Below are 144179 nucleotides of genomic sequence, written 5' to 3' on the forward strand. Positions count from 1 at the left end.
CCACAGTCTGTCAGGATTGTTAATAGGAGCTCATCCACTCTGACACTCAGCACTGGCTCTCCACAGGGCTGTGTGCTGAGCCCTCTCCTGTACACCATATACACACATGACTGCACACCCACACACCCCTGTAACAGCATCATAAAATTCACTGATGATACCACTCTGGTAGGACTCATCACAAAGAATGACGACTCTGCTTATAGAGATGAGGTCCAGAGACTGACAGAGTGGTGTGACAGCAACAACCTTACCCTCAACACCAGAAAGACTAAGGAGGTGGTCATGGACTTCCGTAAAAGCAAAGCCGACCCCCCCACATAAAAGGCGACATAGTGGAGAGAGTGCCCACCTTTAAGTTCCTGGGGACCTGTCTTGGGCGGCTAACACAACTGCCCTAGTAAAGAAAGCCCAGCAGCGCCTCCATTTTCTGAGGGTCCTGACACAGAACAGGCTGCAGACCGACTTGTTGGTCTCATTCTATCGGGCCACGATTGAGAGCGTGCTGGTGCACGCCATCCCAGTGTGGTACGCTGGCTGCACAGTGGCCGACAGAAAGAGGCTACAGAGGGTCACCAGAACTGCACAGAGGGTGATTGGCTGTCCACTCCCCTCCCTGGACACAATCGCCAGCTCCAGGTGTCTTACCAGAGCTAAGGCGATCATAAAAGACCACTTTCATTCCAACCATCACCTGTTTAGCATGCTGCCCTCTGGGAAAAGGTTTAGTTCCTTCAGATGTAAAACCAACAGATTCAAGAACAGCTTCTTCCCTTGGGCAGTCAGAACTTTAAATGCACTTTAATAATAATAACAAACAAACAAATTGTTTTTACAGGCTGCTATGAGTGAGCATGTGTGTGAGAGTATGGGACACCACACTACCATTATTGATCGATCATGTGTGTGTGTGTGTAGGTCACCACACTGCTGCTACTGATCATACCCATATCATGTGCAATACTAATGTGCAATATTACCTCTGCCTACCTCTATTTTTATTTATTTTATTATTATTACTAGTATTACTTTTTATGTTGCATTTATTATGAATTTTTTTTATATGTTCTCTTGCACCTTTGTGGCCATGCTGGCTAAATTTCGTTGTTCAGGCAACTGCTCAATGACAATTAAAGTCTTGAATCTTTAGGGACTGAAGACACCAAGTGATGGTGTTTCAGGTGTTATTTTGTCCCGTTCTTCCTGCAAACAAGTCTTAAGGTGTGCAACAGTACAGGGTCGTTGTTGTCATATTTTTGTTTCAAAATTCACCACAATTTTGGGGACAGGCTCCCTCTTCTTCCACAGCCATACCTTTGTAATGTGTACAGAATGTGGTTTTGCGCGGTTTTGTTGAAATAGCCCTGGAAAAGATGTACGTCACCTTTGACAAGGGCACGGACACACCCTGGCTTTTGGACTTGTTCCTGGTAACAGTCTGGATGGTCCTTTTCATCTTTGGTCTGGAACACACAGTGTCCATTTCTTACAAAAAAAAGACCTGGAATACTGATTCGTTTGACCACAATACATGTTTCCACTGTGTGATAGTCTATCCCAGATGCTGCCAAGCCCAGAGAAGTTGACGGCACTTCTGGATACAGTTAACATAAGGCTTCCTTTTTTGCACAGAAAAGTTTTAACTAGTATTTGTGGGATGTAACGCCGTACTGTAGCTTGACAAAAGTTTGCCAAAGTAATCCAGAGCGCATGTGGTTCTAATCAGCTATAGATGAACAATGGTTCTTGCTGCAGTGATGTCTGAGGAATCAGAGATCACGGGGGTTCAGATTAGGCTTGTGCCCTTACCCTTTACGCACTGAGGGTGAAATATCCAAATCACTTCATATTTTTCTTTGAGGAACATTGTTTATAAACATTTCAATTATTTTCTCATGAATTTATTAAACCGGAGATCTTTGTCCCATCTTTACTACTCAAAGACTAGGCTTTTCCTGGATACTGATTTTGTACCAAATCATGATTACAATCACCTGCTGACGTCACCTGTTACAAATTACATCATTAATTCTTTTCCCCTCATTACTAGTCCTAAATTTCCCCCATCCCAACTTTTTTTGGAATGTGTTGCAGACCTGAAACATAGGAATGGAAGTATTTTAACAAATGAAATGAAGTTGACCAAATCATGAAATACAAGTCAAAGTAAATTTGGAAATCACAGCTTTCTTTTGGGCGGCACGGTGGTGTAGTGGTTAGCGCTGTCGCCTCACAGCAAGAAGGTCCGGGTTCGAGCCCCGTGGCCGGCGAGGGCCTTTCTGTGCGGAGTTTGCATGTTCTCCCCGTGTCCGCGTGGGTTTCCTCCGGGTGCTCCGGTTTCCCCCACAGTCCAAAGACATGCAGGTTAGGTTAACTGGTGACTCTAAATTGACCGTAGGTGTGAATGTGAGTATGAATGGTTGTCTGTGTCTATGTGTCAGCCCTGTGATGACCTGGCGACTTGTCCAGGGTGTACCCCGCCTTTCGCCCGTAGTCAGCTGGGATAGGCTCCAGCTCGCCTGCGATCCTGTAGAAGGATAAAGCGGCTAGAGATAATGAGATGAGATGAGATGAGATGGCTTTCTTTTTTAATTCGCATTTTCCATATTGCCCACATTTTCTGATTTGGGATTGTATTTTAAATGTGGAAAAAAAAAAAAAAAAGACGTAACATAGTTGACAAAGAAATGTCCCGATGGACATTTTCTTAAATCAATCATTCTGAGAGATTAATTGCTGAATTGAAATGTTCTGTTAAACTGAATCACTTTGTTGAATGTAACATTTTGAATTGTACTGAACATGCTGAGGGTTTGATCTAAAACGTATTAGGCACGGGCGATTGCTCTAAGACAACAAGGGAGGCTCAGCCTCCTCTAAAAATGACGAACATCGAATCATAGAAATATATGTGCTCAACCCAACTACAGTGCAAAATCATTCCGTTATAACTTTCCCCAGTTCGCCTAATGTGTGCGTGAGTTTTTCCCCCTCATGACAGCGCGATGCAGCCCAGCCTCAGTGCACTTCAATGGCATTGGGAGCTATGCGCTTTCAATCTCAAAAGGCAAGACGGTTATTGGACAAATACTGCGAAAATGCCTGCCTACGGAGTCTCACGGACTCCCAGCCTCAGTGGACTTCAACGGCATTTGGGAGCTATGCGCTTTTCAATCTCAAAATGCAAGACGATTATTGGACAAATACTGCGAAAATGCCTGCCCACGGACTCCGAGCCTCACATGGGAGGGACATGGCAGTTTCCGCAAGGAGACTGGTGATTGGTGAAAGCGGCCAGATATTTTCTTTGATTGACAGCTCATTTCAAATATAGACAGGCAGCGGTGAATCTCAGTTCAGTCCCATGCGGATTCGCAAGTGCTGTGGTGTATTGTAAGAGATCAGCTTACATTTCGATTTCATTCATTACATACGGTTTCTACCAGCTTTTTTAGTTTGTATATTTTTTCATTGTAAATAAAGTGTAAATATAGTGTTGTCAAGTTTGCCATCTTAGTTCCTGAAATTTCGTTTATTTGAGTGACTGAACTTGAACTTGAGGGGGCTAGTCAGCTAGCAAGAAAGCTGCGCGCGGAGGCCAAGCATTGCTGATTTAATTTTGGCGAAGCCATTTGCCAGTCTTCCTTTCGAGGAAAAAATTAAAATTAAAGAGCAGGGTAGACCAACGCCTCAAAGTGACTTGGTGAAAAAGGTAGGGAATAATACTCGTTCCTTTCAGCTCTCCTGGTACGAGAAAGTGAATTGGCTAACAGCAAGTGACCCACATCAACAACAGTAAATAGGCTACTTTAGTAATATGTCATGGATGGACCAAAAATATAGAATCTATTTAAAATGTTTATGCTGAGTATATTATATTGGAATATATATTTCTCTGGATATGAATTAAATACAGCTACAATTTGGAAAACATTTTTAAACAAAAACACAGCCGAGAACATTTCACACTACAGACCTGGATTAAAAGTGAAGGGTTATCAAAATTGTCAATAAAACATTTCTCAGTCAAAATAAGTAAAATATAGGGAAAGTGTCATTGAATGCTGAGGTTCCTGACAAAGAGCTGCTTTCAATAATTATCACTTTTTAAACAACATGCCACAATTTTAAAATATAAAATGTTAAAATATACCCCCCCCAACACCACCATCATGTATATTGGACAGTAGGCTAATGGGCCAAAAGAACCTGTTATTTCACAGTTTGTGACGCTGCCAACAATCAGCCAGATCAGAGGCAAGAGTATGGGCAAAACTGATGTTTTTTCTTTTTTCTTTTAAAATCTGTAAATATCGTAACCGACCAGCCTCCCCTGTTTGAAAGACTACCAGCTGCCACTGGTATTAGGATTCTTACCTGTTCACCTTACTTGCTTGGAATATTCGCTTCATGAAGCTAATATCATGCCTTGTAAACATGGTATTGGCTTCAACTGTTATGCTGATGACACACAGTTGTATGTTTCAGCAAAGCCAGTTGAAAAAGACAACCTTATTAAAATTGAGGAATGTATAAAGGACCTTCAACACTGGATGCTTATTAACTTCCTTCTACTTAATTCTGACAGGACAGAAATACTTGTACTACGACCACTTGCAGCTACAGTGGTACTTGAAAGTTTGTGAACCCTTTAGAATTTTCTATATTTCTGCATAAATATGACTTAAAACATCATCTGATTTTCACACAAGTCCTAAAAGTAGATAAAGAGAACCCAGTTAAACAAATGAGACAAAAAATATTATACTTGGTCATTTATTTATTGAGGAAAATGATCCAATATTACATATCTGAGTGGCAAAAGTATGTGAACCTCTAGGATTAGCAGTTAATTTGAAGGTGAAACTAGAGTCAGGTGTTTTCAATCAATGGGATGACAATCAGGTGTGAGTGGGCACCCTGTTTTATTTAAAGAACAGGGATCTATCAAAGTCTGATCTTCACAACACATGTTTGTGGAAGTGTATCATGGCACAAACAATGGAGATTTCTGAGGACCTCAGAAAAAGCGTTGTTGATGCTCATCAGGCTGGAAAAGGTGACCCCCTTGTGCAGCACTCCCCAGGAGTGGTCGACCAACAAAAATCACTCCAAGAGCAAGGCGTGTAATAGTCGGCGAGGTCACAAAGGACCCCAGGGTAACTTCTAAGCAACTGAAGGCCTCTCTCACATTGGCTAATGTTAATGTTCATGAGTCCACCATCAGGAGAACACTGAACAACAATGGTGTGTATGGCAGGGTTGCAAGGAGAAAGCCACTGCTCTCCAAAAAGAACACTGCTGCTCGTCTGCAGTTTGCTAAAGATCACGTGGACAAGCCAGGCTATTAGAAAAAATGTTTTGTGGACGGATGAGACCAAAATAGAACTTTTTGGTTTAAATGAGAAGCGTCATGTTTGGAGAAAGGAAAACACGGCATTCCAGCATAAGAACCTTATCCCATCTGTGAAACATGGTGGTGGTAGTATCATAATAATAATAATAATAATACTTTATTTGCGAGGTATGTGAACACACACGAGGAATTTGACTCCGGTTTCACTTAGCGCTCTTAGTACAAACATAAAAAGCGTAGACAAAAACAAAAAGCTATGTACATGTAGAAGGGTAAATATATGTATAGACAGCATAGTGCAAGGATGAATTAGTAAATATAAATATACAGTGTGCACAGAATAACGGTATGAGTGTGCAGATATTTCACAGTTGATGTTACTGATATTTGAGTCTGGTTTTAGCTGTTCATCACAGAGACAGCCTGAGGAAAAAAAAACTGTTCTTGTGTCTGATTGTTTTTGCATACAGTGTTCTGTAGCATCTCCCAAAGGGGAGAAGTTTAAACAATTTGTGACCAGGGTGTGATGGGTCTGCAGAGATGTTACCTGCCCGTTTCCTGACTCTGGACAGGTACAGGTCTTGGATGGAGGCCAGGCTGACACCAATAATTTTCTCTGCAGACCTTATTGTCCGTTGCAGTCTGTTCTTGTCCTGTTTGGTGACCGATCCAAACCACACAGTGATGGAAGAGCAGAGAACAGACTGAATGATGGCAGAGTAGAATTGTGTCAGCAGCTCCTTAGACAGGTTGAGCTTCCTGAGCTGGTGCAGAAAGTACAACCTCTGCTGGGCCTTTTTGATGATGGTGACTGTGTTGGTCTCCCACTTCAGGTCCCGGGAGATTGTGGAACCCAGAAACCTGAAGGTTTCAACAGCATTCACAATGTTGTTGGTGATGGTGATGGGCGACAGGGTGGGGGGCTCCTCCTAAAGTCCACTGTCATCTCCATAGTTTTGAGCGTGTTCAGCTCCAGATTGTTCTGACCGCACCAACAGACCAGCCGTTCAACCTCCGGTCTTTTTCAGACTCGTCACCATCATGGATGAGGCTGATGACCGTTGTGTCGTCTGCAAATTTCAGGAGCTTAACAGACGGGTCTCTTGAGGTGCAGTCGTTGGTGTAAAGGGAGAAGAGCAGTGGGGAGAGCACACACCCCTGGGGGGCGCCAGTGCTGACAGTCCGGGTGCTGGATGTGATGCTCCCCAGCCTTACCTGCTGCTTCCTGTCAGTCAGGAAGTTTATAATCCACTGACAGATGGAGGAGGGCACAGTGAGCTGGGTGAGCTTGGTGTGAAGGATATCTGGAATGATGGTGTTGAACACCGAACTGAAGTCCACGAACAGGATCCTGGCGTATGTCCCTGCAGAGTCGAGGTGTTGCAGGATGTAGTGCAGTCCCATATTGATTGCATCATCTGCTGACCTGTTTGCCCGGTAGGCAAACTGTAGGGGGTCCAGCAGGGGGTCTGTGATGTCCTTCAGGTGTGACAACACCAGTCTCTCAAAGGACTTCATGACTACAGATGTGAGGGCTACAGGCCTGTAGTCATTCAGTCCTGTGATGGTGGTTTCTTGGGAACTGGGATTATTGTGGAGCATTTGAAACATGAGGGGGACTTCACACAGCTCCAAGATCTGGGTGAAGATGGGGGCCCGCTGATCAGCACAGACCTTCAGACAGGAGAGTGACACACCGTCTGGGCCGGGTGCCTTCCTGATCTTTTGTCTGTGAAAAAGCTGACAAACATCCTCTTCACAGATCTTGAGTGCTGGTGTGGGGTCAGAGGCAAGAGGAGGAAGAATAGCAGGGGGTGTAAATGGGTCTTTAATGTCTGGGGGGGGGGAGAGAGGTGTGAATGTCAAATCTGCAGTAAAACACATTCAACTTGTCAGCCAGTTGATGGTTCATTGTAGTGTTGGGGGATGGTCTCCTGTAGTTGGTGATGTTCTTCAGGCCTCTCTACACTGACGCTGGATTGTTGGCTGAAAGGCCGTTTTTGATCCTTTCAGCGTAGCTCCTCTTATCTGATTTCACCTCTTTCGCCAGTCACTACGTTTACATGCACATAGAGAGAATCGAATTTCTGCCGTTGCTCGACTGAAATCGAAGTTCAAAATGCCATGTATACACCTTAATTCGGCTGAAATTGAACCGAACTTGATTTCTCGGAATCAAGCTACACGACCTAGTTTATGCGATTTCTGCCGAGCTACTTTGTGCATGTATACCCTATCGAGCTAGTTGTCGAGCTACTTCCGGAAGTGAAGAGTGACGAGACCACAAGCGGGAAACACAACAGCCTTGGTCGGCATGACAACAGTAGTAGCGAGCAGCAGAAGAGGTCAGGAGGAACAAACGAAGAAGAGAAAATGGCGATGTAGAGCTCTCTGAAGTGTGGGTGGAGCACAGAGGACGGCAGGACAAAGCTTCTGGTACTAATAGGCTTTTTATTGTCAGACTTTTCAGTTTAACAGCCTACTTTTATTCTTGAGAGAAGCGCGTGCACACGCGCGCGCGCTGTGTTCTAGTCCCGGGATGAGCTCTCCCCTCTGCCTCCTTAAATAGGGCGCGGTTACTGGGAAGACACAAACACAGGTTAATTACCGTCAGGTGTACCGTCGTTCTGCCACTCACCTTCCCTGGCTCCGCCCTCCTGTCACAGACCGGCGCTTGACCACGCCCCCACTGCCACAGGCAAGCAGAAATGTGCACTTCTGGAGCAGTGAGGAGACAGAGTTCATGCTCATTCAGCTTAAGGAGTTGAATATATTAAAATTCATGGACGGGAGAAAAACGCGCAATGGAGAACACGGAACTGATAACTTTGTTTACACTCTTGAATAGCTCTCCTTCATGACAACACCCGGAAGTGTACCAACACGATGGGGCGTGTAGCGCCACCTGTGGCTCAGGTACACAATGCACCTTACACAATAGCCCGATTTCATTGTGTGCATGTAGGATTGGATTTCTCTGGCACCCTGCTGGGACCTTCAGCTCGATTACCGACAGCAGCTTGATTTGGATGAGCATGTAAACGTAGTCAGTGTGTTTCTGGCCTGTTTGTACAGGACTCTGTCCCCACTTCTGTAGGCCTCCTCCTTGGCCTGGCGAAGCTGCCCGAGTTTTGCAGTGAACCAGGGTTGTTTGCTGTTGTATGTGCAGAAGGACTTGGTGGACACACATATATCCTCACAAAAACTGATGCAAGATGTCACGGTATCAGTCAGTTCATGCAGGTCTGAAGCTGCAGCCTCAAAAACACTCCAATCAGTGCAGTCAAAGCAGGCTCGTAGTTCCACTTTGGCCTCATCGGACCATCTCCTCACTCACTACGTTTACATGCACATAGAGAGAATCGAATTTCTGCCATTGCTCGACTGAAATCGAAGTTCAAAATGCCATGTATACACCTTAATTCGGCTGAAATTGAACCGAACTTGATTTCTCGGAATTGAGCTACACGACCTAGTTTATGCGATTTCTGCCGAGCTACTTTGTGCATGTATACCCTATCGAGCTAGTTGTCGAGCTACTTCCGGAAGTGACGAGTGACGAGACCACAAGCGGGAAACACAACAGCCTCGGTCGGCATGACAACGAATCATGACAACGGCATGAATCTTTTCTTTTTGTGGCATTGTTTGCACTGTTAAAATTTAGTTCACTTACTGTATCACCAAATACATCTGTACAGCTGTTGCATAGCTGTGAATTGTGTACATAAACAAGTCATTGTATGTGTGTGTGTGCATATATATATATATATATATATATATATATATATATAGTTAGTGTGTGTGTGTGTGTGTGTGTGTGTGTGTGTGTGTGTGTGTGTCCAACATCTGAAGAATGTCAATAAAAACAAAACAATTGAACTTTTTGTGTGTTTATTAAGACATAAGTTAAATTGTAAGCAAAAAAAAATATTTTTTTGTAAGCAAAAAATGGACTTTAGAAAAATATTATTGTGCAAAATAAGTTGTCTTACAAAACAGTGGTCTGCGCCGGACAGTTTGTAGCCATAGTCTGTTAGAGCAAGCCTAACAGCTTGAACACGGAACTGCTAGTGTTGCCAGATTGGGGGTTTTAAGTGCATTTTAGCGGATTTGAACATGTTTTGGGCTGGAAAACATCAGCAGTATCTGGCAACACTATAGCTCTTCTTCATGACGACAACCGGAAGTGTACCAACACGATGGGGCGTGTAGCGCCACGTGTGGCTCGGGTGCACAATGCACCTTGCACAATAGCCCGATTTCACTTGTGCATGTAGGATTGGATTTCTCTGGCACCCCTGCTGGGACCCTTTGCTCGATTACCAACAGCAGCTCGATTTGGACGTGCATGTAAACGTACATACCGTCTTTACCACAGGCTTAGCAGATTTCAGCTTCTGCCTGTAGGTCGGGATAAGATGAACAATGCAGTGATCAGATAGTCCCAAGGCTGCATGGGGGACAGAGTGGTAGGAGTCCTTTAAAACAGTGCAACAATGGTCCAGAGTATTAGTGTCCTGGTGGGACACTTAATGTGCTGTTTATATTTTGGCAGTTCGTGGCTGAGGTTTGCTCTGTTAAAGTCACCCAAAACAATGAGCAAAGAGTCCGGGTGCTTTTTCTCCACGTTGTTTATCTGGTCAGACAGGTGTTGTAACGCCTCAGTAACACAAACCTGAGGAGGGATGTAGACTCCAACCAGAATAAACGAGGAAAACTCTCGTGGAGCATAAAACGGTTTGCTGTTTATGAATAATGTCTCCAGATGAGGACTGCATGATTTGTTTAGAACCATGACATGAGCACACCAACCTTCGTTAATATAAAAGCAGACTCCGGCTCCCGGTTTTCCCCGTGAGCTCCGTTTCGCGGTCCGCTCAGTGCAGGTGAAATCCAGGCAGGTGGAGAGAAGTGTCCAGGATGTGCTCACCGAGCCAGGTTTCGGTGAAGCACAAAGCAGCAGATCTGTTAAAATCCGTGTTGATTGTGTTGAGGAGCAGCAGTTCGTCCATCTTGTTGGCCAGAGAGCGGACGTTAGCCAGATGAATAGATGGGAGCGCAGTGCGAAACCCCCGCTGCCTCACCCTGACGAGCACGCTGGCTCGCTTCCCCCGGTGTCTCCGGCGTCCGCGGTGGAGACCATAGAGAGCTGCTGCTCCTCCAACAAGTAGCTCTGGAAAACTTTCCGGATCGATGAAAACCGATGAAAAAACTTTACTGATGGTTATTCCAATGTTTATGAGTTCTTCTCTGGAGTGTGTGACCAGAGAAGAAGCGCAAAAAACACAACAAATACACAAAAATGTAGAAAGCACGAGAAAACGAAGTACCGAGGCAACCATCCATGGCGCCATCTTGAATTTTTATCATGGTTTGGGCCTGTTTTGCTGCATCTGGGCCAGGACGGCTTGCCATCATTGATGTAACAATGAATTCTGAATTATACCAGCGAATTCTAAAGGAAAATGTCAAAACATCTGTCCATGAACTGAATCTCAAGAGAAGGTGGGTCACGCAGCAAGACAACGACCCTAAGCACACAAGCTGTTCTACCAAAGAATCTCATCTCATCTCATTATCTCTAGCCGCTTTATCCTTCTACAGGGTCGCAGGCAAGCTGGAGCCTATCCCAGCTGACTACGGGCGAAAGGCGGGGTACACCCTGGACAAGTCGCCAGGTCTCTACCAAAGAATCTCATCTCATCTCATTATCTCTAGCCGCTTTATCCTTCTACAGGGTCGCAGGCAAGCTGGAGCCTATCCCAGCTGACTACGGGCGAAAGGCGGGGTACACCCTGGACAAGTCGCCAGGTCTCTACCAAAGAATCTCATCTCATCTCATTATCTCTAGCCGCTTTATCCTTCTACAGGGTCGCAGGCAAGCTGGAGCCTATCCCAGCTGACTACGGGCGAAAGGCGGGGTTCACCCTGGACAAGTCGCCAGGTCTCTACCAAAGAATGGTTAATGTTTTGGAATGGCCAAGTCAAAGTCCTGACCTTAATCCAATGTAAATGTTGTGGAAGGACCTGAAGCGAGCAGTTCATGTGAGGAAACCCACCAACATCCCAGAGTTGAAGCTGTTCTGTAAGGAGGAATGGGATAAAATTTCTCCAAGCTGGTGTGCAGGACTGATCAACAGTTACCGGAAACATTTAGTTGCAGTTATTGCTGCACAAGGGGGTCACACCAGATACTGAAAGCAAAGGTTCACATACTTTTGCCACTGACAGATACAGTTAGGTCCATATATATTTGGACACTGACACAAATTTTGTTTTTTTACCTGTTTACTGAAACATATTCAAGTTATAGTTATATAATGGACATAAAGTCCAGACTTTCAGCTTTCATTTGAGGGTATCCACATTAAAATTGGATGAAGAGTTTAGGAGTTTCAGCTCCTTAACATGTGCCACCCTGTTTTTAAAGGGACCAAAAGTAATTGGACAATTGACTCAAAGGCTATTTCATGGGCAGGCGTGGGCACTTCCTTCGTTATGTCATTCTCAATTAAGCAGATAAAAGGCCTGGAGTTGATTTAAGGTGTGGTGCTTGCGTTTGGAAGATTTTGCTGTGAAGAAAACATGCAGTCAAAGGAGCTCTCCATGCAGGTGAAACAAGCCATCCTTAAGCTGCAAAAACAGAAAAAACCCATCCGAGAAATTGCTACAATATTAGGAGTGGCAAAATCTACAGTTTGGTACATCCTGAGAAAGAAAGAAAGCACTGGTGAACTCATCAATGCAAAAAGATCTGGACGCCCACAGAAGACAACAGTGGTGGATGATCGCAGAATAATTTCCATGGTGAACAGGGTTTTTTCTAGAAAAATTTAGTATGAGGGCGCTCACCATGGCGAGGGAGCGGAGCGGAGCGGGGGGGGGATGGTGCCGGTTGTCCCCCCCCGCCGTGCAAAGCCTTTGAAAAATGCTCCAATGGGACATTCTGAGGCTATCTGAGAGGGAAATTGTCTGTCAACATTGAAAAAGAAAGAAGTAAGGCCAAAAAAAAAAAAAAGGGTGTTTCCGGTAACATGAAATACTAAAATAAGGTCGGTAGGTAGGAAAGTTTTTTTTTTTCTTAATTTTTTTTTTATTTTGTTCGAAAAAATTAACACAAGTAAACATCTTACAAAATAGTATTTTGGCACAGAATCCTTTATACCACACATCATAATAAAATAAGTGTTTTAAATCTTTAAACGAATAAAAAAAAAAATATCGCGAGAGTTCGAGTTATGATCTACGGAAGCGATATTTCATGATATTTTCATGTAATAACGTGAAAACACCTTATCAAGAAATAATGTGAAAATAACGTCCTAGGCTAGGCTACTTCCATTAAAAGCAGATGGCCTAGCGTAGCCTACTGTAGAACTTGGGTCGAGCAAAAACATGGCTGAATCCTGAATGACTCCTATTTGTATAAATAGGGGACTACATAGGCGGCAAAATGTAGTGTTTTTCCCTGCCATGGAAGTGCACTTGTATACTGAAAAGGAAGCAATTTGCATTACAGCCTTGAATGAGGATTCAAAATGGCGGCTCGGCTCAGTTTATGGAGGAGGGCTGATAGAAGTGGCGAAACATTTTACTTTTTATCGTTTCTTTCACAACTTGAATGCGTTGAAACAAAAAATTATGACAAACTAACGCCGCTTACACTAAAATATCGAGGGAAATTTGTAATAACTTTACGGTCGGCAATTTCGACGCGGAAATTCTCGATCAGTCGGGTTACCGGAAACACACTTTTTTTTTTATTTGGCCTAATCTTCTTCTGCCCCGGACAGTCTTTGGCTTTCTTCTGCTTCGTGCCGCGGGATGACATCTTTAAATGCCCAAGTGTCAACAAAAACAACTCGCGAACTACTTCTGTCAAAAGCTCCTGCGCCTGTGGGTGAAAGGTCATTCAGTCTCGAGAAATCTCGCGCTACAAGTCAGCTGACCTTGTATGTAACCCATGTCAAATCTCGCGAGAGCAGCCGCGACAAGTAAACAACTAAACAACATGGCGCCTCAGTCTGGAAAACGCCAATTCGGATTGTTTTTGCACCGTCTGGCGGTGTATCTACTATGATTGGAATATTTTTGGAGCAATTATAACGTATTTGATGATCAGACACATTGTCACGTAGTGTTGCTGGGATGTTTTCACGGAGTCGGTAAGGGGGCGCACGCCGAGAGTAAGAGGGCGCAGCGCCCCTGTTCCCCCGTTTAGACGAAAGCCTGGTGAAGAGAAACCCCTTCACAACAGCCAACCAAGTGAACAACACTCTCCAGGAGGTAGGCATATCAATATCCAAATCTACCATAAAGAGAAGACTGCATGAAAGTAAATACAGAGGGTTCACTGCACGGTGCAAGCCACTCATAAGCCTCAAGAATAAAAAGGTTAGATTGGACTTTGCTAAAAAACATCTAAAAAAGCCAGCACAGTTCTGGAAGAACATTCTTTGGACAGATGAAACCAAGATCAACCTCTACCAGAATGATGGAAAGAAAAAAGTATGGCAAAGGCGTGGTACAGCTCATGATCCAAAGCATACCACATCATCTGTAAAACACGGTGGAGGCAGTGTGATGGCTTGGGCATGCATGGCTGCCAGTGGCACTGAGTCACTAGTGTTTATTGATGATGTGACACAGGACAGAAGCAGCCGGATGAATTCTGAGGTATTCAGAGACATACTGTGTGCTCAAATCCAGCCAAACTGATTGGTTGGCGTTTTATAATACAGATGGACAATAACCCAAAACATAAAGCCAAAGCAACCCAGGAGTTTATTAAAGCAAAGAAGTGGAATATTCTTGAATGGCCAAGTCAGTCACCTGATCTCAACCCAATTGAGCAGCATTTCACTTGTTAAAGACTAAACTTCAGACAGAAAGGCCCACAAACAGCAACTGAAAACCACTGCAGTAAAGGCCTGGCAGAGCATTAAAAAGGAGGAAACACAGCATCTGGTGATGTCCATGAGTTCAAGACTTCAGGCAGTCATTGCCAACAAAGGGTTTTCAACTAAGTATTAGAAATGAACATTTTATTTACAATTATTTAATTTGTCCAATTACTTTTGAGCCCCTGAAATGAAGGGATTGTGTTTAAAAAATACTTTCAGTTCCTCACATTTTTATGCAATCATTTTGTTCAACCCACTGAATTAAAGCTGAAAGTCTGAACTTCAACTGCATCTGAATTGTTTTGTTCACAACTCATTGTGGTAATGTACAGAACCAAAAGCAGAAAAATGTTGCCTCTGTCCAAATATTTATGGACCTAACTGTATGTAATACTGAATCATTTTTCTCAATAAATAAATGACCAAGGATATTTTTGTCTCATTTGTTTAACTGGGTTCTCTTTATCTACTTGTAGGACTTGTGTGAAAATCTGATAATGTTTTAGGTCATATTTGTGCAGAAATATAGAAAATTCTAAAAGGGTTCACAAATTTTCAAGCACCACTTTATTTACTGTATTTTCTTATTCACCATATTCTGTTTGATAAATGCATTAAGGCATCAATAAATTCCACTTATTAACTTTTGACAAGGTACACCTGTTAACTGAAAAGCATTCCAGGTGACTACCTCATGAACTTGAGGTACTGAACTGTTTTACTAATTTGTGGCCACGTTTCAGGCTTGTAGTACTTGAGTCCAACTCGTGCCCTAATTTTAAGGTCTTGTGACTTGACTTGAGCACTGATGACTCTGATTCGGACTCGTAAATTGGAGACGAGGACTCAGATTTTTTTCTTTATTTTTTCTAACATGCCATAATAATTTGGCATAACATTTATATCAACATTAATTTTCATACTAATTTTGTGCAAGAGAATTTCACATTCACCTGTTCATACGTCATGTTCAGGAACAAATTAACATTAATGGCACTAAAATGCCTGGAAAAACGCCCCTAGGATTGTCCGCTTTGCTTATAGACTTCTTGTGCAGTGGGAAAAAAAAATGCACTGCTATGTGTTCCATATGTAGAAGAACTATGAGGAGACGACGGGGACAACCTCAAACTTCAATCGTCATTTGGCAAGACTCCACCCAGAGAAAGAAGTGACAGGCTATGTTCATTGCTCTGTTGCTAGTGGGCGGGGCTTGCTGAGCAAGGAACAAGCTTTTTATCTGTAGCTTATTAACTAAAATGGGGCAGTCAAACAGTAATGTCAGTCCAACACAGTAGCAGAGACGGTTTCGCATAAAGGCAGCAACAGTCACCGTCAAATGGTGCAGTTGGATTCTTGTTCTCAGACTCGACTCTGATCAATAGTGGACTTGACTTGGACTCGACTCAAACTTTTCTTTAATGACTTGTACTTGAACACTGGGGACTTGGACACCCCCCCCCCCCCCCCACACACACACAGTCTGTCCCTCTGAGTTACATGTCAATCCTGAGATCGAGATCCTGACCTCTCCTGCTCCTCGGACCTGCCTGATCCATCCTGATGTCCTACTTCTGGCTGGAGGCTCATCACATCGCTCCTGGGGAGGACGGCCCCAAATGGACAGTTGAAAGTCACACTTGGAGGACGCTCTGGACACTTACAGTAATGCTTTTATGGCTGAGGACTACAGTTGACTTGCTAACTTCAGGACTGCAGTTGTCATGAACAGTTTTGCACTCAAGTTTCCATTAGTGAAGAGTTTATAACATCAACGAAACTGACATGTTAAAACTGTTAAAAATTTTTATAATTACATTATCATCACCTAAATGAGGATGGGTTCCCTTTTGAGTCTGGTTCCTCTCGAGGTTTCTTCCTCATGTTGTCCAAGGGAGTTTTTCCTTGCTACCGTCACCACAGGCTTGCTCATTGGGGATAGATTAGGGATAAAATTAGCTCATGTTTTAAGTCATTAAAATTCTGTAAAGCTGCTTTGCGACAATGTTTATTGTTAAAAGCGCTATACAAATAAACTTGACTTGACTTGAAACTTGAAGACTGGACTCGGACTTGAGATTTAGTGACTCGACTACAACTCTAATGTTTTAATAATTTATTCTCTTGTTTTAGTTCAGTCGTGGATATGCAGGCTCCATACTGTCTATACCATTAGATACAGATACTTTCAGTGGCCTAAAAACTGATGCATTAATAAAGAGGAGGCTATGATATTTAGAATAAATTAGTAAAATATGGCCACAATTTAACTAAAAACAAGGGAACAAATGATTAAAATTTGGCCACAAATTAGTAAAATGAAGGAACAAATACATATCATGTGAATGAATTAGTAAAATATGGCCATGATTTATTTATATTTTTTCTTTTTCATGTTATGATCAGGGCTCTGTACAGAATGCACCGTTTGTCATACACTTTTAAAGAGTAAAAAAGTTTGAGAAAACAGATTGTATATTATCAGTACATCTGAATCAAATTAGCATGGTTAGCTTGTTAGTGGATTATCCCCCACTAAATTAGGGAACGTTAACAGATAAGGCTGATACAGATTTTGACCTTTTCGATTACATAAGATTTACTCTAATCTAATTAGTCCTTAGATTACATTACTAGATTTATGGTCCCATTTTTCAGTTAATATAATAAACATTTTTTATTCACTGATGCATTTTCCTTAGTTAGATTTTCAGTTATTACTATAATTTTTGGAGTATTTAAAATGAGATCAATTAAACAAAAACACTAATTAAATATAACATTACCACTTCTGATGGGCAGCTTACATATAAAGAATTTATTTGTAAGAAAAAAAAATCTGCTTAAGACCTGAGGATAGATTTTTCATTGCTTATAATTATGATCAAAAAGTTGATATAAAAATATCTTTAATTTTTTCAGTCATGTTAATAATGTGTTTACAGTGAGTGCGCTAAAAAGCTTTTCTCTTTCTTTTTTTAAACCAAATTTTCTTTTACTCCTAAAGGGAGTGGAGTATGTGGTATCTAGTGTTGTCTGAAATATCCCATGTAGGATGAGTAAACATATTGGGTTAATGTTTTATTTTTCACAGCCACATAAATATTAATACAGTACACAGGAAGGTGGAGTGCTCAAACCCTTCATTTAGCTTTAATTCTGTCAGAATTATTCATTAGTGCTAATAAATAAACATGTAGCAATAATAAGTAATGTATTTTAACCCATGTAATGGTACATAATGTTCATGTTACTGATGTAAATACTAACAGATACTTAATAGAACTAGTTCAGCTAATGTTAGCTAAAATCTGTCAACAAAGCAGGTAACGCTAGCTGCTAGTACCAAATTTTACTTCAAAAAAAAAAAAAATTTGATGTAACTACATACACAAGGTAATATATAATATTGTATCCAAATATATATTGTAAATCAGTGCATTTATTGACTACTAACTATCAAAAACCGCAGTTCTGTCTTTGTTTTTATGTATTTAAATTGCCCACCAAGGACTCTCTGAAGCCTACTGTACATGAATCATGTGACGAACAATTTTGGACCCCCGTTGACGCAGCTCTCTCTCTACATGGCTCTGGACCAAACCGTGCCTACTGCCTACTACTGCTGAGTAACATTACCAAACTGACCTGGATGTAGATCGACCTAAACGGAAAAAAAAAACAAAAAAACCACAACCTCTGAGATCTCGCATACCATTCACAGAATTTCATTTTGAGACTGGCCTCAAATATAAATACATTAAATCAGAGATGATCAGTAGACATGGTTTGGTTTTCACATAAGTGACAGAAATCCGAATAGTATACTTAGCGCAAGGGGACACACTCGCTGCAAGTTTGCCAAACTGACCCACAAGTTGACATGAATGAAAAACTTTGCAAGAGCTCGCAAAATTCATCCCCCATGTCCCTTCTAAGGCTCCATCCTTAATTTAAACATGCTGAGCCATAAATAATTTTTTCCGATGGAATTCCTTAAAAAAAAAAAATCATGTTTCAGGGTTTCTCTCCTTTCCGACATTCAACACATGATTTCCCCAAAGTGTTATAGCACAAAAATAACAGTCAGTCAGTCAAAGTAGTAATTACAAAAATACTAGCGTTTAAGTGGATCAAGTCTTGTATCGGGTTTTGTAGCCAGGGACCCTTTTACCTGTAAAATAAATCAAAACAAATTCCACCCACCCTCTCGGCATACATTTATTTAATGAACATCAAATCAAACATCAATCAAATATTACGCTTATTATTTAAAAAGGTGTACATTAATATTCTGGATATATATTAAAGTGGTTTATTCCTGAACTTTCTGCCAACACCACACATCAAGTTCAAGTTGATCTTCACTGGCTGACTTGTATTCAGTAGCTCAGGTTCGGCTTGAGTTCAGTTCAAGGTACAAGTCAAGCAGGACAATAACTATAAAGAAGTCAATAATAAATATAATAACATGGGGAATTTGTGGTTTATAGTGTAAAAATATATACTTGCATTTAGATCTAAGACCTCTTTCATTCATATTAATAGAAAAGTTATATGCAGGCCAGTATTTGTTCCACATATACTGTATGTATTGGGTTTTCATGTGCTTATATTTTCTGTTTCCCTTATACTGAGGTTATTTCTGTTTAAACATGAACATGGAAGCTATAGAAATTTACTGGTTTGTAAAGATTAAAATAGTACTGCAGTTTAGCTCAGTGGTTAAGGCTCTGGGTTACTGATCAAAAATTGGGGGGTTCAAGTCCCAGCACCACCAAGCTGTGTGTGTTTTTTTTATATATATATATATATATATATATATATATATATATATATATATATATATATACACACACTGTGCTGTAATGTTCCTGTGACAAATCTTGAATTCTAATTGGCAATTTCAACTTTAAGTGTTTTTGCTGCCCTCCTTCTACTATTCCACTCCTTTAATCTCTCCCTGCTGCACTCACCTCCAACCAATAAAACTGGCAACCTTCTAGACCTGGTCTTCCTCAGAAACTGCTCAGTCTCAGATCCCATAGTTACCCCTCTCCATCTGTCTGATCACCACTTCATTTCATTCCCCCCCCCACTGTTACAGTCCATCATAATCTCCGCTCCCTCTCGTCTCTTGCCTCCTCTGTCACTGCTTCACCCCCCCCCGAATCCTTCTCCAATCTTCCCAGAGAATCTGCTGCATCTTCTCTGCTCTCCTCATCACTTGACACATTATCTCCTCTTGTCTCCAGGCCAGCAAGATCTTCCACTCCTAGTCCCTGGATGTCTGAAACACTTTGCTCCAACAAAAATGGTCTACATGCAGCAGAGAGGAAGTGGAGAAAATCCAGGGCCCCAGCCGACCTGTCTCATTACCAGTCTCTCCTTGCTGAGTTCACAGCTTCACTCAAATCAGCCAAGATCAAGTTTTATCGCTTAAATTCATACCACCATCTCGAATCCTCATCAACTGTTTTCTGTTTTTTTTTCCCTCCTCAACTCTCCACCAGCTGCACCTCAATCCTTAATAACTGCAGATGACTTTGCAGTCTTTTTTGAGGAAAAGATCATGGCCATCCACAACTCCTTCACCACCCCTGCCTCCCACCCCACCCTACCTGTCTCTTCCCCCTTCCTCTCTGCTTTTTCCCCTCTTTCCACTTCTGATGTCTCCCAGCTCCTGCTCTCTCACCATCCTACTACCTATGGCCTTGACCCTATTCCCTCATCTCTTCTCCAGACTATCACTCCTGACATGCTCCCATTTATCACCTTCCTTGTCAAATCCTCCTTGTCCTCCAGATACTTTCCCTCCAGCTTCAAATGGGCCCACATCACTCCTCTGCTGAAAAAAAAAAAAAAAACACCCTAGACCCCTCTGTCATCCAGAACTACCGCCCAGTTTCTCTTCTCCCGTTCCCATCAAAGATGCTTGAACATGCTGTTGCTAACCAACTATCCTCTTTTCTCTCACAGAACAACCTCCTGGATCCTCACCAGTTCAGCTTTCTGAGCTGGACACTCACCTGAAACTGCGCTTCTCTCCATCAGTGAGACCCTTCATGCAGCATTTGTCGCCTCCCTCTCCTCTGTCCTGATTCTCCTTGACCTTTCTGCTGCATTTGACACTGCTGATCACTCCATCCTCCGGTCATCCCTATCAGCTCAGAGGATCTGCAGGACAGCCCTAGACTGGTTCAAGTCCTACCTCTCCAGTTGCTTCTTCCAGGTTACCTGTTTGGTACTGTATCGGCACTCCGCCCACTTACCACTGGTGCCCCTCATGGTTCAGTCCTTGGTCCACTTCTCTTCTCCCTGTACACCCAGTCTCTCGGTCCAATTATCTCTGCTCATGGTCCATTCTACCACTGCTATGCTGATGCCACCCAACTGTTTCTCTTTTTCCTCCTTCTGACACACAGATATCTGCTCACATTTCTGATTACCTGTGTGACATCCAGAGCTGGATGGACAACCATCACCAGAAGCTCAACCCAGAAAAAAGACAGAGGTGATCTACATTCCTGCACCATCCTCTCCACCCATGGACATTGTCATCTCCCTGGGGGACCATCTCTAGGTCACATTCACCCAGTGCGAAGAACCTTGGGGTCGTGTTCGACAACAGACTCTCCCTCCTCAGTGAACATCGCTGCAGTGACCCGGACATGTTGATTTCTCCTCTACAACATCTGAAAGAGCCGACCTTTCCTCACCACCTAAGTCTAAGCACTAATTCTCTCCCGCTTGAACTACTGCAACTCTCTCCTTACTCCAGAACGCTGCAGCTCACCTGGTCTAAACCTCCCTCGTTCTTCCCATGTCACTCCTCTGCTTGCCAACCTGCACTGGCTACCAATCGCAGCCGATATAAAATTTAAGACATTGGTGCTAGTTTACCAGGCATTAGGGGTAAGGGCCAGCATACCTCCAGAGTCTGATCCACCCCTACACGCCAGCCAGATCCCTACATGCCACTACTATCAAGTTGCCTGGCCCCTCCTCCTCCTCTCCACTCCTGCCCAGCCCGCTCAAGACTGCTGTCTGTCCTGGCTCCCCATTGGTGGAATGACCTTCCCACTGAGGTCAGAACTGCTGACTCCCTGACCACCTTCAAGCGCAGACTGAAAACTCAACTCTTCAGGCTGTGCCTCTCCCCTGCTTCCGTGCCCACTGTGTAACTGCGTATTGGTCTAGACCAACCCAGGCTGTGTATGGTCTAGTCTGGGGTTAGCCGTTGGAGTTTTTCCTCTGTCAGTTCATTTGTATGGTTGGTTTGCTTCCTTGGCTGTTTGAGTATTGGTACTTCAACAGAATATTACACTAAGTGATATTCTGTCACTTGTTCGGTTGGCACTAGAATTTTCTTGTCTAGAAGTTCAGCACTTCTTGTACCTGACTTCTGCACTTCTTGTATGTCGCTCTGGATAAGAGTGTCTGCTAAATGCCACGTAATGTAATGCAACATAACGTTATATAATGAAATGTTTGCTCCAGGGCGGCACGGTGGTGTAGTGGTTAGCACTGTCGCTTCACAGCAAGAAGGTCCTGGGTTCAAGCCCAGCGGCCGGCGAGGGCCTTTCTGTGTGGAGTTTGCATGCTCTCCCCGTGTCCGCGTGGGTTTCCTCCGGGTGCTCCGGTTTCCCCCACAGTCCAAAGGCATGCAGGTTAGGCTAATTGGTGGCTCTAAATTGACCGTAGGTGTGAATGCGAGTGTGAATGGTTGTCTGCATCTATGTGTTAGCCCTGTGATGACCTGGCGACTTGTCCAGGGTGTACCCTGCCTCTCGCCCATAGTCAGCTGGGATAGGCTCCAGCTTGCCTGCGACCCTGTAGGACAGGATAAGTGGCTACAGATAATGGATGGATGGATGGATGGATGTTTACTTCAATGATTACCTCTGCAGCTTGGTACAACCTGAGCTTGGTTTGTATCTAAAAGAAGGAATCAATTGTCTACAAAAGTATGCAAACTTCCTCATCCCTCACTCTTTATACTTCAGAAAATAAATTCTCAATGAGATGCTTCTTCAAAGCGCGAGTTCCTCAATATCATCATCAAGTGTTGTAATGGCCCTAACAGCCAGGCCACCCTCACTGATGTGTAGCGTGGTCCTATTAAGCCTGTTGGGAGTCTCTGGGTCTCTTCTCCGTCCACTTGATGAAGGTTTTGTGCTAGAAGAGCTCAGGAGCTCCATCTTGCTGGGTGACTCACGCGGTGCAGACAAGGCTGCAGATCCGAACAACTGCTGCATGAGGTTGGACTTTTTCTCCTTCACATGTCCACTGAAGTCCATCCCTTCTTTCTCGTCTCCTGATGACTGGTCTACAGTCTGGCTCGGGCTCCAGTGTCCAAGACCTGCTTGTGGGGCAGGTTTACCAAACGATGGAGCATAGCTGCCAAAGGTGAGGTCAAGATCCTGATTGGTTTTCTGTGATCTCAGAGCTCCACCCCTTTTCCCGGTCTTGGGTGTGCTCAAATATTCATGAGGCTCTGTGAAGCTGAAGATGGAGGTGTTCCGATTCCGAGGAGGAGTGCGAGTACTTTCTGTTTCATCACGGAAGAAGCTGGAATCCTGTGCCTGAGCTTGCATGTCAATCTCATGCATTTTGGCCAAAAGTTGGTCTTTGCGTCGGCGCTCTTCCTCTGAACGCTCCTGATTAGCCTGGATCTCCTGTTTGCTCAAGTGTGGCTCTTTACCCTTCTCTTCCTCAGTCTGCCACTCACTCCGCTTCTTCCTGTCCTCTTCATCTTGGTCCCACCCTGTCACAAGGGACAAATAAGGTATTTGAATATGTGCACATACATGAACAGTGATCTCTAAAATCACACAACATGCCAATGTCTACATGCTTGAGAACTTTTTCTATTTCTACTTCTATTTCTCCAACTCCTGGTTATTCTTCAGTAAATCCAGATAGCAACTTTAGCCATTAACACTTATATTCTAACAATTCTGAGCTGCTTCATAGCAGCAAGTGATAAAATGAAAATATCTTAAAAGAAAGCTATAAATTTCTATCAGCAGCTCATGTTCATCATCTTGTCTTTTTGAGATTAAAAAAAATAACTCTACGAAACACCGATAAACCTACTCATTCATGCGCTAATCTAATTAACCAATCATGTGCCAGCGCCATGATGGATAAAATCATGTGGATACAGGTCAAAATCTGCAGCATTTACTAGACACTTTTATCCACAGCAATGTCCAACAAGCACACCCAGCACCTAGGGAGCAGTTGGGAGTTAGGTGCCTTGCTCAAGGGTACTTCAGCCATGGATTTACCTGCTGATCCATGGAATTGAACCAGTGACCCTTTGGTCCCAAGGCTGCTTCTGTAACCTGTAGACCATGGTAGCCCCACAGCAGTTTTTGTTTACAACAAACATAAGAACAGAAAAAAAATGTGACATTGTTGTTGGTCAGGAGTTGGTTTGAGTATTTCAGAAACTGATGAGCTTGGATTTTTTTTTTTTATTATCAGACCTGCAGATGGAAATGTCTTGTCGATAAGAGAGGTCAGAAGTGACTGGCAGGACTGTTTCGAGCTGACAGGAAAGCACTGGTAACTCAGTTAACCATTCTTTCCAGCGGTGGTGAGCAAAAAAGTATGACAACGTGTCAAACCTTGAGGTAGATGTGCTTCAGCTGAAGACCACATCAAAACTGGACGGACTGTGAACATTATCTGAAAATCTTGACCATTATTGGCATGATATTATGCACCGAGTTACTGCCACATGACTGGCTAATTGGATAATTGCATGAATGAGCAGGTGTACATATTTTTCTTTTGTGGCCAGTGACTATAAGTGATCAGTAATGCCTTATTTGTCAAAGGTTTAGGTTTGTCAAGTTGTCAGTGAAAATTTCACATACAATGCAAAATGTTTTGTTTGGACTGACTTTCCCCATCACCTGCTTACAAGCATGATGCAAACAGAGCAGGCAAAACTTAGAGTGAATAATGTTGTCCATTTTCTAATATTCTTACTGTCTCCAGAGTTAGCAACACTTAATCAGTATGTATTTAAAATTCAACATACTCTTGCATCTCAAACAATTAGAATATGGTGGAAAAGTTCAATATTTTCCAACAAATATTTAAGAAAGAAAATGTAGTATATTCTAGACTCATTACATGTAAACTAGAATGTTTCAAGCATTTTCCTATTTTAAATTTTTATAATTATAGCCTACAGCACAAAAAAAATCTGAAAATATGAACATTTCATTTCGAGTTTGAGTAAAACAGTATAAAAATACAGTGTATCTCTCGGTCCAATTCAGTACACACAACCACAATCATGGGGAAGACTGCTGACTTGACAGTTGTCCAGATGATGATCAACACCCTCCATAATGAGGGTAAGCCACAGAAAGTCACTGCTGAAAAGGCCGGCTGGAAAAGGTACACAAGCAACAGGGATGACTACTGACTTGAAAGAACTGTCAAGAAAAGTCAATTCAAGAATTTGGGAGAGCTTCACAAGGAGTGGACTGAGGCTGGTGTCAGTGCATCAAGAGCCACCATGTACAGATGTCTTCAGGAAAGAGGCTACAACTTTTGCATTCCTAATATAAAGCTACTCCTGAACCAGAGACAATGTCATAAGTGTCTTACCTGGGCTAAGGAGAGAAAGAACTGGACTGTTGCTCAGGTGGTCCAAAGTCCTCTTTTCAGATGAAAGTAAATTTTGCATTTCATTTTGAAATCAAGGTCCTAGAGTCTGGAGGAAGAGTGGAGAGGCACAGAATCCAAGGTGTTTGAAGTCCAGTGTGACGTTTCCACAGTCTGTGATGATTTGGGGTGCCATGTCACCTGCTGGTGTTGGCCCACTGTGTTTTATCAAGTCCAAAGTCAACGTATTCATCTACTATGAGATTTTTAGAGCACTTCATGTTTCCATCTGTTGACAAGCTTTAAGGAGATGCTGATCCCCCCTCCCCCCACTCTGGGAGCGATCTCCTTTCTGGGACGACCTCTTCTTCTCAGTGCTGGCTTGTCTGGGTGTTCAGTGTGGAATTCCTGGGTGAGGCATAGGCCTAAGATGTCTTAAGAGTTTACCCAGCTGCGTTCCTCTGGGCTGTACCCTTCCCAGTCCACTAAGTACTCTAGTTGCCCCGTCTGCGCCAAGAATTGAGAATCTTGTGCACTTGCTGTAGTGGGTCTCCCTCCTGTTCCGGGGGGGTTGTTCCTCTGATGGGCGTGTTAGTAACAAGGGGACCTTGGATGGTGGGTTTAAGGCATAATGGAACGTGGGAGCCAGTCTGCAGTGAGGGGAGTTCCAACTTGTAGGAGACGGTTGATTCTACGGATTTTATACGGACCAATGTATCGGGCTTGGAGCTTCCAGCAAGAGTTGGGTTCTGGTAGATCCCTTGTGGACACCCACACTTTGTCGCCTGGGGCATATTCAGGAGTCTCCCCTTGGTGTCTATCTGCACATTGTATTGACCACCTCCAGCCTCTGGTGAAACTCTTCCCATACCTACTCGCTCCTCTTGAACCAGGAGTCCACAGCCAGGATTTGCGTTGGGGAATCGTCCCAGAGGAAGAGTGGTGGTTGATAACCAAAGATTCACTGAAATGGTGTTAGCTGGGTGGCCGAGTGTTTTAACGAGTTCTGGGCGTATTCGGCCCAAGGAAGGAACTGCACCCAATCCTTTTGATTCTTCATGCAGAAGATCCTGAGAAAGCACCCGACCTCCTGGTTGGCGCACTCCACCTGGCTATTGGACTGTGGGTGGTACCCTGAGGTTAGGCTCATGGATACCCTTAAATCGGTCCATAAACTTGGTCCATCCTCTGGAGATGAACTGGGAATTCCAGTCACTGACAATGTCCTCCAAGATACCATAATATCAGAAAATGTGATTGAACAGGAGTTCTGCAGTTTCAAATGCAGTGGGTAGGCCGGACAGAGGACAAAGGAATGAGCTTGAGGGATTTGGAAAAGCGATCAATGACAACCAGAATGACTGTATTACCTTGGGATCAGGGTAGGTCAGTGATGAAATCTATGGCCATGTGCGGCCAGGGTCGTTGAGGTACCGGGAGCAGACAGAGCTGACCAGCTGATGGAGCCCAGGGTACTTTCGCTTGGGTGCAGGTGGAGCAGGATGAAACCAAGTGGTTAATTTCTGAAACCATGTTCTCTCACCAATACTTATTCTGGAGGAGTTGATAAGTTCGTTGACTGCTGGGGTGCCCCGTGGCAGGAGAAGCATGGGCCCAGGTGATGAGTTGACCTCAAAATTGGGACGGCACATACACGAGTCCAGGAGGACAGTTCTCAGGTGTATTTAGAGATGTAATTGCATAATTTCTTTATCTACTTCCCATGTAGTGGCATGCACAAAGCACTCGGGTGATAGGATAGGCGTAGTCTCTGAAGTGTGGTTCTTTTAGGTGTGGATTCTGGAGAGGGTGTCTGCTTTACTGTTTCTGGGACCTGGGTGGTAAGAAATCATAAATCTAAATCTGGTGCCCATCTGGCTTGGTGGGTGTTTAGGCGTTTAACTGTCTTCAGATATTTGAGATTCTTATGATCGGTGAGGACAGTAAGTGGATGTGTGGTGCCCTCCAACCAATGTCTCCATTCTAAGAGCTAGTTTGCTTGCTAGAAGTTCCCAATTACTGACGTCATAACTCGGCTCAACTGGGGGGAGTTTCTTTGAAAAAAAAAGGCCACAGGATTTAGCTTTAGCTTATTTCTGAAATGCTGAGAACACCCCTCCAACTCCTGTCTCAGATTTACATAGGAATAACATCCATGAAATGTATCAGTCAGGATTTAGACCTCATCATAGCACAGAGACAGCACTGGTTAAAGTAGTAAACGACCTACTGTTGGCGTCTGATCAGGGCTGTGTCTCGCTACTTGTGTTGCTTGACCTTGGTGCAGCATTTGATACCATTGATCATTCCATTCTTCTGGATAGACTAGAAAATGTTGTGGGAGTTAAGGGAATGGCCCTCTCCTGGCTCAGGTCTTATCTAACGGATCGTTATCAGTATGTTGATATAAATGGTGATATTTCTAGACGTACCGAGGTAAAGTTTGGTGTTCCACAAGGTTCTGTCTTGGGTCCACTGCTTTTTTCTCTATATATGTTACCTCTGGGCGATATTATTCGTAAACATTGTATTAGTTTCCACTGTTATGCTGATGACACACAGTTGTATGTCTCTGCAAAACCTGATGAGAGACACCAGCTTAATAAAATTGAGGAATGTGTTAAGGACATTAGACACTGGATGCTTATAAATTTCCTTCTGCTTAACTCTGACAAGACTGAAGTACTTGTGCTAGGACCACATACAGCTAGAAGTAAGTTTTCTGATTACACAGTAACTCTGGATGGCCTTTCTGTTTCTTCACGTGCAGCAGTAAAAGACCTCGGAGTGATTATTGACCCCAGTCTTTCATTCGAAACTCACATTGATAACATCACCCGGATAGCTTTCTTTCATCTCAGAAATATTGCAAAGATAAGAAATTTAATGTCATTGCATGATGCAGAAAAACTAGTCCATGCTTTCGTTACCTCCAGGTTGGATTATTGTAATGCCTTACTGTCTGGATGTTCCAATAAGTGCATAAACAAGCTCCAGTTAGTTCAAAATGCCGCAGCAAGAGTCCTTACTAGAACTAGAAAATATGACCACATCACGCCTGTCTTATCCACACTGCATTGGCTCCCAATCAAATTCCGTATTGATTATAAAATACTACTATTGACCTTTAAAGCACTGAATGGTCTCGCACCACAGTACCTGAGTGAACTTCTGCTCCTCTATGACCCGCCACGCCTACTTAGATCAAAAGGTGCAGGCTATCTGCTGGTACCTCGTATAGTGAAGGCTACATCAGGGGGCAGAGCCTTTTCTTACAAAGCCCCACTGTTATGGAACAGCCTTCCAAGTAATGTTCGGGAATCAGACACAGTCTCAGCATTTAAGTCTAGGCTAAAAACATATCTGTTTAGTCAAGCCTTTTGTTAATGGTGTTTGAGGTAAAGGAGTAGATCTGGAGGGTCCTCAGACATAGAGTGTTTTGGTAAACTGGGATGTATGGATGCTGTCAGTCCCCACTCGCTTGTTCACTCGAGTTTGTTGACGGTGCAGTGGCTGGCTGCTTTATGTCCCGGGGCTCCCTCATGCCTGTGTTACCTTCTGGCTCTCTCCTTTTAGTTATGCTGTCATAGTTAGTTGCCGGAGTCCCTGCTTGTACTCGGTGCAATATGTATACTGTTCCTACTTATTCAGGTGACATTGGGCATACCTAACCACCTGTGTTTTCTTTCTCTCCCCCCCCCACTCCAAATCTGTCCCTCTGAGTTACATGGAGTCAACAGGAAATCTTTTGGTGGAGACGGTGGGGACCTCGACTGGCTATCGTAGCCTGCAGGGAATCGGCCGTCAGACATTCTGTCGCATGTCCCAGACCCGGTGAAATGTAACTGAATTGTCTTGGCCAGGCCTAAGGGTCCCATCTGCATCTCATCATTGCTGAGGAGTGTGCTCCCATCACCCAATCAAGCATCCAGCCAGAGCAGGTCATGATATATTTTTTTTACCATATTAACATGCCATTGTGTTTCATGCCTGATGTAAAGACTCTCGTCTCTGCAAGCCTACCACACAGATTTAATACTTGTCATTTTTAGGGCATACCTAACAACATGTTTTCTTTCTCTCCCCCCCCCCAATCTGTCCCTCTGAGTTACATGTTGATCCTGGGATTGAGATGCTGGCCTCTTCTGCCCCTCGGACCTGCTTGATCCATCCTGGTGCCCTGTGTCTGGTCGGAGTTTTATCGCCCCACTCCTGTGAAGGACGGCCCCATGAGGACAGTTGAGGGTTATACCTGTTAAAACTGTTAATATTATAGTCAGGCTGTCTGTTGTTGCCCAAATGAGGATGGGTTCCCTTTTGAGTCTGGTTCCTCTCGAGGTTTCTTCCTCATGTCGTCTGAGGGAGTTTTTCCTTGCCACCGTCGCCACAGGCTTGCTCATTGGGGATAGATTAGGGATAAAATTAGCTCATGTTTTAAGTCGTTCAAATTCTGTAAAGCTGCTTTGCGACAATGTTTATTGTTAAAAGCGCTGTACAAATAAACTTGATTTGATTTGATTTGATCTACCTCTACGGTGAATGGCTGAGTAGGGTCTGGGTGCCAGAGAATGCAGGCTGATGTAAATGTGGCCTTAAGCTGGTTAAAGGCTTCTTCGGCAGCTGGGTTCCACTGGAGATGTCGCAGACCCTTTCTCAGTAGGCTGGTGAAAGGAGCGGCAATCATGCTGAACCCACGGATGAAGTGACGATAAAAGTCACCGTACCTCAGGAAATGTTGCAGCTCCTTTACAGTGTCGGCCAGGAGGTGACCGTAGAGACTTTACTATGGTCCATGCTTACTCCCTCCATGCTGATGTACCCAAGGAACGAGATCTGATGAACGTGAAGCTCATACATCTTGGCTTTCACACATGGAGGTGATTTTCCAGTAACCGGGTGAGTACTGACCTTAAATGTTCGTGGTGTGAGCAGATCAGAATACAGTCTATATAGGCGATAACACAGTGCTCCAGCATGTCTTTTGAGGATGTCGTTGATAAGACATTGGAAGAAGCTGGGAGCACAAGAAAGTCCATAAGGCATTGCCAAGTATTCAAAAATTGCCCAGACATTGTGCTAAAGGCAGTCTTCCACTCATACCCTCTCGAATTCTGACCAGGCTGTAGGTGCTTCGAAGGTCCAACATGGTAAAGATTGCCATGGACCTTAACTGTTCCAAGGCTGACAGCACTAGGGGAAGCAGATAAGGATATTTGACTGTGACCTGGTTAAGACCTCGGTAATCAATGCATGGTCGAAGGCCCCCCCCCCCTTCTTTTCCATGAAGAAGAAGCTGGCTGAGGCTGGGGACATCAATGGTCTAACGTACCCATATTGTAGTGCCTCCTGTACATACTCCTCCATGGGTATTTGTTTAGTGATGGACAGAGGATATATGTGGTTACGAGGTGGGGTCGTACCTGGGAGGTGGTCTATGGCACAGACATAAGTTCGATGAGGAAGTAGGCCACTTGCCTTACCCTTACTGAAAACTTCCTTGAGGTCATGATAATAAGAGACAACAGTGTTGATGTTACCGGGCAACGGGCTCTCTACAGAGGTGGACAAAAGGGTAACTTGTGGAAGTTTCAACCAATTCTGGAAGCAGGATGGGGACCATTGCAGAATTTCTCTGTGCTACTAGGAGATTAGGGGGTTGTGAAGCTGGAGCCATGGAAACCCCAGGACTAGAGCATGCTGTGCTGTATGAGTGACCAGCAAGGTGATGTGTTCAACATGAAGAGCCCCAACCTGGATTTCAAGTGGTGACATGCATGTTGTGACAAGCCCATCACCGAGGGGGCCTCCATCTATGGCTTTGAGGTTTATTGGTCACTGGAGTTTTTCCATGGGCAGGTTATATCTCTGAACAGTCACAAGACTAATGAAGTTGACTCTGCCCCTGAATCTATGAAGGCAGAGAGAACATGGGTCGAGTCTGGGAGCTTTAACAGTACTTGAATCTTGAGAGAATGTGGTGTGTGGATGGGTTCATGACTCACCGGGCTTGGCAGACAGGTTTCCTGGCTGGTGAGAACCTCCCTTCTAGAGTTAGGTGGGTGAGCGGAACACTTTGCTATCAGATGGCCTGACTCACCGCAGTAAAAACACAACCCTTCATGAGACCTCCTGTCCCACTCAGAGTGTTGTAAGCGAGCATGGGAGACCTCCATAGGAATCTGGGATTGTGGAGTAGGTGGAAACGCAGGCGGTGGTTGTAATGAGGGTCTGTTTCAAAGAAGGTGATCTAGGCAGATGGCCAGGTTGATAAGGGAGTCGAGAGTGAGTTGGTCATCACAGCATGCCAGTTCGGTGAGAACCTCAGGGGACAGTCCCTGACGAAAGGTGGCCTTTATGGCTGGCTCGTTCCACCCATTTCCTGCTGCCAGCATGCGAAATTCCAAAGCGTATTTGGCCACTCTCTGATCCCCCTGCCTAATGGTGAGTAGTTTCTCCCCAACTTCGACACCCTCAGGCTGATCGAAAACTCGCTTGAACAGTTTGGCGACTCGGTCATAGGAAGTGATGTGTTCACCCTCACACTCCCAAACAGCACTAGCCCACTTCATAGCCTTGCCTGTGAGGAGACTGAGGAATTGAGAAATGTTCTGCTCCTCTGTAGCTCCAGTGAGGGTCATGAAATATCACGAACATTGAAGAAGAAACCCCTTACAATCTGCAACTTCTCTGGAGTACTTCTCAGGTCGAGGAACCATGGCTACACTGGTGGAGGATGAGGGACATGTCAAGATGGCCCATGAGACAACAGCTGTTAACTGCAGCATTGAGAGCAGTTTGCTTTGCTTCTTCTGTCACATCCACTGATGGTGAAGTATCCTTGTCAGGGTGCAGGCACTTACGGATGCAAATGCAGGGGAGAGCAGGTGTGTCGCAAACCAGTAACCAAATCCAAATCAGCAATCTGAAGGTGTAGTCGGGGACAGGCAGAGGTCGGTCGATGAACAAACATTGTGTCAGAGAAAACTCAAAGTCGATGTCAGCACGCAAAGGGGTCAAAGTCACAGAAAGTCAGAACTGAAATGCAAGGCTTGATATGATCAGGTATGCGGATACAGAACAATACTTCGCATTGAGCGTTTGTGAGTGCTGGGCTTATGTAGGGAGGTAATTACTGGGGAAATGGGAAACAGGTGCACTTCCTATAATTCAGGAGATGAGGGGCGTTGTGGTGCTTGGGAAGTGTAGTCCGGTGCAGCCATGTTTGGAGGCTGCTCCGAACTCAGGTTTTCAGTGCTATTACTGACAGTTTGTAAATTTAACTAACGTAAACCTTGACTTCATCAACTTCAAATCATATAATTTGCACATTTATATCTGGAATACACCATCAAGTTTAGATCACTTATTTTTATTATATTCACAGCATGTAGCAGATGCCCTTATCCAGAGCGGCTCATAGAAGAGCTCTGGCATCTCTATCAAATACACATTCTTATGCTAGTTCACTAGGTCAGGGACTTGGATCATATGAGTGCCATAAAAAAAAGACAAACTGTAAATGTACATATAGAGGAAGCAAGTCCGGTCCTTCCCTCCCCATTCAAACTTCTACCACATTCACACTGCACAAAGCATGATTCATGTATGCAGGAAATGACTACTCAGCCTGGGCAGGAAGGCCTGCCCAAAGCCAGTTGACTGACAGCTTGGCTACTCAAGCAAACAAAAAAGCAACTGGGACAAAGAAAAAAAAATAGGGAAAAACAATAATAAAACAGCAAAAGCAATAAATAAATAAAATCATTCTTTTTCTTATTCTTTTATTTGAGTGATTCCACGCTTATGGGTACTGAAATGGGGACATGAACTTATTTTTAAAAATTCACCTAAAACCATTTCTTTTTTTACCATCAGGTCACAAAACATGTAATCTTTAATGAATGATATGTTAAAAGATAACTTTAATTTTCTGAGATGTAATAAAAACATATTTATATGCCAAAGTCAGAACGTAACAGAAGTGTTGTGGACGTATATATTCTCAATTTTAACAATGTAGAATTACTTTTTGAAACATAGGAAGGTGATGTTTTAGCAAATATAATTAATAAATATGTGTAGTAGAATAAACATACACATTCTTTCAATAAGATTAACATGGTATAGAGCTAGATTGTAATTAATTTGTAACAGACGCGAGATGGACAATCGTAACAGAAGTAATGTAACAGACATCATTTTGGAACTCATAGGCTTGACTTTGGCATATAAATATGTTTTTATTACATCTCAGAAAATTAAAGTTATCTTTTAACATATCATTCATTAAAGATTACATGTTTTGTGACCTGATGGTAAAAAAAGAAATGGTTTTAGGTGAATTTTTAAAAATAAGTTCATGTCCCCATTTCAGTACCCATAAGCGTGGAATCACTCATTTTTAAATCTATTTTCCTATTTTTATTTCTGCATTTATTTTCTTATTCTTTTGCAGGTTTTTTTCCCCTTTTCATGGCACTCCTGTGACTCCATACTCAAGTGCAATGGAGAAGAAATGAATAATTGCAGTGATGTTTGCATACAAGGACATGCATAACACAAGTCACACCACACAAATGGCTTTTGATTAGTTTATGTCGTTAGTTTATTTTCTTACCAAACATGTAATTATATCATTTTATATTATCATTTTCCTTCATTGATTGCTTTCTTATCTTCACATTTAAAATATTTCATGAGATTAATTGATACCCTACTTGTGGTCAATCAGCACAAACATACCATTTAACCTGGTCAAAACCAGTCATTTTATATTATTGGCATTAATTAAAGAACATGAAAAAGAACGCGAGCCGATACAAAACCATAACTTAAGATAAATCATTCAATTATGGCCAAAAAAAAAAAAGGTGCTGTATAAATGGAAATGGTCAGTCGGTCTGCGTATAGCTTTATAGCTTTAAGCCATAAACAAAGGGCTCAGCTGATGAAAGATTAAGCACACAATTATTATTATAAAATATTTTTATTGGCTTAGAAGCGAGTCAAAATAACTTCCACTTTTGTTTTTCAGCCTTTACCCTGCTTGTTCTTTTCTTGCTCACAGCTTTTTGTGTATTTGAACTTTTATGGAGTTTGTGGATGTCACCAAATTCAAATCAGCTGTGCTGTACACACACTTGGTAATTTTCAGGTAATTAGCATTCATCAACATACACACACAAATAATGAAGAAAGTCAGCATTTCTGAAATCTTTGTAAAGCCAGCAGAAATTTTTAGGTCACTTTGGTTTACACAAACATTTACACACAACTTTATTAAAAGACTTTCCTAAATGAGGCCCAATTTTGCCATAAAATTAGTAGCTTGTTTTGCAGCCTCAAGGAACAAAGCACCAAATGTAAATCAATAACCATATGCACCTTGGTTGTATCATGTAGCCGAGCATTTAACATAATTATAAATAGACAGAGTAAAATAAATATCCTAACGTGCCTACAAAATGCAGGAGAGTTTTTACATAATCCAACAACTAAATATCACATCAGATCTACACTATGAACCTCTATGAAATAAAAATCTTCAGTGACTCACCATCTCTTTGTCTTGTCTCTCTTTCTTCCTTCAGGTGGAACTCAAAATTTCTCTGCTTCTTCACTGCTTCTCTCACTTTTTCAATTTCTCTCTCTCGTTCCTTCAGTCTGTCCTTCTCCTGTTCCTTCATCTCCCATGCGCTTTCTTCCTCTTGCTCCCTTGCCGTCTCCTGAATCCTTTGCTCTTCTGCTTCCCTCTGTCTCTGCTCACTGCTTTGCTGCTCCTGATGGAATGTTTGAAGAAAGAAAGAAAAAAAACAGTCAAAAAAAAAAAAAGAAAAAAAAGATGGTGAGTTATGTGCACAGAATTAGGACCGAAATCCTTCACCCATATATGCAGTGCTTTTAACGGGATTTGGGCATGATTTTAAAAGCATCATTTTACAGAATCCTTTCTCACAAAGATAAGGGGAAAAAATATGGTGTCACACAACACTGCTGCTGTGTATTAAAAAATAAGTAAACTCTCAGTGTTCCAAATCAAGAGAGTCGGCGCAAACCAGTGACAACGGGTGGTTTTTAAAACAGAAGAACAGGTGTCTGATATCGAAATACATTTCTTCACTATGCAGCCAAATGTTTATAGACACCAATGAACATCACACCCATGTGTTCCTTCCACAAATTGTTGCCACAATGCCAGAAACACAACTGTATAGAATGTCTTTGTATGCTGTAGCATTACAGTTTCCTCTTCACTGGAACTAAAAGGCCCAAACCTGCTCCAACATAAGCACCCTGTGCACAAAGCGATCTCCATGAAGACATGGTTTACCAAGGTTGGAGTGAAAGAACTCGAGTGTCCTGCACAGAGCCCTGACCTCAACCCCACCGAACACCTCTGGGATGAAATGGAACATTGACTGCACCCCAGGCCTCTTCACCCAACATGTCAAGTCAAGTTTATTTGTACAGCGCTTTTAACAATAAACATTGTCGCAAAGCAGCTTTACAGAATTTGAATGACTTAAGACATGAACTAATTTTATCCCTAATCCATCCCCAGTGAGCAAGCCTGTGGCGACGGTGGCAAGGAAAAACTCCCTCAGATGACATGAGGAAGAAACCTTGAGAGGAACCAGACTCAAAAGGGAACCCATCCTCATTTGGGCAACAACAGACAACATGACTAACATTAACAGTTTTAACATGAAGTCAGTTTCATTGATGTTATAAACTCTTCATTGATGGAAACTTGAGTGCAAAACTGTTCATGACAACTGCAGTCCTAAAGTTAGCAAGTCAACTGTAGTTCTCAGCCATAAAAGCATTACTGTAAGAGTCCAGAGCGTCTTCCAAGTGTGACTTTCAACTGTCCATATGGAGCAGTCCTCCACAGGAGCGATGCGATGAGACTCCGACCAGACATAGGACATCAGGATGGATCAGGCAGGTCTGAGGAACAGGAGAGGTCAGCATCTCGATCTCAGGATTGACATGTAACTCAGAGGGACAGATTGGAGGGGGAGGGGGGGGGGGACACAGGTTGTTAGGTATGCCCAATGTCACCTGAATAAGTAGAAACAGTATACATTTTGCGCCGAGTACAAGCAGGGACTCCAGCAAAACTAACTGACAGCATAAACTAAAACGGGAAAGCCAGAAGGTAACACAGGCATGAGGGAGCCCCGGGCCATAAGGCAGCCAGTCACTACACCGTTAAACTCGAGTGAGCAAGCGAGTGGGGGACTGACAGCATCCATACATCCCAGTTTACCAAAACACTATGAGGGCCCTCCAGATCTACTCCTTTACCTCATAAACACCATTAACACAAGGCTTGACTAAACGGATATGTTTTCAGCCTAGATTTAAACGTTGAGACTGTGTCTGAGTCCTGAACACTACTTGGAAGGCTGTTCCATAACTGTGGGGCTTTGTAAGAAAAAGGCTCCGCCCCCTGATGTAGCCTTCACTATACGAGGTACCAGCAGATAGCCTGCACCTTTTGATCCAAGTAGGCATGGCAGGTCATAAAGGACCAGAAGTTCGCTCAGGTACTGTGGTGCGAGACCATTCAGTGCTTTAAAGGTCAATAGTGGTATTTTATAATCAATATGAAATTTGATTGGGAGCCAGTGCAGTGTGGATAAGACAGGGGTGATGTGATTTCCTAGTTCTAGTAAGGACTCTTGCTGCTGCATTTTGAACAAACTGGAGCTTGTTTATGCACTTATTGGAACACCCAGACAGTAAGGCATTACAGTAATCTAACCTGGAGATAACAAAAGCATGAACTAGTTTTTCTGCGTCGTGTAGTGAAATTAAATTTCTTATCTTAGCAATATTTCTGAGATGAAAGAAAGCTATCTGGGTAATGTTATCAATGTGAGTTTCGAATGAAAGACTGGGGTCAATAAATCACCCCGAGGTCTTTTACTGCTGCACGTGAAGAAACAGAAAGGTCATCCAGAGTTACTGTGTGTGGCAGCGGGGGCGTGGTCAAGTGGCGGTCTGTGACCGGAGGGCGGAGTCAGGGAAGGTAAGTGGCAGAAATCACTGCACCTGATGTCAGTTAACATGGGTTTGTGTGTCTTCCACAGTGACCGCGCCCTATATAAGGAGAGAGAGCAGAGGAAGAGAGCTCTCTCCTCAACCAGACGACCTGTGTGGGTGCGCATGCGTGGCTGAGAGAATAATGTCACTGTAAAGTGTCCAAGTAAAGAGATTTTGTTGACCTCAGTTCTGGCCTGCTGTCCTTCTGTGCTCCATCCACCCGTCCGAATTGCAACAGTGGTGCTGAAACCCAGGAGCGGAGCCCAGAGAACAGCAGCCCCATGGAGTCCTCCCCCTTCGCGGACCTGGTCCACGCCCTCGCCACGGCCCAGCAGAGCCAGCACCAGGTGCTAGTCACCCTCCGGAAGGAGCAGGAGCAAAGGTTCGAGGCCCTGGTGCTGGCGCAGCAAGAAGATCGTCAGGCGTTCCGGCACCTCCTCGTGTCAGCGGGGTCTGGCACCTCCTCGCGTCAGCGGGGTCCGGCACCTCCACGGGCCCTCCCCACCTCACCCTAATGAAGATGGGCCCGCACGACAACCCCAAGGTTGTTCCTCATGCTCTTTGAGCAGGCAGCAGAGGCCTTGGGCTGGCCGGTGGAACAACACACGGCGTGCCTCCTCCCCCTGCTAACGGGCGAGGCGCAGCTGGCCACACTACAGCTCCCCGCCGACAGCCGGCTGGTCTATGCAGACCTCTGCCGGGTCATCCCCCAGCGTGTGGGGCGCACCCCTGAACAACAATCGACAGCGCTTCCGCGCTCTGCACCTGGAGGAAGTCGGCCGGCCGTTCGCGTTTGGCCAGCAACTCCGGGACGCCTGCTGGCGGTGGCTGACGGCTGACAACTGCGACGCCGCGGGAATCATCAATCTGGTGGTACTGGAACAGTTTATCGCCCGACTACCTGAAGGGACCGCGGAGTGGGTCCAGTGCCTTCGCCCAGCATCGCTGGATCAGGCCATCGAGCTGGCGGAGGACCATTTGGTGGCTGTTCCGATGGCAGGACAGCAGATCTCCTCTTCTCCTCTCTCTCTCTCCCCCTCCCTTTCTGTGTCTCGTCCTTGCCCCGTTCCCCCACCGCGAAGGCGGGGGCCGGCTCCACCCCAGCCGGCCCGCCGCACCCGCGGTGCCCTCCCGTTTCCCGCTTCCATGTCTGTCTCTTCCCCCCCCTCAAGTGAGTGAGCCCCAGAGTACTGGTGCACAGAGAAAGCCTGGGCCGGTTTGCTGGCGCTGTGGGGAGCCGGGGCACCTCCAGCAGCAGTGCTCGGCAATGGAGATTGGTGCAGTGGTCCGGATCCCCGACGCGCCAGGAGCCGCCCTCGATTGGGCCGGAGCGTATTGCATACCGGTGAGTGTCCAAGGGGATACATATCAGGCATTGGTGGACTCTGGCTGTAATCAGACCTCAATCCACCAAAGCCTGGTGCAAGACGAGGCATTGGGGAGAGCACAATTGGTGAAGGTGTTGTGTGTGCACGGGGATGTTCACAACTACCCTTTAGTGTCGGTCCACATTCTTTTTTGAGGGGAAAAAATTTAGTGTAAAGGCGGCAGTTAATCCTCGCCTTACCCACTCAATAATTTTGGGGACTGATTGGCCGGGATTTCGGGAGTTAATGAGTCATTTAGTGAAGAGTGGGGCCTGCCGTAGTTCAGCAGGGGGAGGCCCCGGTGTGGCATTGGCGGGAGCAGCTGTCACAGAACCGTCTACGTCATCTCCGCATCAGAGCGAGGAGCCGCGGGCTCCTCCTCCTTCTCTCGGGGAATCCCTCACGGATTTCCCATTAGAACAGTCACGGGAAGAGACTCTGTGGCATGCATTTGACCAAGTGAGAGTAATCGATGGTCAAACGCTCCAGCCAAACGCCACCCCGTCCTTCCCCTATTTCTCCATTATGAGAGATAGATTATACCGAGTGACGCAGGACACTAAGACTAAGAAGCCGATTATACAGCTTTTGATTTCAAAGAGCCGCCGGGAATTGGTATTCCAGGCGGCTCACTTTAATCCCATGGCTGGACACTTGGGGCAGGATAAGATACTAGCCCGAATAATGGCCCGGTTCTATTGGCCAGGGATTCGCGGCAGTGTCCGTAGGTGGTGTACGGCATGCCGTGAATGCCAGTTAGTAAATCCAGCGGCCATTCCAAAAGCGCCTTTGGGCCCTCTACCATTAATCGAGACCCTGTTCGAAAAAATTGGGATGGATCTCGTCAGGCCATTAGATTGGTCAACACGAAGATATCGCTTTATTTTAGTTCTGGTGGACTATGCAACACGATACCCGGAAGCAGTGCCTCTTCGCAATATCTCAGCACGAAGTATTGCAGAGGTGCTCTTCCGCATCATCTCCCGAGTCGGAATCCCCAAAGAGATTCTGACTGATCAAGGCACCTCGTTTAGGTCAAGCACACTGAGAGAACTGTATGGGTTATTGGGAATTAAGCCAATCCGCACCAGCGTTTATCACCCACAAACGGACAGTTTAGTCGAACGGTTCAATCGCATACAAGAATATAATTAAAAAGTTTGTTCGCGAGGACACACAATTGGGATAAATGGCTCGAACCCCTGTTATTTGCAGTGCGAGAGGTCCCACAAACCTCCACGGGGTTCTCCCCGTTCGAATTGTTATATGGGCGTAAGCCGCGCGGCATCCTAGATGTACTGCGAGAAAACTGGGAGGAGGGACCTTCCCCGAGCAAAAATGAAATTCAATACGTTATTGACCTGCGCGCAAAACTCCACACACTCACACACCTAACCCAGGAGAATGTGCGGCAGGCCCAAGAATGGCAAACCCGCCTGTACGACAGGGGTACACGCCTTAGGGAGTTCGCACCGGGAGATAAAGTACTTGTACTGTTGCCCACATCGAGCTCTAAATTGACTGCGAAGTGGCAACGACCCTTTGAAGTCACACGGCGAGTCGACTATGAGGTGAGGCAAATGGACAGGGGTGGGGCGCTACAGATTTACCACCTCAATCTGCTCAAACTCTGGAACGAGGAGGTCTCTGTGGCGTTGGTGTCGGTGGTTCCAGAGAAGGCGGAGCTGGGGCCGGAGTTTCAAAAGGGAACATTGACATTGCGTACCTCTCCAGTCCCCTGTGGAGACCACCTCTCCCCGACCCAACTCACGGAGGTTGCCCAGTTGCAGACCGAATTTTCGGACGTGTTCTCGCCCCTGCCTGGCCGCACTGGCCTCATAGAACACCACATCGAGACGCCCCCGGGGGTGGTAGTGTGCAGCCGCCCTTACAGGCTACCTGAACACAAGAAAAAAGTGGTTTGGGAAGAACTCGAGGCCATGCTCGAAATGGGCATTGTCGAGGAGTCCCACAGTGACTGGAGCAGCCCGGTGGTCTTGGTTCCCAAGGCCGACGGGTCGGTCCAGTTCTGTGTGGACTATAGAAAAGCAGTGTTTGAAATACCCGTCTGCAGTCTGCATTTTGCAGAATGATTTTCAAGATTGCAGAAGAAAAATTAAACTACCTGCAACTTTGCAGAATGAAAAAAATCAAGCTCGGTATTCAATGGTTCTCAATTTAGCAAACTCACGGCGCTGTAAATAAACTGAAACCTGCGCCGCGTGAACCTGACGCCATTTTCCAGGTCAAAGTTTAGCAATATTTACGTAATGGGAGGAGCCGACAACTACCTCGGCAGTGTTCGGCAGTTTCCGCTGTCACGGTCTGGTCGTGCGCGGGTATAAATTTACCATGCGCATACCAATTTTTTTTCCCGGTCAACTTCCGGGAAGTCTAAATTTACCATTTCTTGCTGCGATTTTGTACCGAGCATTTCAACACATTTGCGGACTAATAGAACACGAATTGTGACTACAATTGTGAGATTTGATTATCAGTAGACAAGCTGTTGAATATGGATGAGGAAACAAAGTTCATCATTCCTGGCTGCTGGCTGGTCCTGATTAGGGATGGCGAAAACTAAAAATCTTGACCGACCACCGAGCCTCATTAGCCAGTTAAAGTCGGTTAACCTATGAGTTTAAACAGGGATGCAAATGGTGCGCCTTTTGGCGGATGCCGCCATTTTCACGGCTGAATCGTGCAGATCCGATTTTTTTTTTTTTTACGGGGGGCGTTGGAGTGTCTGAATAATTTCATCACAGTAAATTCTGTATTAAAATTACTAAATAAGCAAATGCCGTTACAGTCCATGAAACATAGGAAGTATGAGAAGAAAACAGTAAATCAGAAAGCTGCGCACATTTGTGCGGAAGCTGCGCAAATGTGCGCAGCTTTCTGATGTACTGTTTTCTTCTCATACTTCCTATGTTTCATGGACTGTAACGGCATTTGCTTATTTAGTAATTTTAATACAGAATTTCTCATTTTATCTCATCTCATTATCTCTAGCCGCTTTATCCTTCTACAGGGTCGCAGGCAAGCTGGAGCCGACACTCCAACGCCCCCCCCTTAAAAAAAAAAAAATATCGGATCTGCACGATTCAGCCGTGAAAAAGTCGGCATCTGCGCTTTTAGTTTGTGTGGAGAGATATGATCTGCAATAACATGCATTGTTGGCTACAGACCGAAACATACTTTCAGAATGCACTGGCCAAGGCAGGACTAAACTCTATGCGCCTTCTAATAATAATAAAAAATAAAAAATAAAAAACAGAATAGTAATTTGTAAGCTAAAAAGCCTGTGTCTACACTTTTTTCTTTCGCCGAGTGGCAGCTGTCTTCAACTGGGGCGGGAGGGCGGGACATGACTGAATGGGTGTTTCTGATTTGTCAGCTGTCGTCCTTACACCGCATGGCATGCCCCAAGCGTTTACAACACAGAATTCCAGGTTCTCCGCTCCAAAATCGGTAGCTTCAAAACGATTGATTTTTTTTTTAACCGACAACCAAAAAAAAAATTAACCGGTTGACGATTCGGTCAACCATCGGTCAAACGGTCATTGGTTAACATCACTAGTCCTGATCAGCCTACTTAGTGCATAAACTGGAACTAAAACATGGGTCATTCATTCATCAAGATAAAGTGAAAATAATTTATTTGCAGATCAAGTATGAACGTAAATCCCATATCATATTGAGCTGGTAAATTCTGACTAGGCCCGATGACAGCAGGCTAATTATACCAAGTTGGTAAATTTGAGAGAATAACTAAATTATTATAATCATGAGAAGTCTTACTTAAACAAATCAATATTCATCAAGATAAAGTGTAAATAATTCAAGTATGAACATGAACATAAATCTCATATTAGACTGGTAAATTCAGACTAGGCCCAATTATACCAAGTTGATAAATTTATACTGTGGTAAGGTTAGACCGTGGCTGCTACAGTATAAATTTACCTGGTAAATTCAGACTGGTGGTAAATTCAGACTGTGACACCGGTTTTGCCAAGATACGACAAAATCGTCTTTGTTTTCTTGGCGTTTTTGTCGGACTCTTGCCCCGAAGAAACAATCTTCTTCTTGGGAGCCATGTTTGTTGTGCCGCATTGAATTCTGGGAGATGCATGGGGGTGTCAAGGTCTGACCGTGACACCGGCAGCCAGCGTGACTTCAACAACAGCGACAGATCGCGCGTCCGCGAGGGGGACAACAAAAAGCGAAAGCGAAGACTCTGACTAGTTCTTATCTTGCATACATATATATTGGTAAATTGTATAAGTTTGTGTATATTGTATTGTTGAATCATGCAAAATTATACTGATATCATATCCCTTTTGAAGACAGCAACAGTATTTTACATTTATTCATAGATACTTTTGAATATTTTGTTTTCTCATATCAAGCTACACTAATACATGTTTTGTGTACATGTTCTATTGTGTTTACTAGTGCTGTCTTGCCTGTGGTGCAGATGAGCACAAAGTAAAACAGTTGCCCTGTAAGACAAAGCTCAAAGGTTCAGTTCTGTAGCTCTCAGTTCTGCCATGATTAGTTTGTACCCAGTTCTCTGTTGTTAGTTTAGAGCAGTGAAGCCCCTGCAGTAGTTCTCGGTTCAGTTCATGACCTTGCACTTTAGAAGCCAGGCAAACACAATGAACCCAAACGTCTTTTCATTTGCCAGTTGGGTTTTATTCCTTAATGGCATCAATTGTTTGCATCATCCTAAGATGTAACAGAGTGTAGAATTGAAACCTTGCTTTCAATTTAAAACTACAGGTTGCAGATGCAAACACTGTGAATGAAGTACATTTTGGGTAACAATCTATTATTCAAGCTAGAAACTTAATCTTGACAAATTGTAACACGACGTGTAACATGAAAATGAATGCTTTGTTTCTTGAAGAACAGTTGTGTTCTATTTTTTTTTATTGTGGTGATACCTTTATTAGTATGTTGTGTGGAAGGATAATGTGTGGGTGTGATAACTAGTACATTTATGAATTAGTTGGTATACTTCAAGTTGTAGTAGCCCGTAGTGTCAGGGCGAGGGAGATGAAAGACCTGTGGAGGTGTCATGGAATGATAACTTTGCTGTAGAGAAGGATCTGTGAAGACTGAAATTAAAAATAGTGAGAGAGAATAAAGAATTACAGTAATGCTATGAGTTGTAAAGCTAGATATGATGTAAATATAGGCATTATTAGGTTGAGAAGGGTGTAGTATGGAGGCTTGTGTATTTGCAGAAAATATTTCCAAATTGCAGAACAAAATTGACATTCTGCAATATTGCAGAACACTGGAAAAAAGTATTCCAACCACTGAAAAGTCAACGCGGTGTCTAAAGTTGATGCATACCCAATGCCTCATATTGATGAGTTGCTGGATCGACTAGGCACGGCTCGCTTTTACTCGACACTGGATTTGAGAAAGGGTTATTGGCAGATCCCCTTGACTCCACTATCCTGAGAAAAAAACGGCCTTTTCCACACCGTTTGGCTTACACCAATTTGTTACACTTCCTTTTGGGCTGTTTGGGGCACCCGCTACGTTCCAGCGGCTTATGGACAGGGTCCTCCGCCCCCACGCCACCTATGCGGCCGCGTACTTAGATGATATAATCTATAGTAATGACTGGCCGCGGCTTTAGAACACCTAAGGGCCGTCCTTAGGTCGCTGAGGCGAGCAGGGCTCACGGCCAACCCGAAGAAGTAGTGTGCGATTGGGCGGGTGGAAGTATGGTATCTGGGCTTTCACTTGGGCAATGGGCAGGCGTGTCCCCAAATTAACAAGACAGCAGCGATTGCGGCCTGCCCGAGGCCCAAGACCAAAAAGGGGGTGAGACAGTTCCTGGGGCTGGCTGGCTACTATCGTAGGTTTATACATAATTATTCGGATGTCACCAGCCCGCTGACTGATCTCACTAAAAAGGGGGCACCAGATCCGGTCCAGTGGACGGAGCAATGCCAGTGGGCTTTCTTGGAGGTGAAGGCTGCACTGTGTGAGGGGCCACTGTTACACTCCCCTGACTTTTCTCTCCCCTTTATGTTGCAGACGGATGCGTTGGACAGAGGGCTGGGGGCTGTTTTGTCCCAGGAGGTGGAGGGGGAGGATCGTCCAGTGCTGTATAATCAGCAGAAAGCTGTCAGTGCGTGAGGGGCACTACAGCACCATAGAAAAAGAGTGCCTAGCCATCAAGTGGGCGGTCCTCGCCCTCCGCTACTACACCCTTTCACCCTCTGTTCGGACCATGCGTCCCTCCAGTGGCTCCACCGCATGAAGGATGCCAACGCGCAGATCACCTGTTGGTATCTGGCACTCCAGCCCTTTAACTTCAAGGTGATCCATAGGCTGGGGGCACAGATGGTCGTGGCGGACTTCCTCCCCCATCGACTCAGGCCGGGCGGTGGGGGCATGTGGCAGCGGGGGCGTGGTCAAGCATCGGTCTGTGACCAGAGGGCGGAGTCAGGGAAGGTAAGTGGCAGAATCACTGCACCTGATGTCATTTAACGTGTGTTTGTGTCTCTTCCCCAGTGACCACACCCTATATAAGGAGAGAGAGAGAGCAGAGGAAGAGAGCTCTCTCCCCAACCATACGACCTGTGTGTGTGCGCATGCATGCGTGGCTGGGAGAATAACATCACTGTAAAGTGTTCTGGCCTGCTGTCCTTCTGTGCTCCACCCACCCGTCCGAATTGCAACACTGTGCAATCAGAAAACTTACTTCTAGCTGCACGTGGTCCTAGTACAAGTACTTCAGTCTTGTCAGAGTTAAGCAGAAGGAAGTTAATAAGCATCCAGTGTCTAATGTCCTTTACACATTCCTCAATTCTATTAAGCTGGTGTCTCTCATCTGGTTTTGCAGAAACATACAACTGTATGTCATCAACATAACAGGGGAAACTAATACAATGTTTACGAATAACATCACCCAGAGATAACATATATGAAGGAAAAACAAAAAAAACAAAAAACAGTGGACCCAAGACAGAACCTTGTGGAACACCAAACTTTACCTCAGTATGTCTAGAAAAAAAAAAAATCACCATTTAGCCTACATCAACATACTGATAGCGATCAGTTAAATAAGACCTGAGCCAGGAGAGGGCCATTCCCTTAACTCCCACATTTTCTAGTCTATCCAGAAGAATGGAATGATCAATGGTATCAAATGCTGCACTAAGGTCAAGCAACACAAGCAGCGAGACACAGCCCTGAACAGACACCAACAGTAGGTCGTTTACTACTTTAACCAGTGCTGTCTCTGTGCTATGATGAGGTCTAAATCCTGACTGACACATTTCATGGATGTTATTCCTATGTAAACATGAGCATAACTGCTGTGCCACAGCTTTTTCAAGGATCTTGGAGACAAAGGGGAGGTTTAATATTGGCCAATAATCGGACAGCTGACAGGGATCAAAGTCAGGTTTTTTTAATCAGGGGTTTGATAACTGCTAGTTTAAAGGATTTGGGTACATAGCCGATCCTAAGAGAATAATTTATTATTTTTAGAAGCGGTTCAATTACTTCAGGTATTATCTGTTTGAATAGACGTGTAGGTAAGGGATCTAGTACACAAATTGAGGATTTTGATGCAGAGATTAATGAAAGTAATTCAACTTCTCTAAGGGGAGTAAAACATTCTAATTGCTGATCTGATATGGTTATATTGTTAACTACATTGTCACTTATATTTTCTGACCGTAAATTAGTTGTTTGAATTTTCTGTCGGATATTTTTTCAATTTTGTCATTAAAAAAAAATTCATGAAGTCATTGCTACTACATACTGCAGGTGTGCATGTGTCTATAGTGGACTTACTCTTGGTTAATTTTGCTACAGTATTAAATAGGAATCTAGGATTATTTTTGTTATCTTTTATTAGGGAGGAGAGATATGTTGATCTAGCAGCACTAAGAGCTTTTCTATACTTCAGGAAGCTATCCTTCCAAGCTAATTTGAACGCTACCAATTTTGTTTGATGCCATTTATGTTCCAATTTTTGAGTGGTCTGTTTTAAAAAGTGCAAGTATCATTATACCAGGGTGCTAATTTTTTTTCCTCTCTGATCATTTTCCTTTTAAGAGGAGCATTTGTGCCTGACCTCACAAACCCTCATGTCTGAATGATCACAAATCCCCACAGCCACGTTACAAACTCAAAATGAGGGAAGCCACTGCCTAAAGGTTAGAGAAGCAACTTTGGGACCAAAAGGTCACTGGTTTGATTCCCTGGACCAGTGGGAATGGCCAAGTAGCTGAAGTGCCCTTGAACAAGGCACCTAACCCCTAACTGCTCCCCTGCGTTACTCTGGATAAGCTTGTAGTGTCTTGTAAAAAGCCTTCCTAGAAGAGTGGAGCTTATAACAACAGCAAAAGCAGGACTAAATTTGTGGGAAGGACAGTGACTATGTTTACATGCACATCCAAATCGAGCTGCTGTCGGTAATCGAGCTGAAGGTCCCAGCAGGGTGCCAGAGAAATCCAAATCCTACATGCACACAATGAAAATCGGGCTATTGTGTGAGGTGCATTGTGCACCCGAGCCACAGGTGGCGCAACACGCCCCATCGTGTTGGTACACTTCCGGTTGTCATCATGAAGAAGAGCTATTCAAGAGTGTAAACAAAGTTATCAGTTCCGTGTTCTCCATTGCGCGTTTTTCTCCCGTCCATGAATTTTAATATATTCAACTCCTTAAGCTGAATGAGCATGAACTCTGTCTCCTCATTGCTCCAGAAGTGCACGTTTCTGCTTGCCTGTGGCAGTGGGGGCGTAGTCAAGCGCCGGTCTGTGACAGGAGGGCGGAGCCAGGGAAGGTGAGTGGCAGAATCACTTCACCTGACGGTAATTAACCTGTGTTTGTGTGTCTTCTCAGTAACTGCGCCCTATTTAAGGAGGCAGAGGGAGAGCAGAGGGGACAGCTCATCCCAGGACTAGAACACAGCGCGCGTGTGTGTGTTTTTCTCTCAAGAATAAAAGTAGGCTGTTAAACTGAAAAGTCTGACAATAAAAAGCCTATTAGTACCAGAAGCTTTGTCCTGCCATCCTCTGTGCTCCACCCACACTTCAGAGAGCTCTACATCGCCATTTTCTCTTCTTCGTTTGTTCCTCCTGACCTCTTCTGCTGCTCGCTACTACTGTTGTCATGCCGACCGAGGCTGTTGTGTTTCCCGCTTGTGGTCTCGTCACTCGTCACTTCCGGAAGTAGCTCGACAACTAGCTCGATAGGGTATACATGCACAAAGTAGCTCGGCAGAAATCGCATAAACTAGGTCGTGTAGCTCGATTCTGAGAAATCAAGTTCGGTTCAATTTCAGCCGAATTAAGGTGTATATATGGCATTTTGAACTTCGATTTCAGTCGAGCAACAGCAGAAATTCGATTCTCTCTATGTGCATGTAAACGTAGTGAGTGATGTAGTGGTTAGGACTGCTGCCTCACAGCAAGAAGGTTCCGGGTTCGAAGGTACAGTCTACACTAATGTACCCTGAGGGCTCATTATTGGACTTCAAGATAACCATGTGTACCTTTTTAGACCCCCCCAAAAAATGTACATACATGTTCCTAAGCAGTATACAAATAAGTACTTTAGAGGGAACTACCCGAGTGACAAGCCATTGTACCCTTAAAAAGGTACAATACTCTATTTTAGATTTAGACTTTAGGCAAGGTCACCGGAGGAGTAGTACCTTTCTGGTCGGCCATTGTTACTTCGGCGTCCCAGACTGGTCTCCCCATACCAGCGGTATGTGATGCGCAAAACAGGGCCAAATTGTCATCAGCAAGTGGCCCAATTTATCTAGCCTCTCATGTACCAAGGACCGTCTGCAGTGGCTCTCAGCACCGCCCCTAGTGTTGCAGAACGCGGCGGATCTATGGGAGCAAACCCAGACAGAAAATCCCGGGAGTATTTGCATCACCCCGGATCTTTTTAGCAAACTTTTGAAAACTTGATGGTGATATCCAATACCAGCTCCATGGTTCAAGCCCGTACTTCAATTCCACCTTCTACCGTGTCTGTCGATGCCTCCGTGACATCTTATGACGACAGTTACCCAAACCCTACGAGGAGGTGGTCACTGTCTGAATGCCAGCCTGGGAAAGGTATTATGCGTCCTGGTAAAACTCTTACCATAGGACAGCTAAATTGTCGAACTCTTTCAACTTTGTCATCCAAAAAGGAACCAAGCTTCCTAATGTGCCACTTCAACACTCCTATAGTGTGCATCCAAGAACATCGTTTTGTTCACGAGGATAGCTCTACAGACATCATAGCCCACAATCTAGGTGCAACAAAGCGGTTTACCACCTCAGCTTCAAGGAACGCCCAAGGCACGGCTATTCACAGAGTAGGAATAGCCATCCTATCCTCATTTATTCCTCTACTCACCACCATTAGGAAAGTGTCGGAAAGAATCATGATTGCCATTTTCAAAGGCAACCCTAAGTGCCATTTCATATCATGCTACTCGCCCCATAACGTCAGTCCGGAGGAAGAGGTCCTGCAGTTTTACTGCTCCTTACAGGATACAGTTGCCTCCGTACCCGCTCATGGTTTCCTTACAATTGGGGGCGACTTTAATGCCCAAGTGGCAGCACGCCATTCCTACCATAGAATTGGGAATCGGAATGGAGAACTACTGACTGAATTTGCTCTAGAGCACAGTCTCATCATCACTAACACCTGTTTTCAAAAGCCCAGGCATAAACTTTGGACTTATAGGTCACCAGGAGGATACCTATCTCAAATTGACTGTTCTTTGTCGTAAGCGCTGGCGCAACAGTGTTAAAGACTAATCATTAGTTTTCTTTTGTTTCAGACATGTACCTTTCCTGACATGACCTTTACCTGACATGTTTCGACGGTGTAACTTCCAACGCGCAACAGAAGAACAACACATACGGCAAGCTCTGATCACATGTCAATATCCACCATGGGCCATACACAAAGGCGCACAAGTGAAAACAAAAGAAAAGACACAGACGAAAAAAGGAAGAAAACAGACAACCCAAAAACAGGAAAGCAAAGCAGTAGTGACTCTACCGTATATCAGAGGAGTTACAGAACAAATCCAAAGAGCCATGAAAAAACACAACATACAAACACCCGTGAAACCACACACCAAACTACGACAGCTACTAGTTCACCCTAAGGACAAAATCGACCAACACAATAAATGTAATGTCATATATGAAATACCATGCCTGTCATGCAATAAAACCTACATTGGGGAGACAGGAAGGAGTTTTAGTACACGAAAAAAAAGGAACATAAAAAGGAATGTGAAAAAGAAACAGAACAGAGACAAATGAGCAATAAAAGATAAAGCCATGCAAGAGAACCTCAAATCAGCAATAACAGACCACTGCAGAAGGGAAAATCATATAATGGATTGGGACAATGCTCAGATCATACAGCAAGAGAACAGATACCACCGTTGGATTAAGGAGTCAATAGAAATCAGAAAGCGTAGCCCAAGAACAATAAACAGGGATGAGGGGGCATACATGCTCTCCCACACGTGGAGCGCCGTCCTGAGGGGGCAATACTGACACCGGGAGGTGTGACTGACCTGTCAATATTGACAGGGAGGTCACACCTCCGTAACATCAGCTGATTATAAAGGCACGTCACACACCAACATCCGGGTGACCCTCTGATGAAGACGGAAGTTACACCGTCGAAACATGTCAGGTAAAGGTAAAAACTTTTACATGTCTGAAACAAAAGAAAACTAATGATTTGATTTAAGAAGAAGACATAATGAACGTAATATATTTAAGTGTTAAAGACTCTCAAGCTCACTCATCATCTAACCCCATTGGCAGTGACCACAGAATCTTTACCGTGTCTACCAAACTGAGTTTTCGTTCAAACGGTCATCGATGAAAGAAACAGCTCAACTGGTCTTCTTTAACCTCAGATCCAGATCTCGCCATGTCCATTGATGCGTCAATAACCAAAGAGTTTGAAAAGCTTCCTGAAAATGATCGATCTTATTCATCCTTCATTGAAGTGTGTAACAAAGTTGGTTTGACCCTTCTTCCCAAGAAACAGTTCAAAAGGGCCACCAATATCTGATTATCCTGCTGTTGCAGAAGCACGTCAAGCCACCATTGACGCCACCGTTCAAGCAACTTCATCTGCCCAGGCTGCTCCTGCTTCTACATATGCAAACCAAGAGGAATCAAGGATTCAAGCCATCCTTTCACGGTTTGAATATAACGTCGGGTCAGACACGAAAAGTGCGTGGAACCTGGTGAAAAAGCTGTCCAACAAGTCTTCACATCCAGTGTTTATCCAAGGTGAAGACCGCTTATCACTCTGGAAGAACCACTTTCAACAACTGCTGTCACCAGTTAATCCTCAATCTAACAGTCCAACTGAGATTACCCAAGTGTTTGAACTCAACGAGAAAATCACCACTGGTCCATTCAGTCAACTTGAGATTGATACTGCTGTTGTCGATATGAAATCTGGACGGGCACTTGGGATGGACAGCCTGCCTATTGAATTATGGAAACTCCCAAACGTTAGAGATTTCCTCCTCATGTTTTGCAATAACATTTTAGCAGGAAACAGACCCAAGGAGTGGGGCCTAGCAGGCATCATTCCTATTCCTAAGAAAGGCAACCTGACATTGCCTGACAACTATAGAGGAATCAGTTTGGCTCAGATTGCTTCTAAGGCTTATAACAGACTGTTACTCAACAGGTTGAGGCCAGTAATCGACAAATTTTTGCGTCCAAATCAAAACGGCTTCCGACAACTACGCTCTACTAGTGCGCAGATCCTAGCTCTCTGTCGCATTATTGAAGAGCTTATGAACCATCATAAAGCAGGCGTCATAGTTTTCCTTGACTTTAAGAAGGCTTTTGATTCCATCAGGTGTGAGACAAATGTTCTCCATTCTACAAGCATATGGCATCCCTCTTACCATGGTCGATGCAATCAGGGCGATGTATGTTGAAAATTCTGCAGTGGTCATAACTCCAGACGGTTTAACTGAAGAGAGTTTTCCATCAATTCAGGCGTCCTTCAAGGGGACCCTTTAGCTCCCCTGCTCTTCATCATTGTCCTAGACTATGCACTGCGTCTAGCAATTCGCTTGGACAATGGCCTCACACTCAAACGCCGAAGAAGCTCTCGCCATCCTGCTATCCATCTAGCTGACCTCAACTTCGCCAATGATATTGCTCGGTTAGAGGACTCTGTGAGCTCTTGCGAAGATCTTCTACACCGAGTAGAATCAGCTGCCCAATCAGTTGGCCTCCAGCTAAATGCAAGCAAAACTAAATGGATGCATTTTAAATCCTTCATCAGATCAATCTCTACACACGTTGGATAGCTCCGAAATCGAGAAGGTAGAAGACTTCCAATATCTTGGCAGTTGGACAAACACTGCGCATGACATCAACACCAGAAAGGACAAAGCTTGGGGTGCCCTTAATTCTTTAGCCAAGGTTTGGGCTTCCCCTCTCTCCAGAGAAACAAAAACCAGGGTCTTTAAGTCCTCGGTCGAATCTATCCTTCTCTATGGATCTGAGTCATGGTCTCTTACGAAAGCACAAGAGAAGTCTCTGGATGGCACCTACCCATGTATGCTTCACAAAGTTTTTGACATCAGTTTGAATGAACATTGGACAAACAATCGGTTGTATGGCTCTTTACCACACTCATCTTCATTAATTGCCAAGCACCATCTGGCATTGTGTGGCCAAGTATTCCGCCATGATCAACCCGCAGCTCAGGTCCTCCTATGGGAACCTGAGGTGAGGTGTAAAGTTGGCCCGCCTCGTACAACCCTAAAGACAGTCCTCGAACGTGACCCTGGTCTACCATCAGATCTGCTTGGGATGGTCATGCTCGACCAGCAGGCCTGGCATGGAATATCGCTTCAAGTCACTGGCTTGCCAGATGACTAAATCTAATAAATGTATTTAATATACAATAATGGGTGGCACAGTGGTTAGCACTGTCGCCTCACAGCAAGAAAGTTCTGGGTTTGAGCCCAATGCCCAATGGGGGCCTTTCTGTGTGGAGTTTGCATGTTCTTCCCATGTCTGTGTGTGTTTCCTCCAGGTGCTCCGATTTCCCCCACAGCCCAAAGACCTGCAGATTAGGTAAAATACCACTGGGTTTGTACAAGACAGTGCATACTTAGTGCCGGTCCCAAGCCTGGATAGATTGAAGTGTGAATAAATGAACCCTTTATTATCACTGTACCAGTGAAATTGACCATCAACCTGTCCTTACAGAGGGGAAACAGGACAGGAAGACAGGGATAAAAGAAAAAGAAAACACCAGTAGTAACATGAGGAAAGATGAGGAAAAAAAAGAACACCCCCCCCCACTATGCTCCTATCAGGAGTACAGTGTGGGAGCATTTAAAAAACCTCCGCACATAAGCACACAATAACACAAGTACACTTTAAAACACGGGACATGAGGGGGGAAAAGGGGGGAAAGGAGGTAGCGGTAACCCAGCGCAAGCAAGCAGCCATCCGCTCCCGCAGCCATGAGGGCGCTGGTCACGCACCCGCTTGTCACACTGGGGGTGAAAAACAGCGACCGCGGAAAATTGGGGAAGGAATGCGAAGAATGCGAGAGAGTCTCCCAGCAGTGACGTTCTGGGGGAAATGTTTCCCCAGCAATGGCCTCGATCGAGACCGGTGCTGTTCAGGGAGCCGAATGTCGATAAGATAGAGATTGTTTGGTCTTTCGAACAGACGCAGTCTTTACACGTCCACACCACTCGTCCATATCCGTCCATTTCGTCCATTCTGTTCAATTCAATTTGGTCTCCGAAATACTTATTCCTTGCAAAGCCGAAAGCGTCTCCAAGATGACAACCATGTTGTGGTTCAAGTTCTAATAGCCACAGTCTGAGTGCCGACAGCTTTGCCCACCACTTCAACCATATTGGGCAGCTTTGTGGGGCTTTGAACAGCTGTCACCGTTGTCTGATTTCCTCGATATACCAGGGCAATGCCTAATCCAATCAGCAAAAGTCCAGTAATCATGGTTCCGAATAGGTAGATATCTTCAATGTCCTCCACAGACGTTCCGGCAGGACAGGCGGGTTCCCCCAAACCCAGGCTTCTCATCGAGAAAACTGTCAATTTCATGTGAGATTAGTGTGAACTAAACTACAGTGGGGAAAACAAGTATTTGATCCCTTGCTGATTTTGTTGGTTTGGCCACTAATAAAGACTCGATCAGTCTGTAATATTAATGGTAGGTGTAGTCTAACATGCTGAGACAGAATATCACAAAGAAAATCAAGAAATCGACTTTAAAGAATTTGTATTAGTTTATTTGCATTTTATTGAGGAAAATAAGTATTTGAACCCTCTTGCCAAAAGGACTTAGTACTTTGTGGCAAACCCCTTATTAGCAAGCACAGAGGTCAGACGTTTTTTGTAGTTGATGACCAGGTTTCTGTACATATTAGGAGGAATTTTGGTCCACTCTTCTTTGCAAATGACCTCTAAATCATCAAGATTCCGTGGCTGTCGCTTGGCAACTCTGAGCTTCAGCTCTCTCCATAGATTTTCTATAGGATTCAGGTCCGGAGACTGGCTGGGCCACTCCACGACCTTGATACGTTTCTTCTTCAGCCATTCCTTGGTTGCCTTGGCTGGATGCTTTGGGTCATTATCCTGCTGGAAGACCCATCCACGACCCATTTTAAGCTTCCTGACAGAGAGAAGGAGGTTTTCACTTAGGATTTTACGGTACATGACTCCGTCCAGGCGGCACGGTGGTGTAGTGGTTAGCGCTGTCGCCTCACAGCAAGAAGGTCTGGGTTCGAGCCCCGTGGCCGGCGAGGGCCTTTCTGTGCGGAGTTTGCATGTTCTCCCCGTGTCCGCGTGGGTTTCCTCCGGGTGCTCCAGTTTCCCCCACAGTCCAAAGACATGCAGGTTAGGTTAACTGGTGACTCTAAATTGACCGTAGGTGTGAATGTGAGTGTGAATGGTTGTCTGTGTCTATGTGTCAGCCCTGTGATGACCTGGCGACTTGTCCAGGGTGTACCCCGCCTTTCGCCCATAGTCAGCTGGGATAGGCTCCAGCTTGCCTGCAACCCTGTAGAAGGATAAAGCGGCTAGAGATAATGAGATGAGATGGCTCCATCCATCCTCCCATTGATACGGTGAAGGTGCCCTGTACAGAAAAACACCCCCAAAGCATAATGTTACCACCTCCATGCTTGACAGTGGGGATGGTGTTCTTGGGGTCATAAGCAGCATGTCTCTCCCTCCAGACACGACGGGTTGAATTGATGCTAAAGAGCTCAATTTTGGTCTCATCTGACCATAACACCTTCTCCCAGTCACTCTCCAAGTCATTCAGATGTTCATTGGCAAAGTTCAGGCGGGCCTGCACATGTGCTTTCTTAAGCAGGGGTACTTTGCGAGCACTGCAAGATGTTAGACCATTGCGGTGTAAAGTGTTACCAACTGTTTGCTTGGTGACTGTGATCCCAGCTGCTTTAAGATCATCCACTAACTCTGTCCGTGTTGTATTAGGTCTATTTCTCACAGTTCACATGATCCTGGAAACCCCACGAGGTGAGATCTTGTTTGGAGCCCCAGACCTAGGTCAATTGATGATCATGTTGTGAGTCTTGTACTTGTGCACAATTGCACCAACAGTTGTCACCTTAACGCCCAGCTTCTTGTTAATGGTTTTGTAGCCCATACCGGTCTTGTGCAGGTCTACAATCTTCTCCCTTAAATCCACAGAAAGCTCTTTAGTCTTTCCCATGTTGGAGAGTTTGGAGTCTGACAAACTGATTGATTCTGTGGCCAGGTGGCTTTTATACAAGTCATTAGTGATATCAGGTGTCTTCAATTTAGGTGACAAGGTAATTTGGAGAGTCTAACTTGTCTGTATTAACAAGAACTCTTGATGGTTACTATGGGATCAAATACTTCTTTTTCTCAATAAAATACAAATAAATTAATATAGATATTTAAAAGTTATTTTCTGGATTTTCTTTTTGATATTCTGTCTCCACATGTTAGAATACACCTACCATTAAAATTACAGACTGATCAAGTCTTTCTTAGGGGGTAAACCAACAAAATCAGCAAGGGATCAAATACTTGTTTTCCCCACTGTAGTTATTAACCTTTTGAAAATAGTAATTTCTTTCTAAATCTAGAATGGGCTTGTTCATATGCACATAATGGTCCAGTGTCCACAAACCTTTGGTAAATTTTTTTTTTGTGTGCTCTCCTTTATCTCTTAGTCTGACTTGCTGTTTCATTTTTAGTCTCTCTTCATAAATAAGAGCATTAAAATACTTTTCCAAAAACAGGTTGGCAAAATTAGTAGTTTGCGCGCCATGTCACGCTAACAAACAGCTAGGCTGCTAAATAGCTAGCTGAATTTCACAGAAGGTAGTGACAGATAGCTAGACATATAAATAAACAAATTCTGAACTGAAATCTATATAAGCTAGACTAATATTGTTTTGGATTTGGTTACTGAAGCTCAAAATATTCTGCAAATGACTGGTGCCGATATGTTGAAGTTTTAGATGCCAGTCATGTTTGTTTCTGTTTCAGTGACTGGCAGTTGGTTATGAGGTTCCGCCCCTTTTTAGAGAGCTCCTAATGACCATATGGAGAAGCTGTGTATCTGGCACAGACAAGCGAAGAGTGCACTCCAATAAGCTTTGAAATGTATTTTTATGCAAAAATCAATATCATTAGTGTTCTGATCATTCAACCATACGACACTCAAAAGGTGCAGAAAATCTGCTCTGATTAAACTCCAAGCCTGGAAGTTTGCTTCCAATTCTAAAGTTTTGTCAGAAAGAGCAAATCTGGGATAAACTCCGCAGCAGTGAGGCTTTGACATCCATCAATCCTCTTAGTAGCTGGAAGCTGTGATTTACTGAAATGGTGCCCCAGTCAGTGATTAAGCAAGAGATAAACTGCATGTGTAATCTAAATGTGTGCCAACTAAGGAATAAAACACCATGGGGAATGCTGCTTTTGGTAAATAATCAACAACTCTGTGGTGTAATGTGAGTAGTGTAATGGTATTTTACTGTTGCCACCATGAAGTTGATTATCTTCCTTTATTATATGGCACGAGCTACTTCCAGTAAAATTGTGCGCTCCGATTGGTTCCTTGGCGAGCAGAATTTTCTGGTAATGCTCATGGGCGATTACAAACCTTCTTTCCAAGGCACTGGCTTTCAATTTTGCACAAAACAAACAAAACGACAAAAAGAAAAAAGATTAATTGGAAATCAAAACAATCAAAAATGGCCAAAACACAAAAGACAAACATACATCACAGAGTTATTCAAGAACTGAGCAACAAAGAGCATTCATAAACCACTAAAGGCCTCTGCATGCTCTTGCGACAAGGCTTTCGCAGATAGCTTTTCGCAGACAGTTGTAATTTATTGTTGAGCGGGGAGTTGTAGGCGTGTGCGATGTTATTCACCGGCACAACGCAAGGGGGCGCGAAGTCGCTAGGAGTAGTTGGTGGGTGTGGTTAGTGGAGTGTTTATCCTCCGGTTACTTATAATGACTAGAACTTTTTTTTTTATAATGACTAGAACTGGAGTCGTATAGATGTACGTACTTCCTCAATCAACTGCTCTTCGTGCTGCTCCATCTTCGCTCGTGTTTTTAAAAATGCCGGTCGTGAAAACAAACCAAACCGGGAAAGTAGGGAAGCGGAAGTGCGTGTACAGCGGATGTAGAGTGGACCAATCAGAGCCCTCTTGTCTGCGACGCTGTCTGCGAGGCTTCTGCGGTGGTCACAATTTTTGGGAGGTGCGCGCAGAGCGTCTGCGAAGGTGGGGGGGCTACGCAGACGCTATCTGCGACACCGTCTGCGAGGACTGGGTTGTCAGCATAAATTGGCCTTAACAGAAATTCAGTTTTGAAACCGCTAGCCGCTTATTCTGCATGTGTGACTCAACTACGTTACAAATATGACGTGACTGAAAGCAGCGTCACACCTCATTGTAATGACAGCCCATTTTATATATAAGAATAACTGCATTAACCCTCTACATCCCAACAGAATTCTAGAACACTGCATTTTCACTGAGAACGACAAAGAAATTCCTTTGTCGTTATCTTGTAAACAAAGAGTTATTAGTAAACTAAAGAAAAATGATCATTACAAAATTGTTTTGCTTGGAAGAGCATGAATTCTATTTTTCACATGATATAAAATATGGATTAGTAAGATTTACAAATATTAAATTACATAGCTTTACATACACCCTCAACCTCATTTCTATAGCCAGGTCCTGTTTGGACTTCAGTTTTGAACAATACCGACGGTACTGCAGACATACTTGTTACATTTTATATCTCTTCTTAATATGTGTTTAAGTGGTATTTATTAAATACACTTGGTAAATAATTAAATATTGAATTATTTATCAAACACGACTAAACCACAGAGATAATAAGAAATTGGCTGAGAAGTTAATGATTTTGACAACAAGGTAAATAAAGAGGACTCTGTCTCTTTGGCTCCTGAAAGCGCTGACACAGGAAATTCCTTCCATAAAACATCACCAAATCAATGACATGTTTTTCTGTGTTAAACAGCAACGTTATTTAATCTGTTTATTTTTAAGCTTAGATTATACTGTACCCGTTCTAATGTATTAGAATAAAACACATTAATATAAACCTACAGCTGGAAGTCAGAGCTGCGGTTATAGAAAATTCTTTAACACCTTCTGACCAATCCGAATCATGAATTCAACAGTGTTGTGGTATAAAAGCCTTTTACAAAGCAGTGCTGGAGAATAATGAGATCATCTTCACCCTGGGATTATCCCTAATCCTGAGCTATCTTTAACTCCGGGCTCCATTTCATGCAGCAGGATGAATGAATTAACCAGGCTTCAAATGAATTAAACAGTGTTCAAATTGACAAATAAATCAGGCTACAAGTCTGTATGGTGCATGTATGTTCAGCTGAAAAACTCATACTGTTAATATTTGTGCTTAAAATGAAAAAGACAAAACAAAACAACCCTACAAATGTATGAGAATTATTGGAGTGTATGAAGCATTTTGTTTATATTTAGGGGTAAATTAGAGTTGCATGCTGGGAAGTAGCAAGGCATGCACTCAGATCTACTCTACCCCGTGATTCTGACTCAGAGCAGGCTTTGATTCAACAGTGAATAAAACTGGGGGGACGACACAAATTGGAGGCATCCCTAAGTCATCTTAAAAAGAAATAAAAATATTTAGCAAAATTTCCACAAAATCTCATTTTATTAAAACTGCAAAATTATTGTGTGCAGCAATTATGTACTATCTTAAGATTACATCTTAACACTTAATTGCAAAAATGGATGCAGGAGGTAAATGAAAAAGTAAAAGAAATGAAGTGGGATGATTAGAAGAATGAAGACAGGATTTTCCAAGCTCCTATTTCTGCCACTGCAGTTCTGGAATACAGCTTGTGAAAAGAAGCTATTAGAAATCTGTTCCACCATATTGCATTCTACCACGAATTGGCCTAGTGGTTAGCGTGTCTGCCTCTCAACCAGGAAATTGCGAGTTCTACTCGTGGTTGGGTCATACCAAAGACCATCATAAACATGGTACCTACTACGGTCTGGCAAGGTTCGCTGCAATACATATGCGAGTGGGGAAGTCAAACTCTCATGGTTACCAGACGACTAGCCCCCCCACCGTAACCCTAGCTGTACAACTGAGAGGACGAGGGCTATTGAAACGGAGATCGGTGCTGCACCCATACACCTTAAAGAGTTGGTTAATACTGGGACAGGAGACTGCCTGGGAAGACCAGATTCTGGCATGAGAGGGACTCTGACTTGATATTGCATTCTATTCTATTCCTCCATATGTCTTGAGTTTTTTTTTTTTATTGTGGTCAAAATTCAGAACTCAAATATTTTATCATTTTTGTTACAGGCTGGCCACAAAGAATTGAGTTGAGCATGATCAGTAGTTTCTTTGCTTTAAAGGACGTCTTACTACTTGTGTGTGGTTTTTTTTTTGTGTGTGTGTGTGTGTGTCATATTGATTTCCCTTTTTTTTTTAAATCCCTTTTAACTGCTGATAGGAGAGTGCCAGACTGAATTTCATTGTGATTCACAACGACGATAAAAATCCTTGATACTTGATGTACATCTTACCCTACATTCACCCAATCAAGTGACAAAACGACTGGTGACAATTCCAGTGTCTCTTGTCGAATCGAAATTTCCTCAATTCTATGCAAATTAGGTTATGGCACAGTAAAGCAACAAATCCAAACAACTTTGAATCAGCCCTATGGCTCATGGAGACAAACATTTCTTCAGTTCCCCACTCACAACTTTAATTCCTACCTGCAATTAGTTCTCATTTATTGTTTGGAAGAAAAAACCTCTTAACCGTGGTCTCATCATACCATGTCATATGCACCCTTTCATCAAATGTGTGCAAAGACTTTATGTGCAAATCCGCAAGCAGAACAACTTTGTCTGGATTTATTTCCAAAACTATTAGAATTATGTACTTGCATTTAATTCCCAGAGGATTACTAGTACCCATGAATGTGGATTGTGACATTGAGTCATCATATTCCTACACTGGCTATTTTTTTTTTTACAATTGAACTTTATTGCCATCTACTGGATTTTAAGATGAATAGGATTGTTGAACACAGACTTCCGCCAAGGCCAAATGCTGTATCTCACAACCTTAGCGAAAGAGAATTTGTGGATCTGTCGTGTGACAAGGATCCGCTCCATAATTTAATGGGTTCTTCCCTGGCCCATGGCGCACCCTTCCACCAAGTTTCATGGAAATCTAATTACTAGAATTTGTGCAACCCTGCTTACAGGCAAACAAACAAACTACAGAACGAGGTAGAAGGGATTGCTGGTGAGCTTATGTAACTAGTACAGTTAGCCTACTTTGCCAATCTGTCAATGAAGCCAGGTAGAAGCATCAGGAAATGGGGCTGTTTCTCAGCAAACACTACTGCGGTATTACACGTTATCAAAGGAAACATGAATGGAGTGTTGTACCAGGACATATTAGAACAGAATTTAATCTCCTTAGTATGCAACTGAATCTGGGAAGAAACGGATGTTTAAGTGTGAATGGTTTAGAGGAGAAAACCTCCATCATAATACAGTAGAAGGCAACAGGAAACCACTACTATAATTTCCCTAAAATTACTTTCCCTGAAAGGCGCCTGAGCGACCATGTTACTGTAGTGATATGCCAAACAGAGGGAGAATTATATCATTTCCCATGTTCTACATGTGAAGCAAAAGAAATCATGTACGTCTTGTCTCCTTAAAAGTTGATTGTTTGCTCAGTTAAAAGCTATTTTAACTGCACTTTTACAGCTACATACTTGAGTGGTTATTGGTACTGGTCTACTGTGGCAGCAGGGGTGTGGTCAAGTGGCAGTTTGTGAATGGCGAGCGAGGCAGTGGAAGGTGAGAGTGAGGAAGTGGAAGGTGAGTGGCAAAACAAACACACCTGTGTTCAATTAATGTGCGCGCCTTTCAGTGATGGCCAAGGGCCCATACCACATAACAAAAAAAACCCAACCAAACAAACAAACAAAACAAAACAACCCACACCACACAACATGGTTCGCGACAACCTCAAGGCCATGCTCGACATGAGAATAATTAAGGAGTCGGCCAGTGACTGAAGCAGCTTAGTAGTCTTTGTCCCCAAGACAAACGGGTCAGTCCGGCTTTGTGTAGACTACAGAAATGTCAACACGGTGTCTAAATTTCACACATAGCCAATGCCGTGCATTGACTTGTTGTTTGATCGGTTAGGCATGGCTCGTTTTTACTCGACACTGGATCTGACAAAGGGATACTGGTAGATCCCCTTGAGTCCTCTATTCTGAAGAAAGAAAAAAGTGGCCTTTTCCACCCTGTTTGGTTTACACCAGTTTGTCACCCATCTGTTTGGGTTATTTGGGGCCCTGGCGATGTTCCAGTGGCTCATGGACAAAAATCCTCTGCCCGCATGCTGCTGGCCAACTTGGATGATATCGTTATATATAGCAATGACTGGCCACAGTACGTAAGACACCTTAGGGCTGTTCTGGAGTCATTGAGGTGAGCCCGCTCATGGATAACCCAAAGAAGAACTGTACAATTGGGCGGGTGGAAGTATGGTAGCTGGGCTTCCATTTGAGTCATGGGCAGGTGCATGCCCAAATTGACAAGACCACAGCCATTGTGACCTGCCCGAGGCCCAAAAAGTGGGCGAGACGGTTCCTGGGGCTGGCTGGCTATTATCGTAGGTTTGTGCTCAACTATTCGGACATCAGCCCACTGACTGATTTCACTAAAAAGGGGACACCAGATCAGGTCCGTCCGCTGGACCTGTGCCAACAGACTGTCACTGTGTGGTGGGCCACTCTTACACTCCCCTGACTTCTCTCTCCCTTTTGTTTTGCAGACTGATGTGACAGACAGAGGGCTGTTCTGGCCCAGATGGTGGAGGGGGAGAAGCGCCCGGTGCTGTACATAAGCTGCAAGCTCTCGGTCTGAGAGATGAAGTACAGCACTATTGAAAAGGAGTGCCTGGCCATCAAGTGGGGTGGTCCTCACCCTCCAGTACTACCTTCTGGATCTCCCCTTCACCCTCTGTTTGGATCATTCCCTGCTTCAGTAGTCCTCCAGCCTTTCAAGTTCGAGGTGGTCCACAGGCCAGGGGCACAGATGGTAGTAGCAGACTCTCTTTCCCATCGAGGGTTGGTGGGGATGGGATGGCTCCCCAGCCTGAGTCAGGAAAGAGGGGTATGTGGCAGCAGGGGCGTGGTCAAGAGCCAGTTTGTGAATGGAAAACGAGGCTGGGGAAGGTGAGTGACAAAACGATCACACCTGTGTTTAACTGATGTGTGCACGCATGCCTTTCAGTGGCAGATGAGGGCTGATAAGGGGAGAGAGCTGAGACAAGGCAGCTCTCCCAACTCCAGAGTGTCTGCACATGTCAGACTCCAAGCAGCTGAAAAGCTGCTGCAATAAAGACCCAAAATAATACACATAATAAAGAAAAGCTCAGTTAACCAAAACCCACGTGTCCTGTGCTTCAGTGTTCCACACCCCAGGGATTACCACATCTCCGATGGTGAAGCTCAAACACTCACGAAATATTTTGGACTGCAAATGTTAGCGATAACACCAATGATGATTACCTTCCTAAAACAGTGATTAGTATGGTCAATCAAAAGTTGAAATATATATTAACTCTAAAACCAGTACTGCTATAAACTTGTTTAAAAGTGAAGGGGAACTTTGCACTGTTCCCAGTGTGAGCAGCCATGTTGATTTGAAGTCATTCCATGAACTAGATATGGACCGGTAGTTGAGAAGAAGACCTCCAAGTTGAGGAGTTGAAATTTCAAGTCGAAGGGGCTTTTCGAGGGGCATTTACTGGTTGTAGACAGGGAATTGCAAGTTACATCTTGGCCTCAAACACTGCATTACTTCTTACTACAGACATCTCAAAAAGGTACAAATAACTGGGAAATCTGAAAGCTGGAAAAGGCCGAAAGTTTTACATAAATAAGTGTTAAATCTAGGCACATCATAAACTTGGTTTCAGTGAAAGAGACTTGCCTTCAGAGACAGGTAGTCATCCTTCTGATCATCGCAGGAAAACACACTGCCATTAGTGATGGCAAGAGGAGAAGACAGGAAGTCTTGAGAGAGCTTCCTGTCTTCAGTCTGTACTGCTTTACTGCTGCTTCTAATGGCACCTGAAGATATACAAGATACAAACTGTGGAAAGCACAAGATTATAGACTGATCCGTAACACCTTTTATCCAAACCCTCTCATATGTCCTACCTTAAAATCAGTTAACTTAAAATGCTAATCCTGCTAGCCTAACATACGTAATACTATGCCAATGTTTGTACACTGCTAACTGATCACTGTGTGTTTTCATTCATTCTTTGGTAACTGATTATTTAAAAAAAAAAAAAAATCACACAGGTTACCAAGCAGCTAGAGACTCTACCTTTCCTCCTACTGGAGTCTTCTAAATCCTTCTTTGAAGCCCCTCTCAGCATTCGATTAGCATAAATGTTCCTAGTGTCCAGCTCCCTTTCTCTCTCCTAAAAAACATTCAGCAATTCAGCAATTATAAACCAAACAGAGTCAATAAAATATCAACATGGATATCAAAGGTGTTTGTGTATGTGTGCCAAGGAGCATTTCTTTTCTGCATGTTTAGGTACCTTTAGTTTGTCACTTAGCTTGTCCATTTCTTCCCGCAGTGTTTGGGTTTCTTGTAGGGCATCATGGGTTTTCTTCCGCTCGCTTGCCAGCTGCCTCTGAAAGCTCCCTGTACTCAACTCCATATTCTTCTCCAATTCCTGAGAACAGACACACACACACACACACACGGCCTGAACGAAGGCGAATTAAAAGAACTAATAACATGTTATTGTAGGGTTTGCACTATCCTGACATGTTGCACTAAAGGGCCAACAATAAAAATGGACAGATTTCCCTGTCCATCTACTGCCGCTAAATAAACTAGCATTGTGTTTCAAACTGCATATTTATGTACTATTCTAGACCGTTACTGAGGGCCATCCCTAACCGCTTTTCCTATTACAACTAGTGTTTGAATTTTATTAGCCTCTTTTAAGATTTTCTAGATTAATACTTTTGAACGAAAGGTTAGATTTTACAACCATGACAACAATCACAATGACAGTGGAAAGTTGATAAGACAGAGCTCGTCAGTTACACTTTGAAACCTGATGGACCGGAGATGTTTTGGCTCCGATATGCCATCTAGTGGATGTCAAGTTTAATGTAGCTCTTCCAGGTGTACTTAAGATAAAACGGTGAGTGTGTGAATAATGCTGTTGATGTTACTGCTGCTTCTGCACGTGCCAAGTGCAAAACAAACTCCTCTGCTTCACATCAGGCCATATCACACCACCCCAGTATGGATCATTTTCCTATATCAGTAAGGTGACTACTGGAGTTCTACAAGGGAACACTTTGGCACCCTTCCTGTTTGTTGTGGTCCTAGACTTTGTTCTTAAGCAGAGCAAGCCAGAAGCTCATGGCTTCACTTTAGTGCCTAGAAGATCCAAGCGTAACTTAGAAATGAATGTAAAAAATAATACATAAAATGATCATCTTGGGTACACCGTAGGCTCGAAGAATCTTTAGCATTATATTTCTATCCACACTATCAAAAGCTTTTTTGAAGTCCACGAATGTCGAAATCAGAGGAAGATTGTCTGCCGCATCCTCTACAATCCTCCTCAAAATACGTATTTGCTCTGAACAACCTCTAGATTGTCAGACGCCTGCTTGATTGACTCCAAGTATATTGTCGAGGAGTTCACATATTTGACTAAAGAGCATTTTCTTATATAATCTGGCAGCAACAGACATCATGCTTATACCATGGTAGTTGTCCATGTTAATTATATCCCCCTTTTTAGGTGTTGGCAAAATAAGATTTCTCATCCATTCATAAGGAGGTTTACAGGAGTTCAACCAACCTTTTGCCATCATCGTTGGACAGTGTGGTACAGATTTCTTCCAATTACCTGAGAATCTGTGTAATGACTGTCCATCGCAATACAGGAACTGAAGTCTCCTCGGACTAGTGTGCATGCATGTGCAAGTAAGACATGGAGAGAAGATTGCAGGTTTTCATAAAAGGAAGATTTTTAAGCGTCTGTTGGTGCATAGACTACAATAATTTGTTGCTCTTGGATTGCCTTCAAAGTGTAATGCCAGTAGACGTTCACAGATGGAGTCTGCAGAACAGAATGAATGAAAATGTTTCTTTGCAATCAGCAGGCCTACTCCACCAACACCACTTGCAGAACATGAAGTATAAACAAAGATATTCCCCATCATCACTCCAGGTCTGGCCTACAGAAGACATGCTACTCCACCGATGTTCTTGAAGGGCAATGATTTCAATGTTGAGCACCATGGCCTAATTGGTAAGCTGATCCAACTTCCCTAATGTTAAGAATGTTCAAACATTGCAAGTGGACAGAATCATCTTGCCAAGTCTTAAGTCATGATCGTGAGTTGCTCTTCTGGCAGGTACATCAGAGACAGAGATCCCTTCAGTTTCCCTCAGTCCTGTCATCATAAATTGAAAACCGTCCATCATAGGACCATTTAAACTTGCTTGGATTGTTGTGGTTGCTGTTGTAGGCAAAACTTGTTTCAGGGAGGCAGGTGACTAACCCCACAATCCTTATCCCTTTTAGTCACCTCTTACCACAGGTAGGGAATAGGGAGGCAGAATCCAAAGGGCTTTATTCCTATGCCTCTGCCTTTCAGAGACAGAGTTCTACAGCCCCTCTTATAATAACTATTGCATATTTGCATAAAACGACCAACAAATAAATTGTTAGTGTGTACAGTATACAGAATATGTACGTAAAATGTAAAAATGCATGCAGGTGCATAGGTTTTCACCTTCACTCTGCGCTCACTCTCCTGCCCTTTGGCCTGTGCATGCATGAGCTTGCGTGCCAGCTCATCTCTTTCTCCGAGACGCTGGTCATCTGCGAGCTTCTGCAGTTTGTGCAGCTGGTCTCGGCAACGCTGGAGCTGTGCATCTGCCTCCGTGCAGCGGCGCTCGGCCATACGCTCCTTCTCCTGACTGCGCCGCAGCCTCTCTCGCAGGGTGTGCGTCTCATTGTTGTGACGCGAGATGAGTTGTGAGATCTCGCTCTCCGTGTCGCTGTAGCGGTGCAGCGCCTTCTCGTGGCGCAGCTGAATCTGCTTCAATAGACGGTTTTCTCGCTGTAGCTCGTCGGTGTGCAGCTGCAGCTCAGCCAGTGCATTCTTCAACTCGCTGATCTTCAGCAGACGGGCAGACAGTAGCCGCTTCGTGACCAGGTCCAGGTCTTTGGGAGGAGCATCTTTACTGAGGCTCTGAGAGCGCAGACCGCTGGAGCGCTGCTGAGAAGGTAGGGCCTGGGGACCCGGACGCCGAGGTATACTCTTACGCACTCCTGCAGAGAAGAATGTGAGCTGTCATGACGATAAGACTATAATAATAAAAAAAAATCATATTCGTATTGTGAACAATGTAATATACATCAAATCAGCCATAAAATTAAAAACACTGACAGCTAAAGTGAATTACAAGGATTATATTGTCACAATGGCACCTGTCAAGGGGTGGGATATATTAGGCAACAAGAGAACAGTCAGTTCTCGAAGTTGATGTGTTGGAAGCAGGAAAAATGGGCAAGCGCAAGGATCTGGGGGACTTTGACAAGAGCCAAATTGTGATGGCGAGATAACTGGGTCTGAGCATCTCTAAAATGGCACATCTTGTGGGGTGTTCCCAGTATGCAGTAGTTAGTACCTACCAAAAATGGTCCAAGGAAAGACAACTGGTGAACCAGCAACAGGGTCATAGGTGTCGAAGGCTAGCCCATCCCACAGAAGAGCTACTGTAACAGACTGCTGAAAAAAAAAAATAATGCCGACACCTTTCTGTTTTGGACAGCATTAACCTTTTCAGCAGTTTGTGCCACTGTAAGAACACAATGTGTAGTGGGTCCCTTATTGGGGTGGTCACTGAAGCACAGACACAGGCGGGTCATGGTACAAATTCCCCACATTTATTAGTACACACAGCATTTCAGCTTTCAACAGTGACATGCAGCTGCGCGCACACAGCTCTGGTAAGGCTTTCCCTTGCCTTATCAGCCCACGCCAATTACTGCAAAAAACACACACCCTCACAACATTAATTAGACACAGGTGCATCCACTTCGACACTCACCTTCCCCAGCCTCACCCTCCATTCACAAACCGGCGCTCGACCACACACCCGCTGCCACATACCTCCACCACCTGACTCAGGCCAGGGAGCTGTCTGGCCTGCAACTAACTCCACCCCGACAGGAAAGGTAATTTACCACTGCAATCTGTGCCCCCAGCCTGTGGACCACCTTGAAATTAAAGGGCTACAGAGATAGATACCAATACCAATGGGTGATCCACATGTTGGCATCCTTTATTTGGTGGAGCCACTAGAGCGGGGAGTAATCCAAAACAGAGGGTGAAAGGGCGTCCCAACAGGTAGTACTAGAGGGTAAAGACTGCCCACTTGATGGCCAGACACTCATTTTCGATGGTGCTGTATTTAGTCTCTCGCACCGAGAGCTTGCAATCCATGTACAGCACCGGGAACTCCTCCCCTTCTGTCATCTGGGACAAAAGGGCCCCCAGCCCCCTGTCCCACACATCAGTCTGTAAAACAAAAGGGACAGAGAACTCAGGGGAGTGTAAAAGTAGCCCACCACACAGTGCAGCTTTTACATGGGTGAAGGCCTGTTGGCATGGCTTCGTCCAATGGACCGGATCTGGCACACCCTTTTTAGTGAGATCAGTCAGCAGACTGGTGATGTCCAAATAATGTCACAAACCTACAATAATAGCCCCCTTTTTGGTTGTGGGCCTCTGGCAGGTCACAACAGCTGTGATCTTGTCAATTTGGGCACACACCTGCCCACTACCCAAGTGGAAGCCCAGATACTGTACTTCCACATGCCCAACTGCACACTTCTTTGGGTTAGCCATGAGTCTCACATGGCTCAACAACTCCAGAACGGCCCTGAGGTGTTCCATGCACTGTGGCCAATCACTGCTATATATGATGTTGTCTATGTAGGCCGCAGCATAGGTGGCATGTGGGCAGAGGATTTTGTCCATGTGCTGCTGGAACGTCATGGGAGCCCCGAATAACCCAAACGGAAAGATGACTAACTGGTGTAAACCGAATGGTGTGGTAAAGGCTGTTTTCTCTCAGGGGAGTCAAGGGGATCTGCCAATATCATTACATTACAGGTATTTAGCAGAGGCTCTTATCCAGAGTGACGTATAAACATACCCAGAGCAGGCTGGGAAGCAGTTGGGGATTAGGTGCCTTGCTCAATGGCACTTCAGCCGTTCTTGCTGGTCAGTGAATAAAAATGAGCTGTGCCTAACCGATCGAGCAGTTCATCAACGCGAGGCATTGGATACACATCGAATTTAGACACTGCATGGACCTTTCGATAGTCCTCACAGAACTGGACCGACCCATCAGTCCTGGGAACCAAAACTACCAGGCTGCTCAAGTTGCTGTGCAACTCCTCAATTATCTCCATGCCAAGCATGTCCTTGGGTTCATCCCAAACTACAGTTTTCTTGAGTTCAGGTAAGTGGTATGAGCAGTTATGTGCCATCACCCCTGGGGGTATCTCGATGTGGTGTTCTATGAGGTGACTGTGACTGGAAAGAGGTAAGAACACATTGGAAAACTCCATTTGCAACCTGGCATCCTCCACGACTTGGGCTGGCAAGAGGTGGTCTCCACAGGGGACTGGGGTAGATCGTACAGCAGATTTCATTTTTACCTTTGGTCCCAACAATCACCCTCTCTGGAACAACTGCTGCCAATGCCACAGGGACCCCCTCGTTCCATTGTTTGAGTAGACTGAGGTAATCTATCTGCCGCACCCAGTCTCTGTTCACTTCACCTCGTAGTCAATGTCCCCAACTCACCGTGTGACCTCAAAGGGCCCTTGCCACTTGGCAAGTAATTTTGAGCTCGACATGGGTAATAATTTGAGAGCTTTATCTCATGGTGTGAATTCTCTCAGGAGCACACCCCTGTTGTACAGCCGGGACTTGCACCGGTCGCAAATTCTCCTGGGTTAGGTGGCCAAGTGTGCGGAGCTTTGCACGCAGGTCAAGAACGTATTGAATTTCACTTTTACTCTTAGATGGCCCCTCCTCCCAATTTTCCCGGATGATGTCCAAGACGTCATGAGGCTTGGGCCCATATAGCGGTTCAAATAGTGAAAACCCTGTGGAGGCTTGTGGGACCTCTCATACTGTGAATAACAGGGGCTCAAGCCATTTATCGTAGTTGAGTGACTTCATGCACAAACTTACAAATCAAATTCTTAAGGGTTCGGTTAAATCACTCAACCAAGCTGTCTGTCTGTGGGTGATGAATGCTGGTGAGGATTGATTTAACTCCTAGTAGTTTGCGAAGTGTGCGTGACAAATATAGTGCCTTGATCAGCCAGGATTTCTTTTGGAATCCCGACTCAGGATATAATTTTAAACAGTGCCTCTGCGACACTGCATGCAGAAATGTTACACAGCAGCACCGCTTCCGGCTATCGCGTTGCATAGTCCACCAGCACTAAAATAAAAGTGATACCCTCATGCAGTTCGATCTAATGACCCAACAAAATCCATCCCAATTCTTTCAAAGAGGGTCTTTATTAGGGGAAGAGGGTGCAATGGCACTTTTGGGGAGGCCACTGGATTTACCAGTTGGCACTTGTGACATGCCGCACACCACCTGCCAGACATCCCTGCAAATCCCTGGCCAATAGAAACGGGCCATGAGTCATGTTAGTGTTTTTTCTTGTCCTAGGTGTCTGGCCATTGGGTTATAATGAGCTGTGTGGAATACAAGTTCCCTGTGGCTTTTTGGTATTAACAACTGTGTTATTTGTTCTCAGGTCTGAGTGTCCTGTGTCACTTGACACAGCCTATCTTTAATTATGGAAAAGTATGGGTGGGAGAGTGCCACATTCAGCTGGAGATTGATTATCAACTACTCTCACTTGGTTGAAAGCATGCCACAAGGTCTTGTCCCATGCCTGCTCCAAAGGAAAATCCGCTAAGGAATCCCCAAGAGCCAGGATTGCTCCCCGCTCTCCAGGTCACTATGACGCAGAGCTGACATGGCACAGCTTCCTCAGCCAATGTCACACTGGAATCCTCCCATAATGCTCTACTGCAGGACCCACAAACCACCACGTTGCATTAAGCTCCTAAACCACAGCCAACCCAAAACCAGTATTAGTAGGTGGGTGAGGTGCAGGCTAACCGCTGCCTCGACATTATAATTTTTCCCCCGAAATTGGATTTTTACCTGGACCTGTGGGTATTCATGAATATCCCTGTGCACACACTGAACCTTCACCAAACGTGCTGTACCCAATGCCTCCCCTTGAGCCAAGTTTTGGTGGATCAATGTTTGATCACAGCCTGAATCCACCAAAGCATGATGTGCACCCCCTTGGATGCTTACGTTGGTATATGGTACATTCCAGCTTGATCAGGGCAGTCTCTGGTGTGTTGGGGATCTGGACCACTGCCCCCACCTCCATTGCATGGCACTGGTCCTGGAAGTGCCCAGGCTCCCTGCAACACCAGCCTAGACCTCACCTCTGCAATTCTGGCATGCAGATCACTCACCTGGAAGGGTGGGACCACAGAGATATAAGGGGAGGAGGGAAACCACGGGGTCAGGGAGGTGGGATGGCCACAGGAACCGCCACCTGCCATGGGAATCGCCACTAGATGGTTGTCAGTCAGCTCGATCATGCTATCCAGCAACACCAGGCGGTGGCACTGGACCCACTCCACTGTCCCTCTTGGCAGCCGAACAATGAATTGTTCCAGTGTGACCGCATTGATGACCCTCTCGACATTGCAACCTTCTACCCACAGCTACCACTTACATGCGTCCCTGAGTTGCTGGCTGTACGTGTACATTCACTGCAGGATGGCGTGCTTGAGGTCCGTATACTCCAGCCTGTTGTCACTGGGCAATTGGGGGCTGCGAGCTGTGCTTCCTCAGTGAGGAGTGGCAGTAAGTGAGCCACTCACTGCTCATCCGGCCACCGCCATGCCTCTGTGGCTCACCCAAAGAGCACTAAAAAGGCCTTGGGGTTATCATGTAGCCTCATTTTTATCAGGGTGACATGGGGGAAGCCCACTGACTCTGTAGCTGGGACACCTGCAGGCATGATGAGATGTAAAAGCACCTGGCAATCCTCCTGCTGGGCTTGCAGCAGGGCCTCGAAGCGCCACTCCTGCTCGCTGTGCATAGCGACCAATGCGTGGTGCTGGTTCTGTTGGGCAGCAGCAAGGGCATGGACAAGTTCTTTGAACAGCAAGGACTCCATGGACAGTGGTTCGCTTCAGCACCAGTGTAACAGTGCCCTGATTGGGGTGGACACTGAAGCACAGACACAGGCAGGTAGTGGTACAAATTCCCCATGTTTATTAGTATACGTAGCTTTTCAGCTTTCAACAGTGACACTATGCACCTGCATACACACACACACACCAAAAAAAAAAAAAACCTCCAGTTGGGAGACCCCCTCCTCTCAACTATCCTCTCCTTATCAGCCTATGTCAATCACTGCAAAAACACACACACCCACACCATTAATTAGACACAGATGCATCCACTTCGGCACTCACCTTCCCTGGCCTTGCCCACCATTCACAAACCAGCATTCGACCACACCTCCTCTGCCACACAATGTAATTCACTTTACCGGTCAGTGGTTTTAATTTTATGGCTGATCAGTGTAAATATTCTTTTAAAGCTGAAGTAAAGGTGCCAGATGGTGTACACATGGTCATACCTGTTGGGTGTAGAGGGCTGCTAGAGACTGTCTGTTTCCTAGCTCCTCTGTGTGGTGGAGAAGGAGACCGTGGTGAGAAGGACCTGTCAGACAGCGAGGAGTTCTCATAATCATCCGAGTAGAACGAGGCACTACTCTGGTCTCCATCAGAAATCTGATCCTTATCAGGATCCCGGTTCCGCTCTCGTGTCCTGGTGCGGGCTCGATTCTCTATTGAGCTCTCATTATTCTCATGGTACTTCCCATTCCGTTTTCCTGACAAAGCCGAGTCTTTCCGGTTACTGCGGTGGGACACTTGGACACTCTGTTCTGATTCCATCATACGGTTATCATCGTCGTCATAGGAATCCATCAACTGTCAGAGTGACGCTGAAAACAGAGTTTTTAAATCAGACACTGGGTACACATGCTCATCCTCGCACAGATAAACAGTACCTTCAAGTAATATTGTACTTTTTAATGTTTACCATATAACCATGTCTAGTTTCACTGTTTATTACGGCAACAAGTAAATAAGTCAATATTTGTACTACCAACTGTTTATTGTGAAATCATTGTGACATAATTTATTATGTAGATATTTAAAGAATGCATGATTAAGCTCCTGAAGTTTCTCTTTTTTGAACTAAATAGAAGATTCTGAACAACGACGACACTTTGTTGACAAACTGAAATTTCCTGAAATGTATTGAACGTATTAGTAAAATATCTTTCAGGTAGGGGCGGCACGGTGGTGTAGTGGTTAGCGCTGTCGCCTCACAGCAAGACGGTCCAGGTTCGAGCCCCGCGGCCGGCGAGGCCCTTTCTGTGCGGAGTTTGCATGTTCTCCCCGTGTCCGCGTGGGTTTCCTCCAGGTGCTCCAGTTTCCCCCACAGTCCAAAGACATGCAGGTTAGGTTAACTGGTGACCCTAAATTGAACGTAGGTGTGAACGATTGTCTGTGTCTATGTGTCAGCCCTGTGATGACCTGGCGACTTGTCCAGGGTGTACCCTGCCTTTCGCCCGTAGTCAGCTGGGATAGGCTCCAGCTTGCCTGCGACCCTCTAGAACAGGATAAAGCGGCTAGAGATAATGAGATGAGATCTTTCAGGTATAGATGTGATGGGCGACACGGTGGTGTAGTGGTTAGCACTGTCGCCTCACAGCAAGAAGGTTCTGGGTTTGAGCCCAGCGGCCAATGGGAGCCCTTTCTGTATGGAGTTTGCATATTCTCCGTGTCTGTGTGGGTTTCCTCCGGGTGCTCCAGTTTCCCCCGCAGTCCAAAGACATGGGGTTAAGTTAACTGTCTACTTTAAATTGTACATGGGTGTGAATGGTTGAGAGGAGAAAACCTCCATAATAATCCAGTAGAAGGCAACTTCTACTGTAATGTTCCCTAGAAACTCTGACGCATGTCAGAGCCGGACCTGCCATCAGGCAGAACACTAAAGAGGAATAGAGGTGATATTTTCCCTTATACCGCAGTGCTGTTGAATTCTTGATTCTGATTGGTTGAAAGGTGTGGACTCATCTTTAATAACAGCAGCTCTGAGTATTTCCAGCTACAAGCTTCATAATAAATAACGCTCTAATTCTAATACATTCTATAGTAATAACTTTGACAGGATGTTTTCTCTAAGTAGATGTTTATTCAGCATTTTTAGGACGGAGTCTCCAGTGTCAGTGCTTCGGAAAAGTCAGAAGTAAATCTGTAATTTTAAACATTTTGACATGCTAAAGTCTTTAGGACAGATGGCTTAGTGCTTTCTCAATAGCATAAAAAGCCAGATTTTTGTCTTATTAACCTTGAGAGAGAGAAAAAAAAAAGAGAGAACATGAGGAATGACTGTTTATAGCTGCTAAAATATGTACACTCTGTACTCGAGTTGAGGGGGGGGGGATGCCATCCCCCCTGGAATAAAAAAAAAATGGTCAAAATCATCCCCCCTCTAAAACAGGCATCCCCCCCTCCCTTCCCTTGAGAAATTTTATCAATAAATGTGGACGTTACTTCTATTTAACATTGGAATTAGAAATGCCATTCCACGTAGCTTTGCTGAAACTGAGCATACAATAAGCTACCGCGAGAGAGGGCACGCGCAAGTGAAGCGTTTGAGGAGGTGACATTCAGTTGGGGTTCCGTTATTTTTTATTTCATTCGGCGTCAGTGACAGCAGCGGATTGCAGCATCATGGCCAAGCGGAGTGGACAGCAAGACCTAAGCAAGTTCGGATTTAAGATCGCAAGAAAAAACATTTCAGGAGGTAAGTCAAGAGTTACGAATATCAGTCACACTTTCTGTGAGCCCACTATCATGCTGTAAAGTTACCGATATGTAGCCTAATTTGTGGGCGGCGGATAATAACACAGCTATCATAATGAATGTTGGTTTGGAGTCTAGCCAGCTATCGATAGCTTACTCAGGATCATGTTAGCTTTGATTTCTTGTATAAGGCCATTAATTTAATCAGCCTGGACATTCGTTTGTTATTCTTCAGGCAACAAAAAGGTGTTATTCAAGACAGGAAGGCTAAAATTAACGACACTAGCAGTTTTGAAGGCTTCATTGCCTCATTAGCGAGCCGGTCACAACATGCAAGGCTGATTTACAATTTACTGTTGCTTGTTTTAGCTTATTGGTTCCCTACCTACCTCTGTATTTAACTCAATGTTCCCAATGTTCAGCTTTGAATAAAAATTCAATTGACTTGATATGAAAAGATTCAGTTGTTCATTTACATTGCCTGCTGAGGTTTTAATAAATTATTTACCAAACGATTTAAAAGGAGCCTACCATGACTATGAAGTTACACTTCAAATTTATCATCTGCATTTCGCCCTAATATGGAGAATGTGGTCGGTATGTCAGCCAGGAGACTGACTAAATATGACACATGACATCCACACTGTGCATGTTTTACAGTAAAATACCAGTGTATTAATGTTTTTTACAATAATAAGGGTACCAGTGTGTACTACACACTATCAGCACAAAATACTGTATGTCTGGTAAATGAACAAGGTCCACAGACCTACGCTGTGTGCAAACCCTCCTAAAAGCAAACCAGTTTCCCACCGACGGACCGACCGATGGGTCAACGCCCGACTAAAAATTTCACCATCCCCCCTGGTTTGATTTTATAACTCGACCACTGTGTACACTCCATAACGTTAAATATAACTATATAAAGGAATAAAATGGGGCGGCACGGTGGTGTAGTGGTTAGCGCTGTTGCCTCACAGCAAGAAGGTCCGGGTTCGAGCCCCGTGGCCGGCGAGGGCCTTTCTGTGCGGAGTTTGCATGTTCTCCCCGTGTCCGCGTGGGTTTCCTCCGGGTGCTCCGGTTTCCCCCACAGTCCAAAGACATGCAGGTTAGGTTAACTGGTGACTCTAAATTGACCGTAGGTGTGAATGTGAGTGTGAATGGTTGTCTGTGTCTATGTGTCAGCCCTGTGATGACCTGGCGACTTGTCCAGGGTGTACCCCGCCTTTCGCCCGTAGTCAGCTGGGATAGGCTCCAGCTCGCCGGCGACCCTGTAGAAGGATAAAGCGGCTAGAGATAATGAGATGAGATGAGGAATAAAATGTCGGATGTGCCATTCTTTAATTAACAAAGCATCCAATCAATGGAAAATTGCCATGATATGAGCAATAACACACTTTGGGACATGTTGTAATGAAAAATAACCAACTTTGGTGCCTGCATCATGTCCTTTCTTTTTTTTTTTTTTATTCCTTACATATTGCTCAGTTACCCTGACCCCTAAATAACTCCACAATTCACTGCAGCTTCATGCCCAAATCAATTCAACCTACTCTTAAATGCAACACACACACACTCAATAATTGTCTGTCACCTTGACGACAGCGGAGCTCAAATGTACTTGAGAGGTGTGTATAATTGTAGCCTACGAATACGTCTTTTTTCTTCATGCACCCACATCTAGCCTACTCAAGACAGAATTGTGACACACACAGCCCTCACATCAAGCTTTATTCAGCAATCCATATTACATTACAATATCAAGTGCAACACGAGCAACAATTCTTCCTTTATACTCCTTCACTGATAAATCCATTAACTCAGCCTTCACAGGATATTATGGGGAAAACTAGTTCGTGGTGTCCGAGTGTGCTTGAATTAAGCAAGCACAGGATATTACGAACATCACGCACACCCCTGCAGCTGACACTGGAAATGTTTAGGATCATATCCGAACGTCATCTTAGTCAGCGTGGTAGTGTGATGAGACATTAAACACGACGGTGCTCCATAGACGTGGAACATCTGGATTGTGGAATGCTCTGTGAGAAAAGTTTCACTAACAGTGACTTTGCAGGTCAGTTTCTGACTCACACATCTCCATTCTCGAGTGTATCGAGAATGGAGATGCACAAACGCAGGGAGAATTAGGCTGCTGGGAGATGAGATCTTAAAGGAATACTTACTTCAGCGCTTACGTCATCTTATGTCTGCTGAATTTCAACACTTCTCTCTTTACTGAGAAAAGGACATATTTTTTGGAAGTCTAAGTTGAATTACTTCAAGGATGAAATGTTCTCAACATGCCACTACACAATACACATTCAAAACTACAACACTGGGTTACACTTCTGCACTGAAACGTACGTGCGTCATAATGCAGAGAGGGGGTTTACGTGTAAACATGGTGCACGTTTACGGACTGGAATCCCGTCAGACGAGAACCTAACTGTGAACATCTTCATTACTGCGTATCGACCAGGATTCAGGTGAACGCCGTTTGGTTGAGGATTGGGAGTATGTGGAAACACTGACAACATCTGTGAGTTTGAGCAACAGCTTCATGGTAACACTGCTCCAAACACATTTTCAAGCGCAATTACTAAAATTGAAAACAGAGTAAAGGCTATAAAATGATCAAATCCAGTCGTTTCGGTCTTACCGGCTCGAAAAAATCCATTACAAATCTTGGTGTGACAGAAACTAATGAAAAATGCTTTTTAAAAATGATCAGTTTATTTGAGTTGTCAGATTCTCAGGATGGTGTCTTTAATAAAATGTCTCTTCTACTATAAAACACTCACATCAGACTGCTACAAATTCTCACATGACTGAGATCAGGTTTTTTCCCCCATGCTTTTCATGATGGTGGTTCTTCTTCTTCTGACATGATCACATTACTGTATAATAAATATATTTTCAGAAAACACTAATCCTATTAAATGTGATGTATGTGAGTATAAAAGTGCAGGGCTTACCGCAACATCAACTTTAGCCGTCATTATAATGTCCACTTTAATCAGCATCTCATCTCATCTCATTATCTCTAGCCGCTTTATCCTTCTACAGGGTCGCAGGCAAGCTGGAGCCTATCCCAGCTGACTATGGGCGAAAGGCGGGGTACACCCTGGACAAGTCGCCAGGTCATCACAGGGCTGACACATAGACACAGACAACCATTCACACTCACATTCACACCTACGCTCAATTTAGAGTCACCAGTTAACCTAACCTGCATGTCTTTGGACTGTGGGGGAAACCGGAGCACCCGGAGGAAACCCACGCGGACACGGGGAGAACATGCAAACTCCGCACAGAAAGGCCCTCGCCGGCCCCGGGGCTCGAACCCAGGACCTTCTTGCTGTGAGGCGACAGCGCTAACCACTACACCACCGTGCCGCCCTTTAATCAGCATGCAAAATTAATTTATTTTAGTTTCTTTTCTCTTCGAACACACAATATAAGTGATGTAAATAAACTACAGCAACTCGTCCATCCAGCCCTTCTCCAAACAAAGGCAACTTGCACATCTACCGGTACGTTGTCTTATTTTTATTATTCTCACACAAACACACAACTCTCCTTTGTTTTTTCCCTCCATTTTGTGTAAATTCCAGGTTTGGTTCATGTGATGCTGTCCACTTGTGCACTCGCATAAATAAAGGCAGATCTGTACGAGTGTTCACAATCAGAACTTGATGCGCTTGCAGATATTCAAATCCCAGAAAGATAAAAAACAGTCCTGAGAGAGACATGAGAGAAAGGATTAACCAAACCTATTGTACGCACCCAATTTTCCAAACTGGAGCAATAAAATAAATAATTCAGATTATTTACTATTTCCAGAAGGTTTTGTGCTGTCCGTACAACATCGTATAACACAATTTGGGGGAATTAAAGTATAAATTAAGTCATCTGAGTTCCAAATAAATGGTTACCGACATTCCCAACAACTGCTTTGAGACTTCCTTTACAGTCTGATGTCGAGATCAGACCACACAATGTTTTTGTCCTTCATGAGGTCATCATGTCAGATTAGGCGATCATAGTGCCATAAATTCTTGCTATGCAGAGATGTCCTCAAGTACCGGCCAGGGCTCGAAATTAACTTTTTTTCTTTGTGTCCCCCAGTGGTCCCGAATTCTGTGTTGTATTGTCCCGAATGGAAGCAATAGTGTCCCCATTTTTTTCCTCTCTGAAATAACCAGTGGTTAATATTATCATATGAAGTCTCATCTCATCCCATTATCTCTAGCCGCTTTATCCTGCCCTACAGGGTCGCAGGCAAGCCGGAGCCCATCCCAGCTGACTACGGGCGAAAGGCGGGGTTCACCCTGGACAAGTCGCCAGGTCATCACAGGGCTGACACATAGACACAGACAACCATTCACACTCACATTCACACCTACGCTCAATTTAGAGTCACCAGTTAACCTAACCTGCATGTCTTTGGACTGTGGGGGAAACCGGAGCACCCGGAGGAAACCCACGCGGACACGGGGAGAACATGCAAACTCCACACAGAAAGGCCCTCGCCGGCCCCGGGGCTCGAACCCAGGACCTTCTTGCTGTGAGGCGACAGCGCTAACCACTACACCACCGTGCCGCCCATCATATGAAGTTACTATTATATTTGTAACTATGCGATTTTGAACCCTTTATATCATTTTTACAATAAGTCACAAGACACAAGTGACACATGTCCTATACATCATCTACTTCAAAATTACAGTTATTGCATTTTCAGTTTATTAAACTTTGGCGATCTCACTGTATGAATAGATACCCGTTTATTTAAAGGGGCCAACTAGCTCATTCAGAAAATGTTTCAACTCCCTACATCTGCAGTACACTTTAGTTGAAAATAAGACCCCTTTTATGTTCATTTCATCTACTTATACCTTGAATATCTGTTGGTACTTATAAGGCCAACTTATAATTTTCACCATTACCGTTATCCAGGGCGGCACGGTGGTGTAGTGGTTAGCGCTGTTGCCTCACAGCAAGAAGGTCCTGGGTTCGAGCCCCGTGGCCGGCGAGGGCCTTTCTGTGTGGAGTTTGCATGTTCTCCCCGTGTCCGCGTGGGTTTCCTCCGGGTGCTCCGGTTTCCCCCACAGTCCAAAGACATGCAGGTTAGGTTAACTGGTGACTCTAAATTGAGCGTAGGTGTGAATGTGAGTGTGAATGGTTGTCTGTGTCTATGTGTCAGCCCTGTGATGACCTGGCGACTTGTCCAGGGTGTACCCCGCCTTTCGCCCGTAGTCAGCTGGGATAGGCTCCAGCTTGCCTGCAATCCTGTAGGACAGGATAAAGCGGCTACAGATAATGAGATGAGATCGTTATCCATTTTTATGAACTTTCCGTTATCCATTACCGTTATCCATTTTTATGAACTTTCCGTTATCCATTTTTATGAACTTTCCGTTATCCATTTTTATGAACTTTCGCTGCCGGGTGCGAATGTTAGCAACATCAGCATAGTGCCAGGTCCGAGCCTAGTTGTGCTGCTGACTGACTAAACTTTGTGAACTAGAAAGACACCAAGAAAACTCACTTATTCTGTTGAACGGTATCTTCCGTCAATATCATCCACATCATTCCTGTTGTATTTTATAACGTGTCTAACAGTGTTCATTAAGTTCATTCAGTTGCTAGCGTTGCCTGAAGACCAGGCGATGACACTTTGGATCCTGAAGGTCCCGGAGACGTTATGTCTGGCCTTTCAGTTTCTTCCCCGCGGTCGGTCCGCTTCAACCACTTAAGCATTTTTGTTCTGGCAAGAGTCGGCGCAGCGTGTGCGGTAGCAATTCCATTCCAAGTCCATATAATGCGGACTCCGGCCGAAGATTCTAGAACAGAATGCGCTGCTCTGTAGCCTACGGATGCAGGTGCATCGAAAGTGTAGCTACTATGTATTTTTCGCTGTTAACGTTTTAAAATTAAAATTGACAAATTAGGTGAATGTCCACGTATGTGTTACAGCTTTGTAAATAATATTAATGTAGAACTTTTTTTCTAGATCTGTTTTTTTCCATTGTCCCGGGATTGTCCCAGATATGATAATTTTGTGTCCCGATGACATTTTTTATGGTCCCCGGGACATCGGGACACTGTTAGTTTTGAGCGCTGGTACCGGCGACCCAACGTTTTTCTCTGCCTACATAGAAGGTACTCAAGCCCAGAAATTTTTTTTTTAAAAACTTGCCTTTCAATTTTCAAGCGATTTATATAGTCTCTACTGCCCATAATTTGCTGAAAATCCAATTATTCCACCACGAAATTGTCTTCAATTCGGGTCTAGCATGACTGGAAGCGACGCCATATTTGTTGATCAATTCTCGCACTCCGACTGGCTGAGCCGGACCACATGACCACGCAGTATCGCATGTAGTTATGTTACAGAGCCAGGCAGTATATTACGGAGGGTAACTGAGAAAGCCAAGCATGCACACATCTGGAAGGAAATTTCATACATATTTTGCAAGTATTTTACAGGGAAATGGTTAGTAATTTATTAGCTGAGAATGCAACAGAAGCCACCATAAGGCATGTAAATTTCAAAAATTAAAAAAAAAAAAAAAAATTCAACAAATTTTAATGCTTAAAGATGAAGAATGTTAGCCTGGCAAGCCAGACTAAATGTGAATATTTAGTCTGGCCTCGATCCATAGACATTTCCAAAGCGGGTAGGAGGAACAAACCGCTGTCTTTCAAACTGTCTCTGTGCGTATAGGCCAACGCTCTGACCAATCAGCGCAACAGTGACTGTGACGTAGTCAGAGCGACAGAAAGCAGTGGGGGAGGCCTTGAAATAAATAATTTTTCAAAATGCGTATTAATTAATAAACAGGTTCTAGATATTAAGAAGTTTGGAGATAATGATCACAAGTTTGGAGTCTGTACCACATACACATTTTTTTCCAAGTGTTTTTCAAGGGTTTGCTTAAACTGTTTTTGAGAGTTTTTATTTAGTGGTGTTTGGTGAAATAATTTCCCTTAAATTTAAAATAACGGGAAAATAAGAAACAATCAAAAAGTAATGTTTCAAAGCTGTTTATTAATTCTTCGTACTGCACAAACTAGCCCCATCCTTTTGGCTACGAGCTGGTAGATCAGACTTTTGCCATAGCCGGTCGGCAAAAAAGCGAAAACGTCCTTCTTGAAAAGGAATGAGCGGAGAGCCTCTTCCTGCTCATGTTTCAACGAAAACTCCAAGTCTAATTCTTCTAAAACTGATTCCAAAGCGGAGTCAAACGCGCGCTGTTCACTAGCCCGAAGCCATCTTTCCTGTTGCGCTGTCTCCAGCGTCGCGCAGCTTTGTCGTCACTCCTGCAAAAGCCCGCCCAAAGAATCCAAACAAAAACCTTGCGTTGTGATTGGCAGGCACGATTCGATGCCCGGGGTGTTTTTGTTTATATGGTGCGAGGCTAGACCCACTCGCTAGGCAAAAAATATTTTTGGCCGCTAGGCGGTTGGGTCTAGTATACTAGGCTACCCCCCCCCCCAGCATTAGCATGCCTTTGCCGCCAGAAGCTCCAGAGCTATCTACTACTGTTTTTTTTTTTAGCCGGCTACTTCAGATTTTCTGGCAAACCCTGCCGTGTCTTGATCAGAAGACTGGAAATACAACAAGTTTGACCCTGACCAATCATCATTCACATCCCTGTGTGTCACTGGGGAGGAGGGTCAAGAAACTGTCAAACCTAGCCATCAAGGAGCTTATAGTAGGAGTTTTCAAACTAGGCAAGAAAATTAAAAAAAAAAAAAAAAAGAAAGAAAACTGACATGCTTGACTTTTCATCATGGGACGCCACATAACTTTTCTTCGATTATGTTGCACTACGAAGACACCGAAAATTTGTGGGCTATGCTAAAATCATGTCAAAATTGGGCTGAATTTGTGTAGTCTGATCTAGTCATTAAGCAAATTGGAGATTGAAAATTTATTTATACTTGTACATAACAGTACTGTGCAAAAATGTTAGGCACCCTTTTTTTCCATACAAACTTTGTTACAGATTTCTATTTTATAACTGCTACATTATCGAGTCAGTACAAAAACATTTTAGAGTTCCAAACATTCATTTTCCAGCACAAAATTAAACGTTACAGGGAAAAAAAAATGTATCTGAGCAACATATTCTATAAGAGCACTTTTCAGATGAAAAAAAGAAAACTTAATGAAGGCTGCTGGGTTTCGGTGTAAAATGAAGAAGCGAGTGTGACGGTCAAAGTGTCCAGAAGAACTGTGGCTGGTTCTGTAAGATGCTCAGGAAAACCTACAGATCATTTCCGCATAAAACTGACCTCACTGGACTTGAGACGACTGTTTTTGTTTTGTTTTTTTAATGCCTTGGTCACAACCGGCCGTACGTGCTCCTACGGCCGGTCTATGTGCAAAAAATGCAAGAAACGCACGGAGGGCGCGCGTGAAACGCACGGAGGGCGCGCGTGTGACGTGCTGATTTTCGAGCTGTAGACTGGCCACAGACCGACCGCAGAGGTTCTTTGTCATGTCAAACAAACTCTATGGGTGCTTATGTTTTTTTCAGGTTGCAAGACAAACTTACGGCCAACATGCGTCTTTCTCCACGAACAAAAAAAAACAAAAAACGCAGGGATTTGGGAAACGCCAAAAATCGCACGGCCAAACAAATTGTACGTCCGGTTGTGACCTAGGCTTAAGCAAAGGGTCGTCTCACACAAAATATTGACTTTGTTTCATTTATTATGGTTTACTGATTACTGTTTATAGTATTTTTTTAATGTCGAAACATTTAATTTCATTATTTTTTAAGCCATTTTGGTCGACAGCATTTCTTTACATGTGCCGAAGACTTCAGTACAGTTTTCCCTTACAGACTGTTCCTGTGTCTAGGATAATTCTCAGCCCAGTCTCCCACTGTACAGTTTGTCTTTTCCTGGTTATAACATGCCTGAATCTGCTTATCAGTTGCTCATCAAGGGGTTTTCGACTACAATCTGTTGAAAATCTGGGAAAGGTCGAGATAAACACATTGGCATGAAGAGGTTTTCGAGAGAGCAGAGAAAGAGCAGTGAATTTCTCTCTGTTACTTGGCCCTTTTTCTTGAGACTCCAGTCACGAGTCTCAAGAAAGTCTCCAGTCTCTCTTCCCTCCATCATGGACATTTACACCACACGCTGCATCCGGAAAGCCACCAGCATTGTGGCCAACCTCACACAATCTCTTCATCCTCCTGCCATCTGGAAAAAGGTACTGAAGCATTCGGACCTTCACAGCCAGACTCCGTAACAGTTTCTTCCCTCATGTCATCAGACTCCTCAACTCTGAGGGACTGGACTGATTCTCACGGACTGTTGAACACACCACTCACACTGCAATCTTTGCACAGCGGACAATAACGCGTCCACTACTGATCCGAGCTGAGCCCAAGAACAAGACTCCAACTGCCCACGTGACGGTGTCTGTTTCAGCGCCATTAACATCAGTTTGTTCCTGAACATGGCGTATGAACAGGTGAATGTGCTTCTCTTTATCAGGGAGTGTGAAGTATTCTGTCAGAGACGGTTGGGAGACGGCTGTAAGTGCAGAAGGTGTGTTTATTAATACAAGTGAAGACGGTAAACAATCCAGAACGGCAGGAAAAATCGTATAACAGTGAAACAGGCGATAGGTCAAGCGAGGCATAAACAGGCTATCAGACTCGGCAGAATCAAAGACGAGAAACAGGAAATCAGGGATCAGGAAACCAAACAAGGAAATAAGGCTCGGTAACGTGTCAGCAACGCAACTCAGTACTTCACAAAGTAAGTGTGTTTTCACATCGGTGCGCTGATTGCACCTTAATCCTGTGCAGGCGTGAGTCATTTACGGCGCGCACGAGAGAGTCCGCTTGGCGCGTGCACGCTGTCCAGAGCGCGCCTGAGAGTCTATCTGATGCATGCACCAAGGTGCACAGGTGTGACACTCTTGTACGAAATTGGTAGAAAAATTTACGTCAATTATGCCAAATTATTAAAAGAGAGAGAAAGAAAAGAAAGCACAACTTTATTCATCACACACTTGTGAAATTTCCTCTCTGCATTTAACCCATTTAAAGTCGTGAACACACACATACCCAGAGCAGTGGGCAGCCATGCTAACAGCGCCCGGGGAACAGTCGGGAGTTCGGTGCCTCGCTCAAGGGCACCTCAGCCCAAGGCCGTCCCATATTAACCTAACCGCACGTCTTTGGACTGTGGAGGAAACCGGAGCACCCGGATGAAACTCATGCAGACACGGAGAGAACATGCAAACTCCACACAGAAAGGCCCTCGCCGGCTGCTGGGTTCGAACCTTCTTGCTGTGAGGCGACTGTGCTAACCATTACACCACCGTGCCGCCCAGTTATGGCGTGTTACAAAAAAACAAAGAAAAAAATCTCCAATTTGCAACTCTGAATGCGGTTAATGCACGAGTCGGTGTCATCAGTACTCAAGTCCAAGTCGAGTCACGAGTCGGACTCGAGTACTACAAGTCTGGTAGATTGTAGTCCTGTGATGTTTAATGTAGCACCACGGTCCTGAAGAAACGTTGTTTGGTTTGAACTGTGTCCTGTCCCAGCTGTATATGGTTGAAATAACAAACAACAAGAATGAACACATCTGATGAATCCAAGAACTTCTGGTCATGACAGACTAAACCTGGTGACACTGGATACAGCCTTGTTTGTGAAGTAATGACAAATAAAGGTGTCCGGGTTGAACTGAGCAGGACTGAAGTGTGCTGCTGTCTGAATGCAGTAGTTACTGGATATGTTCTGGATCTAAACTCAGACTGGAACACTTCATTTAGACAGCGGTTCATCAGGCACACTCACTCCGAATACACTACAGGTGTCAGAAACGGGGGAAATCCCATTATTATTATTATTACTACAGGATAGACTAGGGGCGGCACGGTGGTGTAGTGGTTAGCGCTGTCGCCTCACAGCAAGAAGGTCCTGGGTTCGAGCCCCGGGGCTGGCGAGGGCCTTTCTGTGCGGAGTTTGCATGTTCTCCCCGTGTCCGCGTGGGTTTCCTCCGGGTGCTCCGGTTTCCCCCACAGTCCAAAGACATGCAGGTTAGGTTAACTGGTGACTCTAAATTGAGCGTAGGTGTGAATGTGAGTGTGAATGGTTGTCTGTGTCTATGTGTCAGCCCTGTGATGACCTGGCGACTTGTCCAGGGTGTACCCCGCCTTTCGCCCGTAGTCAGCTGGGATAGGCTCCAGCTTGCCTGTGACCCTGTAGAAGGATAAAGCGGCTAGAGATAATGAGAATGATGAGGATAGACTAAGGCTACATCCACACGACAACGAGATTTTTTTTTTAGCGGGTAAAAAAGTATCGCGTCCACATGGGCAACAGATCAGTAAAATATCAGGTACATATGGCAATGCAACGCTTGCTGAAAACGATGCAATACACATGCCACACCTCTACATGCGCTGTAAAACGGTCCCATCAGAGACACCAGAACAATAGAAGTAGGACGCATGCGCATAAACCCCTTCTTCTACCCGGCGTGATGACTTGTTCTAGTCATGTGGTTGTGACATCATCGTAAACAAATCCGTTCTACTCATCCAGACGACTTCGCAACGGCGCCGTTGCCAGATTTTTCCACTCTGGAAACCGCTCTCAAAAAATATCGTTTTGGGGCACCCAAAACACCGGTGCCGTGTGGACGCCAGGCCGAAACGATAAATTTTATCAGATTCACCTGAATCCGTTGCCGTGTGGACAGGGCCTGAGTGATATGAGAGTAAGAATACTGTTATATTAAGGGCTGTTTTACAATCAGGGTACAAAGTTTGTGTCACAGGCGTCCAAAATTCAAATTGATTCAAACTGGTTCTTGTACCAGTTTTTAAGCGAAAGACAAGTTAAAGAACAGATTTCAGGTAATTTTTTGACATACGTGTATGGTAGTTTTGTGTAATCTGCTCTAAGATAAAGAAGATGAAGTGTAGCTTTAAGCAGGGTTGGGAGAAACGAAGTGATTCTCGGAGAGGACTTTTTTTTTGACAATTCAGAATCCACTACTTCCATAGTGCTTTTAAATATAAGGCTGTAAGCTTTGTGTTAGTTGTCTCTAATATTTACGTCCCAATATCTTGACCACATTTTAGGATGAAAATAATCATTTTAGATATGTTATTTTATATTGAAAAATTAGCTGTCTCGGAGAGGACATTTTTTTTTGACACAATTCTATACTAATTTGATCAAAATAGTCTGAAAACTTACTGGCATTCAACATTAAAACTTAACTATGTTTCCAATGATATGGAACCAAATTTGTTTTATGGTATAAAGAATGATTTAAGTGCATCCCTTTTGGAGCTACCTATGGTCAAAAAAGCACTTTTTCTAAATGACACGAGTAATTTTGCTAAATATGACATATACACTACCGTTCAAAAGTTTGGGGTCACCCAGACAATTTTGTTTTTTCCATGAAAAGTCACACTTTTATTTACCACCATAAGTTGTAAAATTAATAGAAAATATAGTCAAGACATTTTTCTGGCCATTTTGAGCATTTAATCGACCCCACAAATGTGATGCTCCAGAAACTCAATCTGCTCAAAGGAAGGTCAGTTTTATAGCTTCTCTAAAGAGCTCAACTGTTTTCAGCTGTGCTAACATGATTGTACAAGGGTTTTCTAATCATCCATTAGCCTTCTGAGGCAATGAGCAAACACATTGTACCATTAGAACACTGGAGTGAGAGTTGCTGGAAATGGGCCTCTATACACCTATGGAGATATTGCACCAAAAACCAGACATTTGCAGCTAGAATAGTCATTTACCACATTAGCAATGTATAGTGTAGGGCTGTAACAATATGCGTATCGAAATCGAAATTGCGATACGCAGAGCCATGATCCATATCGCGATACAAGAAGGCAGAATCGCGGTACACCCTTTCAAACTTCTCCTCAGCCCAAAAACAGAGGCGCTTCCAAACTTCAATTTATGAATACTTTACTTTTTATTTAAATTACATTTTAAACTTACTTAAATTACTTTTATTTTTTATATCTATTAGTAAGTCGTTTTTTCGCCGACCTGCGACAATCTTCTGCGAGTCACGCAACGTCCACACTCGCCACTGGCAGAGCATTCATTTCTTTTAAGCGGTCGCCATTCTGGTTGCGACGCGGGGAGCGAATCTGTAAACAAGCAGCTCATTGGCTGGCTAGGTGTGCCACAAGCCAATCACAATCACTTGACCGGAAAGGCATGCAGTGTTGCCAGATTGGGCGGGTTTAGGTGCTTTTTGGCTGGTTTTGAACATATTTTGAGGTGGAAAACGTTAGCAATATCTGGCAACACTGAAGGCATGTCTGCTTGGGCGGAAGCCTTCTGCGGCAGTTACATTTTGACACGCGAGCAACGTTTCACCATAAAAATTCCGTAATTTCCATCTGTTTTCCGCGATCACAGAAAATCATTGGCCCTATGAGAGTGAGACAGTGAGAGAGCCACCCCCCCGCAAAAAAAATCTTAACGGATTTACACGATTTGGAAAAATGACTTTTTCAGAACCGAAAAAAACAGAGCTTCCGGCTCAACAGTATTATTTTGAGAAATAAAACAATCTTTGGATATACATTTGTTCATTTTTGCATACATATTACTCATTCTCTGCAGTGGTCTGAATTATTTGTTATTAAATAGTTAATGTAAGTAAGTAAATGTTAATAAGTCAAATTTACTACTTTAAAAAAAACATTTTAAAAAAATCGTGGGCGTATCGAATCGTGGGTCAAAAATCGCGATACGAATCGAATCATGAGTTGGGTGTATCGTTACAGCCCTAATAGAGTGGATTTCTAATTAGTTTAAAGTGATCTTCATTGAAAAGAACAGTGCTTTTCTTTCAAAAATAAGGACATTTCAAAGTGACCCCAAACTTTTGAACGGTAGTGTATTGCCATACATTCACCAAAAATAATGTTATCACCAAGGTTTTTTTTTTGCATGGTAAATAGAGCTATCACAGGGCTACAATAAACAACCAAGTTTATTTAGTCAAGCCTTTTGATATAGACCCCTTGCACTGACGTCACCTGAAACCGGAAGTAAACAAACCCTGCGCCATATTGGAAGACCAACAAACTCGTGATTAGGGGGAAATAACGGCAGCGGTATGTGAACCCACGAGAATAAAGTGGAGTGGCTTTATTTATGATTTACTGGCCCAACAGTAGACTTGAAAGAAACCTGTGTGAGACTTGGCAAAAAACTGTGGATATACTGGATAAGTCTGTGCATGATCTGTGGACATGGCAGATTATTTCAAAACCCTGAAGCCTGCTGAAAGGAAGCGATATGTTGAGAAACTGACTGACTGATGGTTTTGTCTCTTGGCTGCGTTTATTACAGCCAGCCACTGACACATTTAGGCTACATCCACACGACAACGGCAACGAGATGTTATTTAAAAATATATCGCGTCCAAATGGGCAACAATCAGTAAAATATCAGGTCCATATGGCAACGCAACGCTTGCTGAAAACGATGCAATACACATGCCACACCTCTAGGGGCGCTGTAAGACGGTCCCTTCGGAGACACCAGAACAATAGAAGAAGTAAGGACGCATGCGCATAAACTATTATGCGCGAGACTTCATATTAGCCACAAAGTCAGGAAAATCTGTTTGTAAAATTACGTTATAATGACCAAATACAATGAAAAGTATTTTTCCAGTCTCACCTGTGAAAGGTAATCCCATGTGATCTCGTTTGGACAGCAAACCTGTTGGTACAGTTAAACGCAGCTAATCTTTATTCTCCGCTTTGACCTATCCAAAATGGCGGCGAGGATGACGTATGATTCTACGCGGAAGGCGGCGTCTTCAATGGTCCGGAATAAAGTGAATGATACACGTTGATGGATTAATTTGCTGTTTCTCACCTGTGAAAGGTAATCCCATATGATCTCGTTTGGACGGCAAACCTGTTGGTACAGTTAAACGCAGCTAATCTTTATTCTCCGCTTTGACCTCTCCAATATGGCGGCGAGGATGACATATGATTCTACGCGGAAGGCAGCGTCTTTAATGGTCCGGAATAAATTGGATTAATTTGCTCCTCTACGCCCTTTTTGAGGAATGTATTGTCAGACTTAAATCAACATCTGAAGAGGTGAGATCGCTCCTTTTTTCCCCTATTTTTGCTGGCGGGATTGCACCATTACACAATACATATTCACAGTGAAAATATTTTGTAAGCGCGTTTCATGAACCAAGTTATAGGATTTGTTGACAACTCGCATCGCAATGAGAAGATCATTGGCACTACTGGTGTTAAGAATCAGACCATTTCATAAATGAATATTTTGCTGTAGAGCTGCAGTGTTTGTACAATTGCATGTTTTTGCTTCACTATTACTGTCACTATTCTGCTTCTTGCATTACTACTGTAAACTAACACTGAACATAATAATAATAATAATAATAATAATAATATCCAAGCTCGTGTTTCACTCTCACTAGTGCTCTGTAAGGCTTTTTCCTGGTGATATTCGTTACACTTCTACCCGGCGTGAAGCACTCAGTCATGTGGCTGTGACGTCATCGTAAACAAATCCGTTCTACTCATCCAGACGACTTCACAACGGCAACGTTGCCAGATCTTTCCACTCTGGAACCCGTTCTCAAAAAGATTGCGTTTTGGGCACCCAAAACGCCGGTGCCGTGTGGACGCCAGGCCTAAACGATAAGCAATTGTATCGGAGTCACCTGAATCCGTTGCTGTGTGGACAGGGCCTTAGTGTGTCTAATGACTAGGGTGTTTTTGTTAGAATTTCATGCACTTGGTTCATCAAACAACCTACAATGGTAAACTTTTGTGCTGTGTTAGGGTTCTAACAAAGCTGATGGGAAAGGTGAAAAGAAGTCTTTCTACAGAATACCAGCTGTGATTGAGACACAAGGGGAGCAAACCAAGGAGCTTTCTGCCCGGAGACAGCGAGAGTATTTAGCTGCTTTATGCAGAGTGGATCTGAATACTTCAAATCTACAACAGTACAGAATATGTTCAGACCATTTTGTTACTGGTAAGTCACTAGGCTAGAGTGTTGTAGAACATTTTTTTAAATGTTTACTGAATAAAAACATCCTTAAATTTTATCACGTTTATGTTATATATTTCATTTCGTTCTTTTGTTTAATTTTCCTCCCTCCATCCCTCTTTGGATTTTAAATATAGTTTTTCCCCATGTCCAAATAATTCAAAGATATATAAATAAAAACAGATAAGTAGTAAAAAACTCTCGCTCGTAGTTTGTTTTATATTGCGAGTATGTATGTACAGTGCAATGCAATAATGAGTACACCCTCTTTGAAAAGTAACATTTCACACAATATGACAAGGAACACAAAGATATATTTCCAAAATGTTCCCAGACTAAGTTAAACACAGGTTCTGTTGAGCTTTTGAACTCAAAACAAAGGCTAATAATATAACTTAAATGATTTTTATTTCAGTTTTAGTGAAATTTGTGTGGTGCAGAAATGAGTACACCCCACTGAAGGGCTCTGAGTAAAGCAACTTTTTAGGCTACCAATGTGGACCTGAACAAACAATTAACCACAGGTGAGTCTAATTAGTCATTTCACAGGTGTTAATTAGGCAGTTGGCTACAAAAGGCTGTTACCTAAAGCAAACCACCCTTTCCCATTTCCTGCAATGGCACCTCATGGCCAGGAAATGTCTCTGGATCTGAGAAAGCGGATTATTGCTTTACACAAGAGAAGTGAGGGCTACAAGAAGATCAGTAAAGCCTTACTTATCAGTAAGAACACGGTTGCAAAAGTGATCCAAAAATTCAAGACAGATGGAACTGCAGCCAAAGTACAGAGACGTACAGGCCGGCCAAGAAAATTAACACCCAGGCAGGAGCGGCTTGTAATGAGAAAAGTTGAGGAAAATCGGCATGCAAGTGCACAATAGGTATCTAAGGAAGTAGAGACTGAAATTGGAGTGAATGTGTCACGTGACACAATATGCCGTACAGTGCAGCGGAATGGCATGCATGGGTGTCGTCCCCGAAGGAAGCCTCTCCTAAAGCCCAGTCACAAAAAAGCCCGTCTAGAGTTCGCCAGGGCACATGCTGAAAAGGATGAAGGCTATTGGGACTCTATACTCTGGAGTGATGAGACCAAAATCAATCTTTTTGGAACTGATGGCTTCAAAACAGTCTGGCGTCGCAAGGGTGAGGAGTACAAGGAAAAATGCATGGTGCCCACAGTGAAACATGGAGGGGGTAGTGTTCTTATGTGGGGTTGCATGAGTGCTGCGGGTGTTGGAGAACTGCATTTCATCGATGGCATCATGAATTCTCAAATGTACTGCTCTATACTGAAAGCTAAGGCTACGTTCACACTGCAGGCTGAAGTGACTCAAATCCGATCTTTTCGCCCATATGTGACCTGTATCCGCTCTTTTATTGACAATATGAACGACACAGATCCGATTTTTTCAAATCCGACCCAGGCCGTTTGGATATGTGGTCCTAATTCCGATTCCTATCCGCTCTTTTCATATGCGACTTCAGTCTGAACCGCCAGGTCGCATTCATCCGACTTACACGTCATCAACAAGCCACAAACGTCACTATTCTGCGCTGAAGTAGGCGGCGGGTCTCTCAAAAAAAGTTACAACAACATGGCGCATAATCACGGGCGCAGATAGAGGGTGGGACTCGTCCCACCCAGATTTAAATTCACTTCGTTCGGTCCCCCCCACTTATAGGGAGGAAAAAACGTCTATGCTGTCTTTCTTTGCATAAGGCAAACCTCACGGAAAAATCAAAAGACTAATTACCATTCGGTTTATTGAGGTGCACGGCAGTGTATACATAGTTGCAACAACTCACATAAAACAAAACAAAGACTGATATTCGGTTGGTTGAGCTGCGCAGACTGCACAGGTTGCGAGCTCGAGCTTGGTTGCTATGGTTACTAACAACAAGTTTGACAAGCATATCGGGGTTGGGGTTGGTTTGCTGGCAGCTTTGTCCCCCCCCAGTTCAAAAAACGTATCTGCGCCCCTGCGCATGACATCAATGCGAGGGACGCTTCGGGCTGTGAAGGTTCTGAATCTTCTCAGTGGAAGGACGCAGAGGTTAGGGAGCTGATTTCCATTTGGGGGGATACAGCTATTCAAGCTAGATCGGATGAGTCATACCGCAACCGGGCGGTTTTACTTCCGTAAACACTGGCCATGCTCACTGCGTGTGACGTCGTCGTATCCTGCAGTGCGCATGCGGAACACTTTTAGGTCGCTTTTCATTCATACTGAGGATCACATACAAGTCGCATATATTTGTTAATGTGAACGACCTCACAAAAAAATCGGAATTGAGCATTAAGCCTTGCAGTGTGAACGTAGCGTTTGATGCTTCCATCACTTCGGGCCGTTGGTCGTCATGGCATTTTTCAACATGACAATGACCCAAAACACACATCTAAGGCCACTGCTGACTTTCTGAAGAGGAACAGGGTGAGAGTGATTCCATGGCCAAGTATGTCACCTGATCTGAACCCTACAGAGCATCTTTGGGGAATACTGAAGAGGCAGGTTGAGCATCACTCTCCATCCAACATCCAGGCTCTGAAAGATGTCATCCTTGAAGAATGGAAAAAGATTGATGTAGCCAAATGTTGTCAACTTGTGCACTCCATGCCAAGGAGACTTGGGGCTGTCATTGCAAATAATGGAGGCCATACAAAGTACTAACGCTACGTTCACACTGCAAGGCTTAATGCTCAATTCCGATTTTTTTGTGAAATCCGATTTTTTTGTGAGGTCGTTCACATTAACAAATATATGCGACTTGTATGTGATCCTCAGTATGAACGAAAAGCGACCTAAAAGTGTTCCGCATGCGCACTGCAGGATACGACGACGTCACACGCAGTGAGCATGGCCAGTGTTTACGGAAGTAAAACCGCCCGGTTGCGGTATGACTCATCCAATCTAGCTTGAATAGCTGCATCCCCCCAAATGGAAATCAGCTCCCTAACCTCTGCGTCCTTCCATTGAGAAGATTCAGAACCTTCACAGCCCGAAGCGTCCCTCACATTGATGTCATGCGCAGGGGCGCAGATACGTTTTTTGAACTGGGGGGGGGGGGGGAACAAAGCTGCCAGCAAACCAACCCCAACATGCCTGTCAAACTTGTTGTTAGTAACCATAGCAACCAAGCTCGAGCTCGCAACCTGTGCAGTCTGCGCCGCTCAACCAACCGAATATCAGTCTTTGTTTTGTTTTATGTGAGTTGTTGCAACTATATGTATACACTGCTGTGCACCTCAATAAACCGAATGGTAATTAGTCTTTTGATTTTTCCGTGAGGTTTGCCTTATGCAAAGAAAGACAGCATAGACGTTTTTTCCTCCCTATAAGTGGGGGGGACCGAACGAGGTGAATTTAAATATGACTCGTCCCACCCTCTATCTGCGCCCATGATTATGCACCATGTTGTTGTAACTTTTTTTGAGAGACCCGCCGCCTACTTCAGCGCAGAATAGTGACGTTTGTGGCTTGTTGATGACGTGCAAGTCGGATGAATGCGACCTGGCGGTTCAGACTGAAGTCGCATATGAAAAGAGCGGATAGGAATCGGAATTAGCACCACATATCCAAACGGCCTGGGTCGGATTTGAAAAAATCGGATCCGTGTCGTTCATATTGTCAATAAAAGATCGGATACAGGTCACATATGGGCGAAAAGATCGGATTTGAGTCACTTCAGCCTGCAGTGTGAACGTAGCCTAAATGTACTGGATGTAATTGAGTTTGTTGTGGGGTGTACTCACTTTTGCTCCACCCCACTTTCACGGAAACAGAAAAATACGTAATTTAAGGCATCTTTTCACCTTTCTGCTTGAGTTATAATGTAAGAACATAGTGCAATAAACATCATCAAGGAACTGTTTGGGACATATTGTTTGTGTTCATTTTAATACTGTGAAAAATGTCGTTTTTCAGGGGGGTGTACTCATTATTGCATTGCACTGTATGCATGTATGTACTTGAGGTCTTCCAATATGGCGCCCTAACAAAATCTCGCGGTACACGTCACGCGGTAGCCCTCTATTGAAGATAATAAGTGTTAAATGTGATTTTTAGCTTGCGCACCCTGATTGTAAAACAACCCTTAAACGAACACTAGCAGCTAATCCCATTCACCTGAACACAGCTAACCTGGCTAACTCGCTAGTTAGTTCTGTTTTGTCGCGAGCTCACTTATAGCCTGTGTACTTCAGTCATACTATCAAACAAACAAACAAACATTTGCATTAATATTTACCGTTTTCTTCAGGAATCCGTGTGAATTTCTTCCCAATCCGTGAATGATGCCCACAGCTAGGCTAACCTGCCTGCTAGCAGTGCTAGCTTGGGGTGTTTTTAAAGGCGTCGAGTTAAACCCAAGCTTCTCTGAAGCTAAATAAAAATAAAAACAGCCCGGAACGGTACTGTATCTTCGAGCTAACCTGAGATTTTACATTAACACCGACTGAATATCAGTGAATATGACCGCGGTTTCACTTCAACACGCTTTATATTTATCACTAAACCGAGGAGAGAGAGAGAGAGAGAGAGGTGTTTATAAAGCTCCCACGCGCTGCCTTCTGCTGGAGCGCTGTCATGGTGACGCCTAGCCATGGCAACCGCAGTTTGTGTTGCACGCGCGCACCGGCGATGGCAACGATTCAAAATGGAGAACAGGAAATAAAAATATCATTAATCCACTTAACCACCTAGGAATATACTTATTAGAATCATAAACACCACTGCTACAAACCGCATTTCCAGAAAAGTTAGGATATTTTCCAAAATAAAAAAAACAACAACCAACCATGTACTTTGTCAACCTTTATTTAACTGAGAAAAGTCCAAAGAAGAGATTTACTCATCTCATCTCATCTCTTTATCCTGTTCTACAGGGTCGCAGGCGAGCTGGAGCCTATCTCAGCTGACTACGGGCGAAAGGCGGGGTACACCCTGGACAAGTCGCCAGGTCATCACAGGGCTGACACATAGACACAGACAACCATTCACACTCACATTCACACCTACGCTCAATTTAGAGTCACCAGTTAACCTAACCTGGCGGCACGGTGGTGTAGTGGTTAGTGCTGTCGCCTCACAGCAAGAAGGTCCGGGTTCGAGCCCCGTGGCCGGCGAGGGCCTTTCTGTGCGGAGTTTGCATGTTCTCCCCGTGTCCGCGTGGGTTTCCTCCGGGTGCTCCGGTTTCCCCCACAGTCCAAAGACATGCAGGTTAGGTTAACTGGTGACTCTAAATTGAGCGTAGGTGTGAATGTGAGTGTGAATGGTTGTCTGTGTCTATGTGTCAGCCCTGTGATGACTTGGCGACTTGTCCAGGGTGTACCCCGCCTTTCACCCATAGTCAGCTGGGATAGGCTCCAGCTTGCCTGCGACCCTGTAGAAGGATAAAGCGGCTAGAGATAATGAGATGAGAATGAGATGAGTTAACCTAACCTGCATGTCTTTGGACTGTGGGGGAAACCGGAGCACCCGGAGGAAACCCACGCGGACAACATGCATACTCCGCACAGAAAGGCCCTCGCCGGCCACGGGGCTCGAACCCGGACCTTCTTGCTGTGAGGCGACAGCGCTAACCACTACACCACCGTGCCGCCCCCCAAATTAATTGTATTTTGTAAATATAAACGAAGTTAGAATCGCACGGACAAAAGTTTTGACACGCTGTCAAAAAATAAAAGAACATTATTTATCACACAAGGGGCGGCACGGTGGTGTAGTCATTAGCACTGTCGCCTCACAGCAAGAAGGTTCTGGGTTCGAGCCCAATGGCTGACGAGGGCCTTTCTGTGTGGAGTTTGCATGTTCTCCCCGTGTCTGTGTGGGTTTCCTCCGGGTGCTCCGGTTTCCCCCACAGTCCAAAGACATGCAGGAAAGAAAAGAAAGAAAGAAAGCACAACTTTATTCATCACACACTTGTGAAATTTCCTCTCTGCATTTAACCCAGATGAAGCAGTGAACACACACACATGAGCACACAGCACCCGGGGAGCATATTAACCTAACCAGCATGTCTTTGGATTGTGGGGGAAACCGGGGAACCCGGAGGAAACCCACATAGGCACAGGGAGAATATGCAAACTCCACACAGAAAGGCCCTTGCCGGCCGCTGGGTTAGAACCCAGAACCTTCTTGCTGTGAGGTGACCATGCTAACCACTACACCACCCAGTGGTTAGGTTAACTGGTGGCTCTAAATTGAGCGTAGGTGTGAAAGTGAGCGTGAATGGTTGTTTGTCAGCCCTGTAATAACCTGGCGACTTGTCCAGGGTGTATCCCGCTTCTCACCCATAGTCAGCTGGGATAGGGTCCAGCTTGCCTGCAACCCTGTAGAACAGGATAAGTGGCTACAGATAATGGATGGATGGACGGATTTATCACACATATACTCAAGCACAGACTTAAGCACAGTGAAATTCCTCTCTGCATTTAACCCATCTCAAGCAGTGAACACACACACAGAGCAGTGGGCAGCTATGCTACAGCAGTTGGGGATAAGGTGCCTTGTTCAACGGCACTTCAGTCTGACCTTCAGTCCATGGCTGCCCCATGTTAACCTAACGTGCATGTCTTTGGACTGTGAGGGAAACCGGCGTACCCAGAAGAAACCCATGCAGACACCGGGAGAACATGCAAACTCCACACAGAAAGGCCCCTGTCGGCCACTGGGCTCGAACCCAGAGCCTTTTTGCTGTGAGGCGACGGCGCTAACCACTACACCACCGTGCTGCCCATTATTGTATACTAAATACATTATTGTACCTTTAGGGGTACAAAAAATCCAAAAAATTGAAAGACACAAACTGCAAGAGGTATACACAGCTATACAAGGTAGAAAGTAAGGTAGAAAGTGCAAGTGAGAAGAACAGACATGGGGAGAGTTGGAAGCTGGTGAATGAAATAACAGGTCAAAAGGCTGCAAAACAAGGAAGAATATGTGGAGCTACAGCAGAAGAAAGGGTTAAAAAGTGGTACAAATACCTCAATAACCTACTAGGTAAAAAACCAACTTTCGATGGCGAACCTTTTGAAAATGACCCCCCAAAGTCCTCAACAATCTTCAAATAGACGACAGCAATTTCTCCTTAGAAGAATTAAAGAAAGTGAAAGAAAGCCTTTGTGATGGGAAAGCTTGCGGACCAGATAACATATCCCCTGAGGTTGTAAAAAGATGTCATTTGGATGAAATCATATTAGATTTTGCTAATATTCTACTGAATGATAATATCAAACCTAAACAATTGATTTATTAACTTTTCCTAAAACTGGAGCTCTTGGGGACACAGGAAATTACAGGGGAATTAGCCTAACCTTAGTTGTTGCAAAATTAGTGAACAAGATGATTTTGAACAGGATTCAACCAAAAATAGATAAGAAGCTCAAGAACAATCAAAATGACTTTAGGCCTGCAAGGTCCACTTCAACTCGCATCTTAGCTTTAAGAAGGCTCATTGAAGGAGTCAAGAGTCATAACAGGAAAGCAATAATAGTGTTTGTAGACTTCAAAAAGGCTTTTGATTCGGTGCATCAGGGACAAATGATGAAGATATTGGAAGATATTGCTATGATTGCCAAGTTCTACGAAAACACAAAAGCAAGAGTTATCACTCCTGATGGTATAACGGATTTCTTCAAGATTCTTGCAGGTGTCCTCCAAGGTGATACACTCACTCCATATTTGTTTGTAATTGTATTGGACCTTGTCATGAGAAGAGCCATTGGCAGTAGAGAAGAAGAGTTGTGTTTCCAGTTAGAGAGAAGGAGAAACGGAAGGACAGGACCAACAATGATTATAGATCTAGACTTTGCAGATGGTATCGCACTGATCACTGAAGAAATACACCAGGCTCAGAACCTTCTATCTAGATTAGAGGAAAAGGCTGCAAAGGTTGGTCTCCACTACAACTCAAAGAAAACAGAAATACAACCATTTAACCAGGATCATCGGGTACAGGTTACAGCGAAAGATGGGAGGAAGCTAAAAATAGTAAACAATTTCAAATACTTGGGAGCATGGACAGAAAGCACAGAGAAAGATCTCTCTGTGAGGAAGGGACTGGCCTGGAGTGCATGTCACAAGCTACGCAAAATATGGTCCTCCTAACTTTCCAGAAAACTGAAAATGTGCTTATTCACTTATTCTTTATGGTGCCTAGACACGGACTCTCACAAAGACTCTCGAGAAGCAGCTTGATGGATGCTACATCTGGATGCTCAGGATGGTACATAATGTCACTTGGAAACATCACCTCACAAATGAAGAATTATACGGAGAGTTCCCCAAAATATCAACAAAGGTTTGTCAGCGTCGAATGAGATTGGCGGGACATTGTGTAAGACATGAAGAAGAAATGGCCACTAAACTTGTACTCTGGCAACCAATCGAAGGTAAAGTCAACAGAGGACAAAGACGAGTCACGTATATGGACAGCCTACTGAATGACTCTGGAATAGTGAACACTCAGAAACTGTGAACTGCAATGATGGACAGAGATCAATGGAAAAGTCGTGTCTTGTCAGCGGGGCATCCTGGCAAACGACATAGATAGATAGATAGATAGATAGATAGATAGATAGATAGATAGATAGATAGATAGATAGATAGATAGATAGATAGAATGGCTTGTCATTGGGGCAGTTCCCTCCAAAGTACTTATTTACATACTGCTTAGGAACATATATGTACCTTTTAGGCTCTAAAAAGGTACACATAGTTACGTTGAAGTCCAATAATAAGCCCTCAAGGTACATTAGTGTAGATTATACCTTGGGGGACAGAAATGGACTCCTACTGTACCCCTATTTCTAACATTGCAGAGGCATTATTACCATTTTATTACATTGCATTTGTCAGTGCCACTGTCTCCAAACCATACATCGCTGCTCTTCCTACTGTCTTGTATACTTTCCCTTTCACTCTTGCTGGTAACCTTCTGTCACAAATCACTCCTGACACTCTCCTCCATTCATTCCAACCTGCTTACACTCTCTTCTTCACTTCTCTTCCACACTTGCCACTGCTTTGTACTGAGGCTGTCAACTGAAAATATTAAATCGCAATTAATCGCATTATTGTTCATAGTTAACTCATGATTAATCACACATTTTTGTCTGTTCTAAATGTACCTTAAAAGGATACTTTTTAACTTTTTGGGGAGTAGGAGTGGACAAATATACGAGGGTAAGTCAAAAAAGTTCTAAGACAGATGTAATTTCAAAAGGAATTCAAAATAATTCAAAAAAGGAATACAAAGAAGGAATTCTCTGATGAAAACATCACTTGCAGAAGTGTTTAGACTTAAATGGAGGATATGTAGAGAAATAGCTTTGTTATATTCATAAAGATTTTTTCATTTGTCTTAGAACTTTCTGAGTTACCCTCATACTTGCTTTATGCAAATGTATGTGACCAGGTCAGGAAGGACAAGGCTGGACACGGCAAAAATTATTTTTGTGTGTATTTTATGCCTCCACTGCATTTGAAAAATAAAGCAGTGTTAACTTTATCATTTTGAGGATTTAGCACATCCATCCATTATCTGTAGCCGCTTTATCCTGTCCTACAGGGTCGCAGGTGAGCTGGAGCCTATCCCAGCTGACTACGGGCGAAAGGCGGGGTACACCCTGGACAAGTCGCCAGGTCATCACAGGGCTGACACATAGACACAGACAACCATTCACACTCACATTCACACCTACGCTCAATTTAGAGTCACCAGTTAACCTAACCTGCATGTCTTTGGACTGTGGGGGAAACCGGAGCACCCGGGGGAAACCCACGCGGACACGGGGAGAACATGCAAACTCTACATAGAAAAGCCCTCGCTGGCCATTGGGCTCGAACCCAGAACCTTCTTGCTGTGAGGAGACAGTGCTAACCACTACACCACCATGCCGCCCCTGGGTTTAGCACAATTCAGTGTAAACAAAACAATATGGCATTTTCCTCTAGTTCTGTCTTTAACTTCCAGCCTCAAACTATACAATAAAATAAACTAAACAAACTTGGTCTTCAGTTGATCTCAGTCTTGGTCATGAGTTGGTCTCAGTTTAAGTGGTCTTGACTACAACACTACTACCCACCCTCTCAGCACACATTTATTTCATGAACATAATTTAAATCAAATATCTCATCTCATCTCATTATCTCTAGCCGCTTTATCCTTCTACAGGGTCGCAGGCAAGCTGGAGCCTATCCCAGCTGAATATTATTTTCATTATTTAAATATCCATCCATCCATCCATCCATCCATCCATTATCTTTGCATCTCCTTCAGTGTTATCTTCAATGTCTTTGTTGCATCTCTGATTAATGCCCTCCTTGCCCGGTCTGTGAGTTTTGGTGGGCGGGGTCTTCTCTTGTCAGGTTTGTAGTGGTGCCATATTCTTTCCATTTTGCTATAATGGATTTAATGGCGCTCCGTGGGATATTCAAAGTTTGGGATATTTTTTATAACCCAACCCTGATCTATACTTCTCCACAACTTTGTCTCTGACCTGTTTGGAGGCTCCTTGGTTTTCATGTTGCTTGCTTAGTAGTGTTGCAGAGTCAGGGTCCTTCCAGAACAGGTTGATTTATACAGACATCATGTGACAGATCATGTGACACTTTGATTGCACACAAGTAGATTTTAATAAACTAATTATGTGACTTATGAAGTGACTTGGTTGGACCAGCTCTTATTTAGAGGTTTCATATGAAAGGGGGTGAATACTTATGCACACTCCAGATTTCTGTTTTTTCTTCTTAATTATTGTTTGTGTCACAATATAATAACAATTTGCACCTTTAAAATGGTAGGCAAGTTGTGTAAATCAAATGGTGCTAACCCTCCAAAAATCCATTTTAATTCCAGCTTGTAATGCGACAAAACAGGACAAACACCAAGGGGGATTAATGCTTTTGCAAGACACTGTAGAATTGAGTTTAGCATGATCAGTAGTTCCTTTGCTTTAAAGGATGAACATTTTACCCTCCATTTACCCAACCAAGTGACAAAGCGCCTGGTGATGATTCAACAAAAGACACTGGAATTGAGATTTTCTCAATTCTATGCAAATAAAAAAGCAATAAAGCAACAAATTCAAACAACTTTTTTGAATCAGCCCTATGGCTCATGTAGACAGACATTTCTTCAGTTCGACACTCACAACTTTAGTTCCTTCCTACACGCTTAACTGTGGTCTCATCATACCATGTCATATGCATCAAACGTGTACAAAGAGTTCATGAAGAAAAAGTAGAAGGACTCTTGGAGAGCGCAGACCTTCGCCAAGGACAACAATCGACTCTTCTCTGATGTGCAAATCCACAAGCAGAACAACTTTATGTCTGGATATATTTTCAAAACTACTAGAATTATGTACCAACATGTAATTCCCAGAGGATCACTGGTATCCATGAATGTGGATTGTAATATTGAGTCATCATATTTCTACATTGGCTATGTTTTGTCACTACTGAACTTTACTGCCATTTACTGGCTTTTAAGATGAATAGGATTGTTGAACACAGACTTCCACCAAGGCCAAATGCCGTATCTCACAATCTTAGCGAAAGAGAAACTAAATTCATGGATCTGCCCTGTAATAAGGATCCGCTCTATAATTTAATGGGTTCTTCCCTGGCCCATGCTGCACCCTTCCACCAAGTTTCATGGAAATCCGGTCACTAGGTTTTGTGCAATCCTGCTTAAAGACACACAAACAAACAAAACCATGGAACGAGGTAGAAGATATCACTGGTGAATTTATGTAACTAGTACAGTTAGCCTACTTTGCTAATCTAATCTAGATGGGAGCATCAGGAAATGGGTCTGCTTCTCTGCAAACACCACTGTGGCACTACACATTATCGAAAAAAAAAACATCAATGGAGTGTTGTACGGAGACATATTAGAACAGAATTTAATCTCATCGACATTAAACTGAATCTGGGGAAAAAGACAGATGCTTCAACAACCCCAAACATACAGCCAAAATAACTTAAGACAGGTTTTTTTAATTATTATTTTTTCAAAGAATGTGAGGGTGCTTGCATGACCTAACCAATCTCCTGACTCTGAAATTGATTTTTGAAATGAGACCCTCATGAATTTGGGGAACTGTAGATGATTTAGATGATCTGCCAAGAGGAAAGGACCAAAACTAAACCACAATGCTAAAAAAAAAAAAGCTAAAATGCTGCATCCATGGTGCCTTGTAGGTGTTCATTTGCAAGCTGTAATGATGTCATTTCCCATGTTCTACATGCGAAGTGGGAAAAAAAAACCATGGACGTGGCACTATTCACAGACCAATTACACAAAATGCAGCACAGCAACAACAGAGGACAACAGTGAGTAGCGTTTGCAAAAAGCCAGCCAGTTAATGTTAGCGATAACACCAATGATGATTACCTTTCTAAAACAGTGATTAGTATGGTCAATCTTATAGATTTATCCAAGTACTGTGTATGTATATTAACTCCTCTAAAACCAGTACTGCTATAAACTCGTTTAAAAGTGGAAAAAGAGAACTTTGCACTGTTCCCGGTGTGAGCAGCCATGTTGACTTGAAGTCATTCCATAAACTAGGAAGGAACAGGCAATTGAGAAGACGACCTCCAAGCTGACGAGTTGAAATTTCAAGTTGAAGGGGCTTTTCGAGGGGCATTTACTGGTTGTAGACAGGGAATTACAAGTTACATCTTGGCCTCAAACACCGCATTACTTCTTACCACCAGGGCCGCATTAACCCTTGCCGAGGCCCTGGGCAGACACACCCCCGAGGTGCCACCCCTGCCTGTTGTTAACTGCGCTCATCAAATTCACCCCCTCAGACATGCCTGTCTAACTTGACACAGAAACTTAAATAATGACAGTGGCACAATTAGAAATACTATTGAAAGATAAAACTTTATATCCATCAACACCTATTTAATCGAGAAAAAGCAATGGTGAAATAGGCAATTGCATGGTGAAAAAATACATCAGACATCATGGTTAACAAGTCTGGTTAACTAAAGTTTAGCCTCAAGAAGCCTTTGAATGAGTGAGTCAATGAACAACATGTCAAGAACATAACCTCGGCCTACAACAGTTTCTTTAGTATTCAGAACAAGAACATTCATTTGGTATATAACCGTTCGTTTTCATTTTGGAATCCAGGCGACTAGAAGTCCCAGCATTTTTCTGTCTACCTAGAAGACCCACATAGGGGCCATTTGGCCTGACCGCATTTCTACCTAGAAGACCCACATAGGGGCCATTTGGCCCGACCGCATTTCCCTAATACACTAATCACTCATTTTGTTATGGTAATGAGGCTGTTAGTGGCAGTGTGTGGGGTGAGGGGGTCACACTTCACACACTTCACACTTGAGTGGTGAAGTCATGTTGGCTACTTCTGTGTGAATGTGAGAATGAGGAATAAAAACACATTCTATTCTAAAATGTGAACATGTGAATGTCCCATGTGACCATAACGACTTATGTGACTGCAACCAGACAATTGTTTGATGGATAAATACCTCAGTGCACATGGACTATCGCTTCAGTTCCCTCAAGAATTTTGTGGTGAAAGAAGCTCCTCTCCAAGGAACGAAGATGCAGAGATTCAACATTCAACAGGCATTGGAAATGATCCTGGATGGAGCAAACCCTTGCGACTCGGATGGAGAAGACATCAACCTTCAGGTGGATTCAGACTCACACTAACAGCCACATTTCCATAACAAAATGAGTGTCCACAGGAGGGACTTGGGACCAACATTTCCATAACAAAATGAGTGTCCACAGGAGGGACTTGGGGCCAATTGGCCCTCTTGTGGGTTTTCTAGGTAAAAAGGCCAAATGGCCCCTCTCTGGGACTTCTTGTGAAAACAAAGAGCGATAACAAAGAAAGAAAAATATCTTGCTTCTCAGAAATAAATCTCAAAATGTTAGGCTGTGTGAAACATTTCATCCTTTCACACACGTAATGTCCCAAACAGCAGTGGCACACAGCTTTGCGCATTCAGTTTGACAGCCATGGGTCAACTTACAAGGGCACTTTCCTACTTTTCTGGAAAGCGAAGTCATTAATTAAATCATTGAACTCAAGCTGGCGTAGCGTGTGAAGACATGGTGGACAGTGATCATATTGACAATGACGGGTGATTTATGTGACGGGACAAGGTGGGCTTCCTTACGGGTGGCAAAATGCATCAAAAATGTTATCAATATGATCAAAACTTCTGAAAATATCGTTTCATATTTTCCGATCTGGCTACCTCCGAGGCCCCCTATTGGCGAGGCCCTGGGCAGCTGCCCATGAAGCCCATTAGGATAACACGTCCTTGCTTACCACAGAGATCTCAAAAGTACAAATAACTGGGAAATCTGAAAGCTGGAAAAGGCCGAAAGTTTTACATAAATAAGTGTTAAATCTAGGCACATCATAAACTTGGTTTCAGTGAAAGAGACTTGCCTTCAGAGACAGGTAGTCATCCTTCTGATCATCGCAAGAAAACACACTGCCATTAGTGATGGCAAGAGGAGAAGACAGGAAGTCTTGAGAGAGCTTCCTGTCTTCAGTCTGCACTGCTTTACTGCTGCTTCTAATGGAACCTGAAGATATACAAGATACAAACTGTGGAAAGCACAAGATTATAGACTGATCCATAACACCTTTTATCCAAACCCTCTCATATGTCCTACCTTAAAATCAGTTAACTTAAAATGCTAATCCTGCTAGCCTAACATATGTAGCTCATACTGTGCCATTGTTTGTACAATGCAAACTCATCACTGTGTGTTTTCATTCATTCTTTGCTAACTGATTTTAAAAATACAGGTTACCAAGTAGCTCCAGACTCTACGTTTCCTCCTACTGGAGTCTTCTAAATCCTTCTTTGAAGCCCCTCTCAGCATTCGATTAGCATAAATGTTCCTAGTGTCCAGCTCCCTTTCTCTCTCCTAAAAAACATTCAACAATTATAAACCAAACAGAGTCAATAAAATATCAACATGGATATCAAAGGTGTTTGTGTATGTGTGCCAAGGAGCATCTCTTTTCTGCATGTTTAGGTACCTTTAGTTTGTCACTTAGCTTGTCCATTTCCTCCCGCAGCGTTTGGGTTTCTTGTAGGGCATCATGGGTTTTCTTCCGCTCGCTCGCCAGCTGCCTCTGAAAGCTCCCTGTACTCAACTCCATATTCTTCTCCGATTCCTGAGAACAGACAAACACCACACACACACGGCCTGAACGAAGACAAATTAACAGAACTAATAACATGTTATTGTAGGGTTTGCACTATCCTGACATGTTGCACTAAAGGGCCAACAATAAAAATGGACAGATTTCCCTGTCCATCTACTGCCGCTAAATAAACTAGCATTGTGTTTCAAACTGCATATTTATGTACTATTCTAGACCGTTACTGAGGGCCATCCCTAACCGCTTTTCCTATTACAGCTAGTGTTTGAATTTTATTAGCCTCTTTTAAGATTTTTGAGATTAATACTTTTGAATGAAAGGTTAGAGTTTACAACCATGATAACAATCACAATGACAGTGGAAAGTTTTAAAGCTAGACGGCCTTTCGATTTCATAAAATCGGTGAAATTTAGTTCCCTCTGAAATGTGGTGATTGTAATATATGTTTATTTCTGTAATATCTCACAAAATATCAGGCCATTCTGTGGCTGGGAAGTTATTTATTTTGAGAGGATTAAAGCAAATAATGTGCATGAAATCGCTCACTTTGCGCAGTCAAGCAGACAGAGGAAGTCCGTGTGCGCATGCGCAGGTTTACCTCTGAGTGTGCACTGACAGTTCCATCATTCTGTTGCTAAACAAACAGCTGATCACACCGAGGTGCTCGCTGAACGCCGATATTTATTAGTTTGGTCCTGCATTTCCTTTCCTTCGTATATAACATAACATCTTTTATTTTTTTCGCGGTCCAAATCCTGCACTCTGATTGGCTGGCGAGCGGGTCCATATCCTATGGTACGGACCCCAGTTACGTACCCCGGACATGGACCTCTGGCGACTCGCTCGTTCACAATAACAACAAACATAGTAGCGATTTTTGTCAACATTTATTTTCGCATTTCTCAGAAGAATAGCATTAATTTTACAGCATGGATAGTGATAACGACAGTGTTCACAGCGAAAGTGAGTTTTACTACCCTGAGGAAGAAGAAATAAAAGAAAAGATTTCAGGAGAAAGCTAAAACCTGTAATTTGCTAACACCAAGCAAAAACATGGCTGAATCCTGAAAGACTCCTATTTGTATAAATAGGGGACTACATAGGCAGCAAAATGTAGTTTTCCTGCCATGGAAGTGCACTTGTATACCGAGGAGGAAGCCATTTGCATTACAGCCGTGAATGAGGATTCAAAATGGCGGCTCGGCTTGGTTTTCCCTTTCGGGCGCTCTCGTTTTCTGTTAGAATTTGGTAAAGAAAAAAATAAATATATTATTTACCAGCTTAAGGTCGGTCCGTATGGTGAAATACTGTGACCTCGGCCTTGAATACTGATCTCGGCCCAGAGGGCCTCGCTCAGTACTTTCAAGACCTCAATCACGGTATTTCACGATACGGACCTCCCAGCTGGTAAATAACATATATTCCTTCTCACTTTCCGTTACTGTAGTCGGTCTTTCACGTTTCTTTCGCACACTCACGTCCTCCATTTTTCTCTCCTGTTTCAGATTTGTATCCCACAATGCCTTGTGCGAACAGGGAAAGCCCACCATGTGATGTATGACGTAGTATCTTGAATTGGGTCATGGTGAAGCTGGAAAAAATAACGGAGAATTTAGGACCACATGGAGATAAATTCATTAATTGTTCTATTTTAAAAAAACAAATAAAATTGGAAGTCTGTGATTCAAATTCAGTAGCTTTTGGTCATTAAACAAAAATAATTGGGTGTCGAGAACATTCTTTTCATAACCTACACTTGAAAAATCTGAAAGGCAGTCTACCTTTAATGAGACAGAGCTCATCAATTTGACTTGGAAACCTGATGGGCCAGAGATGTTTTGGCACTGATGTGCCATCTAGTGGATGTCACGTTTAATGTAGCTTTCCTGGCTGTACATAAGATAAACAGTGAGTATGTGAATAATGCAGTTGAATAGTTACTGGTGCTTCTGCATGTACCAAGTGCAAAACAGGCTCCTCTGCTTCACATCAGGCCGTATCACACCACCCAAGTGTGGATTATTTTCCTACATATCACATTTCCTATCCGACTGATGATTCAGTGCATGGAATATTTATTCATTTGGTTTTTACAACCCCGATTCAAAAAAAGTTGGGACAAAGAACAAATTGTAAATAAAAACGGAATGCAATAATTTACAAATCTCAAAAACTGATATTGTATTCACAATAGAACATAGACAACATATCAAATGTCGAAAGTGAGACATTTTGAAATTTCATGCCAAATATTGGCTCATTTGAAATTTCATGACAGCAACACATCTCAAAAAAGTTGGGACAGGGGCAATAAGAGGCTGGAAAAGTTAAAGGTATAAAAAAGGAACAGCTGGAGGACCAAATCGCAACTCATTAGGTCAATTGGCAATAGGTCATTAACATGACTGGGTATAAAAAGAGCATCTTGGAGTGGCAGCGGCTCTCAGAAGTAAAGATGGGAAGAGGATCACCAATCCCCCTAATTCTGCGCCGACAAATAGTGGAGCAATATCAGAAAGGAGTTCGACAGTGTAAAATTGCAAAGAGTTTGAACATATCATCATCTACAGTGCATAATATCATCAAAAGATTCAGAGAATCTGGAAGAATCTCTGTGCGTAAGGGTCAAGGCCGGAAAACCATACTGGGTGCCCGTGATCTTCGGGCCCTTAGACGGCACTGCATCACATACAGGCATGCTTCTGTATTGGAAATCACAAAATGGGCTCAGGAATATTTCCAGAGAACATTATCTGTGAACACAATTCACCGTGCCATCCGCCGTTGCCAGCTAAAACTCTATAGTTCAAAGAAGAAGCCGTATCTAAACATGATCCAGAAGCACAGATGTCTTCTCTGGGCCAAGGCTCATTTAAAATGGACTGTGGCAAAGTGGAAAACTGTTCTGTGGTTAGACGAATCAAAATTTGAAGTTCTTTATGGAAATCAGGGACGCCGTGTCATTCGGACTAAAGAGGAGAAGGACGACCCAAGTTGTTATCAGCACTCAGTTCAGAAGCCTGCATCTCTGATGGTATGGGGTTGCATTAGTGCGTGTGGCATGGGCAGCTTACACATCTGGAAAGACATCATCAATGCTGAAAGGTATATCCAGGTTCTAGAGCAACATATGCTCCCATCCAGACGACGTCTCTTTCAGGGAAGACCTTGCATTTTCCAACATGACAATGCCAAACCACATACTGCATCAATTACAGCATCATGGCTGCGTAGAAGAAGGGTCCGGGTACTGAACTTGCCAGGCTGCAGTCCAGATCTTTCACCCATAGAAAACATTTGGTGCATCATAAAACAGAAGATACGACAAAAAAGACCTAAGACAGTTGAGCAACTAGAATCCTACATTAGACAAGAATGGGTTAACATTCCTATCCCTAAACTTGAGCAACTTGTCTCCTCAGTCCCCAGATGTTTACAGACTGTTGTAAAGAGAAAAGGGGATGTCTCACAGTGGGAAACATGGCCTTGTCCCAACTTTTTTGAGATGTGTTGTCATGAAATTTAAAATCACCTAATTTTTCTCTTTAAATAATACATTTTCTCAGTTTAAACATTTGCTATGCCATCTATGTTCTATTCTGAATAAAATATGGAATTTTGAAACTTCCACATCATTGCATTCCGTTTTTATTTGCAATTTGTACTTTGCCCCAACTTTTTTGGAATCGGGGTTGTAAATACTTGTTACACACATGTACAGTATGTTACTGACATAACAGACTATCCAAATTTTACAGTATTCTTTTATTATCAATGTAGAATTTAAAAAATGTCAGGTGGTCAAGTCTTGGAGTTACAGCAAATCCATAATGTCCATTTAGCGTCACTGGGGTTGTTCTATACATAAAGCAACAAATAAGTGGAAGTATGTACAGTATACACTACATTTGTGTAAAAATGCATGTGGGTGCATAGGTTTTCACCTTCACTCTGAGCTCACTCTCCTGCCCTTTGGCCTGTGCATGCATGAGCTTGTATGCCAGCTCATCTCTTTCTCCAAGACGTTTGTCATCTGCGAGCTTCTGCAGTTTGTGCAGCTGGTCTCGGCAGCGCTGGACCTGCACGTCTGCTTCTGCGCAGCGGCACCTGGCACACGTGCCTTCTCCTGACTACGCTGCAGCCTCTCTCACAGGGTGTGCATCTCGTTCTTGTGATGAAAGATGAGTTGTGAGATCTCAATTTCTGTGTCCTTGTAGAGGAGCAGCATCTTCTTGAGGTGCAGCTGAACCTTCTTCAGTAGATGGTTTTCTCGCTGTAGCTCGTCAGTGTGCAGTTGCAGCTCAGCCAGTGCGTTTTTCAACTCTTTGACCTTCAGCAGGCGGCTAGACAGCAGCTGCTTAGTGACCAGGTCCTGGTCTTTGGGAGGAGCATTTTTTTAATTGAACTTATATATATATATATATATATATATATACACAGATAGACAACAATCAAAACAGTAACATCCATAAAATAAACAGTCACAATTTCCACAAGACATTTCACATATTTCACACATTTAAAACAAACAACACACACAAACACTCAACTACACACGTCAATACAGCAGTTTCAACTTGATTGGGCATTTTAATGTTTAAGAAACTCTATTAAAGGTTTCCACATAGTCTCAAACTCTGCAGTCCTTCCCCTGGTTATATAAATCATTCTTTCCAACACAATACAAGATGCCAACTCCCTTATCCACACTTGTATCGGGGGCACATCCATTTTTTTCCAAGATAGAGCAATCATCCTCCTGGCCTGTAGGAGTCCAAAATCAAATAAAGTTGACTCTTTAGGATTGACCATAAAGTTTTTTGGATATATACCAAGTATACAATTTTTTGCCTGATAAGGTACCTTCACTCCAACAATCTCAGATAAAGTCAGAACAATTTCTTTCCAATATTTTTTTATTTTTGGGCAGTCCCATACACAGTGGTACAGAGTACCCTTTCCTTCCAAGCACTTAATGCATGTGTCCGGCACATCAGGGGACCATTGATTTAACTTAACCGGTCTAATATATGTTCTCATTAACCATTTGTATTGTAATAATTTCATTCTAGAACTGATAGATTGTTTTTGGGCTTTAAAACATGCCTTTTCCCAATCAGCCTTTTGCATGTCCTCCTGAATATCCAGTCTCCATGCCTCTAGCCTGTCAATGGTGGACTCTTTATCATATGACATCAAAGCTGTATAGAATAAAGAAATCTGTTTCCTCCCCTCTAGGTGCTGAAGTGTAAGGTCTTCAAGATGTGATAGTGGTGGTTCATTTACTACATTCTTATGTTTAGATAGAATAAAATGTTTCAGTTGCAGATACTTAAAAAATGTTTTCTAGGAATAGAGTATGCTTGGCACATCTGATCAAATGTAAGAAGATTACCATCCATATAAAGGTCCTTTATTTTTTGCGCACCATTATCTGCCCAGATTTTGAATCCACCGTCTGCTCTTCCTGCTTTGAAATATGTATTGCCCCATATCGGGGGGAAACGAGAGATGGAAGGAGTGTCTCCAATATGCTGATGTGCTTTGTATCAGACGTCAACAGTGTTTCTGAGGAAAGGGTTCCCTGTTAATCTTTTTAGCTTCTTTGGGTCTGCAGAATACATATACAGCCTTAATGGGAGGTTTGGTACTGATGCCTGCTCAATATTCACCCAGGCTGGAGGGGCCTCCAGTGAGAAATAAAACATTGCAGAATGTAACTGGGTAGACCAATAATACAATTTCAAATTTGGAAGCTGTAGCCCTCCCCTCTCATATGGCAAGTACAGCAATCTGAGCCTCAGTCTAGACTTTTTGTTGTTCCAAATGAATTTACCAAAAGTACTATTAAGCTTGTCAAAAAATGAACCTGACAGTGGAAGTGGGAGTGAAACAGGTATAAAAATTTTAGTAATATACTCATTTTAATCAGATTTATACAGCCAATCATTGATACGGGCAACGTCAACCACCGATCCAATGTCTCATTTACTTCGGCTGTTAGTGGATCATAGTTTGCTGGGATGATCATTTTAATTTCGGGTGTAATTTTGACACCAAGATAGGTGAACCCTTCACTCTAAAAAATAAAGGTGCTTCAGTGGTTCTTCAAATCTCTGGATGGTTCCATGGAGAGTCAAAACTCTGTGATGAACCATTACATTATGCGAAAGGTTCTTCACATTGGAAATGGTTCTTCAGAGCCTGGCATTTTCTTACCATTTGCTGGTCAGTGCACATAGGCTATGTTTACACAAATCTGTCTTCACTGCTCAAACAAATGGTTTAAATGGTTCTTTAAAGAACTGTTGCATGAACAGTTCTTTGAAGCCCTGAAAAAGGTTCTTCTATCGCCCTGAAGAACCTGTACTGGCCCCATTATTTTTTAGAGTGTTCCTTTGCATTAGAAAAGGGGGTTTTATGACCGGTTTCATTCTCTCTTCTTTATTTAAAAACAGTATAGATGATTTTGCATTATTAATGTTATACCCAGAGAACCACCCAAACAGTTCAATCTGTTGTAAAAGATGTGGGACACTAATTGACAGTTTAGTTAAAAACACAATCACGTCGTCAGCATACAAGGATATTTTATGCTCCTGTTCTCCTAAACAAATGCCCGATATGCCCGTCTGTGTCCTTATTGCCATAGCCAGTGGCTCTATGGCCAATATAAATAACACAGGTGACAGAGGGCACCCCTGGCGAGTAGATCGCTCCAAGGTGACTGGTTTAGAGACTATACTATTTGTCAAGACACTGGCTGTTGGGCTTGTATATAAAATCTGAATCCATTTAAGAAACTTCTGTCCAAATCCATATCTCGGCAGAACAAATTAAATAAGTATGGCCATTCTATTCTATCAAAAGCTTGCCGGGCATCCAGTGAGAGTAATGCTGTATCTTTTGCATCAAATTTTTCATGAATTATATTAAGAACTCGTCTGATCATTATGAACTATGCATGGGATATAAGGGTCCAGTCTCCTTGCTAAGGCTTTACAAAGTATTTTTGTGTCACATCCGATAAGGCTTATTGGTCTAAATGAGGAACATTCTATGGGGTTTTTTCCTGGTTTCACAATCAATGTTATCATTGCTAGTCTTAAGGAGGGTGGGAAAGTTCCTGTTTGATAGGATTCTTCAAACATATTAATGAGTGGGATTAATAGTTTTTCTTTAAATGTTTTATAGAATTCAATTGGCAAACCATCAGGCCCTGGAACCTTGACACTGTTAATATTTTGGATAGCCTGTGAAATTTCTTCAGTTGTCAAATCACCATCTAATTCATTTTTAGCATCTTCCGTCAGTGTCTGGAATTGAAACCGATCAAGAAATGTATCCCGTTCTTCTGCGGTTTGGGGGCATTCTGACCTATGTAAGTTTTCATAAAATTCTCAAAAACTATTATTAATTTCCAATGGATCTATTGACAGGTTCCCCGAAGGAGTCATTATACTATTAATTGCTCTCTCAGACTGTATTTTTTTAACTCTCCATGCCAAAAGTTTCCCAGCATTTTCCCTTTGATCGTAATAGGATTGTTTTAGCCACATTAAACTTTTTACAACTTTATCAACAGATAACTTATTATATTCAGCTCTCAGAAGTAGCAAGTCTCTCTGTTTCCTTGGATCATCCCTTACATTTAGACTTATCTCTAAGGATTTAATTTGTTTTTCCAATGTTTCCATCATTACCCTTTGTTGTTTGGTCTTGGAGCTTGTGTAACTGATGATTTCTCCTCTAATGTATGCCTTAAACGCTTCCCATCTTGTGCTGGCACTAGTTTGATCTGTATTTAACTCAAAATAACTGTCTATTTTAGTTCCCACATATTTAACAAAGTCCGGGTCCTGTAACCATCTTACTTGCAATCGCCAATTGGGGGGTTATTAACAAATTTCTCTACATGCATATTTAATGAAATAGCAGCGTGATCACTTATTACTATGCTGTCATACCAACATCTTTTAATTTTTGACAAGAATTCCCTTGAGACAAGAAAGTAATCAATACGGGAACGAGACTTAAGCATACTTGAGTGACAAGAATATTCTATTTTACCAGGATTCTGCTCTCGCCAAACTTCAACCAAATTTATGTCATCTATATATTGCTTTAGTAATTTTCTTGTCTGTGCCTTATAAGTATCACAACCTGTAGAACGATCCATTTCCGGGTTTAAAGTACAATTAAAGTCTCCTCCAATAATATAGAAGCCAAGTAAAGTACACATAGTAAGGAAAAGATTTTCAAAAAATTTAGGATTATCCTCATTTGGGCCATATACACTAACTAAATTTAATGTGAGGGAGAGGATGTTACCATGCATAATGATGAATCTCCCAGCTGGGTCCTGGATTGCTTTTATAGGTTGGAATGATATGCTTCTATGAATTAAAATAAGTACACCTCTAGCATAATTATTGTATGATGCATGTATCACTCTACCAGGCCATCTATTCTGTATCGGTTTAATATCAGAGACTGTCATATGAGTTTCTTGAAGAAAAATTATTTTTGACTTGAGCTGTTTGATCCTGTTTATAACCTGTTTCACTTTAGTCAGTTTCCGTAGCCCCCTGACATTCCAGCTCGTAACTTTTATATCAGAGATATTCTGAGTGGGGGCGGCACGGTTGTGTAGTGGTTAGCACTGTCGCCTCACAGCAAGAAGGTCCGGGTTCGAGCCCCGTGGCCGGCGAGGGCCTTTCTGTGCGGAGTTTGCATGTTCTCCCCGTGTCCGCGTGGGTTTCCTCCGGGTGCTCCGGTTTCCCCCACAGTCCAAAGACATACAGGTTAGGTTAACTGGTGACTCTAAATTGACCGTAGGTGTGAATGTGAGTGTGAATGGTTGTCTGTGTCTATGTGTCAGCCCTGTGATGACCTGGCGACTTGTCCAGGGTGTACCCCGCCTTTCGCCCGTAGTCAGCTGGGATAGGCTCCAGCTTGCCTGCGACCCTGTAGAACAGGATAAAGCGGCTACAGATAATGAGATGAGATGAGATATTCTGAGTGACTGAGTGCTCCTTGTACAATGTGGTACATGGAATAGTTATACAGGGAAAAGGAGTAAGAAATGCTTCTGCTGCATTGAGTGCACGACATACGGAAAGAAAAAAGAACACCATATGTACACTTACATATATAGACATTCAAACACCTTGTTTCCCCTCCCTTACTCAGAACAGAACCTGGAGGGTTTATGCCGATCCACTCTATAGAAGAGTAGCTAAACTACACGAACTAGCTCCATAGGTGACCAGAGGAGTCCGCCAACCACGCACCTTGTATTCCAACAATATATAGTCAACTTACATTGTAAAATAATTTAAAATAAAGAAATAAAAAAATAATAAATAAATAAAAATATAATAAATAAAGTAGACACTGAGTATGTATGTCAGTGTTGCCTGTTATAAATTCTCATTCAGGTCCATACCTTTCCAAAGTCCATAAGGTAATAATGATCATTAAATGAAATTAAGCGAAAAAATAGAAAGAAAATAAATACAAAATAAATAAATAAATAAAAAAAAATAATAATAATAAAAAAGAAAAACTCCTGGGACTCATTGCAGGGTTACACCATACCTCTTAAACAAGCAGTGTCAGCTGGTTTCCATGGTGGAAGTAGTAAACGGGTCTCACACCTCACCGCTGGCTTCATCCAATCCCTCAGACATGTTTACTGTGGGGCGGCACGGTGGTGTAGTGGTTAGCGCTGTCGCCTCACAGCAAGAAGGTCCTGGGTTCGAGCCCCGGGGCCGGCGAGGGCCTTTCTGTGTGGAGTTTGCATGTTGTCCGCGTGGGTTTCCTCCGGGTGCTCCGGGTTCCCCCACAGTCCAAAGACATGCAGGTTAGGTTAACTGGTGACTCTAAATTGACCGTAGGTGTGAATGTGAGTGTGAATGGTTGTCTGTGTCTGTGTCAGCCCTGTGATGAACTGATGACTTGTCCAGGGTGTACCCCGCCTTTCGCCCATAGTCAGCTGGGATAGGCTCCGGCTTGCCTGCGACCCTGTAGAACAGGATAAAGCGGCTAGAGATAATGAGATGAGATGAGATCAGTGATGATCTGGGGGTACTTCAGCAAGGCTGAAATGGGGCAGATTTTTGTTTGTAAAGGACACATGAATCAAGCCATGTACAAGGTTATCCTAGAAGAAAACTTGCTTCCTTCTGCTGACAGTGCTCCCTAACTCTGAGGATTGGGAGGATTGTCCCAGCAGGACAGTGCTCTATGCCACACAGCCAGGTCAATCAAGATGTGGATGGAGGATCACAAATCAAGACCCTGTCATGGCCAGCCCATTCTCCAGACCTGAACCCCATTGAAAACTACTGGAATATGATCAAGAAGAAGATGGATGGTCACAAGCCATCAAACAAAGCTGAGCTGATTGAATTTTTGTGCCAGGAGTGGCATAAAGTCACCCAAGAGCAACATGAAAGACTGGTGGAGAGCATGCCAAGACCCATGAAAGCTCTGATTATATGTCAGGGCTATTCCACCAAATATTGATTTCTGAAATCATCCTAAGTTTAAGCATTAATATTGTGTTCTTTATAATTGAAAATGATCTTGATTTTTATGCTGCATTCAAGGTCTGAAAACACTTCATCTTTTTTATTTTTATTTTGACCAGTTGTCATTTTCTGTAATTAAATGCTCTAAATGACAATATTTTGATGTGGAATTTGTGGGAAATGTCAGTCGTTCATCGAATAAAAAAAAATGTTTATGTTCCTCAAGCACATACCTATAAATAGTATAACCAGAGAAACTGATCATTTTGCAGTGGTCTCTTGATTTTGTGTGTCTTTGTGCCATCTGTTGGCCATTTCTGGCTACGTATGCTCAATCGAATAATGTGTATTGGCCTTGAATGAAAGGAAAAAAATTTGTATTACAAGGATCTGTGAGGCTAGAAATTATTTTGAGCATAGTAAATGAGGTTTTATGTTTATAAACCCACACTCACATGGGTGTGCCATGTGAGTATGGCTTTGAGCTACCCTGGCAGCTGTTGAGCATAAATCCTATGACCATAGGGCAGCACGGTGGTGTGGTGGTTAGCACTGTCTCCTCACAGCAAGAAGGTTCTGGGTTTGAGCCCAGTGGCCAACGGGGGCCTTTCTGTGTGAAGTTTGCATGTTCTCCCTGTGTCTGCATGGGTTTCCTCTGGGTGCTCTGGTTTCCCCCACAATCCAAAGACATGTGGTTCGGTTAACATGGGGCAGCCTTGGGCTGAAGTGCCCTTGAACAAGGTGCCTAACTCTCAACTGCTCCCCGGGTGCTGTTAGCATAGCTGCCCACTGCTCTGGGTATGTGTGTGTGCTTATTGCTCACTTGTGTGTGTGCATGCATGTGTTCACTGCTTCAGATGGGTTAAATGCAGAGAGGAATTTCACTGTGCTTGAGTGTGTATGTGATAAATAAAGGACTCAATAGTTCTTCTTCACCTTCTCATACCATCTTCTTAAGCTCTTAGATTGTAGTTATGCATATGTACTTACTTTCTGTTTTTCAAGCACCTGCTGTATCTTTGGCCTTAGGGCAATAGTTTGATAAAAAATAAAATTTTAACAATCTCCCACTCACTCTAAACAGTTTTGTGTGTGATGTTTGTTTGCTTCTTTAGCTTTGTACTGAAGCTGCAAAGCTAATTTAACTGTTTCACTCAAAATCTTTTTCTGGGCAATATGATCAATTTGGTCCAAAGACATGCAGGTTAGGTTAACTGGTGATTCTAAATTGACCGTAGGTGTGAATGTGAGTGTGAATGGTTGTCTGTGTCTATGTATCAGCCATGTGATGACCTGGCGACTTGTCCAGGGTGTACTCCGCCTTTCGCCCGTAGTCAGCTGGGATAGGCTCCAGCTTGCCTGCGACCCTGTAGAACAGGATAAAGCGGCTAGAGATGATGAGATGAGATGAGATGAGATGATCAATTTGTACAGGTAGATGTTAACCTGCTAGGCTCTAGGCCTGCTGCACCTCCACCGGTGCCTGTCTGGTTAGCTGTGTGGTCATCAGCCAAGGACCACCGTTCCTAGATATTTTGCCCCTTATCCTAGAACAACTCCTGGTGGTGGGGCAGTGAACAGGGATGTCCCCCTGACACTCCCTACAGCTAACCTTCCTCAGGAGTTGCCGGCTCCCCAAATATTGTCTCGCCTTCTAAGCCATAGCCAGAAGTTGGCCTTCTCTGCCTCTTTGAAGAGCTCCCTGGTGACTTTGTGTAGCTCTTTGCCCTGTCACCCTAAGTCTCAGAGCAGATGTAGTATTGAGCTTCCAACAAAGCCCCTTGTACCACTCTCCACTGGACAGAGTTTTGTGCTCCAACCACCTTCCCTGCACTCTGCAACCACGTCTGCGTATTTTGCTGTCTTCCTTTCATGGGCTGCCTCCAACCCTTCCTCCCAAAGCACAGTCAACTCCACCAGCAGCACTGATTTTATGCCCATTGACCAGAGCACTATGTCTGTTTGCAGTGTTGTGCTGCAAATTTCTGTTGGAAAATGGAACTGCCTACCTAGGTCAACCTCCAATCTCCACTCCATCCCAGAAGAGAGGAGCAAGAGTGCTGGTCTCCTGCTGATGATGTCTGTGGACTCCCCTTGCCTCTAGAAATAGATCCACTGTTGGGTCATTGTCTGAATCCCTTGGCTCACCTCTTGCTTATTTCTCTCTACCACCTCCGCAAGCTTCCTGAGCACCTGGTTGTGTCTCCACCTGAATTGGCCTTCTGTGAGAGCTTGCCAAAATGTGCTGGAGGGAGGCATTGGTGGTCCCACAGCACTCACAGGCTTACTCTGTACACAGTCACTGGTGTAAATTGCAGGGGGAGGGGAGGGTGTCATAGGTTGTCCAAATAAGGAAACTGAGTTTGGCTTGTGGCAGCTTCCATAAGTCTGCCCAGCTTACTGCCGGGCTCACCACCCCCTCCCACGTTGTCCAGCGTCCCTGTTGCTCCTGTACTGCGGCCTTCACCCTGTACTCCTCCTGAGCCATCCTTGTGACCTCAGAAATAACAAGGTCTTTCCTCTCATTTTTGCTGGCTCTGGACCACAAGATGGGTGGGTCACTCCATCCAAGGTTTGCTTGTCCTGATTGTATTGGTAAAATATCTTTCAGGTACAGATGTGATATTTTCCCTTATACCTCAGTGTTGTTGAATTCTTGATTCTGATTGGTTGAAAGGTGTGGACTCATCTTTAATGTAGGTGCCATATGTTGGTATGTTGATGTTTATGTTTGTGTCAGCATCAGCTGTTAGTTTGACGCTGGTCACGCATGGTTGTCATCTTGGAGAAGCTTTTGGCTTTGCAAGGAATAAGAATTTCGGAGACCAAATGGAATTGAATTGAACAGAATGGACGAAATGGACAGATATGGACGAGTGGTGTGAACGTGTAAAGACTGCGTCTGTTCGAAAGACCAAACAATCTCTATCTTATCGACATTCGGCTCCCTGAACAGCACCGGCCTCGATCAAGGCCGTTGCTGGGACAACATTTCCCCCAGAAGGTCACTGCTGGGAGACACTCTTGCATTCTTCGCATTCCTTCCCCAATTTTCCGCGGTCGCCGTTTTTCACCCCCCAGTGTGACAAGCGGGTGCGTGACCAGCGCCCTCATGGCTGCAGGAGCGGATGGCTGCTTGCTTGCGCTGGGTTACCTCTACCTCCTCCCCTCCCCTCCTATCCCCTTACCCCTTCCCCCCCACCCCTGATTGCCCCCTCCTTTCCCCCCCTCAAGTCCCATGTTTTAAAGTGTACTTGTGTTATTGTGTGCTTGTGCGGAGGTTTTTAAATGCTCCCACACTGTACTCCTGATAGGAGCAGCATAGTGGGGGTTGGTGTTCTTTTTTCCTCATCTTTCCTCATGTTACTACTGTGTTTCTTTTTCTTTTATCCCTGTCTTCCTGTCCTGTTCCCCCTCTGTAAGGACAGGTTGATGGTCAGTTTCACTGGTAACAGTGATAATAAAGGGTTCATTCATTCATTCATGTCATGGGGGGGTGTGGTCAAGGACCAGTGATTGAGTGATTGAATGAATGGAGTTAAATTCACCTGTTCACCGCGGCGGCTGCATGGAGAGGGGGTGAGTAGGGAGAGTGTATTTTTTGTTGACCGCTAAATCCAACTGCAAACTGAGCATCCTGAACATCTTGCCGTGCCTTGTCTTGCTTGTTTGTCTTGTTCGGTGCTGAAATAAATACGAACATAGTCGGAAACATGGAAATGGCTTTGTTGTTTGTGTAGCGAGTCAGCAGTGCAATGCTCCCTCACTTAGCCTCTCAATGACTTCAGCTTTTGTTTGGAGTCACTATATCTTTGTCAACAAAAAACTACACCCAAACGGCATATGTGGACACATGGATCACACCACATGCTGCATAACTGCAACGCCAGAGACTGGTTGCAACGCGGACTCCAGACCGGTAGGCCTGTATCACTCATGTTCATTCACGCTGTGTATGTTGGAGTGAACACAGTTTGATTGACAGCGTGTCTACTGGGGAGTGCTGCCTGTATGTGAAAGTAAGTCCGCTGAGACACGCTGTCCTGCTCGTTGAGAGTTTATCTGTGGTGTTTTCCCAATACTTATGGATGTGAAACAAACAATCTGTGGAAAAAACGAAAACTATGCCGGGTGTATTGTTGATTCACTGTGCAAATCACTGAGTTGCTGAGTTTCAAAAGGCAATATGAGTGAAATAAGTGAACGAGTGGAAAATAATGGGTCTGAAGCACTGGATGCTAAACAAAATATCAAACTTACTGCAAAAGCCTTGGCAAATAAAGTTGAAAATCTGCAAAAGGAACGTAAAGCATATGTGAATAAAATAAAAGGCTTAATACCTGCAATGAAAGAGCTTATGAAACGAAATGAAAATGCACAAGAGTTGAAATCCCAGTTGCAAATTCTCACTCAGCTCCTTGATACTGTTGTTAACCTCCATCGAACAATAATTCCACTGTTACCTGAGGATGAAAAGGTTAAACAGAATGATTGGTTCTCAAGTATTGAAAAGTACAGCAGTACATTCAAGAATGATGTGATTCAATGGATGGATGAAAATGAACATGCTCCCTATCCTGTTGAAAATGATTTGGTTGTAGCAACAAAGGGTGTGTGTAACTTTCAAATGGATGATGCCTCACAAGCAGCAGCACAGGACACAGGCCCCATCACACTTCATGAAGGCTTGCAGGATGATGTGAAACCAAGTGATAGCATATCGAATGTGCAAAGCAGACGATCTGCACAAAGTGCCGAAAGTGGAAAAAGCTCTGGAAGTGGAAAAAGGTCCTCTGTTTCAGGCACCTCCTCTGCTCACATTAAGGCTGAAGCTGATTTGGCTGCATTGATGGCACGGCAAAAACTTCTACAGGATAAACATGCACTGGAGGAGGAAGAGCAGCAAATACGGAAACATAAGGAAAGGCTCAAGTTGGATGAGGAAATTGCTGCACACTTGGCTAAAGCGAGTGTGCTAAGGGCTGCTAGCACATTTGGTTCTAAACACACTGTAACAGATTGCTCCAATGCAATGAATTCTTACCTTAAGAATGAACAAGGACAAAGAAAGTTCAATATCGACGCTGCTCCTTTCATTCCTCAGAGGCTGGAAACACTTAAACAACAATTGAAAATCACGGTCAGCGATCAGGCAATAAGGCCTAAATCTCACGCAGCTCACCTTCAGCCTCTTGCTTTAAAGTGCCACCTACCTAAGCCCAATCCTCAGTCCAGTGCTCATAATGATCAGATGCAACATGGAACCATTTTCAACACTGAAGGTTCAGTAAGCAATGGGGAGCAAAATAATGTTCTCGATATCATGAAAAGACAGAATGAAATAACAACACTACTGATACAACAGCATCAATGTTTATCCTTGCCCAAAAGAGATATTCAGGTCTTTGATGGTGATCCATTGCAGTTCCATACATTTATGAGAGCTTTCGAAAGTGGTGTTGAAAGCAAGTCTGACAGTTACAGTGATTGCCTGTACTTCCTTGAGCAATTCACCAGGGGTCGCCCAAGGGACCTTGTAAGAAGCTGCCAACATATGGACCCAGCCAGGGGCTATGTTCAGGCTAGAATCCTACTACAGGAACATTTTGGAGATGAACAAAGGGTTGCAGCTGCTTATATGGACAAGACATTGTCATGGGCCCCGATCAAATCCGAGGACGTTAAAGCGCTCCAAGATTACAGCTTATTTCTCAGAGGCTGCTCGAATGCAATGGATGAAGTGCAGTACATGTTTGAAATGGGTATGCCTGCCAATATGCTGACAATAATAAAGAAACTGCCTTGCTAAGGGATCGGTGGAGGACAACTCATTCTCATCTCATTATCTCTAGCCACTTTATCCTGTTCTACAGGGTCGCAGGCAAGCTGGAGCCTATCCCAGCTGACTACGGGCAAAAGGCAGGGTACACCCTGGACAAGTCGCCAGGTCATCACAGGGCTGACACATAGACACAGACAACCATTCACACTCACATCTGCGGTCAATTTAGAGTCGCCAGTTAACCTAACCTGCATGTCTTTGGACTGTGGGGGAAACCGGAGCACCCGGAGGAAACCCACGCGGACACGGGGAGAACATGCAAACTCCGCACAGAAAGGCCCTCGTCGGACACGGGGCTCGAACCCGGACCTTCTTGCTGTGAGGCGACAGCGCTAACCACTACACCACCGTGCCGCCGTGGAGGACAACTGCTTGTGAAATACAAAAGAGGCGTAACCAAAGGGCTACATTCAATGATATTGTTCATTTCATTGAAAGGCAAGCAAGGATTCTGACAGACCCAGTATTCGGGGACATTCAAGATGTATCACCAGCGTTGATCAGAGGCATGACTCGAACCAGCTTGAAATCCAGATCTAAGCCAAAAGGAAGTAGTTTTGCTACAACTGTGACTACTGTAGAGAATAATAACACTGCAATGAAGGGAAGGAGACCAGACATGATCTCATCAGTCAAGAAAGCCTGTCTGTTTTGTGAGGGTGGACACACTTTGGAGTTTTGCCCTCGACTGGAGAAAAGGGCTCACACTGAGAAGATCACCTTTTTAAGGGAAAAGGGACTGTGCTTTGGCTGTTTGTGTATAGGACACGTCAGCAAGGACTGTCGAAAGCGTCTCTCATGCAAAGTGTGCAGTTTAAAACACCCCACAGTTCTTCACATCCACTCAAAGGGAAAGGATCCAGCAACAGAGGGAGAACCAGGCACTGAATTTGGCTGTGCTCTAGTATCCAGTGGGCTTACTGGGGCTGGTGGTCATGACTGCAAACTTCCTATAGTTCCAGTACAGATCTCATCTCATTTCATTATCTCTAGCCACTTTATCCTCCTACAGGGTCGCAGGCAAGCTGGAGCCTATCCCAGCTGATGACGGGCAAAAGGCAGGGTACACCCTGGACAAGTTGCCAGGCCATCACAGGGCTGACACATAGACACAGACAACCATTCACACTCACATTCACACCTACGGTCAATTTAGAGTCACCAGTTAACCTAACCTGCATGTCTTTGGACTGTGGGGGAAACCGGAGCACCCGGAGGAAACCCACGCGGACATGGGGAGAACATGCAAACTCCGCACAGAAAAGCCCTCGCCGGCCATGGGGCTCAAACCCGGACCTTCTTGCTGTGAGGTGACAGCGCTAACCACTACACCACCATGCCGCCTCCAGTACAGATTAAATCCAAAAAAGGTAACCATGAAGTGGTCACTTATGCTTTCTTGGATTAGGGTAGCATGGCTGCTTTCTGCACAGTTAACCTCATGAATAAGCGCGACCTCTCAGGGAAAAGGACACGAATCCTTTTGTGGACAATGGGTCAAGAGAAGGTCATTAATAGCTATGTGATCACAGGACTGGAAGTGGCTGGCCTAGATGGGGAGACATACTGTGATTTGCCCAATACCTATACCCAGGAGTGTATGCCAGTGCATAAGGGAAATATTCCATGTCAAAGAGATCTTCAGAGGTGGCCTCACTTGGGAGATGTTCACTTACCTGAGATTGACTCTGAAGTTGAGCTGTTGATGGGAACAAATGTACCAAAGGCACTCGAACCACTACAAGTCATTCGTAGTGTGGATGATGAACCCTATGCCATTAAGACTATTCTGGGTTGGACTGTTAATGGACCACTGGGAGGAGACAGTGGTGATGGAATGGATGTTGTGACCGTTAATAGAATCTCAGTCCTGAACTTGGAGGAGCTCTGGCAGCAGCAGTTCAGAACAGAATTCCCAGAATGCGGTTATGATGAACAGTCTGGTCAGTCGAGAGAGGATCAAAGGTTCATGGAGCTGGTTCAGGATTCAGCCAGGCTTGTTGATGGTCATTACCAGGTTGCACTGCCCCTGAGGAAAAGTTGTGTGAATATGCCGAACAACAAGAAGGTTGTAGAGCAGCGTGCCCTAAACCTGAAGAGGAGGTTCAAAAGGGACTCATAATTTCAACAGCAGTACATTAAGAATGAGACTTCAAGGTTCCGTACCTTTGTTGCCAACAGGGTCTCAGAAATACTCAAAGTATCACAGCCATCTCAGTGGAGGTATGTAAACACCTTAAGCAATCCTGCAGTTGTGGCCTCCAGAGGACTGAAGGCTGACGCATTTCTGAGGAGTGAGACTTGGTTGTCAGGACCTGCATATCTTCTGCATCCTGAGCAGGACTGGCCTGTGAGTCCAGATTGTTTGGGCGAACTTTTGCCAAACGATCCAGAAGTCAAGGTCAGCATTGCAGTGAATGCGGTGCAGACCTCAGAGGACGTGGATGCAACCACTCGGCTGATCCATTATTTTTCCTCTTGGACCCATTTGAGAAGGGCTGTGGCTTGGGTTATTAGGCTAAAGAACTTGCTGCGGTGTCTCAGCCAGAGGAGGAAATGGTCTGACGCAGCCTCCATCCAGTCTGACTCATGGGAGCAAGAAAGATCTTCCTCTGAGCAGGAAAATGGAGTGTTCAAGGACCTGGCATTGAGAGGTTTGCTCACAGTAGATGAGTTGCTGGATGCTGAAAAGGAAATTATCAGATTTTGCCAGAGGAAGAGGTTTCCTGATGAACTCTCCAGTCTACAGAGTGGTAGAAATGTGAAGAAGAATAGTCACATCTTCAAGCTCTCTCCGGTGCTGGAAGATGGTATCCTGAGGGTTGATGGAAGATTAAGTAGGGTGGCTCTACCTGAAGATGCGAGGCACCCTGCTATCCTGACCAAAGAGCTCCACGTCTCAGACATTCTCCTAAGGCATATACATCAACAAGTTGGTCATGGAGGATGTAATTACATGTCCAAATTGCATCAAAGGTACTGGATTCCAGGAGTGGGCACAGCCATAAGGAGGGTTTTGGCAAAGTGTGTCGTCTGCCATAGGCTACAAGCTGCTCCAGGGTCCCAGCTGATGACAGATCTTCCTGTTGACAGAGTCTGTCCAGACGAAGCTCCATTCACCAGAGTCGGTGTGGACTACTTTGGACCTTTTGAGGTCAAGAGCCGGAGGAGCATGGTGAAAAGATATGGAGTCATATTCACCTGTTTGGCAATACAAGCTGTCCATATCGAAGTGGCTCCATCTCTGGATACAGATTCTTTTATCAATGCACTACGAAGATTCATGGCAAGGCATGGCCAAGTCTGGGAAATTCGGTCGGATAATGGAACAAATTTTATTGAAGGAGAGCGTGAGCTGAGAGAGGCAATCAGAGGTTGGAATCAAGCTCAGATAAATGATGTTCTTCTTCAGAAGGAGATAAAGTGGGTTTTCAACCCTCCAGCTGGATCGCACCATGGTGGAGCCTGGGAAAGATTGATCAGATCTGTGCGGAAAGTCTTGAATGCCATCCTTAAAGTGCAAAATCTTGATGAGGAGGGACTGCACACTGTCCTCTGTGAGGTGGAAGCCGTTATTAATGGTCGTCCAATCACCAAGGCCTCAACCAACCTTAATGATCTGGAGGCTTTCTCTTGCTGTTGAAAACCTCCCCTTCCCTACCACCAGGGGAATTTCAGAGGAATGACATCTACATTCATCGGCGCTGGAAGCAAGTCCAGTACATGTCCAATCTATTTTGGAAACGATGGACCAAGGAATATTTATCACAGTTGCAGGAATGTCAGAAGTGGACTGGTATCAAGCGCAACTTTGTGGTAGGGGACATCGTGCTTACTGTGGATGAGACAGCACCTTGGAACTCGTAGGTCATGGGAAGAGTCATCCAAACCTTCCTAGACAGAAGAGGATTTGTGTGGTAGTTGCTGATTAAGATCAAGAGCAGCTCCTTGGACAGGCCCATAACCAAGGTCTGTCTTCTGCAGGAAGCGGAAGCCCGAACTCTCAGTTCTGAGAGGGCAATTTTGCTGGGACAGTTAGACTGACTTTACTGACTGACAGTGAGACATGGTTTACTCCATGAAGCTGTGTGTTTGAACTTCTGGACTCGACTAGATTTGACTTGTGTTCCAGGAAGAAGAGCACATTGATGAACTGTGCTGATGGACTATAAACAAGGACAATTGTGGACTTTGTGATTGCATGTTTCTTGTTTATTTGCTATGATGTAATTATTACAGTGTTAATAATTAGGGGCTGGGTTATAGGTGCCATATGCTGGTATGTTGATGTTTATGTTTGTGTCAGCATCAGCTGTTAGTTTGATGCCGGTCATGCATGTCACGGGGGGTGTGGTCAAGGACCAGTGATTGAGTGATTGAATGAATGGAGTTAAATTCACCTGTTCACCGCGGCGGCTGCATGGAGAGGGGGTGAGTAGGGAGAGTGTATTTTTTGTTGACCGCTAAATCCAACTGCAAACTGAGCATCCTGAACATCTTGCCATGCCTTGCCTTGCTTGTTTGTCTTGTTTGGCGTTGAAATAAATACGAACGTAGTCGGAAACACGGAAATGGCTTTGTTGTTTGTGTAGCGAGTCAGCAGTGCAATGCTCCCTCACTTAGCCTCTCAGTGACTTTGGCTTTTGTTTGGAGTCGCTATATTTAATAACAGCAGCTCTGAGTATTTCCAGCTACAAACTTCATAATAAATAATGCTCTAGTTCTAATACATTCTATAGTAATAACTTTGACAGGATGTTTTCTCTAAGGAGATGTTTATACAGCATTTTTAGGAAGGAGTCTCCAGTGTCAGTGCTTTGGAAAAGTCAGAAGTAAATCTGTAACTTTAAACATTTTGACATGCAAAGTCTTTAAGACAGATGGTTTTGTGCTTTCTCAGTAGCATAAAAAGCCACATTTTTGTTTTATTAACCTTGAGAGAGGAAAACGAGAACGTGAGGAACGACTGTTTGTAGCTGATATAATGTGCACACTCCATAATGTTAAATATAACTAGACTGCAACCGGGCTATAACAAACTCTTTTACTACAAACATTTGCATATAACAAACTAAGTTCATGTCCCCCACCTTTAATGACAACGAGTCAGAGTCTGGGGCAGCATGGTGGTGTAGTGGTTAGCACTGTCGCCTCACAGCAAGAAGGTCCTGGGTTCGAGCCCAGTGGTCGACGGGGGCCTTTCTGTGTGGAGTTTGCATGTTCTCCCCATGTCTGTGTGGGTTTCTTCCGGGTGCTCTGGTTTCCCCCACAATCCAAAGACATGCAGGTTAGGATAATTGGTGGCTCTAAATTGACCGTAGGTGTGAATGTGAGTGTGAATGGTTGTGTGTCTCTACGTGTCAGTCTTGCGATGATCTGGTGACTTGTTCAGGGTGTACCCCGCCTCTCACCCATAGTCAGCTGGGATAGGCTCCAGCTTGCCTGCGACCCTGCACAGGAATAAGCAGATATGGATAATGGATGGAGTTGGAGTCTTCAAAAAACCCCATCACTGAGCCATGCGCTTCTCTTCCCACCAGAGACAAACAATAAGTAATCAAGTCTGCAGTCAAGTTAATATGTGTTAACGCCAGAAAACAAAGGCTTAACTAGCCCAGCTTAGGTTTCGATCACTAACAATTATCAAGAACGGTGATTGATAAAAGGACGAAATGATTGCTGATACTGGCAAACTACTCTCAGTTTACACCTAATTAAAGTGTGCCGGCAGCATTTTTAAACACCCCCCCCCATCACCACCACCACCACCACCACCCACCTGTCTCTGCAGCTGTGAACACCACCCTGTGAATGCTGGAAAAAAATGTGCTAAATGTCAAGCCAATCATTGTCTTAAAAAAAATCCCTTAAAAGAACTTTATTTTACGAGTTAAAAGCAGTTTTACTAGAGTTTTTACTCTGTAAGCATTGCTGTCATGACTATGTGTAAACGTAAGATACTCTCCGTTGGAGAGAAATTTCATATCCTGGACCCCTGTTCAGAAATCATTGAACATTTCAAGAAATTATTTATGTTGTAGGTGAATCATGGAATGAAATCACGCCGTCATCTGTCAACAAGCGTTGAAAGAAATCACTAGGATCCGCCATTTATCCAGAAGAAGAAGCCAACAATATTGAACAGGATGGTGATTGTGTAACAGATTCGGACATAAATGACATCACTGGTGATTTGCGATACATGAATGAACTGAATGGTGAAGATTTAGAAAACAGTGAGTCAGTGGGTAGGCAGTGACAATGATACACCAATAACCTCCGTCATTTCCATAACAGATGAAGAAATCATTGCCTCCAGTTGTGATCCTTTAACTCAGTCAATGAATGGAGATAGCGACTCGGAAGGAGAAATTCATGATAAGGAGAATGTGCCTAAAATCTCAGATGTCATTACGGGACTTGAAACTGCTTTGCATTGGTTTGAATCACAACCTGTTGACAGCATCAAGGTTCTACAGCTTTGCCAGTTGATTTCCTACACATGTAAAGAAAATGCAACATCGAAGAAAAAACAGTCCAGGATTACGAGTTTCTTCGGTAAGTAAAACTGATGGGACACTAGTATTGTCCATACAGGTAATGTAGTTTTACTAACTGAAAGTTTACAATGCATACAGTATTCACAATATTTTTGAGACATTGAAAAGAGTGAGTTATTTCCTTTACTTTGTGAATACTGTATGTGAGTGAATTAAGCATAAATATAAATTGAACATAGTTGGTCTTTGTAGTATTATACCAGGTGGGTGGAGCACAGAAGCACGGCAGGCCAGAACTGAGTTCTCAATAACTCTTTTATTTTCAGTTGTTCAGCTTTTACACGTTCGCTCATACACACACACACGCCACACACACATGTGTTCTGGTCGGGAGAGCTCCCTTCCTCTGCTCTCCCTCTCCTCTTATAGGGCACGGTCACTGGGGAAGACACACAAACACAGGTTAATTCCCGTCAGGTGCAGTGATTCTGCCACTTACCTCCCTCTCCTCTTATAGGGCACGGTCACTGGGGAAGACACACAAACACAGGTTAATTCCCGTCAGGTGCAGTGATTCTGCCACTTACCTTCCCTGACTCCGCCTTCCCTTCACAGACCGACGCTTGACCATGCCCCCGCTGCCACATACCCCCACCGCCTGACTCAGGCCGGGGAGCCATCCGGCCTGCAGCTGACTCCCCCCCCCTTGACGGGAGAGGAAATCCGTCACGACCATCTGCGCCCCCGGCCTGTGGACCACCTCGAACTTAAATGGCTGGAGTGCCAGATACCAATGGGTGAGCCGCGCATTGGCATCCTTCATGCGGTGGAGCCACTGCAGGGGCGCATGGTCCGACCAGAGGGTGAAAGGGCACCCTAGCAGGTAGTAGCGGAGGGCGAGGCCCACCCATTTGATGGCAAGGCATTCCTTCTCTATGGTGCTGTACCTGCCCTCGTGCACCGACAGCTTGCGGCTGATGTACAGCACTGGATGGTCCTCCCCCTCCACCTCCTGGGACAGAACAGCCCCCAGCCATCTGTCCGATGTGTCTGTCTGCAAAACAAAGGGGAGAGAAAAGTCAGGGGAGTGTAATAGTGGCCCCCCACACAGTGCAGCCTTTACCTTAGAGAAAGCCCGCTGGCATTGCTCCATCCACTGGACCGGATCTGGTGCCCCCTTTTCAGTGAGCTCAGTCAGCGGGCTGGTGACGTCCGAATAATTAGGTATAAACCTACGATAGTAGCCAGCCAGCCCCAGGAACTGTCTCACCCCCTTTTTGGTCTTGGGCCTCGGGCAGGCTGCAATCACTGCTGTCTTATTGATTTGGGGACGCACCTGCCCATTGCCCAAGTGGAAGCTCAGATACCATACTTCCACCCGTCCAATCGTACACTTCTTCGGGTTGGCTGTGAGCCCCAGGGACGTCACTAGGTTTGAGAGACAGGGGTAGCTTAGCACCCAGAGGAGAAAAGGTATTGTGCGCGCGCAGCGCGCGCCGAACATTTTTCAGAGCACCTACTAAGGCTGTCAATCAATTCATTATTTCAAGAGCATCACACCTTGGGGACACACTTCCCACCATTTCTATTCTATTTTAAAATTGCTTTCATCATTTAATTGCTTGCTGAAGCAACTTCACCAGCTAAACTACAAAAATGTGAAAAAAACAATGGTAGGTGTCATGCATTCCTGCACAAACTGAAGAGGGCAAGTGCTTCACAAATCATCATGTAAACATTCTACAGAAGACTCAGTATAGCCTAGGTAAAGTTAAGCAAATGCAAACCACTGACATCAAATTACAATCTCACCGTGTGTGTCTGCAAATGAAAGCATAGAATTCTGACTCTCTGCAAACCCAACTCAATGGAAGCCCGCACCGCGCCTGCTGCAGAATGCCCGCGTAGTTTTTTAAGTCCTACTAGCCTACCACTCGACGTGACGCTTGACACAGAGCCAATGAGGAGGAATCATAACGATATTAATAATATTGCATTAAACAATAAATAAGCAAGCAGAAACTGTTGTTCGGATTAACTTGCATTCTTGATGGCTCATGTTCAGTGCTTTACTGCCTTTGTTTTTTTTGGGAAAAAAAATAAAAATATAAATAATTTAAAAAAGGGCAAAAAATATAGGGTGGCTTTGCCATAAGATAGGGTGGCTGGAGCTACCCTAAAATGGGTCTGGCGACGTCTATGGTGAGCCCCGCTCGCCTCAGCGACCCAAGGACGGCCCTTAGGTGTTCTAGGTGCCGCGGCCAGTCATTACTATAAATAATAATGTTGTCCAGGTATGCAGCCGCATAGGTGGCGTGAAGGCAGAGGACCCTATCCATAAGCTGCTGGAACGTAGCGGGTGCCCCAAACAGCCCAAAAGGAAGTGTGATGAACTGGTGTAAGCCAAACAGTGTGGAAAAGGCCGTTTTCTCTCGGGATAGTGGAATCAAGGGGATCTGCCAATATCCCTTTGTCAAATCCAGTGTCGAATAAAAGCGAGCCGTGCCTAGTCGATCGAGCAACTCGTCAATACGAGGCATTGGGTATGCGTCAAACTTAGACACCGCGTTGACTTTTCTATAGTCCACACAGAACCAGACCGACCCATCAGCCTTGGGAACCAGGACCACCGGGCTGCTCCAGTCACCGTGGGACTCCTCAATGATGCCCATTTCGAGCATGGCCTCGAGTTCTTCCTGAACCACCTTTTTCTTGTGTTCGGGCAGTCTGTAAGGGCGGCTGCATGCTACTACCCCCGGGGGCATCTCACTATGGTGTTCTATGAGGTGGGTTCGGCCGGGCAGGGGCGAGAACACATCAGAAAATTCTGTTTGCAACTGGGCTACCTCCGTGAGCTGGGTTGGGGAGAAATGGTCTCCACAGGGGACCAGAGCGGTGGGCGATGTCAATTTTCCCTTTTGAACCTCCAGCCCCAGCTCCACCTTCTCTGGAACCACCGACACCAATGCCACGGGGACCTCCTTGTTCCAAAGTTTTAACAGGTTGAGGTAGTAAATCTGTAACGCCCCACCCCTGTCCGTTCGCCTCACCTCATAGTCGATGTCCCTGACTCGCCGTGTGACCTCAAAGGGTCCTTGCCACCTGGGGATTAATTTGGAGCTCGACGTGGGCAACAACATGAGTACTTTATCTCCCAGTGTGAACTCCCTAAGGCGCGTGCCCCTGTTGTACAGACAGACTTGACGTTCTTGGGCCTGCCGCAAATTCTCCAGGGTTTCGGCAACACTGTAGTATTATACCAGGTGGGTGGAGCACAGAAGCACGGCAGGCCAGAACTGAGTTCTCAATAACTCTTTTATTTTCAGCTTTTCAGCTTTTACATGTTCGCTCATACACACACACGCCACACACACGTGTTCTGGTCGGGAGAGCTCCCTTCCTCTGCTCTCCCTCTCCTCTTATAGGGCACGGTCACTGGGGAAGACACACAAACACAGGTTAATTCCCGTCAGGTGCAGTGATTCTGCCACTTACTTTCCCTGACTCTGCCCTCCTTTCACAGACCGATGCTTGACCATGCCCCCGCTGCCACAGTCTTGTTTTACGTAAGAGTGAGTGTTTGATGGGATAAGTGGATCCATTTCAGTATGATGAACTTTTCAGTATAACAAACTATTTGGACGTCCCCCAAGGAGTTTGTTATAGTGGGGTTGCAGTGTATAAAGGAATACAACATCGGATCTGTCATTCTTTAATTAATAAAGCTTCCAATCAGTGGAAAATTGTCATGGTATGAGCAACAACACACTTTGGGACATGCTGGAATGAAAAATAATCAACTTCGATGCCTGCATCATGTCCTTTAAGTCCTTTATTTTTTTTATTCCTTACATATTGCTCAGTTACCCTGACCTCTAAATAACCGCACAGTTCACTGCAGCTTCACGCCCAAATCAATTCAACCTACTCTTAAATGCAACACACACACACTCAGTAATTGTCTTTCACCTTGACAACAGCTGAGCTCAATGTATTTGAGAGGTGTGTATAATTGTAGCCTATGTATACTACGTCTTTTTTCTTCATGCGCCCACATCTAGCCTACTCAAGACAGGATTGTGACACACACAGCCCTCACACCAAGCTTTATCCAGCAATACATATTATATTACAATATCAACCGCAACACGAATAACAATTCTTCCTTTACTCTTTCACTGATAAATCCATTAACTCAGTCTTCAAAGGACATTACGGACATCACGCACACCCCTGCAGCTGACAATGGAAATGTTTAGGATCATGTCTGAGCATCATCTTAGTCAGTGTGGTAGTGTGATGAGACATTAAACACGACGGCACTCCAGAGACGTGGAACATCTGGATTGTGGAATGCTCGGTGAGAAGTTACAATAGCAGGCCAGTTTCTGACTCACGCATGTGACATGCCTAAAACGTTCCAGAGTGTATCGGGAATAAAGATGGACAAACACAGAGAGAATTAGGCTGCTAGGAGATGAGATCTTAAAGGAATACTTCAGTGCTTACATAATGTTATCTCTGCTGAATTTCAATACTTCTTTCTTTACTGAGAAAAGGACATATTTTTTGGAAGTCTAAGTTGAGTTACTTCAAGTATGAAATGTTCTCAACATGCCACTACACAATACACATTCAAAACTACAACACTGGGTTACACTTCTGCATTGAAACCAGGGACGGATCCAGACCGATGCAACCAATGCACATGCGTCAGTCATAAATATAAGTGCACCACTTGGCATCAGTCACGGGGCATTTGTTTGCTTTACTGCTAGCCAGCTACAGTGGCATGCAAAAGTTTGGGCACCCTTGCTGAAAATGTCTGTTACTGTGAATAGTTAAGTGAGCAGAAGATGAACTGATCACCAAAAGGCATAAAGGTAAAGACGACATATTTCTTTTCAGTGTTTTATGCAGGATTTGTGTATTATTTTTGTTTTGTACAATTGGAGAGTGAAAAAAGAAAAGGAACACAAGTTTGGGCACCCCAATACATTTGAGTTCTCAGGTAACTTTTATCAAGGTTCCAGACCTTAATTAGCTTATTGAGCTGTGGCTTGTTCAAATTCTTCATTAGGAAAGGTCAGATGATGCAGATTTCAAAGCTGTATAAATTCTCTGACTCCTCAAACTTGTCCCTAAAATCAACAGCCATGGGCTCCTCTAAGCAACTCCCTCACATTCTGAATAATAAAATAATTGATGCTCACAAAGCAGGAGAAGGCTACAAGAACGTAGCAAAGTGTTTTCAGGTAGCTGTTTCCTCAGATCGTAATGTTATTAAGAAATTGCAGTTAACAGAAACAGTGGAGATCAAGGTGAGGTCTGGAAGATGAAGAAAACTTTCTGAAAGAACTGCTCGTTGGATTGCTAGAAAGGCAAATAAAAACCCCTGTTTGACTGCAAAAGACCTTCAGAAAGATTTAGCAGACCCTGGAGTGGTGGTGCACTGTGCAGCGACACCTGAACAAAATGACCTTCATGAGAGAGTCATCAGAAGAAAACCGTTCCTGCGTCCTAGCCACAAAATTCAGTGTCTGAAGTTTGCAAATGAACATCTAAGCAAGCCTGATGCATTCTGGAAACAAGTCCTGTAGACTGATGAAATCAAAATAGAAGTTTTTGGCCACAATGTGCAAAGGTATGTTTGGAGAAAAAAGGGTGCCAAATTCCAGGAAAAGAACACCTCTCCAACTCTGAAGCATGGGTGTGGATCGATCATGCTTTGGGGTTGTGTTGCAGCCAGTGGCACAGGGCATATTTCATTGGTTGAGGGAAGCATGGATTCGAATAAATACCAGCAAACTCTGGAAGCAACCATCACACCATCTGTAAAAAAGTTGAAGTTAAAAAGAGGATGGGTCCTACAATAAGACGATGATCCAAAGCACACCTCAAAATCTACAATGGAATACCTCAAGAGGCACAAGCTGAAGGTTTTGCCCTGGCCCTCACAGTCCCCTGACCTAAAAGATCATTGAAAATCTGTGGATAGATCTCAAAAGAGCAGTGCATGCAAGACAGCCCAAGAAACTTGTAGAACTGGAAGCCTTTTGCAAGGACGAATACGTGAAAATCCCCCAGGTAAGAACTGAAAGATTATTAGCTGGCGACAAAAAGTGTTTACAAGCTGTGATACTTGCCAAAGGGGGTGTTACTAAGTACTGACCTTGTCAGGTGCCCAAACTTTTGCTTCAGGCCCTTTTCATTTTTTGGTATTTTACGCCTGTAAATGATGGAAATAAAAATGTAATCTTGTGGAAAATATGTGGAAAATATATCATCTTTACCTTTATGCCTTTTGGTGATCAGTTCATCTTCTGCTCACTTAACTATTCACAGTAACAGACATTTTCAGCAAGGGTGCCCAAACTTTTGCATGCCACTGTACATGAGCTATAGCCACGCTCAACCAACAGACCAATGGTTCAGGATCTGACCACCTGTGTTAAACGGTGATACTTACCTGACCTAATTACCTGTATTCTCACGATGCTTTGTATAGCATGACCTGAGACAACATATCTAGGTCAAACCAATAAAATGATCCAGAAAGAGATGATTCTACCATTAGTTTGATCATGCAACAACAGCAGAACGATCAGTGACAATGGCGATGAAAACATTGAAACAAGGGAAACTTGGAACATTTTTCATCAAGAAAGACAAGAAAGGGTAAGCTAAATAACAGTAAACCGTTAAATCGGTACACTCAAAAAAGTAAAAAAAAAGATTATTTCTAATCCCCTCTTTGTGCTCTGTAGGGCTTTGTATTTCTCAGAAGTAGGGCCTACTAGTGTTTATATGAAAGAATATAAATGATTATTTCGATTAATATTCACAGCTTTCAAGGCGAACCTTGAAAAAACTGTCTGATCCGCATCCAGTAAACAATTCACATTAACTCAACTGAAATTGACACTCGCGTTTCCGACTTCCGTTTTTTTGCAATCTCATTCCGACCACTAAGATCTCAATATTTTTTATCAAAACAACTCCAGTTATATTCTAAAATAGTTATTTATTTACATGAATTAGTTTGATTTGAAAAAAAAAATAAGTAGGTAAAGCTCTGAAAACTCACTTCAAAGTCTCCCGTGAATCAGAACATCAAAACTAGCAGAGGGAAAATGTTGCTGAATCCTTCATCAGAAACAGTGAGAGTGAGAGAACATCCCTATAAAAGTGATCTGATTGATATTGATGAGTAATCCAGTGGGAAACCGATCAGGAGAGAGAGAGAGAGAGAGAGAGAGAGAGAGAGAGAGCCTGACCGCTTTCCCGTGACTAAAAAAAAAAAAAAAAAGCACCGGCAGTTTCCCGACGTCCCGCGAGCAGAGTTTTTACTCTGTTGTACCGACTTCAACCTGCCGTTACTCCCAAAGTACTGAACAGATCTTAACCAGATACATTTCTTTGGAAAGCAGAGATTATAAGCTTTTTAATGATAGTATTCACGATAGAAAATATTCAAGAGTTAAGCAATGACAGGTTTGGAAACGTAGACGAGCGTCTGCATGGAGAATTTTCACAGCACGACCAGCGAGCATCTGATACGCCTCGTACATATGTCTCTTGATCACGCTGATAGAGGGACAAAGTTTCAAACTTACAAAAACAAGACTTACCCAGGCCAAGTGTTTTTGTTGTTCGATATTGTAGTAGAGTAGAATTTGTGTACATATGTTCCTGATGGATACTGTAGAATAATGAAGTAGTTGGGCATTGTCTTTTGTAGATTTTCTTATTTCTGTGGTAAAAAAAAAACCCCAAGCCCCCCCCCCAAAAAAAACCAAACTCGTGTTTGTCACCAGCTCTAGTCCAGTTTGTCAGTAGTTTTTTTAAATTGTTTAATTGACTTTTTAGTTGTTTAGTTGACTCAATAATGTACATTAGCATACCTTAAAGACAAAAATCAATAGCGATCTGGTAAAATTAGTAAAAATATTTCTGCAAATGTGCATCTGTCAGATTGTTGGGCTGGATCTGTCCCTGTTGAAACATATGTGCATCATAATGCAGAGAGGGTACAACAACTATTCTTTGTCTTTTTCCCCCATTTTGTGTAATTTCCAGATTTACGTGGCACGGTGGTGCAGTGGTTAACAAGCAAGAAGGTTCCGGGTTCAAACCTCACAGCCGATAGGGTATTTCTGTGTGGAGTTTGCAGGTTCTCCCTGTGTCTGCATGGGTTTCCTCCCACTGTTCAAAGACATGCAGATTAAGGAAAAATACCCAGCCACTGGGGTTGCACAAGCCAGTACATACTTAGTGCCAGCCCCAAGCCTGGATAGTTTGGGGAGGGTTACGTCAGGAAGGACAGCTGGTGTAAAAAACCTATGCCAAATTAAAAACATGTGGATCTGGATGGTCTGCTGTGGTGACCCCAAACAGGAGCAGCTGAAAGAAGAAGAATTGTAAAAAGAAGTGTCAAAAAGTTTGGTTCAAGTGACATTGTCCAATAGTGCACTTGCGTAAATGGAACAATAAAGTAAATAATTTGGACTATTTAATACTTACAGCTGTCAATAACAGCACTGAAAACCTGACTTCAGAGCAGCCTCCAAACATGGCCACTCTGGACTACACTTCCCAAATATCACAGTGCCCCTCGTCACCAGAGTATTAACTACATCACCCGTCTCTCATTTACCTACAATTACTTCCCTTATATAAGGTCAGCTCTCACACACAGTCAACATGAAGTATTGTTCTATATCCCAGTACCTGACCTTACCTGTACCTGACTATCTGCCTGACTTCCTGTTATTAGACTCTGTTTACATTTGTTTCTGACTTCGTTCTCTTGCCTGATCTCTGATATTCTGTTTGCTAATCGACTGACCTTTGCTCATCCCTGACTATGTCTCCAGTTTCCTGATCTGGCTTTGTTTACAGTTTGTGACGCACCCACTCTCCCCTGCACTTGCATCCATAAGTGCCTGCGCCCTGACACCAGCAGGTTTTGTGCTGTCCATACAGCATTGTATAACACAATCTGGGGGAATTAAAGTATAAATGAATTCACCTGAGTTCCAAATAAATGGCTCTTGACATTCCCAACAACTACTCCAAGACTTCATTTACAGTCTAATGCTGAGATCAGACCACACAATGTTTTTGTCTTTCACGATGGTCACCATGCCAGATTAGGTGATCATTGTGTCATAAATGCTTGCTGGGTTTTTATCAGGAGACTGGAAATACTACAAGTTTGACCCTGACCAATCATCATTCACATCCTTGTATAATATAAATATATAGATTAGATTAGATAAAACTTTATTGATCCCTTTGGGAGGGTTCCTCAGGGAAATTAAGATTCCAGCAGCATCATTACAGATAAACAGAGAAAAGAAATAGAGAAAACTTCTAGATAAATTAAAATAAATTAAGTATTTACATATACAAATATAAAAGAATAAGATATAGGGAAGAGAAGAAGGGGAGGGGGGAAAGGGGGAAGAAGTGGGGTTAGGGTAAGTGTGTGTGTGGGGGGAGGGGGGGAAGCAGGAAAGATATTGCACTTTATATTGCACATTATATTGCACATTGTCCGGTATTGCTTATTGTTAGGCTAGGCTACTGCTCCTTCCCGTCCTCTGTCCTCCTGTTCCCCCTCCTACCCCCCAGCGAGGAGTTGTACAGTCTGATGGCGTGAGGGACAAAGGAGTTTTTGAGTCTGTTTGTCCTGCACTTGGGAAGGAGCATTCTGTCACTGAACAGGCTCCTCTGGTTGCTGATGACGGTGTGCAGAGGGTGACTGGCATCGTCCATGATGTTCAATAGTTTGTCCATAGACGTCTTCTCTGCCACCATCACCAGAGAGTCCAGCTTCATGCCGACCACAGAGCCGGCCCGCCTGATCAGTTTGTCCAGCCTGGATGTGTCCTTCTTGGATGTGCTGCCCCCCCCAGCACACCATGGTGTAAAACAGGACACTGGCGACCACAGACTGATAGAACATCCACAGGAGTTTCCTGCAGATGTTAAAGGACCGCAGCCTCCTAAGGAAGTATAGCCTGCTCTGTCCCTTCCTGTATAAGTGATTGGTGTTGCAAGTCCAGTCCAGCTTGCTGTCTAGCCACAGCCCGAGGTACTTGTAGGAATCCACAGCCTCCACCTCGACTCCCTCGATCAGAACTGGCCGTGGGGGCGTCGTGGCTCAGGTGGCTAAGGCGCCATACCATAAATCCGGGGACCCGGGTTCGATTCCGACCCGAGGTCATTTCCCGATCCCTCCCCGTCTCTCTCTCCTGCTCATTTCCTGTCCTGTCTCTACACTGTCCTATCCAATAAAGGTGAAAAAACCCAAAAAAATATAAAAAAAAAAAAAAGAACTGGTCGTGACCTTGGTCTGGACCTCCCAAAGTCAATGACCAGCTCCTTGGTCTTCGAGGTGTTGAGCTGCAGATGGTTCCTGTTGCACCACACAGCAAAGTCCCTCACCAGGCTCCTATACTCCTCCTCTCTGTTGTCACTGATACACCCAACGATGGCTGTGTCATCGGCAAACTTCTGAATGTGACACAGCTCTGAGTTGTAGCAGAAGTCCGTGGTGTACAGGGTGAAGAGAAGAGGGGCCAGCACCGTGCCCTGGGGTGCTCCGGTGCTGCTAATTACAGTGTCAGACGTGATGTCCTTCAGCCTGACGTACTGCGGCCTGTCAGTGAGGTAGCTGGAGATCCAGGTGACCAGGCAGGGGTCCACTCGCATCCTGTTCAGTTTGTCCTGAAGCAGTAGGGGCTGGATGGTGTTGAAGGCACTCAAGAAGTCCAAGAAGAGGATCCTCACTGTGCCATTTCCCTTATCCAGATGCGAGTGGGCTCGGTGTAGCAGGCAGAGGATGGCGTCTTCCACACCAACACCTGCCCGGTACACAAACTGCAGACAGTCCTGGGCATGTTGTACCTGGGGTCTTAAATACATATGTGTGTATGATAATATCGACAATATAAACTATACAATATGCAGACAATGTGCAGTTTATTTACAGACAAGACACACTATACAAAAATATACACACAAGACAGTCAGTGTACACAGAGTGCAGTGAGGTCGGGCAAACAAGAGAATATGACACAGGAGGTACGAGTGGTAGAGTAGTATAATGGCAAGGATGGTTCAGGTCATTTATTTATTATGTTAATGGCACAGGGAAAGAAGCTGCTCTTATGTCTGGTGGTTCTGGTTCGCAGTGTTTCTCAACCACTGGGCCATGGCCCATTAGTAGGCCACAAAGCGCCATCTAGTGAGCTGCAAATTTTTTTCCCAAGTTGAAGCTAATTTTTACTTGTAGTCGGGTACAATTGCTGGGTGGCATCCAACGTCATATCTGCCTCATTAAGCTACGACCACATTACAGCTCGCGATGGGTTATTGATGAAAATGAGGCATTTTGGTGGCGATGCATGGCGATATACAGGTGAGCAAAAAGTTGTGGTCACACAACACGTGAACACTTGACTGTCATGCCTTTGCGCACTTGAGTCTGGCGCAGCTTGAGCGGCCACGTGCGCTCACGGAGCATGCTGCGCATGTTCTTGGGACCCAGTCATTATGGGAAACACCTGATACTGATTTGAGTGCAATCAGCACGCACAGATATGTATGCGGTTTTCAAAGAGGCATTGCGAAGTATTATCATTATCACAGTCACATTTGTTTCTAGCTATATTTATAATGCTGTTTAAATACTCTGCTTTAAGATTCTGCTTTTGTTTGTGTTTTGGTTTTGTAAATATCACACCTACTAATAAAACTCTTCCTGCACTTAGATCTGTCTACCGCCGTCTATCTTGTAGTGTCCTGATCCTCAGATCTTTAACCTGGCCACATATAAAAAGTTGTTCTCCTCCAGGCTCTTCCAGGTTTTCATCTGTGTGTCCGTGTAGAACGATATCTGCAGCACCAGGTAGTTTGAGATGTCGGGAACTCAACAGATGGATAATTTTCCAACTCATAGGAAAAATCCTTCTTTGTTAGTGTGTAAGGATCTAATCCCATTGAGTGGTTTCTATATCCACTTCTTGGTTTTAATAACTTGCTTATTTGCTGAACACAAACATGGCAGTAAGTTCTTGTGTTAATGGACCAGACTCCACTTTTGGATCATTAATCCCTTTTGGCTGAGAATGACCTGCATGCATGGGTTTGGCTTCTGGCACATCCATACAGTTTTAAATACAACACCTACAATTACAAACAGTTTGTTTTTATTGCGTTTATTTAATTCCTGGGCTCAGATCTGTAACAGGGAGTGATGTCGCATCCCATGAATACACTTTACAATAGATTATTAGATTCTAGTAGAATAGATGAGCCAAAATAATTGGGGATCTTTTTTAATGGGCTCCAACTCCTTACAAGTATGAACGGGTGGGCCTCGAAGCAGAAAAGGTTGAGAACCCCTGCTCTATAGCACCTGCTAGAGGGGAGGAGTTGGAGAAGGTTGTGTCCAGGGTGTGAGGAGTCCTTAATGATTTTCTCTGCCTGCTTCCTGGTTTGTGAGATGTACAAATCCTTCAAGCACAGTGAGATTCATCCTCTGCATTTAACCCATCTGAAGCAGTGAACACACACACTCAGAGCAGTGGGCAGCCACACTAGAGTGCCCGGGGAGCAGTCAGGGGTTCGGTACCTTGCTCAAGGGCACTTCGGCCCAAGGTGTGAGTAGAACCTTGTTAACCTAACTGCATGTCTTTGAACTGTGGGGGAAACCGGAGCACCCGGAGGAAACCCACGCAGACAACATGCAAACTCCACACAGAAAGGCCCTCACCAGCGGCTGGGCTCGAACCCAGAACCTTCTTGCTGTGAGGCAACAGTGCTAACCACTACACCGCCAAACCACGTGCTGCCCAAATGAGCTCCTGGTCGAGAGGCAGACACGCTAACCACTAGGCCACCTCGCGGTGCATATAGTGTCCACGAAAAACAAAATATTTATTTCATGATACACTTAATCCATATACAGTACTGTGCAAAAAACTATATTTTTTCATACAAACTTTGTTATAGATTTCTACATTCAAGAACTCCAAACGGGGCGGCATGGTGGTGTAGTGGTTAGCGCTGTCACCTCACAGCAAGAAGGTCCAGGTTCGAGCCCCGTGGCTGGCGAGGGCCTTTCTGTGCGGAGTTTGCATGTTGTCCGCGTGGGTTTCCTCCGGGTGTAGAGGTCTGCGCGGGACAGAATTTTCAGTCCCGCCCGCGCCCGCATTGTGCAGTCCCGCTCCCGCAAAGAATTATGATTTTCAGTCCCGCTCCCGCCCGCGCCTGCCATATTTTGTCCCGCTCCCGCCCGCAAATCCCGCATGATGCAGACGTTCGCATTATTTCTCACGAAAGTTCTTGTCATTGGCTTGGGGAATTAAACATGCTGAGCTTAGCTGAGCTCTCCACTGACCGATCCTTCATTTATTGTAAGTTTATTGTTTAGACTCTGACATTCTGCTGATACATTCCAAGTTGAGTGCTGCATGCGCTCATGATTGACAGCTGTCGCTTTGATTGACAGTTCTCGCTTTGCGCACTCGCACTCCCACTTCCGAGTCTGTGGCGTTATGATTCCAACCGCGATTTCATTCTCCTCTCATATGAAGTGCTGCGCAACCACAACCAGCTCCTCAGATTATACACTGTCTATTTCTAGCTTTAAATTGAACAATCTGTGCGATACACAGTCCTTTTTAATACTAGTTAATACTTTTTAATACTTTTTTAAAATACTTTTAATACTTAGGACTAATACTCGACTTTTTAACGGTAAATGTACCTCTTTTTAAAGCAGCACTTACTTCTGAAGCACTGTGAGCTTCACTAGAGGAGCTCTGCTCTTCTGCCATGATCGGAGATCTCAAACACGGAAGAGCGGAAAGGAATCGGAAACATACGCGAGATTAGACCACATCCGCAAATTTAGGCATCTTAAAATGTTTTTATTAATGCCAAATAAAATATCCAGCACAAATTATATATGATAGACATAAATTAATAATTTATAAATTTTATTTTAAACACGTTTTTAGTTAGCGGGACTGCAGCTTATCACCTCTCCCTCCAGCGCCCGCATTGTGCACTCCCCCCCCGCCCGCGCCCGCAATGAGCTTTCAAAATTTGTCCCGCGCCGCACTGCTTTGCGTCGGGTCCCGCGGGACTCCCGCGGGAGTGCAGGGCTCTATCCGGGTGCTCCGGTTTCCCCCACAGTCCAAAGACATGCAGGTTAGGTTAACTGGTGACTCTAAATTGAGCGTAGGTGTGAATGTGAGTGTGAATGGTTGTCTGTGTCTATGTGTCAGCCCTGTGATGACCTGGCGACTTGTCCAGGGTGTACCCCGCCTTTCGCCCGTAGTCAGCTGGGATAGGATCCAGCTTGCCTGCGACCCTGTAGAGCAGGATAAAACGGCTACAGATAATGAGATGAGATGAGATGAGATGAGATGAGAAGAACTCCAAACGTTCAGCCCCCCTGTTAGCCTTGAACCCAGAACCTTCTTGCTGTGAGGTGATAGTCAGCGTTCTGACTGCTCAGGAAAAGAATACATTTCCCAGCATGCATCTGGTCAGTCGGGTCATTTGGGTCAGTGAGTGATGAGTGCACGAGGAGTGGAAAAAAAAAAAAAAAACAGCCACAACAACGGGGGCGCGCCTTTAAGTGCGCTGCAGCCTGTGTCGCGACTCCAGACGCGCGCACACGCATCCCGACACGCGCGAGCCGGAGTACGGAGCCCAGACGGTGAGCGCGCGCAGCGGGGACGGTAGGATGGTGCTCAGGGTGTTCATCGCCTCCTCGTCCGGCTCTCTGGCGGTGAGTAACGCCTTTATTCCGCACACAGGAGCTGCACTGAGACTCTGTGCAGAATAAATACGCTGTTCATCTGCACGATCATCTTTATCTCTTAGTATAGTTCACTATTAGTGTAACAGTGCACTAGTGTCATATCATATCATATCGTATATCATATATCATATCATATATCATATCATATATCATATCGTATCATATCAACCCTATATTTATTATGATAGCAATCACAAGAGATGAGTGATACATTAATGTTTATTAGGTTGCCAAAATGGGGTCTTCATACCTAATTTGCAAGTGCTGAAAAAACATAAATAATTATAATTACAAATAATATCAAAATAAATAAAAATATTCTAAGAAAAAAAATATAGAAAGGAGTTATCAAAACCTAATGAGCACTATTTACAAATCCATCCATTAGCCACTTATCCTGTGCAGGGTCACGGGCGAGCTGGAGCCTATCCCAGCTGACTACGGGCGAAAGGCGGGGTACACCCTGGACAAGTCGCCAGGTCATCACAGGGCTGACACATAGACACAGACAACCATTCACACTCACATTCACACCTACGCTCAATTTAGAGTCACCAGTTAACCTAACCTGCATGTCTTTGGACTGTGGGGGAAACCGGAGCACCCGGAGGAAACCCACGCGGACACGGGGAGAACATGCAAACTCCCTATTTACAAATGTTCTCATCACACTTAAGCAGGTGTGCAGCGGCCGCCTGTCAAAATAATGTGATTTTAAGTTACGTTTAAAAATGGATCCTGATAGAGACTTGGAAATTGCCTCAGGGAGTAAATTCCAGACAGAGATCCTTTGATAAAGAAATGAGTTCTGTGCCTTGGCAGTACAACACATAGGGATATTAAAGGAGAACTGAAGGCAAAATTTTTTTGATCAAAATTCTATTTATCTCATTTTATTAAATATAGGAATGCATTTTTGATCGCTATTTTGTCGCTGCTATAGCAAGTTCTGAGTGTTTGAAATATGCTCTGTAATATATCAGTCCATATGTCAAAGCGATGGCCGTAAACGAGATTCACTGAGACCTGTGCGAGACATCGTAGGACGGAAGTAAAACGTACAGCGGAAATCAAAGTCACGAACATCTGCCAACATTGTCAAAAGACACGCGTGCCCTCTTTCGAATGCTGATGTGATCAAGCCGGAAGATTTGTTTGTTTTGGTAGCAATCAGGA

At 43.9% G+C, this 144179-nt stretch overlaps 2 protein-coding genes across 3 annotated transcripts in view; one reads left to right on the forward strand and one right to left on the reverse strand.

Annotated features, from left to right (window-relative positions):
- Positions 1-19918: 19918 nt before the first annotated feature.
- On the reverse strand, positions 19919-94650 carry lca5 (lebercilin LCA5). Of its 2 annotated transcripts, XM_060938518.1 has the most exons (9): positions 94349-94650; positions 88745-88786; positions 71774-72142; positions 65787-66328; positions 63557-63694; positions 63337-63433; positions 62935-63074; positions 34448-34670; positions 19919-23029 (listed from the first exon to the last, which is right to left on the reverse strand). In XM_060938518.1, the coding sequence occupies exons 3-9, from the start codon at positions 72123-72125 to the stop codon at positions 22296-22298; spliced, it is 2226 nt and encodes a 741-aa protein (XP_060794501.1). In that variant the 5' UTR covers positions 72126-72142; positions 88745-88786; positions 94349-94650; the 3' UTR covers positions 19919-22295. The 2 variants fall into 2 exon arrangements, with proteins under 2 accessions (XP_060794501.1, XP_060794500.1); XM_060938517.1 differs by lacking the exon at positions 88745-88786.
- Positions 94651-142787: 48137 nt separating this feature from the next.
- The window catches only part of sh3bgrl2 (SH3 domain binding glutamate-rich protein like 2), a 41993-nt gene continuing 40601 nt past the window's right edge, over positions 142788-144179 (forward strand). The window contains exon 1 of the mRNA XM_060937025.1: positions 142788-142970. Within this exon, the coding sequence (XP_060793008.1) occupies positions 142926-142970 (45 nt within the window). The 5' untranslated portion in view covers positions 142788-142925. The remainder of the gene's footprint in view (positions 142971-144179) is intronic.

The sequence above is a fragment of the Neoarius graeffei genome, chromosome 13 (genome assembly GCF_027579695.1).
Source record: "Neoarius graeffei isolate fNeoGra1 chromosome 13, fNeoGra1.pri, whole genome shotgun sequence".
NCBI lineage: Eukaryota > Metazoa > Chordata > Actinopteri > Siluriformes > Ariidae > Neoarius > Neoarius graeffei.

Excerpts from the sequence above, each read along its gene's own strand:
- lca5 (XM_060938517.1), bottom strand. The coding sequence starts at position 72,125 with ATGGATTCCTATGACGACGATGATAACCGTATGATGGAATCAGAACAG. Across the intron at positions 66,329-71,773 it reads CAGCCCTCTACACCCAACAG|GAGTGCGTAAGAGTATACCT; the intron begins GTATGACCATGT and ends TCTTCTCTGCAG. Across the intron at positions 63,695-65,786 it reads AGAGTGAGCGCAGAGTGAAG|GAATTGGAGAAGAATATGGA; the intron begins GTGAAAACCTAT and ends GTCTGTTCTCAG.